Here is a 117,761-nt window from a genome sequence, read left to right as displayed (position 1 = left end):
AAATTACTGCAAGAACAAATGAAGGCCTTCTGTTCTCTTCTTTTCTTGCCTTCATCGTCACCGTTGGTGGAGAGAAACCGTAAGGATTTTCTGGGCCTGGAGAACGGGTTCAACCCAATGTAAAAATTGGGCTAGAATTTCTAAGCCCATTCAAAACTTAAGGAGTTCCCCACTTGTTTCGTCGACAAACATTCAAGATCAAAAGTGTTTCCCATGAGACAAAACTTATTAACCTTGAAATTTTATTCATAACAAAATGGATAATTCAAGACCATTCATTTTTAAGCCATTCTTGTAAATCACCCATTGGCTTATGGGGTTGTGGCCCATGAGGCCGAGTGCTTAAATACTTATTGGAAAAATTAATTAATCAAAAATAAATGCTTACTTAATCCAGAGTTTAAAGACTAAACTCTCATTTGGTCATAGATTTTCAGAAAAAGAATTAAAACATTGTTGTTCGTGAAGTTTGCAAATTTTCAGAAAAAGAATTAAAACACTGTTGTTCATGAAGTTTCCAGGTTTCAAAAATTGGTTCAAATCATCTTTTGGGTTTTTGGGTGAAAGTTCACTTTCTGACAAAACTTCAATAAAAATTTAAGTAATTAAAATGCATATCCACAGATAATTTCAAATTCCAAAACCTATTTTACAACAAACTTGAAGAAAATAATATTCAAGTTTCAATTAAATGTATATTCAAACGCTAGCTTTAAAATGATGACATTTTGAGTTTTGAAGTAAAGCAAAGAAGCTGGAAAATATAAGTGTGCTACACATATATATAGTGTGTGGAGGGGAAAACTTGAATGGACCATATGATACTTTTGTAGTTTGTTTGGTCTTTTGGTTTGAGTATATCTTTCATGACTCAGTGTCCTACACTGCACTAATTCAGACAAGTGGCCAAAAGTTGGTGCTATGACTTATGGTTACTAATTGATTCATGGGCCATTTATTAAGTGTGTTTGTGACAAATGGTGGCTGGCACATCAAATACATACTCAAAGTCAAAACAACACACCAAAGCAAATGCAAGCTTCAAAACCAAGGTTTATAATTGGTGGTATTTATCAGAGAAGATTTCAGAAATCACTTTAGTTTTAATATTTTATCACTCATAGCAAATCTGCTATTATGAGGTAACTTATTTAACACTGGACTGTGTGAGTTCCATTTTTCCTTTCCCCCATGTAAGACAATAATTTTATTTTATTAAAACGAAAAGTGGATGATGGAGCAGAAATAGAAAATACTCCCTCCATCCCATTTTATTTGACACTTTTCAGATTTTGAAATTTAAATAAATCTATTTTTTATCGTAAATTTTTTATAGATCTTTTAAACATTTTCAATTATCAATTATTGTGACTTATAATACTTTTTACATAGTTTACAAATATATAATTTCATTTCAAAAAAATTGAAGATTTCATGCGCAAATTCTCGGTCAAACTTAAACTGTTTGACTCTCAAAAAACGAAAAATGGCACATAAATTGGGACAGAGGGAGTAATTATTTACGAGAAAATAGCCAAAAGCCCCCCTAATCTATTACCCAATTCTCAACTACACACTTATACTTTACGAGGATCTTATTACCCCCTGAACATTTTAAAAGTATGATATATACCCCCTTAAAAACTCACGCCCAGATTTGTATAAAAAATTAAGTGGCACACGCTTGCCACATAATTTACCTTTTAAAAAATTTAAAAAAAATTATTTTTCCTTCATTTTACTTTTTCTTTTATATTACCCTTCTTCTCTTTCCTTTCTTGCTCTTTTTTTCTTTACTTTGATGAAATTATTTTTCAAACTAGCAAAGCAAGCTCAAATTTAGAAATCCTTGAGTGAACTTTTCTTCATAAACCTTCTATACATCAATTGAAAATTCATCATGATTTTTGTTCAATAAAACAAAAGAATTTAAAAAGATTGATTGATGGTAAAAAGTTTTATCATTTGATGTTGTTTGGTAGGATATGCAATGAATGGGGTGCATTGAAGCTTAGTGATGAACACAAAAGAGTGATAGTTTTCAATAGTTGGAGACTTTAGATTTGATTTTTCAAAGTGGGTTTTGGATTTTGGTTGAAATTATTGAGAGCTTAGCAACTTTAAAGATGAACACGGTGGTTGAGTCAGGATAACATAACTAAGGAAACTTATAAATTTCACTCAAGGGTTCCTAAATGGATCCATTAATGACACTAAAATTTGATCCTCTTGACTTTTGATTTTAATTTTAATTTTAAGCTATTGTCAAACTTTCAAATGGATCTACCGTGAAAAAATTGTGATTTGAGGATGAAAATCCGCTTAATGGTTGGAGGTTGACGAAGGACTTGGTGGTGGAGTTGAATTTCTGTCGATGCTGCTATGGTGAAGAGAAAAAAAAGGCAAAAAGAAAAATAAACTGAAACTGAAAGGAAACTTTTTTTAAAAAAAAAAAAAAAAAAACAGAAAACCAATATAAACTAAAAAATAATCTAAAAATTGAAGTTTTAATTATTATTTTTACTTCTCACTCTCTCAAAGAGAGTGAACTACATTTTCTTTGCCACCTCAGCATTCAAGGAGCAAATAATTCCACTTTAAAATAGTTTAAGGGGGTAGTAGGACTCCTGTAAAGTATAAGTGTGTAGTTGAGAATTAGGTAATAGATAAGGGGGTCTTTTGGCCATTTTCTCAATTATTTACACTTGATATTTATATCCGATTAATGATAAATATTATAGTACTAAATATTTTTTACATGCACTTCTATTATATAAAATAACTACAATTAATTAATGTGTATTTTATCTTGATTTATTATTTAATCATGATAATGTAATTTGATTTGATGTCAATATATAGCAAGGATGTGTGTTTTGAATTTAATTGGTCAAAATATTTTTTTTAAATTAGGTTATTTTTTGAAGATAACTAGAACAAGTTTTATAAATGATATTTCACGATGGTTGTCTAGACCCCTTCACCCCACCCCATTCCCTACTCCCATTGTTAGCACCGGTAGCACTCTCGACCCCTCTCCCATTCTCAAGCGTTTAACTAAATTATATATAAATATTTGTAAAATAATTTCATTTATTTATTTACTTACTAAACATAAAAAAAAAAAATAGATGATAAGTCTATCACTTAATTTTTGAAAAACATTTTCTAGTCAACAATATTTTCTTCGTACTAAACACCCCATGAATGTGAATAAACCTTCCTCAGATGATGCCCCCACCAAGAGACAGCCATCCATAAATATTATATTGCATTAAAATATCATTCCATATATATTCATGTATTATGTAGAGAATGAAAGGGACATTTGAAATTAGGTTGAGACATTAATAGAACATATATGTAGATAAATGTGCACATAGATTAGGAACATGATTATACAGGGACCTAATAACCTTACATTTGAGTATGGAGGATAGCCATTATTATTCGTTTGTGTGATATAAAGTTGTTCTAGAAAAGCATGGGCCTCAGCATTCCCTAGCCCCAACTATAGATGCGTGGGTCATAGTATAGTTTCTAGGCATAGCTTCTATATGTTATCCTTGTTTTTTTAGATTTACATGAATTTGATGTTTAATCTCCTTATATATATTGGACGAGAATAATAAAATCCTCACACAAGGTACGTTGAATCATCTAAGCTTTAGCTACAATCTATTCTTTTTAAAACTTATATAACTTGTGAATTACATTGGATATGTTACTGAATATTGATCATCAATATTCTAATATAGTGAAGGTTGTTGGGTTTTAAAAGGTGTGAATGGAAAATGAAAAGTTGCGACTTTTATGAAGAGTTGTGACTTTGATGAAAAGTTGCGACTTTTATGAAGAGTTGTGACTTTTATGAAAAGTTGCGACTTTTATGAAAAGTTGTGACTTTTATGAAAGGTGATGACCTTTCCAAAAGATTGTGACTTTTCCAAAGGTTTGTGACCTTTCCGGTAAGGCACAATAAGAACCTTTTTACACTACCCTTTGTTTTCTATAAATTGAGGGATTTCTTCTCATTTTTTTAATAGAATTTCTGAACTTCTTCTTCTACTACTAAATCTAGTATTCTAAGTGTACTTTACTGCCGTTGAGTGGCTCGCTGACACCAGCGTTTTGGGTATCAATACACTGGTGATTGAGATCATTCTATCCTGGGAGGACATATTCCAAATCAAACCTCGGATACTAGAGGGGAATAATTTCCTTAAGGGGACACTGTGCATTCAGTGGGCTTGATCTTCTTTCTGTTTTTCCAGATTCTGGTATGTGTTACAGATTTTAGATTTGTGAATTAATTTATGTTCTTCTGTTCTTCACTGGTTCATTAAACTTTGGCAACTTCGTGTTTCTGCAAAGTTTGTTGGAATCAGTAAGATTCTTTAAACACAGATTGACAACAATTCTTCTTTAAGAAAAAATATTTCGTATATTTTTCCTAATTTGTTTTTTATTCTAGTTTCTCTACTAGTTTTAATTTTCTAGTTGCGAAAATGCTCTTAGACTTTATTGTGTCTTACTAAGTTCTTCATAGTTTTGTTCTAAGTATCTTAGGAATACAAGACGAACAACAATCTTAAGGAAATTATTATACTGTTGGTATTTCTTGTATTCTACTGATTGAGAGAAATAGATCATGGAAGTAGAAGTTTAAGGCATTACTTCTCCATAATTTGGTTCTTTGTTTAGCAAGGTCGAAGTGAGAATGTACAGGAAAAATTGGTGCTATTTCGGTTAAAGATTACACCAGGTAATCTTCTTATTATTTATCTAAGGAGGAAAATAGTTTCTAAGAGTTAACAATTTTGATTTTTTATCATGTGTATCTTTGGAAAAAGATCTGCAAACCATTTGTTGTGGAATGAATTTTTCTTGGCAAATAGTATTGCCTTTAAAATTCTTTAGTTTGCAAAATGAGAGATGCACATTTTTGTTTGATAAATAGTATGTCAAAATGTTATAGTTGGAAAACTATTTGAAAAGAAAAACATTTCTATGTGATAAAGAATATGTTTAATTCTGTTTGGAGACAAAAGAAAAAAAAAAAAAAACTTTGGTAGTTTTGTACTTCATGTGAAATTTGATTGTGTCTGATTTTTGTAGGCTAAAAACTTTTGTAGTTTATTACTCTGGATAAATCAGACTATGCAATTGGTTTGAAAAATTATGAAAACTTCACATAATAAGTCAATGTTGTACTTTGACTTTCTATAAACTCACTATTATATAGAAACAAATTGTACAATTTTTTTTTTGTCTTTATTGTTAGTATTCTAAATACTAAGTGGTATATCTATTTGTGATAGATTGAAAAATACCAGTGACTTAGAGTTTGTGATTTTGTGCCTCTATGAATGAACTTTGACACTATGTAAATATTGTCAAAGAGAATTGAAGCAATATAATTCTTTTGTAGAATAATATTTCCAAAAGAGGTTTCATAGTGCCAATGACATTTTGATAGTCTGGGAAAATATGTGAAAAAACTATTTTCAAATACTTGAAAAATATTTTTGAGATCACATTTAAAATGTGGGGGTTCTTTGCTTATGATAAAGATAAAATTAGATTTGGTGTCTAATTTAATTTTGGAGCAAAAGATATGAAATTCAATGATACTTTTGTATTGTGTTAGACCCACAAAATTCTTGGAGTATATTTGGTATTGTGGTTGTTGAGTTTCTCTATTCCTAGTATATGATGTGACTAGTATGAAACTACCAAATTCTATATATACTTGTTCAAAATAATTGTGTTCTTTTATGAAAAAGTGTCACTTAAAATATTGTGATTTTTCATGAAAAGATATGTCAATTATAATAAAAGTATTTGCATAGACATGAATATTGGTGAATAGTCATTTGTTATGTTCTGTAAAAGAAACATTTGGACTATATTGCCTTTATTGGACCCGAAGAAACTTTGTTCATGGGTAGTTCTATAACAATCAAATTGAAAGTTATGGAAAGTTTCTTCTGAAAAGGACATTTGACAAGGTGATAACTCTGAACGATGTTTGTATCACACAAAATTGTAAGAAATAGGAACAAAATATTAGTGAGAAAAAAGCTACCTCGCGAAGAGCTTTTCAAACTCAATATTTTTATTTGTTCTTACTTGCTTGAGTCAACCTGTTTGTGACATGAACACTTGGGACATGTCAATTACAAAACCTTGTAAAGAAAACTGATCAACTTAGAAGTTTTGTCTAACTTGAGTGCAATAAATAAAAAATGTCAAGTTTGTGTGAAATCTAAGTATGCTGAGCATTCTTATAAATCTGTTGAAAAGAATTCTAATCCCTTAGAATTGATTTACACTGACATTTGTGATATGAAAGTCAACACCATCTCGTGGTGGAAAAAAAATATTTCATAACTTTCAATGACAATTGCATTAGAAACGACTATGTCTATTTGCTGAATGGTAAGGATGAAACAATAGAAATGTCTAGACAATATAATATTGAAGTTGAAAATCAGTTGAGAAAAAGATAAAAAGTGATAGGGATGGAGAGTATAAATCTCATTTTGTAGAAATATGTTTGAAAAGTGGAATTATCCATCAAACTGCTGCCCTATTCACCTCAATCTAATGAAAAAAAAAAAAACTGAACTTTGAAGGAAATGATCAATGCATTACTTATAAGTTCTGGTTTACCACAAAACTTGTGTGGAGGAACTATCCTTACTGCAAAAGGGAACGACAAAAAGTTTTGTCTTTTCAGAAAGAAAGCAATTTTGTTTGTTTAGGACACAATCTATTCCATATGAGAAATGGAAAGGAAGGAAATCCAACTTGAAATATTTCAAAGTGTGGGGGTGTCTAGCCAAAGTCCAAGTTCCTATTCCTAAAAGGGTTAAAATAAGACCTATGATTGTGGACTGTAAAATTAGACTTGAGTAGTCTAGTAAAGGGTCTAAAAGACCTTGGAAAGGAAAAAGGAGAATGTACTTAATAAAGAGATTCAGAGGCGTAGTAAATGTCTTCTGTATATGAATATGATTTTGTAACATTTCTTGTGTCTTCTGTAGACTCATCCTTTTGGAAAGATTGTGTCAATAGTGAGGTTGATGAAATCTTGAGCAACCATATTGGAAGTTAATTGAAATCTTCAGAAGGAAAATGAAAGTCGATGGAACTATTGACAAATAAAAAGCAAGACTTTGTGTCAAAGGCTTTAGACAAAAACAAGGTCTTGAGCTTGTCGATATATACTCGTCAGTAACAAGAATTACATCCATTCGGATGCTAATATTATTAGTTGTGGTATATGACATCCAAATTCATCAAATGAATGTGAAAACAACTTTCTTAAATGGAGAATTGGAGGAAGAAATTTACATGGAACAGCCCGAGGGGTTTTGTGGTTCTTGGTAAAGAAAAGAAAGTGTGCGAACTTGTTAAGTCACTTTATGGACTAAAACAAATAGACAAACAATGACATAAGAAATTTGACCAAACTATGTTGGTAAATGGATTTAAGAATGATGAAGGTGATAAATGTGTTTACATTAAAATCACAAGGTCATTGTTTGTTTGTATATTAGTGATATGTTGATCATCAATATAGACACTAATGACATAAATGCTACTAAACATATTCTAGAAAGCAACTTTGATATGAAAGATCATGGAGTTGCTGATGTGATCTTAGGTATAAGAATCCTTAGAACTCCAAGATGTTTAGCATTGTCACGGTCTCATTACATTGAAAAAGTACTTGACTAGTTCAAATATTTGGATTTTAATATTGTCAAGTCTCCAATAAATGAGAGTTTTGCATTTCAAAAGAGTGAAGGCAAAAGTGACTCACAATTGGATTGTGCTAAAGTATTGAGAAGTATGATGTATATCACGAAGTATGCACGATCAGATATAGCATTTGCTATTAATAAACTGAGTCGGTTCACGAGTGATCCCAATCGAACTCATTATATGACAATGAAAAGAGTTTTGGAGTATTTAAGAAATACTTAAAACTATGTCTTGCATTATGACAATATCCAACAGTATTGAAAGGATATAGTAATGTGAATTGGATCACCAGATAAATGAAGTGAAATCCACGAGTGGATATGTATTTACTCTTGGTAGAGGAGCAGTCTCTTGGAAATATTTTTTTTTTATAAAAAAAGAGACATGTATCGCTAGCTCTACAATGATCTCTGAGCTAGGTGCTCTTGATAAGGTCGGTGAATAAGTTGAAAGACTCCAAAATTTCTTGATAGATATTTTTTTTGGCCCAAACATTTGGCATCAGTATGCATACACTTTGATAGTCAAGATGTAATAGGTAGGGCATGAAGAATGATGTATAACAGAAAGTCTAGTCATATAGGACATAGACAAGATACCGTTAGAAAACTACTCTCTAGTGGAATTATCATAATTGACTATGTAAAGTCAAAGGATAATGTGTCGGATCCACTTACTAAAAGGCCTAACTAGAGAGAAAGTTTAAAGATCATCTAAGGGAATGGGTTTACGGCTTAGGACAAGTCATCATGGCGGTAACTCTATCTAGCAGACTGGAGATCCCAAGAGCTAGATTCAAGGAGAAAAACAAAGTTGTGATTGACGGTTCGGCATTGTCAACAAACTCAATCCATTCTCATGATGAAGACAATGCTCAGGAATAAGGATACAATATTTAGGCTTGTTAATGAGTTACTAAAGCTTAATGTTTTTAATGATTTGCTAAGTTTGGCAGATTTGACCAAATAGTGTATCTACGCGATAACACGGTTAGAAATCACCTATGTGGGTGTGAAGTGTAAGCCGCTTCAAAGAGAATTATTGTCAAAAGCCTATTCTCTATACACTCATGAAACCAGGAGGTGTTCATGGCTGAAACGAACACAACCGTAAGAACCATAAACGGTAAAGGGTTAATTGTGTGACATATGGTTGTCTAGGTATACACCAAAGCTTGACGGTTCAAAGATATCGCATCTACCGATTGACCGAGTATATCCGACATATGTTCACTACGGAAAGTCCAAGGGGAAACCTACTTATCCAGATGCAATTAATTCTTGCTTGTAAAGTACACATACTTGTCCGTTTCTTTGTCTTGGAGTCATTCCCCATTCATGCGGGGGATTGTTGGGTTTTAAAAGGTGTGAATGGAAAATGAAAAGTTGCGACTTTTATGAAGAGTTGTGACTTTGATGAAAAGTTGCGACTTTTATGAAGAGTTGTGACTTTTATGAAAAGTTGCGACTTTTATGAAAAGTTGTGACTTTTATGAAAGGTGATGACCTTTCCAAAAGATTGTGACTTTTCCAAAGGTTTGTGACCTTTCCGGTAAGGCACAATAAGAACTTTTTTACACTACCCTTTGTTTTCTATAAATTGAGGGATTTCTTCTCATTTTTTTAATAGAATTTCTGAACTTCTTCTTCTACTACTAAATCTAGTATTCTAAGTGTACTTTACTGCCGTTGAGTGGCTCGCTGACACCAGCGTTTTGGGTATCAATACACTGGTGATTGAGATCATTCTATCCTGGGAGGACATATTCCAAATCAAACCTCGGATACTAGAGGGGAATAATTTCCTTAAGGGGACACTGTGCATTCAGTGGGCTTGATCTTCTTTCTGTTTTTCCAGATTCTGGTATGTGTTACAGATTTTAGATTTGTGAATTAATTTATGTTCTTCTGTTCTTCACTGGTTCATTAAACTTTGGCAACTTCGTGTTTCTGCAAAGTTTGTTGGAATCAGTAAGATTCTTTAAACACAGATTGACAACAATTCTTCTTTAAGAAAAAATATTTCGTATATTTTTCCTAATTTGTTTTTTATTCTAGTTTCTCTACTAGTTTTAATTTTCTAGTTGCGAAAATGCTCTTAGACTTTATTGTGTCTTACTAAGTTCTTCATAGTTTTGTTCTAAGTATCTTAGGAATACAAGACGAACAACAAAGGTTGTGTTACAAATGGTGTGACACCATGTGGTAATTTCACCAACGTTAATGTGGCTGTATAACAAAGCATCTACTCGTCAATTCATCAAAAGTATATGATGTACATTTCGTTTCATGAGTGGTAAAAAATAAATTAACGTTTTATGGACGCTTGACGATACTCTATGACATTATTATTTAATTTGGACCCCCAAAGTTACATCACTGTCACTAAGCTGGGGCTTAACTCATCCTGGTTCGTCGAAAAAAAAAGCAAGCAAACAAACCTGTTTATGATGCCATCTGGATTCAGACATTTGGTGTTTGTCAATTTCTATTCCCTATATTTCATATAATTAACTGAATTTTTAAAGCGTTTTTCATTGTTCAAAGTTCAAGATGGATGTTTGAAATAAATTTCATATTTTACCCTTTCATTTAATAATGTTTTATATTTTCCTGGAGATAAATTGAACTACTTACAAAGATATTTATGATTTCACAAAGGGTAATAGTGAAAAATGTGATTTAAATTATGTCCTTAAATATTTTTCTTAATAGGTGTACATTATCTCATAAATTCACTTAATATTGAATAAAGGGAGAGTAATATATAGTAATAAGGAAATATAAGGTTGCAGAAAATAGTTCTAGAAAAGAGATAATGTGTTATTTTTTTCTGTATATATAGTTTGTTAACATTTTATTTTAGATAGATATAAACCAAAAATTGCTAAGTAGTATTACAAAACAGATAATTATTGGTTTTTCAACAGGAGCATTTTTAACAAATAAACTAGAATGGTGTTAATATCCTGTGCTATTTCATGAAGCGTATTTATTTAAACTACAATGGACGTGCAGGGGTCAAGCTATTTTTGTTCAAGAGGGTCCATTAGTATTCCTTCGACGAATAATTATACTGTATAATTGTTGGGTTAAGTTAAATTTTTTTAATTGTATACTCCTTCTGTTTCAGTTTATATAACTCATTTTTCTTTTTAGTAGTTTAAAAAAGAATGACTCGTTTCTATAATAACAATTTAACATTAAAATATTCATTTTACCCAAATAATTTATAGTCACAAACATCAATCCCTTGTTTTAGACCTCAAGTTTCAAAAGTTTTTCTTTCTTTTTTAAATCACGTGTCAAGTCAAACTAATTTATTTAAAATAAAATAGAGGGAGTATTTTATAAGTATTATGTTTGAAGGGAAGGTAAGTACTTTTTATCCTTGCCTATGCCAAAGAACTAGAACAAAATTAACTACTCTAGATCTTTTCTTGGTTCAGGAATTAGATTAACACTTGATAAGATCTATTTTTAGTAATTTGACAGTTGTTAGACACTAACAAAAAATTTAAAAAGGAAAAGGGGTGTGGTTGATGACCAGGGGTTGTGGGGGAGGGGGGAGTGATGTGACTTGTGAGTTTTTTTTTTACCTTTTTTCTATATAAGGGCAAATGTGGATTGTAGGCATTTACTATATTTCTTGTAACATCATAATCTCCAAAGACCTAAAGCTTGACCCAAATTCGAGATAGAAAAATTATAAAAATCTTTTTTTTTTAGTGAATCTATATGTGTGATAATAGCAATGAAGAAATGTGAGTTGTGCAGTTCAATAGCAAGAGTTTATTGTGAATCAGATCAAGCCAGTCTTTGTTGGGATTGTGATGCCAGAGTCCACACAGCCAATTTCCTTGTGGCTAAGCATTCAAGAATTCTTCTCTGTAATTCTTGTCAATCAATTACCCCATGGAGTGGGTCTGGCTCTAAGCTTGGTCCCACTGTTTCTGTTTGCCAGAAATGTTTTCATAGAAATAATAATGATGGCGAAGATCAAGATCTTAATGATCATAATAATGATGATACAGAAGAAGAAGATGATGATGACGACGACGACGACGAAGACGAAAACGAAGACGATGGAAGCAGTGATGGTGATAATCAAGTTGTTCCTTTGTCTTCTTCAACTACAGATCAACCTAATCCTCCCTCTTTGACTTCAAGCTCTTCAAGTAGTGAAGATTCCACTAGCAGATTTCACAGAAGAAGTGTAATTGGATTTTCACCTAACAGAACAGAGGAAACTATTCAATCCCATTATTGTGTAAGTCTTTAATTCCTCTCTGTTATTAGTTACTCCCTCCGTTTCAATACTTGACATTATGTTCTAAAATTAAAGTTGAAAAGTGAAGAATTACAGTATTTTTAAGCAGGAGAGAGTAACGCATGATTCCAATATTGTTTTCTAAAACTGAATGTGTGTTCTGTTTTCTTTTTGTATTTTCAGGGCATTACAAGACCTGAAGAGAAGGTAGAAAGGAGGAGTTCATGGAGATGGAGATAATTATTAAAGATCAAAAGCTAATTCTGTTATCTCATCAATGTATGAATAAATCTTCTTGTAAATGACATGTGAGTTAGCTAGTCTTTCTTGTTCCCATTTGCTCTTACTTGAAATCTGTATAATGATTTTACTGCATACACTAATTTTTTAATATATATTTTTCCTAATTTTCTAGATGACAATCCTTTTATTTTTTCCATGTGAGAGTCTTTTTTATTTTATTTTTGTCTACTTGAAAATATAAAAACCAGATGCAGCAAATCAAGATGAGGGAAAAATATGATTAGGACAACACAGCTCTCAATTATAGTTGATAATGATTGATAACTCATGGTTTTACTCATGGCAAGCAAGACTGATATTTTGCACCAAATACAATAAAGAATGCCTCATTGTTAAAGACCAACGACAGATAAGATTGAATCAAGTTTAGCGTAATTTAACATATTATAAAAAATTAGCGTCTAACCAAACAATACTATTATTTTGAAACGGACGTTTATTTTTGTTTTTCTTCAAGAAAAGCATAACTCTTTATTCTAGTGGTCCATGACTATATGAAGATACTTATTTTTTACCTAGTTATCCATGGCCACGAAAACAAGCTATTACCAATTAAAGTAAGTTTTTGACAAGTGGTGTTTTTAGTGGCAGGACGTTAAGTACCCTTTGTTCTTAATTACTTGTCCACTTTTAAATTGACGCATCTATTAAAAAATCAATTAATGACATAGTGAGTTTATCATTTTACCCCTATTAATTGTGAAGTGGATGAAAAGTTATGCATTTTTGAAAGTAATTAGTCATTTAATTGAGGATATAATAGGTAAAAAAAATTGTCCTTTTTTTATTTGTCAAAATGAACAAGTAATTAGGACAATTATAAATGGAAAAGTGGACAAGTAGCTAGGGTGTGAGGGAGTATTTCCTAATCCTCGTCTGTTCATTTTCTTTCCTTTTTGATCTTTTTTCTTTTGCTTTTTTTGTTGTTTCCTTTTGCATCTTTTCATTTTTGTTTGGACCGGATTTACTTTTTGGTTTCTTATTTGTCAATAAATGGGCCTTTGTGCCCTCATTTAATTTTATTTTTTTAAAAAAAGGAGATAAAAAGTCTATTCTCTAATAAGTACTATAGTTGCTTAGACTTTTTATAGCTAACTAAATAACGTCAAAATGGACCTAAATTTAATGACCAATACTAACTACCAGCAAGCACTACCAACTTTATTTTGAATTATTGTATGATATGATCTTATTACCTTACTTTGTGATTCACAATTCCTTTGTCACTATTTCTATCTTGACAATTAATATGGTCCAATTTCAAACCAGCCGGTCCACATATTGACTCAATTAGACGCATTGAATTGGACAAAAAAAGTATATATTAACAACCTCTCCCCCCTAACCCCAAAGTCCCCTACTCGAGCCGGAGCCAGGATTTGGAATTTGGGGTTGTTGATATTTGGGTTCAACCACAACTTTAGCATTTTCATGGCCCCTTCTTTACTATTGAGCCGTGAGTCAATTTTATTAGGGAGATCACAAGTTAATATATATATTTATTTATTTATTTAATTTTTTAATTATACAAATACAAGATCTATATAAAAAGCATTGAGTTCATCTGAACCGTGGAACCCCACGCTCCATCCCGCGTACCCCACCCGCCACCAACAACGTGTGCAGGGTCCTAAAATTCCAAAAATATACTACTCCTACCTAGTTTTTGCTGTAGTAGAAGTGGGACCATAATAGATAAAATTGTGGATGCCACTGGAATTTGGCCTCTTCTACTTTTGATTGCTTCCATGGTCATTAATTGACCTTTTGGTACTCAAAAGTCAGAACTCACAACTTGAGTAGAATTGTGCATGAACCTGAGACACTTGTCCTTATCCTTGATAGCATTGTTCTTTAAAGTGATGCTTTGCATACTCCACAAGTTTTCTACATGAAAACCCTTTAAAGAGGAATAATATAGAAATGGATTATTAATTATTCACTAATTGCTCCAACTATTAATTAATTTTGTTGAAGTGCATATATATTAATCTCTTCTAAAAATTAAGCTATTAAAGAAAAGACGTGACTTTATTTAGTTAACTATAGGTTAACGTGTTCAACCAAGTACATATAGAGATATTTTTGTTAGTGAAAGTGGTTGGATCACTAGGGCCAAGATCTCATCTTAAAGTAAAAGATTTTCTTTTCACATGCTTGTTATAAAATTAATTAGTGTTGGATCAACTTGCATTGATCTTTATTATAGCCAGTGTAAAGGGTTGCTCGAACGGTAAGGACCCTCCTTCTCCAACTTTAAAGTTATAGGTTTGAATCACCCAGAAAGAAAAAAAGGTGAAAACTCCTAATAAATAGAAAGAAAAAAAAAATCTTAATTTGCTTGAACTTGAAATTTAATCTGACTTCGTTTCTGCTTGGTTAACTATTAGGTCAAATCTTGAGTACGGATGCAAATTAAGGAGAGACTTCTATTAAGGTTAAAGGGGTACAACTAAAGTTAAGCCGGATTAAATAAAAGTGACATTACATGTAATGATTATTAAGGTTTAATTTGATTAAATTATGTTAGGGTGGAAGATTTAGTGACAAGCTGACAGCTAACTATATTTTGTTAAGATTAAGCATATAATCAAGGATCATGGGATTGTAATCTTTTAATTAGCATGCGAGACCTTAATCATGACGCTTTTTATTAATCTATAATCTATAGTTCTATACCATTAAAAATAACGTGAGCAGTTAAAGCATAGTATAATAATGAGATTAATTAACAGACTCAGGCCAATTAGAAGCAAAGTTTTCGACATGGCCACGTGCATAACAGTAACACAAACCCTATTAACAAAATTAATTGCAATTTGCAATCAAATACACAACGACATCGCTACAAGCCCTGTAAATAATAGTAGTAATTTAATTGCAATTTGTCAAATTGTCTAATGTTTATATAAATATAATATTTAGGTTTCACACGCGTACTTATCGTACAAAGATTTTCATGATACAGGCATGTTAAACGATGCATAACTTATCCTATTTTTTAAATAGTTAATTCACACATATCATCAATTGTACAGAACGAAATCACTTGTAATAGCAAGAATTCAATAATGCTTATGTAATGTACTTGGGAAGTTGTTAACGTTCAAGATAATTAAGGAATCTAGTCTAGAAATAAAGAAAGAGACTTTAATTTGTGTGGGGGTAACACATTGCGTGAACATGAAAACTGCAGTACTATTTTTTGAGATATGTGTGGATATGGTGTCATTATTTTCAAAATGGTATCCACCATAACCTTGTGATAAAATGATACTCCCTCCGTCTCATTTTATATGACACTTTTCGGATTTCGATATTCAAATAGTTTATCTTTGACCATAAGTTTTTCATAAATCTTTTAAACATTTTGAATTATTAATTATTGTGACTTATAGTACTTTTTACGTAGTTTACAAATATATAAATTTCATTTCAAAAAAATTAAAGATTCCATACGTAAATTATCGATCAAATTAAACTTAAACTGTTTGACTTTTGAAAAATTAAAAATGACACATAAATTGGGACACAAGGAAGTATTTTATTTTTGTCCTTCATCTATAGCTTTTGGTAGGTCCTTTAGATTGAAAATATCTTTGGATTCTGCTTCACCTGAAAGATCTGATTTGTGTGTTTCACAACCATAAAGCCAATGATTCCTCTTTTTTTTTTTGCTTTCGTTCCTTGAATCATAGCCACGCAATTAAGCCTTCTGATTTTATTTTTCTTTGCTTTTTATTAACATGAATAGATCAAAGAATAGTATAAAATCATATAAGACAATAAATATTTATGAATAATATAGTTGTCGCTTATTAACATGAGAAAATCAAAGAATATGAATAAGTTTGACGATAGACCTTTGAATGTAACTTTGTCACACATGAAACATTAACCTATTTATATATATATATATATATATATATATATTCTTCTTCCTGTATACGTTCATAATGGTATGTTTATAGGCAAATAGCTACGCCGGGTTTAAAGGGAGATTAAGTGATTAACCGAATAGTATTTTCCCACATTAAGTAATAAAGAAGGCAGATTATTCTTGTTCAAGTATGCCTAAACCAAAGTATGCTTTAGTCAAAATTATGTCAATTTATCCACAGTTATTAGATTCTTGATATAAAATTATCAGTATTTCTTTTGTTCAAACTAAAGAAAAACCTAGTTTTATACACACTTAACTCTAATTTAGTAGATCTTATTTTTAAAATAAACTTGATTAAGATCTTATACACCCTAAACTTTCAAGTAAAATCATATATAAAATCAAAACCAAATCACTTCTAAGATATTCATCATATTAATTTTAAGGAACTCAGCTTTAATTTTGGCACCAATTATGAGTCATTGATTAGTACACTATCGTCATGTTTTGCGGTTTGATTTTTGCCTATTTAATTCTAAGGTGGACTACAAGTTTCATTAAAAACAAGAAAAAATGAAAAGCAAAATAGAAAAATATTTCCTTATGGAAAACACAATCCTTAAAAATGACTCGTGTGATACCAAACACACTCATATATATAGGGTTTAAACCAAAATTATTATAACCTGATCAAATATAAAGGGTGTTTTCAACAATTTGAGCGTAGTTATCTTTATGCATATGAAATCTCTCTTTATGTGTTGAGCGTAAAATATCTTGCTAGTCAATTTTTTCCTAATGAAGTATTAAAAAAAGTTGGCAACTTTTCTTCTCTGTGGCCACCAGAAATGCATAGAGAAGATGCTTTTGATTCACTCAGAATTTTTGAGCTGTAATGTGATGTATTGATACTTCTGGAACATATACAGTACCCAAATTGATATTTTTTGCTTTGTTCATCTTGTTTTTAATCACGATGAGAAAGTCACAACAACTCACAAAATATTCTGACAAATTTCGAGTACATGCATTTGAGGTCGGCCCCATCACTTCTTTCTTCCTTTCAAAATGACACTTTGCAAAGCATTACCACTTAGCAATATTCTAGTCTAAAACAACGTGGATTAAGGCGAGTCCGTAAGTTCAACTTTGAATCTATTATTTTAGTTAAAATTGTATATATACATAAGTGAAAAATAACAAAGTGCATATATGCAACTTATCGGTGATGTTGGACCACAAAATTCTCCATTCTGCACCAAATTAAAGATGCACTTAGCTTTTTTATACACTTCGCAAAATGCAACTAAAAATTTCTTGATATAAATCAAAGTGAATATCTTAAAAGGTCCTTCAACATAGTAAATTTTCGACATTCACACATATATATCTCTCGTCTATAAAAAATCACTGATTTAATATCAATAAAGTTACTCAAAAAAATATTAAGAAAATTAAGCAAAGTGACCATTCAGTCATCTTACAAAGTCATTTTAGCCCAATTATTGTTTTATTATTAGATACAATACAAGGCATATTCATTAGTTATAGACTTATAAGGATGTATATGTAAAATAGAGAAGTGTAAATACATCATGTTATATAAATTTAAAATATGAAAGAGAGAAAAATGAAGAGGATTCTATGATAACTCGAGAAATATGGTAACAAATAATATTAGAATCGATTTGACTTAAGCGTATGTTGCCTAATCCAAAAAAATTCAATTTCAGAAGGTCAATTAAATGGCGGCCCAAAAACGGAAGCCCACATTCTTTTTTAACTGGGCCGAAAGAAGAACAGCAATATTAGACCAAACCCAAATTTGCACCCAATCCAAAATTCCAGTTGAGCCCTCGCTAATTAATTTTCCCACAGTCAGCCGCTATCTTCATCTTCCTCTCTGCATGCCTCTGTAGTTTTTTTTTTTAAAAAAACTAATTTTATTGGCTTGAATGGCTCACTGCAACTAACGTATTGTTATATTGGAAAAAAAAAATTAGGGTTTTGTTGATTTTCCGTTCAGGTTTTGGAAGTGAATTAGGGTTTTATTTGTGAAAACTTTTTGTTGCATTGTAGCTTAAATGGCTGGTCCCAAGCTCGGTAAGAAATCAGGTTCTAAATTAGGGAAACTCCCTGCCAAGAAGAAGCAAAAGAAGGAACCTTTGCCAGCTAAGCCACTGGAAAAGGAGGAACTTTTTAGTGATAGTGAAGGAACGGATGGGGATTTTCAAGAAGATGATGAACAGGAAATTAATTCAGATTCTGAGATGTCTTCTGACATCGATGACCCCTTTGCTGCTGATATATTAGGAAGTGGTGATGCTGGTACTGTTTTAACTTAGTGCATTGCGTTTGTGTTCTAATTTTAGCCATCATTTATGACTCACTGGCTATTCTTCTTTGTTTTGTCATATGTTTGCAGATGATGGTTCAGATGTTAATTCGGAATCAAATGCAGATTCTGACTCTGATGCAGATGATAATGATCTTGTAAGGAAGTCTAAAGCTATTGATGATGAAAGGAAAAGAGAAGAAGAGGACAATGATTTAGAACTGCAGCTCAATATTAAAGAAGAAGCTGATGATTTCAGACTGCCGACAACTGAGGTTTGCTTTAAAGTTCAAGTTCTTGATTAGTGGTTTGATTTGTCATACACTCATTCAGGGGGGAAAATAATCATGAATGCCTAATTTGTCTTTGTGTTTTTAGGAGCTTGAAGAAGAAACACAGAGACCCCCGGATCTCTCTAACCTCCAAAGGAGGATAAAAGAGAGTGAGTTTCTTCTCCTTCATTGAATTATATATATTTTTTCCGAGAAGTAAGTGTATCATTCAAATATAATAAAATAAATGCAGTTGTTAGAGTGCTTTCAAATTTGAAGTCATTGAGGCAAGAAGGTGTGACACGTAAGGATTACGTTGATCAACTTAAAAGCGACTTGGGTTCATATTATGGATACAATGATTTTCTGATTGAGTCATTGGTGGAGGTAATTTCCATCTCAAAATAGTGTAGACTGAACCTTTTTCCCTTCTCAAAAGTTGCATTTTTCATTTCAATGTGGATGATGTGTGACCTTACTGCAGTTGTTTCCCCCTGTTGAGCTGATTGAACTTATTGAAGCATTTGAAAAACCTAGACCAATTTCTCTACGGACAAACACTTTGAAGGTCATTTTTTTTTCTGTCTCTTTTCTATCCTTCCGATTTTTCGCTCTGATGGTCGACTCATATTGTATTGCTTGGACAATATTTCAGTCTCGCAGACGGGATTTAGCTGGCGTTCTTCTTAACAGAGGTGTCAATTTGGACCCATTAAGCAAATGGTCAAAGGTACAATTACAAAGATTAACTGTGATTCTGTGTGTTTTCTTTGGATTAACCCATTATTTAGGTAACAATTTAAATTTGTTATTTCTTAGTTTCATATGCATCCTTACTTATTTCAGCATATGCATTTATGACTTTGTAGGTTGGACTAGTTGTATATGATTCTCAAGTTCCAGTTGGTGCCACTCCTGAGTATATGGCTGGTCATTACATGGTAACCTGACTTGCTTACAGTTTCTTATAACTAACTTGTTTACAAGACATATTTGCTCTAAATATGCAACTGTGATACTTATTTCTAATAATAACTTGCTTACAGCTCCAAAGTGCAAGCTCTTTTCTGCCTGTAATGGCCCTTGCCCCCCAGGAGAATGAACGTGTCGTTGATATGGCGTAAGTAAATAACTTATTTTCTAAATAATGTTAGCTTCAATTGTCGATCATTGAATTTCCACCTATTCAGTTCTTTATCAATATTGTTTTCAGATTTATTATCATTTCATTTTCTTATATGTATTAGTAAGAATTAACAAGTTTGATTGCTGAAAGAGTTGTCTAGTCCATACTTGGATAGTCTAGGATAAAGCTAATAGAAAAAAACAAAGCATCTGCTTTTCCTCTTTCTCTTTTAATTTCTTTTCTCTTTCTATAAATCAGCAGCTTTGTCGTAAATGTAACTTTGTCTGTCGTAGGTTCAAGTTATGCACCTAATATCTTTTCTTTTGGGAGGAAAGCTAAAGCAATTTCTGCCATCTTCTTACTAGTTAGTTCAGTTAGCAGAAAAGTGAAATTTTTGTTAGCTTTTGTTCTCCTAAAGTGGGTAATTTTTTCATGGTGTAGTGCTGCTCCTGGAGGCAAAACAACTTATGTTGCTGCACTGATGAAAAATAGTGGTATGTATTCATTGTGCAGTTAATCATGTTGTATATTTTTCTTGTGAAGGAGTCCATTTTATCCACAATGCATCCATACTTTCTGGATACAGATAGGAGAATGAATTTGAATACATCTGGCTGCCCTGGTGTCAGTATTGATTATCTCCATTTCCTTGTAAAATAATTCATTGCTTTCCATTTCTTGTCCTGCTAATTTCTAATGCAGTTTACCAAAATATACTGGATGTTTTCATTCTATTTTACTCTTTGCTCATGTACATCATTCTTGGTAAAAAAACAGTACTTGGTAAATAATAACCTGCATTATCAATTTGTTTGCTTCCTCCAGTTGTCACTCCTGATTGTCTGTCTTATATACTTACTGTTGCTTGTCCTAAGATTTTGTGACATATTAATGTTTGCCATGGTATTTTTCTAACTTCTCTCTGGTTCTGCTTTTGAAGTTACTGTAAATAATGCTATCTTCCAGATTAGTGCTTAATAGCATTTGCCATTTCAATCATTGTCTGAATGACACCGACATATTTTACCTTGAAAAACTAGGTATTATTTATGCAAATGAGATGAAGGAGTCAAGACTTAAATCTCTCACTGCCAATTTACATCGCATGGGGGTAACAAACACCATTGTCTGCAACTACGATGGAAGAGAGGTTTGAATTGGACTATTTTGCAATCTTCCCTTTAGAACTAGCACATTTTTATTTTTTCTGTATTTCATATGGGAACAATGTCCTATTTTATCCTCCATTATGAGCACTCATGCTTATTGACTGAAGTAGGTCTTTACTAATTTCATCGAGCTACAGGCATTGATCTGACAAGATTTTGTTCTTGTGTTTCTGTTTCCTGGTTTACATTCTTAATGATGATATGGACGAAGTCCTCTGATCTAATACCTTGTTTGGGGGATCATTTCAGTTGCCTAAAGTTTTAGGTCAGAACACTGCTGATAGGATTTTGCTGGATGCTCCCTGCAGTGGCACTGGGGTATGTGGTAATCTTTTATATATATGCTTGGCTTAGATCAAGTTTAAACCATGAATGTTGTTCTTTCTGCAGGTAATCTCCAAGGATGAGTCTGTTAAAACTTCCAAAACTGCACCTGATATACAAAATTGCTCACAACTGCAGAAGGTATGAGTTAGATGTGTAAATTTGGTGATTTTGTGTCATCCATATTTATACACTTGCAACGATTTGCGCTGTGGGAGGATATCATGAAAATTTCCATGAATTAGTTGGGTGCTTCAGAGCTTGTCATGATTCATAACAGAACACCACAAAGTATATTGCAAGCATCTAACTTCTCAGGCTGTTTGAAAATACTGGTTTCTGAAAGTCTGCATTCTGGGAGAGATTAAGCTGCATAAAGAATTGGTCTTTATCTTATTTGTTTCTAATGATTGATTCCGTTGATATTAATTGTTGTATAGGAGGACACATTTTGCATTTCTAGTTGTCTTATCGCCTTTCTTTTTTTAATGTGTTGTTATATGTGTCCTCCCAAAGCAGGAAGGTGTTGGTGATGGTATTGGAAGCAGTGTCAATTTTGCTCCATGATGAATCTTTTCGTCACATATTCCCCTATTCACATATTGTTGTGGCCTTTGAGAAACGTGTTTTATCGTCAATTTTCATTTGCAGGAACTAATACTTGCAGCAATTGACATGGTTGATGCCAACTCAAAATCAGGTGGATACATTGTGTATTCGACCTGCTCCATTATGGTTGAAGAGGTATCTTTCTTTACATATATTTCCAAATGAATTCTCAAAAAAGCTGGTGCTTTGCAAAGTATTCAACTCATTTGTCTAACTTGGAACTGCAGAATGAAGCAGTTATAGATTATGCACTCAAGAAGAGAGATGTTAAGCTTGTGCCATGTGGACTTGATTTTGGGAGGCCTGGGTATAACTTTTATAGTGTATGTGCATTTACTTGAAAGGCTGTCTAATTCTACAACTAATTAAAGCTGTCTCTCCCAGATTTATTCGGTTTAGGCAGCACCGTTTCCACACATCTTTGGACAAGACAAGGCGATTCTATCCTCATGTGCACAACATGGATGGATTCTTTGTAGCCAAGGTATGCCTTATTATTTATAGCTGCGAAGCAATTGCTTTATTTAAGAACTTATGTTTATTGAACTAGAGATGACTATAGAAAACAAGGATGTGAAGTATCAAGTTGAGAGAGTTCGAATGGAGGCTTCAGAGTCCTACTTATGATGGTCATTATTCTTAAAATTGATTACAGTAAAGTGCTAAGTGAAGTACAAAATGATTTATTTCTGTTCTTTTATTCCATTGGAAAAAAATGCAGGAGAACAAGTCGCATTAGTTATTCTGACTTAGCATATCATTGAATTGTCCTCTGAAAGTCATCTTTCTTTTTTCTCGAAATGATTTTTCCCTTTTGTCCTGCTTGGTTTACATTGTGTTGGCCATACACAATAAATATCATTCAACCCTATACACATGAGGTTTTGTGTGCTTCTCTTCAGTTCTCATGCTTCTGTACTCGTATAAAAATCTAACTTCCTCATGTCAAACAAACATTTCATCTTTTCATTAAGCTTGTGGAACTTGAAATGATTAATGATTTTCTTACTTGTAAGATATATAGAAGAATCCAAACCCCACTCAAGTGAAGACTACACTGGGTAATAGAAGAAATTATTATGGTTTCTGGGACTAAAAAATGAATTGGGACTGGCACATGTGGTTGTAAAAACAAATGAAAGATTATAAACATATTTCTTCTTTGGAGTTGCTGCAAGTTTGTTTCAGTAAAAACATTTTGCCTCATATGTCTTGTTTCTTTTTCAGTTGAAAAAGATGAGCAATTCTAAGTCTGCTGCTAAATCGTCGGTTCAGTCTGAAGAAGTAGAAGGTGCTGAAAGCATTGAGAACAGTGACCAGCAGGATTCTGAAGAAGATGATGACAAGCATTCAGATAAAAAAGGCATTGCAAATGAGAATAGGAAATTGAAAGAGGAATTAGCAGGTGATAAAAAGAGGAAGAGGGATGTCCAAACACATTCAGTTAAGAAAGGTGCTGGACAAAACAGCGGTGCAACTAAAAATGGAAAAGCAGAAAACCAAGTGGTGGCAACAAAAAAGAGGGAAAAGAAGAAACCCCTTCCTAGAGAGGAAATTGCAAAAGCTAGGTACTATTTGTAGTTTCACTATCACGAGTTGTTAAACACTCTGACGTGCTAATGGAACAGAGTTAATTTCAGATCATATAACCTATTATTATCTTCAACATTTTTACAGGGAAGAGAAGAGGAAAGCCCTTAGGGAAGCTACACGAAAAGCCACGATGAAGAACAAATGAGGTCTGGTGATACGCCAGAGGATATTTTACCAGAGGCGACATGAGCAAACATAAAACAAGAGATTCTCTGGTGATTTTGTCAAGCTCACCTCGCATATAATTAGCAGCTGCCAGCTAGTTGCAATATTTTTGTTATTGGTTGATGGATGACTTTGAGTTGAAGAGGGCTGGAGGTCGTGTATGATTTGCTTTAGAAAACAACTTAGGATTCATGTTTTGCATGCATCCAAAAATTTTGTATTATACTTTTAATTTACTTGGGAGTGAGCAATGAAAATTATGAAGGGAAAAGGTAGTTTGTATTCCATCATCTATTTCAATCCTCTTCTATCATATCTTAAGCCAATGAAAATTATTAAGGTAAAAGGTAGTTTGGAGTAAGCTTATGTTATGATTTCCCCAAGTATCTCTAGTTTACATCTTATGAGGTTTTGCAAGTATTGATCAACGAGGTATCTACTCAATCATCACATCCAATTTTAAGTATGCTATAGGTCTCAATAAAATAAAACACGCATATTTGGTTCAAGATAAAATAAAGGTACAATGGAAATGACATGTCTAAACAAAATTTCAACTTCAAATCAATCTAATTTTGAAGTCCAAACACCGCGTAAGATAAAATAGAAGGGACCAGGTCAGCTATCAACTGACTGAAGGCTCAATTTGTAACACATGGACACTATTCCTTCGAAGCCTATTGTAAGTTATCTGACATATTTAAGATTGTGAAGAAACTCTCCAGAATAATAACAGAAAAAGTTCAAGCATAGTCGTAAAGCATTCAACAGAGAAGTTGAACTTGCAAAGCAGCTTCAAAAGATAGTTATTCCACATGAAAAAACAGACAGCCTATTTTAAAACCTAAAACAAAGAAAAGAAGATCATGAACAATTACAACCATTCCAAACTTCATAAACTCGACACACAGCAGACGACCATAAGCAGAAAAAGAAAGCACTGAAAACCACCAAATTCATGTTCCAAATGGCGCACGCCTACACCAAAATCAAGTCCGCCTCACCCGTACTCAAACATCTCTTCACCTTCAACTTATTCAAGAAGCCTTCTCCGAATCTGCATAATGAGGACAGCTTAGGAATCAACAATGTCATCAATAAGAGTGAGTGAAAACATGATTGATGCTAATTTAATGGAAGGAAAGGGCATTGTTTATATCTTTCACAGTTGCCTCCTTTGAGGCATCATGTTCCTCTAAGGAAAAACTTGTGTCCAACAAAGATCAGACATTTCCCAAACTCTGGAGTTGTTTAGTATTTTCATCTTTACAGTAAATCATTTACCTCACTATTTAAATATTAATACTACATAATATTTGTTCCATCTTTATCTAAAGAAAAAGAAAACGACAATAAGAACTTTATCTGCATGGTGACCTTGCAGAACACTTGGTGGTGCGCTAAAAAACCATATAGAGCATCAGCTACAAATCTTTTATTACAGAAATAGGAATGAGTGTCAAACCCACTACACCTCTCACTTGTCAGAAAAATGAACCATGCAAGAAGTAACAAATTCAGGAGCTGGAAATTAACGCAATTCATGGAGATCACATGATGTCAAGGTTCATACCAGAAAGGGGTCAAAAGCCTGGTTTTCAGCTAGAGTACATCCAAAGCCTATGCTAGATTGTCAGTGCTGAAGAAGCATTGTTTTCAAGTTGAATGGTGGAATCAAAGTCACCTTACTGCAGTTATTTACATCAAGTTATCTTCTCACAGATTTAGCATATCAGGACTGATTTTTCAACAGTGTACACATACAGAAGATGCCAAGGTAAGTCTATCCCTAAGATGCTAAAACTTGAGTACTTCCACAAGAACCTCAAAGCAAAGAATATATTTCATTGAAATGGCCATGGTTTATAAGCTATTCCTGAATCCTGACATAAGCAAAAGAACAAATAGAATCTAGTTTCTAGGTTTTCATATATCTACCAGAAAAGAAAAAAATCAAAATACAATTGTTAAACCTTCTTTTGGAGCTCATATCAAATCCTTCTAGCCAGTTCTAATTTTTTTTTTGAAATTACTCTAGCCAGTTCTAATTTTCCGCAAAGAAATGGTTCAAAAGTCGAGATTTCACAAGGACAAAGTAGAAAAACCAACAAAGAGAACTCAACTTCTTTATAACCGAGAAATCTTAAGAGGATCAGCAGCGTACAGTTCGAAATTCGTTGGATAATGGACTTACCCATCTACCCTTCACTTAAGTACCAGGCTTTTGTCTGTAGTAGGGTTCAAACCCATAATGTGAGCCTAATCCATACAACATGAGCTGCGCTCTTACACTAGATCAACGCCCTGGGGCCAAGAGATTTCAACTTACTTACTTCACGAGGTTCACCCTGCTCTACCAAGTACCATTCCCTAAATTTTAGGGCCAGCATTTTCTCTTTCCACCTGTATCAATCGCCACCCACTAAACCTCATCCCTTCGCTCTACTTGTTGACACTATTTCCACCAGAAACCGTGCACTTGTTTACCTTTCTTCCTCTCTCTCATCTACAAGTAATTGGACCCTAGGTGAAAAAGCTTCTTTCGCTAGGTAACCTAGGGGAACAAGTTACCCAATAGCAGCACATGCAGGAATAATGGTATTTGAGGATAGTAAAAAGCCCCACTAAAGCATATCTAGAAATGAAGCTGACTTTCAAAGAGTACTACTATCATTAACCAGAACAAGACTGTTGTATTTTCCAAAAGAACTAACTAGGACGATTATTCATATGAATTTTGTCACAAACAAGTGAAACAACTCATATGTTACAGATGTATACCACAAAATGCTTCACAACTGATAAGTTACTTACAACTAACATCTATCAACTATGCCAAAAGCCAAACAACTGATTCCATAGGCCAAAAAGGGAGAAATACCCAAACCCTGCTCAATGGCTACAACTACACAAAATTCACCTAACATAAATACATTACTCATCTAATCAACAATCATCCTATGATAACGAAACAGAAATAATATTTGACATGGCATTACTTACGACTAACTAAGCTGATTGAAACATCAAACTAGAGTCAACTCACTTCCTAGCTGATAATCAAACATCTCGACCGAGTAATTACAACAGACCACTTTCACATATCTAAAAGCACACAATAAAAATCAAAGATAAATGTCTAAAAGCATAAACCCTTAAATAAAGTCACAACCTTTGAGGCAGTACTAATCATCCAATCATTTAAACTAATCATCCTGGTATTCCTTTGATCAAACAAAGACCACACATAATCAATGTCTACTTGCAAAGAAATAGAAATTGTGATCTGAAGATATATATACCTGCAGTTTTATCGGAGGCATCATGGTATATAGGCTCCTCCTCAGGCACAGGGTGAAGCACATCTGTGACCAAGTCATTGCCACTAGTAGCATCTTTATCATCAGGATATCTAACAACAACAACAGGGCAAACACAATGATGCACACAGTAATCACTCACACTACCAAGCATCCCTCCTTTAGGGCTACGCCTTGATGCACCAAACCCTCTACTCCCCATTATAACAGCACTCAAACCCAACCTCTCAACTTCCAAACACAACCTTTCCTTCATATCATGATCCTTCACAATATGAATCTTGAATGGAATATTAGCCTCCACAAGTGGCTGTGCTAAATCATTAGATTTCGTAGTTGTGAAGTTATCAAAATCATCTTCCAGTTTCCGCTGTGATTCTTCATTTTCAGTGTCAACAGAAACATCAATAGCACCCCAATCAGCTCCATAAAGTACCGAAGTTGGACGGACGTGAAGGAGTATAACGGCGTCACCTGGTCGGAGGTAATTTTGCACAGCCCATTTGACGGCATAAGCACTTTCATCGCTAAGATCGACGGCGATAGCGACCTTCCGGTTAGCTCCGGAAGTGGGAGTTCCTAAATGGAAACGAGGAGATGCCGGTTGGTGCATGATCGCCGTGAGTGTACGGTCGGATTCTGGTGGTGGCTTTTTGGGTGATGTCATCATGGTGTAAAGAGATAAATACAAAATGGGTATTGAAGAATTCAGAGAGTTATTGTGTATTTTGTGATGTTCGAATCCGATTCCACAGTGTGTATCGTTGAGTTCTTCGGACCTTTGGGAAGAAGAAAGGTTACAGGAATTAGCTGGAATTGAGTGTACTGGAGGTTTTTTTATTTTTTTTTTATTTGAGAAATGGTCAATAATATATTGACTTTTTTTTTTTGGGCTAATCTTATCCAATACAATAATACACTTGAATAGTACTGTATTTAATTATTTTCCTTAATTGGTGTCCAATATTTTGTCCTTATCCCATCTCTTTGTTAATAATATCCAAAAAAAGAAGAAAAAAAACAAATGATGACCAACTAGAAAAGACTCAAAAGAGGTAATAGAAAGAAAGAAATTTGAAAATGAATTGTTTCATTGTATGGGATACGTTTAATTGGTGAACTAGGATATAGAACTAAAGAAACTTTGTTGAGCTTTATGACATTTTGGACAACGTTGACTAACGAGTTGTTGCTTTGAGTTCGGGGATTAGAAATTGATCTAATTTTTTTTAATTATATTTAAGATTTCAATTATAACCATCGAACTCATCATTTTGGTTGAGTTATCAGTTAATAGCTCAATTATTTAGTAATTTTATTGAATTTTATACTGAAAATTCAAAATTAAGATAAAAGTTATGAATTCAATTGAACCTCAAACGGCTAAATTCGCTCTTGAGCAACACTACCATTGATGAATGATAGCTTTCAAGTGTACATTTTGATTTTAGCTATGAAGATGATATATCATTATTTTATATTTCGTGGATTTGTTATACTAATCAAGCAAGTGAGGAATATGCGGAAGGAAAAACATGTTTAAAGATATGAAGTTATAGATGAAATCAAAATCTTAAAATGAGGAGTATTAAAGATAGTGTAGCTTATATAGGTTATTACGTTTATGCAATGAAACTTTAACGCGCGTTGAATCAATGTACCAAATCTACTATTTTTTAAGGTACCTAACAAAATATTTGATTATTATTATATATATATATATGATCAAAGTTAACAAATGCATATTTTTTTAAAAAAATGCAAAGGTACATATACGCGTGTAATTCCACCCTCCTATCTATGTGATGTTAGAGGGCATGTGTTTACAAATTAATGCAAATAAGTGTGTCAACTTATTTATTAATCCTAAAGTAAATTATGGGATTCAAAAAAATAAATATACATGGATCTAATTATGTTTATGATTTAATCACTTGTTCGTTAATAATCTTCAAAATAATAGAGTATATATCATGATTTTTGTTAAAATTAATTTGAGCAAGTTTTTTTCTTGAAATAGAAAAGAAATACTCCTAGGAAAAGAAAAACAAAAGTAAATCATAAATGAATTAGGAAATGGATTATCGAAAACAAGGAAAAAAGAGCAAGCTACGTGTACAAATATTTTGTCACCGCCAAGTGACGCTATAAATCCCTTAGGAAACCCGACGACAGCTACTAACCCGATTGGATAATCCACTTCATAGGGTTTTTCTTTTTCGTTTTCTCCCCCAAATTCACAAAAATCGTCTTCAAAATTCAGGTGAATTATAATTAGGGTTTTGAAAGATGCCGCAGAGACACTCGAAGAACAACAACGATCTCGCCTTCTTTACCTACGATGAGAAGCGAAAGTTAGGGTACGGAACACAAAAGGAGAGGCTGGGCAAAGATTCAATTAAGCCGTTCGATGCTTGTTCCCTTTGCTTAAAACCCTTCATCGATCCGTTGTGTTGCCAGAAAGGGCATGTCTTTTGCAAAGAATGCATTCTAGAATGCCTTTTGTCCCAGAAAAAGGATATCCAAAGGTGCCTATTTTCTGTCCTTTGCAAACTTTCTCTCAATTGATCTTTTTGTGGTTTTGAAAGGAAATGATATTATATATGAATTGCCGATTTTTTTTATGCTTAAGGTGCGTTTTGTATGAAATTATATGTCTTGGTGCTGAGATCATGTGGTTTGCTTGATTTACTTTGTTGTGTGCCCAGGTTTGTAAGATTGTGCTTGTGAATTCTATTTCAGCTGTGAAATAGTAATAATAATAAAAAAAAAAAATACTATTTCAGCTAAGAGAAACTGACGATATCTGTGGTTCTTAATGGGGGAGTAATATGTGGAGGTTGGGTGTAAGTTAAATTTTCTGTGTAGATTGGTAAGAGGAACTCCGGAGATGTCTTTCTAATGTAGTGAGACTCGAAGTTTGGAAGGATACTGCAGCAAGTTTTGAAATTTTGCAACTACGAGAGTACGATGGCCATAGCTAGTGCTTTCATCTGTTCGACACCAAAACAGAGAATATCTCAGTGATTAAGAGACTCCTAATTTATGTCCTTAATATAGGTCTAGTTGGATTAGATTGAGTTGTATGATGTCTGCAGTTGTAGGCTAGTCTTATGATTCAGTGCATCTTGAAGAGAACCTATTGGATATATTTTAGTCTTTGTTGTGGTTGTGAATTGACCTCCGAACACACCATATAATCTAATGGATTTTGGTCTAGAGGCAAATATATCCCAGAACTTATGGATAGGATACTTGACTTGCAAACTGTACTTGTAGGCTGTAGCCCCAAGGTTAACATAAAAACTATTTGTGTTCGATTCCTCTTATGAGGCCAGAGTCTCCTGCACTTTCTAACGGCAATAATTTGGTGGCGTGGTTAGTTTTAAGAAGGGTACTGTCATTTTTCAGCTTCTTCTTTAATGCTATTCTTTACTATTACCAAAATACAAATATGCAAGTACCACAACTATGACTGAATCCCAAGCAGGGGAGTAAGCTATATGAATCCTCAGGGTCCATGTTACCTTCCTAAGTTCATCTCAGTCCAATACTAATAAGCAAGTCAAAAAAGAAAAAGAAAGAGGGTACTACTGAATTTTCATGAGCCACTTTAATGTTTGCCTTCTATTATTATAATGATACTAATACACAAGCCAAAATTAATTCCAATCTCCAAGTCCAGTTATTGTGTCCATAAAGTAGTGGATGAAAAGAGTGTTAATTATAGACTAGCCAATAAAGAGGTCTTCGTACTGACTTGTGGAATACTTGTTTGGAATCCCTTTCAAGTGAAAACTGCAGCCTTTCTGAGTAAATAGTTACTTATTCTTAAGTTGCAATGCTTGTTGTTAGTTACTTCTATTAACAAAACAGTTGCCCGTCTTCCACCTGGAAGGAATAACACTGACTAATATATCTTCCAATCTTGCTTCATGCCTGCATTTCTCTGGAAAAGGAGAAAAGGGCAGTGTGGAGTGGAAGAAAGGGGTGGGGATTTGGTAAACATTCTTGTTTGTAATCTTAGAATCATCCTTTGTGAAGTTTTATTTGACAAGCTGTTACTTTGTGTTGCAGAAAGTTAGCTGCTCATACTGGTCAGCAGAAGCAAGAAAAAGAAGAGGAAGAGGAGAGGTTGATGCTGCAGAAAGCCAGGGAGCTTGATGCATTTGATCAACAAAATCATGGTCCAGTTCCGCAGTACAATGATAAGAACTACAACAGAGACAAGAATGGATTCCATGGGGCCAACAGCGTGAAGGCCACTTCTTATGAGGAAGAAGCACTTAGAACCATGAAAGCATTTTGGCTGCCCTCTGCAACACCAGATGCACCTGCTAAGGTGGAAGCCCCATCCACAAGCACAACTTGTCCTGAAGGGAGGGAAAAAATTAAGATGAAAAACCTTTTCCCTATACACTTTACTGAAGATACAAGTGCACAGAAGAAACACAAGTCTCTTGACAAGAGTTTCATATGCCCCAGTTGCAAGGTCACACTGACCAATACATTGTCACTTGTGGCACTTAATACTTGTGGACATGTCTTCTGCAAGAAATGTGCAGAGAAATTTGTGGCTGTTGACAAGGTTTGCGTGGTCTGTGACAAACCATGTAAAGATAGAAATCTGGTGAATGTGAAAAAGGGAGGAACAGGATTTGCTGCCCATGGAGATAATCTTGAAGCAAAAGACTTCAAACACTTGGGGAGTGGAAGTGGTTTGGGCCTGGTGAGGCCTGCCATGAAGACGTAACTTGCTGTATACGAGTTTGCTCATTAAAATAGTGGGGCTTTGTTACGGTGTATTGTAATATGGTATATCATCTTCTACCCTGAAAACTGAGTGTTTTCTTACATCGTCTTTATTCAACTACAGCTCTGCGAAAGCAACTTCTGCAACTTTTATCCTTTCCAATTCACAAGTGTTATTTCATTAGATAATTGTTTGAAACTTGTTCCTCAAGTGGTTGCTGCTGCTGCTGCTATCGATAGTTTTGCTACTTCTTTTTTGGGTGCAATACCCCCATTCAACCTCGGAACTAGATGGAACTTATTCAAATAAACTCTGTAAGTTATGGGGTTGATGAGTGGTGCGGGGTGGGAATTTGACTTGTTCTGTGATAGACTGTTGTCAGCTCAAATTTAAACCATTTTTTTGTTTTTAACAGTAACTCGTCTCCAAGGGGTTTTGGGCAAGGGAGGGAGGGATTTGAGGGTCTAGCTTTTTGTTGCCTTTATATATACCGAGTAAGATATTGTTTTCACGAGGACTATTAATTAACTACAAACCTAACGATAAAACTATATGCTAAGTACTTATTTTAGTGATTAGCTTAGGTTTTTTTCTTTTGCTGAGAGTCCTTTTACTTCTTGTTACACCATCTCCAACCCACCTCTATTTTGCTCTCCATTCTCTATATTTGGAGAGTAAAATAGAGAATGGGCACTCCAACCCACCTCCAAATCACCCTCTATTTTTCAAATTTAGAGAGGTGAATGTATTAACACTCTCTATTTCACTTTTTCATTATTTTATTATTATTTCTATTTACTTTCTAATTAACACATTATTTTACATATAATTCCATTAATTAAATATCTAATATTCATAATTCTTTTTTAAATGTAATATAATATTTTTAAAAATATTATTTAATATATACTATTTTAATTTCAAATTAATAATTTTTTTTTTCTAATTTTCGTGAATAATAAAATTTTATTTTATTATTAATTTTAATTATAAAGAATACGCAAAATTAAAATGGCAGGATGAAAAAAATTAATTTAAAAATACAATACATGATATGATAATTTAAATACAAGATAACAATACAATACATAACATAATAATTTAAATACAAGATAACAATACAATATAATACATAACATAATAATTTAAATACAAGATAAAATACAATACATAATTGATCACAACAATAATTTAAAAATGTAATCTTCATATTCACCATTAGATGGATTTCATCTTATTATAAATGGTTGGATGAGATTCTCATCAGTACATTTAATATTTTTTAGATAAAACATTACTTATTATATAATGAACACCATTTACCACTTGAAGTCTGCACATTCATTTCATTTCAAAACATATTCAAGTAATTTGGTTTGTCCTTTGAAAATGAATTTCAATCTTGGAGATTGTTCTAATAATAATGATGAAGATTTTTCTTCTTCCTCATCATCTTCGTTAGATTTGAAATTTTTTCCTAGTACAGAACTTCATGATAATTTAATAAATCAGCTACGTATGAACAACTACATGTTCCAACAAGTTCTACAAAATCATACTAATGAAGTTTTCATAGGTGGCTCCATTCCAGGTCATGTGGTAATCAATCGTGATCGTGAGACGGCTGATGATAATTTATTTCATGATTAGTTTTCAGCCACATCACACTTTAATGATGCAATATTTCGCCGTCGTTATCGAATGTCCCGCAATTTGTTTCTTCGTATCGTTGATGCAATTAAAAATCACGACACGTACTTCGAACAACGCATTGATGCGCTGGGTAGATTTGGATTATCTACTTTGCAAAAAATTACCGTTGTGTTTAGAATGTTGGCATTAAAGATCACGACATGTACTACATGATATAATGACTACATGTATTATATTGTACAACATGATAATTGAGGATGAACGTGATCTCAATGCACCAATTCAAGATGCCGTAGAGGCTCCAACTTCAACTATAGAAATGGTAGTAGATGAAAATCTCTGGTTTGAACAATTTTTAGCTAGACATAAAAAAATTAAGGACAAAAAATGCTCATTTTGAACTCCGTAATGCATTAATAGAGTATTTATGGGAGCAATGTAATAATTTTGAAAATTGAGTGTTTATGTAATTGTATGTCACTTTTATTTGAATTTGTCCCCTAATTTTATGTATTATATTATATTTTCTTGCAATTTATGTTATTTAAAAAATTAGAATAAAATATAATTTCATATCACATTAAAAATTATATAAAGTAATTATTTGGGAAAAAAGAAATAAAGGATTTATATTATGAAATAAGAAAATAAGAATGAAATAGAAATAATACTATAATATTGAGGAGAGAGAAAAAGATTCTTTTTTAGATAGTAAAACAGAAAATTGGGTTGGAGTTGGTTATCTGAAAAAATAGAGAACTCTATATTTGGAGAGTAAAAGAGAGGATTGGATTGGAGATGTCTTAGAGATTTGTATGTAGATAAAAATTCGTAATGGGAGAACTTTTAGTTATCTCTATACATATTAGAGGGTCATATAATTAAAGCTATTATGTTCCAGAGTTTTGTATAATTGATTGATTGATGGAATGCCTTGGTTCACTCTTGTTAGTTGCGCCTCTTTGGACCTTTAATTGATTGCAATTTTTTTTTTGTTGAAATTAATTTTCACACTTAAGTCGATCAAATTTTGTCTACAACATTTAATACGATAAATGTAACTACTTAAAAGCAAAGAAAAATGGAATCTGACCAACCAAAATACTAAAAAAAAACAAAAACAAAACAGAAATTTTCGATTCGATGGATATCAACGATCATCTTTATTTATTAAAAAATTACACAGCACTTCCATGAGCTATTTAATCAAGTGAAAGAAAGTATGTTGAGTGTCAAATGTGAGCCGCTCAAAAAATCTTATAAGATATAAAAATGACATTATAAAAAAAATCAGAAAGCAAAAGATTGAGGAAAAACACATTCTCCTAGTCGGCCACAACTAAATACTAAATAGAATAGTGCGGTCAATTTGGTTCATATATAGGCCAACATTTAAGCACTGTAGGGGAATAATGTTGCAACTTTATTATAAAAAAAAGGATTACAATTTCATGTGCAATAGTTAAAGGGTAGTTCATCTGAATCTTATCCAAAAGACAACTCTTTAGTCATTGTCCACTAGGCCACTTTGGTTCCTACCACTACCGCTACTTTCGCTTTTGTTTTTGTTTTTGTTTTATAAAAATAAAAAAATGATAGACGTAAATCAACTTGGACTTGATCAAGAATCATTTCCAATCTTTGAAAGGTTAAAAGGCACTTATATTACATTTCTATTTCTAAAAGTTGTTTTTGGTTACCTACTTTATGATATTGTAAATGAACCATCTTCACAACTTGAATTAGAATCGGCTTCTTTAAATATTTAAATTGTTCCTATCTACCTCTTAAGGGTGGGGTTGGGGGTTTATGACCAAGAAATAAATATATTTTTGTTATATGCTTTATATCTGTCCAATTTCTTTGTATTGTTATTATTATTATTATTATCAAGTTGTATTATCAGTACTCAGTAGTAATAAATTGATAATAAAATATAGTACTCCACTCATAATGGTTAATGAATTGAATCAACTAAGACCTTTTTAATGAATATAATTAAACTCTTGAACTTTCTTTTTAACCATTAAATTTGTTCCCGAAAAACTCTTAGCAATTTGTGTACTAATTACTTTCTCCGTCTTCTATCTGTCTCAAAATAAGTGTCACCTTATCAAAACAAAAATTACTATTCCTATGTTTTTATAACTATACCTTTATACTCCATCTTCTTAGTAGTGTTCAATTTTCAGGAGCCGTCTATCAATTAAAGATAGTTTCATAAATTATGCATTATATTTAATGATTTTTTAAGAAAACATATTTTTTGTTAAGATGAGTACTTATGCTATATTCTATTGTTGAAAAAGTGAAAATTCATCAAACAAGAATCTAACGTTGAGACGAAATTTAATTTGTATCATAACTGAAAATAGAAAAATAGACGTTTTCTTTTGTGAACAAAAATCTACAAAATAGGGTTTGGCAAGTTAGTTGTGTTACGTGAAAGGATCATTTACTTATCAAAACGTTTTCTTTGCTTTCGGGTTTGTTTCTTTGTTCATTTCCCTCTTGTTGGGTTCATCCTGTTTCTTGGTTGAAATAAAACCCGACTAATTTAAGATTTAAAATTAATGTGTTCTTTTTATCAAATATAATAATATACAAATATACTTGAAAATTGAATCATGTGTGATGAACTCGATTGAATTTATTGCTTCTAACTTTCCTTAGAGGCTAGAGTTGCAACTTATTTGGTATTGAATTAGCTCGATGGGTCACTCAGGAATCTTTTATGAAATATTTTAATTAGTCTTATAGAATTCATATTAACTATTTTCTCAATTAGACTAATGAACAGTAAAACTTATCAACTAACATTTTCTTAATTAGAATGTGTTTCCATGAGTAAAATCATGAAGTTTCATATTATCTTCCCATCCTCGTCGAAACAAATCAAATATACAAAATAAGAATTATATCATTATCTACAACTAATACAATTATTTGAATACTACAAGTTACTTAATTAATTCATTATCCATAATATTCCTGATCCCACTTTCATGTATAGACAAAATTATAATCTAAACTTTATCTCAAAAAGGATCCAGTAATAAATTATTGGTCTTACAAATTAATAATTTATAATCAAGGAAATCAAAGACCATTTAGTTGATGAGAAATAATGATTGAGACCTCAATAGTAATCTTATTAATTAGCACAACGCCCACCAAGCATATATAATAATTAAAAAAATACAGCTAAAAGTAGGTGCAACGTAGGCTGGCTCACAATTCACACTTAAGTCAACCCCTTTCAACTTATAATTAACCTATTTATTCAGTTGTCCGAATAATTATTAATATCATTTGAAATGGTCCAGGACTTTAAAAGTTCACTGCAATTTTTATTAAATTTTACATTAAATAATAAAGTTCATAAGAAAATAGTACAACCAAACGTAATAAAATATCGTATTAGAATTATACTAGCAACAAGTTCGTTCTCAGTCATTTCCTAATTAAGTTCACTTATTATATATAGTTGACTTTTTTTTTTTTGAATAAACAAAAAAAAAACTCATGATTATAAGACTAAATTAATACTCTTGTTAATACAACAATTCACATGATGCATTAATATCTTTTTGGCTCAAATACATAGACAAACATTCAAATTATGATATGTTTCAAATGAGCTGGAAAAAAAACAATCCAATGTATTAAACTTTCGCTATGTGTGGGATCTAAAAAAAGTCATAACACAATGGTCTATTGTAAAAAGTTATTTCCACAACTCGAACTTAGACATATGATAAAATATTTCTATTAGGCACTTTCCTCGCGAATTATGGAGATTGCTATTGTGCGTTCTTTTGATTACTTCTTAATTACTTCTGATCAATTCCAATGTTCTCCTTTTTTTTGGATCATTTTCACCTTATTTAATTCTACTAAACAATTGCTAGAATGGAAAATGATTTTTTTTGTCTATTGCTACAGTACGTTTTAAAAAAAAATATATATATATAATTAAATAACTGGAGTGGATTAGTAAGATAAACAAAATAGATATCTTCTTATTTCTTATAATAAAAATAGTTTAAAATAAAATTAGATTTCAACAAAAAAAATATTTAAATTGATTGGGTGACTTTTTAAGTGAAATATCAATAGTTGATTGACTTTTGAGTTATAATTATTGATTTCATATTATATTTTTGTATTTAAATGTTAAATTGTAAATTAAAAATATAAGATGAAGTTAAAGATATTAATAAATATCAAGTTTTGTATGGAATATATTGTAATTCTTACCAAATTTGGAGAGTAGTTTTCTAAAATTAGTTGACTTAACTATGGTTATGATATTTATTCATATGATATAATATTGACTTTTAAACTTTAAATATGACACATATTTCTAATCTAGACGTGCACTTGACGAAATGAAGGAAAAGGGTAATGGAGAGGGGAGCCGGATCCATTATAAATGGTAAACTTATTTACTCACACATAAACTTTTTTGAATTTTTAGTTTGAAATGTTTATAAAAATATTTATCATGTGTTAAAAGATATTTAATTGAAACATGTTATAGTTTGGGCGAATAAATGAAATATATATGTATTATACCTTTTGTTTTTTCTCCTAATGACGCGTTAATAAATAATGTTAGTAGTACAATAATTTTGACCGTTAACTTGGCAAGTAAAAATCCCTCAAAAGCTATATCCACGTGTGTACGTGTCACCAGCTGTACCGTCGGGCCCACCATCATTATTTCTCGCGCCAACCAAAATACCTTTTTTATTGGCAATAATAAAATCGCCACCAATTATCGAGCCACCATATCCTCCTCTAAAAATAAAATAAAATACACTATAATTATGTTCCACAATGTCCCTTATTACTCTTTATATATAAAAAAAACTGTGTCTCGATCTCAACTATTTTAATCATTTATATATATCTCTTCCGTTCTACTCTGCCCAAATATTTCGCCTTAATCCACAATTATTCTCTGTTCGTTATATAAACTTTTTATAGGAAGGAGCAATTTTTCGGAAGAGAGCACCCAGATAATGGATGTGTTTGAAAAGAGAGAAATGGCGGCGGAGAAAGCAAGAGGAGGGGAGGAGGAGGAAGAGGGAGAGGGGCAGAGGTTGTTGTCGGAAGGGGTGACGGTGGTGGATTTTGATTTGTTGTGTTCCACGGTGGCGATGCAAGCACAAAAGGGGCAGTGGGTGAAGTTGAATTTGAATGGGGATGAAGAAAATGCTATGGGTTATGATTATGGTGGAGGGGTTTTGAGGATGTGGGAAGGAGAGCTTTTTTGTGATTGTCTTGACGACCGTCGAATTGCTTTTCAGTCTGTTTGGTAAAGTTTTTTCCTCTTTTTTTTTTTTTTTTCTAGCTTTTCTGTTATTTGTTTTCCCATCATTTTATTATGTGGGTTTTGGATTTTGGTTAAAATTTTCTTACTTTTATTGTGTGTTTGTTTTCTGGTCCTCCATTTGTACTTTTTTTCGTTTATTTGGTTTTGTTAATGAAACTTCAAAAACTGATTTGTTTCTCTCTCCCCGCCGGCCGGTGGAAAACTGGGGATGATCTCCCTTCCACCGCCGGCCGGTGAAAAAGGCGCTGTAGCTTTTTAGTTTCAAGTTAAGTTGCGTGCACTCTTCACTTTTGATGCCCAAGTACTTTTGAAGAATCCGACATGCACCGGTTAGAGATAGAGGGTGGTTGATTGATTGATTTTTTAATTCTTAGTTTCTAATTTTGGTTTCGCGTTTGAAAATCCAGGATTGGCTTTTTCTTGTCATTTCCTTTTGTGAAATTGCTAGATTCAAAATTGTAAGGCAAACCTTTTTGAGAATGTGCAATTGATTTCAGCTGATAGGGAACCATTACTTATTATCCTCTATTATTAAATGAGGAAAATTAATAGTCAGCCAAATTTGACTTATTGTTGAACAATTCCTTTCCTACTTGAAAGTTGAATGCTTTACTTGCAAATGAACATTTGCTCTTGTTCTCAATTCATCATCAAATTAAGTGGTTGGGATTATGGTGCTGATTTTAATTTTTCTTCATGTATTGCAGCTGCCCCTGGTACAGATTTGGAAAGAATATGAAACGTGCTGGTTTCGGTTCCTGCTTTCTTCAGGTCAATATTTTTCACATTTAAATCCATACTAGTTGTTGACCTACCCACCCCCTCGAGTTCTTGGCGATCCCTCGTGGTCAAAGTCATCTTTAAATTTGTTTCTGTTATAGTGATTTGCTATCTCCTCTTTAAATTATGTTTTACTAGTTCGCAGCAATCTATCTTATATTGTTAATTTACTTGGTCAACATAGATTGGTTAGGACTAGAAGGGTCTTAATGATTGTTCATTATATACATATTAATGTGGAAAGAAATATATTGCACTCTTAGTTCATTACACAATGTCTGGTATAAATGTTTAATGTTACCTGTTTTCAAAATGTTGGCGAGATTTGATTGGAACTGAAGAAAATTTTACTGCTTCGTACTTTAACATTGATTTGTCAGCTTTCCATAAAATACTCGTGTACTGAAACAGATTTATACTGGTCTGCAGGGCTCTATTTATTTGATTCTCACTCTTGTTGCTCTCCTAAGCATTCTGGCGTTCATTGTCACAAAGAAGCACTGCTTTTTATATGTTGGTGGTGCTTTTATAATCTTTGTTGGAGTATATATGGGTTATCACCGCACAAAAATGAGAAACAAGTTCAATATCAGAGTGAGTACTTTAATCCCTATTTTCGCTTTTACTGCTACTTTTCAGTTCTTCCTGTTTGATCATATTCCTAGAGTTGCACAAACTATTTGTGGGAATTGGTTGTATAGCTTGTTATTCTCTAGTTTTAGTAATGGTTTCTCTGCAGTCCAGTTTTTATAAATAATAATCTATCTTCGGTTTTTTCTTCTTAACCTACCCTCTTTATTGGTTTTTACATCTTCTCTTGTATTTTGAGCTACTGAAATGCTGATGAGTGGTAACATTTTTGGAAGGACAACAGTATTTTACTTGCATCTATTATTGTTTTTCTTTAACTGTTGTGATAACTCTTGCTCTTTTAATACTTCTTCAGGGTGATAGTTCTTTGGATGATTGCATCTTCCATTTAACCTGTCCATGCTGCACCTTATCTCAGGTTCGTTCTATTATTCAACCTGCATTAAATAACAACAAAGTAGAGTTTCTTTGCCTGGTCGGGTGAAGTTGCTTGTTGCTTTTTCTCACCCCTCGGTCCCAAGAGAAGCTGAATAAGTAGATTGACTCAGAAAAACACAATCTAAGTCAATCGGGATCTGTAGTTTGTGAAGTTTGATGGCATATTTTGCTTTGTTAATCGATTTTGAATTCTTGTTGTTTTATTGAACAGGAAGCTAGAACATTAGAGATGAACAATGTCCAAGATGGCATATGGCATGGTAGAGGTGATACCATATGCGTAGGAAGTTATTCTGAACTTGGCAAGACTCCATTTGAACTAAGTCCGCCTGCTATTGTGTCAACAAAGTCCTGAACCATACGTATGCAGAGGGATTAGGACACCAAAAAGAAGGACAATACGGGTAGCAGTTAATTCTAGAGTAGAGCATCCTTCACATTGTTCTCACCCTTGAAAAGCCAAGCCTACAAGCGCGGTCCAGAATTAGCAACATTCTTTTTCCAGAATGGAAGAATTTCATTAAACTTGCCCATACATACAAGGGTAGAATCTCGTATAGGTTATGGCATGCTAGCTAAGGCACAGAATGCCGGCTGTTTTTTTGGAAGCAAGGCATTTTCCAGCGTCAAAGTGGCAAAATGCTTCAGAAAGATGTGCTTCCAATTTTAAAAATGTATTTCAAATAGGAAACTTGCAAGCAATGTTGTATATATATATATATTATATATATGTAATAATAAGCAAATGCTTCCAAAAAGAAATGAGGGAGGCAGTTGCGTATTAATAACATAGTTGAAGTTCGTTTTTTTTTTTTTTTAGGAAGAGCACAAGCTTTCGTATGTAAATATTCAATTGAGTCAAAGAATGAAGAGATTCTACTTGTCTCGTGAACTAAATTAATGGAGAGAAGAATTCTCTTCTTGATCCTACTTACTAGATTTCTCATTTGTTAATGTTGTGGTTCAATTTACATTGTATAATATACTCCTTTTAGTCTTGGTTTTCTTTACCTTTCTCTAATCATTTCTAATGTACCTGATGAATTTTATGTTAAAAGGTGGAATCATGGACAACCCCTTAAAGTAATTAACGTAGGGCTTTGTTAGTATCATTTTGACAGACATTGGTGGAGTAAATAAACTATATATAGATTTTTTTTGGGATTTTTATTTGGTTTTCGATATTCACATTGAAGCTTGATGAATTTGGATTCACACCACGCACGATCCAATTACCAAGGAACAACCTCATTCACTAGTGATTGAGGATAAACTATTTATAGAGTTAACTGGTTGATCGAACCAAAAAAAAAATCAGGTCTTTCAAGTGATTGCATTGCTAGAAATAAAAGCTAGAAAAAGATAATGAATATTAATGGAGATAACAGTTCGATTGTAAACTGCGCTTTGGAAGTGGTACTTTACTCTATCAGTAGATTTCAGTGAAGAATCAGTAAGCTTCATGAGTTTCCCGCTGTTGGCACGCTCCATCACTCCAGCACCACCGCCACCGGCGGCGATTCCACAGCCGCCGTTTCTATCTCAAAGGGTCCACATCCCATCACATATATACAAACACCCAACAGCAATCCTCCTGGAACTCTGCAATTCCATGAAAGAGCTTCACCAAATTCTCCCTCACATTATCAAAAACGGTCTCTATAAAGAACACCTTTTTGAAACAAAATTAGTTAGCTTATTCACCAAATATGGTAGCCTTAATGATGCCACCAAAGTCTTTGAATTTGCTAAACTCAAAGTTGACCCCATGTATCATACGATGCTAAAAGGCCATACCCATCACTCTAATTTGTATTCTTCTTTGGCTTTTTACTCTCGTTTGAGATATGATGATGTAACTCCGGTAATATATAATTTTAGCTATTTGTTAAAAGCTTGTGCAGATAATTCTGATGTTGTGAAGGGTAAACAGGTACATGCGCAGTTGATTCTTCATGGGTTTTCAGATAGTTTGTTTGCGATGACTAGTGTTGTGAATCTTTATGCTAAATGTGGGATGGTTGGTGATGCATATAAGATGTTTGATAGAATGCCTGAGAGGGATTTGGTTTGTTGGAATACGGTTATTTCAGGATATGCACAAAATGGGATGTCAAAGAGAGCGTTGGAGTTGGTTCTAAGGATGCAAGAGGAAGGGTGTAATAGGCCGGATTCGGTTACGATTGTGTCCATTTTGCCTGCTTGTGGTGCAATTGGGTCCTTTAAAATGGGGAAGTTGATTCATGGATATGTTTTTAGAAATGGTTTTGAGTCGCTTGTGAATGTCTCGACTGCTTTGGTCGATATGTATGCTAAATGTGGGTCAGTGGGTACTGCTAGGTTGGTTTTTGATAAGATGGATTCTAAGACGGTTGTATCGTTGAATGCTATGATAGATGGATATGCACGGAATGGATATTACGATGAAGCTCTTATCATCTTTCAGAAAATGTTGGATGAAGGATTCAAACCGACGAATGTGACTATTATGAGCACTTTACATGCGTGTGCTGAAACAAGGAATATTGAGCTTGGACAATATGTACACAAACTAGTCAACCAACTAGGTCTTGGTTCTAATGTTGCAGTTGTTAACTCGTTGATTTCAATGTATTGCAAGTGCCAAAGAGTGGATATTGCAGCTGAATTGTTTGAAAACTTGGGAGGAAAAACACTTGTTTCATGGAATGCTATGATATTGGGCTATGCACAAAATGGATGCGTAATGGATGCATTAACTCACTTTTGTAAAATGCATCTGATGAACATCAAACCTGATTCATTTACAATGGTAAGTGTTGTTACTGCTCTTGCTGAGTTATCAGTATTGCGCCAAGCTAAGTGGATACATGGATTTGCTGTAAGAACTTGTTTGAACAGGAATGTTTTTGTAGCCACTGCACTTGTTGACATGTATGCAAAATGTGGAGCAGTTCACACAGCAAGAAAGCTATTTGACATGATGGATGATAGGCATGTTACAACATGGAATGCCATGATAGATGGATATGGCACACATGGCTTTGGAAAGGAAGCTGTTGAATTATTTGAGGAAATGCGAAAGGGGCATGTAGAGCCTAACGACATAACATTTCTCTGTGCCATCTCAGCTTGCAGCCACTCTGGCTTTGTAGAGAAGGGGCACAACTATTTCACGATCATGAGGGAAGAATACAACTTGGAGCCTTCAATGGACCATTATGGGGCAATGGTAGACCTAATTGGTCGAGCTGGTCGGTTGAGTGAGGCTTGGAACTTCATTGATAATATGCCTATCAGACCAGGACTCAATGTCTATGGTGCAATGTTGGGAGCTTGCAAGATTCACAAAAATGTAGATTTGGGGGAGAAGGCAGCAGACAAGCTATTTGAGCTAGATCCCGATGATGGTGGATATCATGTGCTTCTTGCTAATATGTACGCCACGGCTTCAATATGGCATAAAGTTGCTAACGTCAGAACTATGATGGAGAGAAAAGGTATTCAAAAGACACCTGGATGGAGTCTAGTTGATTTAAGAAACGAGGTCCACACATTCTACTCAGGAAGCACTAGCCATCCTCAGTCAGAGAAGATCTATGCTTACCTTGAGAAACTGTTTGATAGGATTAAAGCTGCTGGATATATACCTGATACTGATTCAATTCACGATGTGGAAGATGTTGTTCAGGAGCAATTGCTAAAGAGCCACAGTGAGAAGCTTGCTATTGCATTTGGGCTTTTAAATACAAGTGCTGGTACAACTATTCACATCAGGAAAAATCTCCGGGTTTGTGGTGACTGCCATACTGCAACAAAGTACATCTCGCTTGTCATGAAACGAGAAATTATTGTACGTGATATGCACCGTTTCCACCATTTTAAGGATGGAGTCTGTTCATGTGGAGATTACTGGTGATCTGAATGATTGATGACTCTACCAAGTTGTTACCTCATGTTAATTATGTAAAACATTTTATTATTCTGATATAGAATAACCACACCACATGGATGCACCATATCTGGAGCAAAGGTGGAAAGTCACGACTGAGGTGGAACTGATTTCTCTAACTGGTTAAAATCTAGATAGGCACCTTCTGAAGTACTGAATTGAGGAATCATCATCATATTCAACAACAATTTGTTCAGGTATTGTCTACTTACCCACAGAAATTTGCAGATACTTCAATTTTGTTCTGCTGAATTTTTTATGTTCCCCCGCTGTTATTTGGATGTTAATCAAGAATTTGGATTCAAATGTTATTAACTGAAGGAAGAAGAAAGGAGTTTTATATCGATCCGTAAAAACCTCCTCTTCTTGAAAAATGAGCATTCTATGTAGAGTGCAATGATTTGTAAAATCAATAGATGTTTCTGTAATAAAGACATGCATTGATATTTTCTGCTTTAAATTTCTAGGATTTCCAGGTGTAGGAAATAGGTGTGCTTTGTTCTTCACTCATTGAAAACCAATATTAAGCAGAGTAGGTTAACTAAGCAATAAGGAGCAGATATTTAATATGAAAACCTGTGGAGCTCATTATGTATGGTGGTTTTAGGTCTTATAATTGTATTCTTATTTGTATGGTTGTCATCCGGCAGATTACGAAATTCAAATATCTGGCTATGTCGGTATCTCATAATATTCAAGCTAAGATTTTTAAAGGGCCTTTACAACCTGTAAATATTTGATGAGTAAATGTACATGTTAGATGCATATCGTTTCTCTTTGCCTATTGTATCACAGAATGCATAATGTCTTTATAGTACTTAACCTTCTAATCCCCTTAAAAAGAATCTATGGTTACATGATATTACACTTGTACATTAACATGAGAAAGCTTCAAAGTTATATGTTTTTTTCTCCTAGGCATGGTTATCTGCAAGTAAATTAAGTGTCAGTTTGACAACATTTGCGGCCTACCTGGAAGAACTGACAACGAAAAGTAGTATACTTGGTTCAAGAAACACACAATGATACTATTGCACACTTGGCAACAAGTGGAATATCACTTTTGAACGCCATCTCACTTTCCAATATTTGGAAGTTTAAAGACTAAAGATTCCAGTAAACTTCAAGTAGAATCTCTTGGTTCTGCTGGATGTCCTGAAGAATTCAACTGACATCTCCTATCTGTGGTAGTGCTGCTTTTCAATCTAGAATTTCCCAAATCAGTGTTGGTTCGAGGCATAGCCCTTATCACAAGAAAGGTTCAATGTGGAAGACTGGCAAATCCAAGTAATATTTAGCACTATGTCATATGAAGATCCCTTAATTGCACTTATCATATAGTGACTTATTTCAGATATCCGAGTGGTGCAAAATAACGGGTAGGGAAAGAGCCCCAAGTACCTACAATCCTGTAAGCTTTTACCAGTGCCTGGTAGCTGACGGTGTCATCTTTTGTATTAGTCTTGTTGTAAGTCATATGTAACAGAGGGACAGCAAAGCTGAAAGAGTAGCTATATGCAGAATTACAGACAGGTTTAGAAATGGCTGATTATGAATTTCAGAAAATAAGATGCCCTGGGACCTCTTTAAGTGTAGATAATGATTTTTTAACCTCTGTAAAGGCAACGTTATGTTACTGTGGATGTGAATCATTTGGGTTGACCCATAGGCATGCATAATTTTGTGACTTCACAACTTTTACTGTATCTAAACAGTGATTGCAAATTACAGCGATTAAGAAACAAAAACTGCTGGAACAGTTTTAAACAAAGACCGACATTTCTACTGAATTCCGTTAGTAAATAACGAATGTACTTCAAGATTGGAATAGAGAAAGTGGTTGTTGCATGACATCTGCGCCTCTAGGAGGGAGAAGAAAAGGAATTATGCTATAGAACACCAAAATTTACTCCATCCTCTGTAGGAAAGAAAAAAAAGAATAATCTCGTAGTGTGGCTTTCAAAGAAGTTAATGACAACATGTCTTTTGTCCAAAATTCAAACACCTAGCTGAAATCTGCATAATAACAACGTTTCCTCTCTCCAAGCCCCACTCGAACCATATTATTCATCACTCTTAGCCCCACTGGAAAGTGGCAAAGCGAAATACAGTAAGCTTCTCTTTTTCCATTTTTTCTTCTACTGGCACTGACTGCACATAAAACTACAAACTAATGTAAATATTCAGCTTCACAGTACCTCCCTTATCTTTGTTCGGTTCCAAAGAACAAAGATTCTTTTGAATAGTCTATAACATAAAAGTACAATGAGCGATTTTTCTCTACACAATTATGCGAATAGTGGAACCTATAGAGATTGTGCATCTAATTCGTTGCAATTCTACACTGCTCTGATTTAGTTTTAGAGTTCAATTCATTCAAAGGTCCTCCTCGACGAATCTGTTCCCACTCAAACAAAATTGCTATGCACGAGGCAACAAAATCAATGAAAACAAAATAGGGACGCTGGTATACTGTCTTACTATCTTAGCACCATTGAGCCTGAGAAATCTGGAACGTTTGATCATCCCTTAAATCGCTCAATCTCTTCTTTTTGATGGTGTCCCTATCCTGATTTGTTTGAGTCTCGCATTGAGAGCTTGTATGTTCACACTCCAGAACACTTTTTGGCGTCAACATACTACAATAGTCCCTCCCTTCTATCAGCATTTCCCGCATTACAGCCAAAGCATTCATAAGTTCCTCCTAACATTGAGTATAATTCCGCAGTTAGAATTGCAAATAAAAGAAGAAAGTACTACTAACAAAAATGACAAATGGAGAAAAAAACTGTACTTAAAATATAAGAAAAATAATGGTAGTAGTAGTTTTTGGTCTTAATTGTTTAGAATAACGATTAAGTTCTTATTTATATTATCATTTAGAAAGTATTTGGAATATTAGGGAAAGTCGGTCAAAAAATCCAATAATAGTAAATGTATCTTATAAAACAGAGCAAGGAAGAAGGAAGCACATTTTTTTTATTTAAAGAAGACTTACTTTATTTGAGTATTGGATTTCTGAAATTGCAGCTAAGCAAGAAGAAAATTGCAAGGGAATCAACTCCTCAGCTGCACACAGAAGCGCCGATGCTGCTATTATTGACGGTTTGTACTCAAAAAGCTTAATTTCTGCAGTAAATTGTACACATGCCGGGCATTAATCAATGGTTAAGACAGCATTTATTACCTAACTAATAACATAATTTTGAAATTAGTAGAGAATTAACAATACCGTATTGAGTACTGAAGATGATATCTGAAGCTCGTTGTTTAAGAGACTGAGTCAGACACGGGTCGCCGAGTTTAAAAAACGAATTGAAGAAATGCAGAAACGAGAAAGGCGTGATGGATCTTAGTCTCCACTTGAGAGTATCGAGAATCAGCGATTCCATGCGTTGAATCGATTGAGCGTCAAAATTTAAACCTACATCTCTCTGTTGCAGTTTTCAAACTAAGTCGTATTGCATCGAAATTTTAGCAATGATGAGAAGTCGAGATGAAATTATACTGTACAATATTGACTCACAGTTTACCTGAATATCGGACAGTGATAAATCGACGTTCCTCATTTTTGCGGCAAGAGAAAGGCTAACAATGACGAGAATCCGTACAATCCATGGCTTATTCTCCTGAAGTAAGTTTCATACAATTCTCAGCAGATTTTCAACAATTTCATTACACTTCTATGAGAATGAAATGAAATCCGTTTACCAGAACTGCTTGTTTGGAGAGAAAACGATCAATGTAATTGACGGCGAGGTAGGCAATATAGCCATCAAATTTGTAAGAACTTTGTACCTGCAAAAATCACAACCACTGAGACGTACAATTAACTACAAATTACTATACTATTGATATAATTTTCATTTGTAGAAAAGTTAACATAGTTCAATTAAACTCTGAAAATGCAGAACTGAGTAGGACGAAAGCAGTACAAAATTATGAAGAGTGTTTACTTGAGAAATAAGGAAAACAGAATGGCGGCGAAGGGAAAAGCGAACATCGGTAGATTTGAAGTCGAGAAACGACGGCATGTGATCGGACTCGTTGGCAAAGAGAGCTGAAACGGAGTCGAAATGGTATTCTTCGAAGCCCGTTAATGGATTCTGTAGATCGTATTCCATTTAATCTTTTGTTAATCAGTTGAAGTATAGTACTGCTGGTATGAATTAAGCGGCAATAAAGTGAAAGGCGAAAGTGAGAGCGACTGGACTTGTTTAATTTTGTTCAGTCAGAATGTATGAAAACAGAGCACTTTGCTTTCTGAGCTGCAACAGAGAGAAGAAAAAAATAAAAGAAGAAAAATGATAGTAATAGCACATTCCCAATCTTCATATATATAGGCTCCTACAAAGCTGTAAGGTACCCATTTTACAAAAAAGTTAGGTACAACTGTTGCTGCACATAGTACACAGTCTACATAGAAGTTGGGTGAAAATTGAACATTACTAATTGTTAGCTCCTGAATTTAGATAATCGAGTTCATAAATTATTTATATATATTAAGTAATTCTTTTATGGAATTTATTTTGCTTATTTAGAGGACTTAGATTGAAATAATGATGCTATTAATAAATTGTAGCATGTTATATGGAGAACGTCATAATCTTTTTGGCATATGATAGGAGAATAACTTCTAATTGAAACTTTTGTAGGAGAAAAAGGATAAATATAGAATATCTAGTTGGGTCGTATTTAGATCGAAACAACAAATTAAATTGAAGAATTTACTGCCCATTATAGAGGAAGTTATTGTTTAAATCTTTATTTAAAACTCATTTTATGATGAAGTTGGTGCCTTGGTTGTTAGAGGAATTAAGATCTACTTTTGTCTAAAGAGCTGTAATCCTTTATATCTTTTAAAGATGTCGGTAATTTCCTAAGTATACACATTGTTGGCACGATATTAATTTAAGCTAGGCACGTAAAATCATTTTAAAGTTTCATCTTGAAGAATCCACCGTTGTTATATGGTCATATTTCTAAACACATTATCACGTGATCAGATTTGTTAAAATTATTACTGTCCATTAGACCTTTGGTACTTCTTTTTTAATCGCCATAGTTTTCAATACATAACTTTGCCATAAATTGACTTATGCGACAACTTATTTTCAACATTGAGTTGTGCACATCAACAAACCTTATATGGGAATCTATTACTCTCCCTTCATTTCAATTCATTTGGTTTCGACTTTACATGGAACTTAAAAATTAAAATCTTGTAATCTTAAATAAAGATATGTAAAATTTATCATAAATTTGTGATAGAATTATTTTATGAGAGTCAAAAAGAAAGTATAATAATATTTGGAAATGACTATATGAAGGCAAATCCATTCAAGTAGAAGTATATTGGACTTGAGTCTAACTCAAACTTAAACTGTAAATTTACATTGTGACGATATATATCTGAAAAATGTGAAAGAAAAACAAGTGAATGAAAGGTGTGGTCCTAGGTAGAAAAATAATTTTGTAAAGATTAATAAGGATATGAAGTATGAAGAAAGAAAAGAAGCAGAGTCTCACATTTTGAATGCATCTTATCTCTGAAATTTAGAATTCAGGTAAGTGCATTACAGAAGAGAAATTAAAGTAGTGGTAATAGGAGTAATGGAGTACAGTATGTGTGCAGTGTACGTACTTGTCGTTGCCTCCCTATTTCTTTCAGTCTTTAAGAGCAACGACACCAGCCTTCACCATCTTCCTTTTACTTTAACATAAAAATACATACTAATGTTTTCATATTTGGACTCAATCAATTTAATGCTCTGTGCCTCTGTTCCCTCCTCACCCTTTCTGCAATAAGCCTCCTCGATCTCTTTTTCCAGAGCTTTCAGATTTTATTTTATTTTTTATTATGGAGTTTGAACCCACAACACTAACGTGAAAATATTTTCATCGCCCTTTGAGCTATCAATCAACTTCATATGTATCTACTAAATTTTCGAATATAAATACAGGATCTACGGAAAAGCTAGTGGTTGTCCAAACCCACAAACCCCCACCTTGCTCCTCCTCTGGAGGTAAATGAGGAACTTCTTTCTATTTTAATTTTATATCTGGGCAAGTCGTTATAGGTGACCAACAAGAATTGTGGTGTAGTGTTAACTACTCATTCATCCTTAATCAAAGGTCTTAGGTTCGAATCCCTCTAGGTACAGTATTATCTTTGTTAGGAAACATTGTTGCGGAAGCCGAATATATAGAGTGTGATGAAATCACAACTGCTATATCTAAAGGTAGTTAATAAATAGTAAATGAGACAACAATAAAAGGAACACCAGAAATTAACGAGGTTCGGCAAAATTTTATTTTCCTTTGCCTACTCCTTGGACATAACCAACCAATATTTATTTCACTCCAAAAGAGTACAAGTGAAATACTACAAGAGAGAAAGAAGGTCAAATGCCTTTGAGATGAGAACACAAGTGAGAGGTGTACGTTTTACAAATGAATTAAGAGCTATCTATTTATAGGAATGAATACTTTCTATTGATGTCATCCATGATATCACAATGTGTCAAAATGTCAAGGTTTAACTTGTGAAACCATTTTATGATTTACCTAAATTTCACCTACAAAGCTACTATCTTGACTTTTGTACCAATGAAGAATTATCTTCCTAGCTACCAAATTTTCACATTAATTCATCTTTGAATCTTGTCAAATTTAACAAACATTTTATCCGTCAATGTGAAACATCTCGATACGAATCTGGATTTAGTCCGTACACCAAATGAACCATAACTAGTAATTAAGTGGAGAAGGGTGAAAGGGCGTAGTCATTATCCCTGAGATTCTAAGGTTGCAACTGATCCAAAGGGTTGGCTCGAGGTGAATTTCTCGATCATCAAAATAAACTTCATTGAACGATGCGAAGACATAGGATAATTGTTTTACCAGATGGGCTGATTCAAGCTAGCTAGGTATTGATTGTCATGGCCCATGACATAACTATATTTGATGTATGTTTTCCAGACGTTGCAGAAGAAACAATAAGGACATTCACATGATTCTTGGATGGAGTACAGGCCCCATTTTCTTGGAACATCTATACCAGATTGAACAACCGTAACCAAACATATGATATAACAACAGAAACAATTTTACTCCTATTTGAGAGTATATTTATATATGTATCAGTGTGACACATGTGAATACAATTAATATGCTTGTACTCATTTCAATCTTCAGAACAGTTAATCATAAACTTGGAAAACATATTCAGAGAAGGCAGCATTGGCAAATTTATTCAGAGAGGGCAGACAGGTTGATCCCACCACCTTTTTATAAGTATCAAAAAGCTATTTGTATGGACTAGAATTTTCAATATTATATATATGCAAAATTAATGTAGATAGTTCATAATATTTGGTAAGATTTTTATAAAATTCAGTACAGCAAAATTCTTGAATCTGTTACTAATTTGTTTGAATACACAACAAACCAAGCAGGGCCAGCTGTTAACTTCGAAGTAAATGTCGGCTTCTTGAGTGTGTAATTGGAGGAGTAATATAATCCAAAGAAAATGGTTGCTCTTTCTTTGTCATGACAGGGTGAAACCTTTGTTTATGTTCAGTTAATCTATTTTATTCTAATTCGATCTAAGACAATAAAAATCACATTTCGTAGAATTTGAACTTGGTGCCCTTTATTGTTTGATACTGGTTATTTGAAATCAAGTTGCATAAGATAGTTAGAATTTGATTAATTCAAATTTATGTTGTGTAAGGTTTTATTAAAGAGAGAAGTTTTTCTTGCCCAAAAAAAAAAATCTCATGTGGAGGACTCGAAAGCAAAACTTTTCTAATTAAGAAATCTTATTCATTCTATCACAACTCTGGATGATAACGTTCTTAAATTCGCTTTGCTTTTAACTCCAAAACCATTGAGGAAACACTCTTAGGCATAAGTAACCATGCTTATTAGGGTAAGATTCTCAATTTTACTAATTAGAGTAATATACAGGCATCAATATTAGTTATTGATAAAATTGATGCATGACTAATTACTGAAACAAATTTCATTACTACGTAATCATCACATAATTATAGTTTTAAATTATTATAAAGAAGTTTCATAAAGATGATTTGATATCACATATTCAAACACTAATTTAAAATTATGATATCATATCGCGTATCCAAACGCGTATCTTTGTTGCTATGGTTATCATGTCTTCTTCCGAATATGATTCCCTCCTTTTCTTTTGTTGATTGACGAGAAAGCATAAAGTCCCTCTTATATTCCCATTTTTTTCTGCCAATACAACTTTTGCTTTTCTCCTTTATTATTTTTATATATTTTTGGCTGACCTTAATGTCTAGCTCTCAATTTGTTTTCAGAATTATATTGATTATATACTGATTCAACCATCTATTTCTGATAGTGATGTGATTAAAAATATTAATGATAGACATAATAAATAAGATTAGATCAGATAAAACTAAATAATTTGCAAGTAAATAATTTTAAAAAAAATATTTCCTCTTTGAATTATTAATTGAAGACATATATATAATAAGATAAGAATAATAAATAATGAGAAAACTGGAAAATAAAGAATCAGTAAATTAAGCAGCAATTTGAGCTACTGGGCCGAAGGCATGACTCCAAAACCAACAAGCAGTCGAGCACTTCAGCAAGCAACAACTATGAATAAATTGTGTAGCATATCTAATTCGTTTGACATATGTTTAATTATTATTTTTGTCTTATCCAGCATAAGTTCAGATTATTTTTATTCCATCTTGTTTGGCATAAATTCTGTAGAAATCTGTTAAGACATAATTTTATGGGTTTTAAAACTAAACATATGTCTATATCAACATAAGTTTTGTAGGAATAACTTGTTGGTTCTAAACTAAACTTATACCTCTAACGACAGTACTTAAGAGACATAACTTGAGTTATATTATAATACAAGAAAATAAACTTATGCAATTTTTGTCACACCCCTATTTTTCCCCAAACGAAGTGTTTGAAAAATAGAGTTTCTCCAATTAAAGTGACATTTTGAAAAGGGATTATTTTTATTTCAGAGTCGCCACTTGGAATCGAGTTTTGGTGTTCCAAGTCACCTAATTTTTACCCCTAATCAAAAAGAAGTTGACTCTAATTTTTAATGGTCTGCGAACTAGAAATATGGATAAGAAATTCTATTGACCAAGGGGAAGGTGTAAGGCACCCCTCGAGTCCCGTGTTTCTAGCACAGTTGCTTCATTGACTTATATCTTGTCTTGACTTAGTTTTTGGATATAGTATACTTATCAGCTATACATTTACTTATGTCCCACCTTCTTTGATTTATTGTAACTATCTTGTTTAGATTTTTTAGAGTCCGGAGAATTTTAGTATTGTCGTTTTAGTGGGAGTCGATATTTGAATTATAATAGAAGGTAAACTTCTACGGGATTTAGGATTAATTTTAGAAAAAGAAAATGTTAAAGAGGTTGAAACCAATTTCTTGAAATTTTTCTTTTTCTTATTTTTCTTCTATTTTTTTTGCACGTTACTTTTTGTAGTTTTTACTTTCATTCATTTTAATTTTTTTTAACATTCTGTTTCTTCTTACTTTTATTTTATTTTTATTTGATTTTTGTCTAACAAAATATTTCTTTTTCTAATTTTCTTCTATTTATTTTTTGCACGTTATTATTTTTTTTGTAGTTTTTACTTTTTTTTTTCTTTACATTCTTCTTCTTCTTACTTTTATTTTTATTTGTTGTTTTTATCTAACAAAAATGTTTTTCTTCTTTTTTATTTAAATAATTTTTTGGCTAAGTTTTGTTTTCCCCTTTTTTATTTTTTACCTTTTCTTTATTTTTTGCTCTTTATAACTTTTCATCTTTTGTTTCTTCTGTTTTTGTTTTAAATGTTTATTTATTTTATTCTTACTTTCTTTTTAATGATCTATTCCTCTTCTTTTTTTTATTATCTTCATCTTTCCATTCTGCACTATTTTGTTTTATTATTATACTTTTCTCTGCTCACGTTTTCTTTTTTTTTATTTTTTGTATATTATTTTTTAATTAATTTTTTCCTTTAAACTAATTGAGAGAAAAATAATACACGCAGTGATATAATAATTTTTCTTCACCAAATGATGATAGTGTGAAATTACTAATAAAAGAACTATCTCACGTTGATGAATTAATGACTCACTTAAATGAACTAATGTTCATCTCCTCCATTTTTAATATTTCGGATACGATAAAAATTATTCTAATAATTAATTGTCTCCATAAGTATGGCAATATTATTTATTTATTAAACTCCAGAAACTCTAAATGATAACTAATACAGAATCTCTAACCAATTTACACGTAATTAAATTAAAGTCATAAACGAAGTTGTCAATTTGTACCATCAAATAAATGTACATAAACATGTTGAAATAAAACTAGGAGTAAACAACAACCATCTTTGGATCAAATTAGTTGATTAAATTAACGTCAGGTGTAAAAATAATTCGATGAGCAAATTTAAACAGTAACAATTCATGCAATCAACAATATGATATGCGTCATAAAATAGTGGCATATAACAATACATGTAATTTTAAGGACTTCATAACATCATAATCGAATTCAGAACAATTATTTCATTGAACTATATAAGGGATTAGAATTACCTTTTCGTAAAACTTAATTCCAACAAAAGAAACCGCTACAATCTACTGATTTCCAAAGTTAATTATAATTAACTTTAAGGAGCCACGAACTTGAATCCACGAACAAAAATCTATCTGACTTAAAGTGTATATGCTTTTTTTTTTTTTTGTGCACTCTATTCCATATAACTGATGATGGTGATCTCTATCTCCCCCTTTTGTACGTTTGTGTTCTTATATATATAGGATAGGTTTTTTGCTTTTTTGCCAATTTTCTTGGTACGTGTGTGTGTGGGTCTCCTTTTGTTATTGACTTTTTCTTCCTTTAGTCATGTGAAGTGGGAGTGTAGAGAATTGTGGGAAAGTGGGAGTGTGGGGGTGTATGGTATTGTTGTTGTTTATTTATTTATTTATTTTAAAAAGCAGCAAACTGTTTTTGCTCTTCTTTTCCTTACGTGTAGTATGTTTTTGGGTAGGTATAGGAGTGGGGTAGGTTTGTTAGATTAATTAGGTTATTTTTTATTTACTTTTTAGTTTTAGTTTTATTTTAATCTTAAAAGAATAGCATATCAACTAATTATTTAAAATTAATAAAAATCTAAGAAAAAGTCAACTAGCTATAAGATAAGATCAATTAAATAATACTAGCTTATTTATAAAAACTTAATTTCAAATATAGTTTTTTTTTGTAATCTTTCATTTCTTTTTAAACAATTGACAATAAAACTTATCTTAAAAAGTGATTCTATTTTGTTGTTTGCAAATCTTTTAAAAATAAGCTTAATAAAATAAGATAACAGTCAAAATATTTAATTTATATTTATAAAAATATTTTAGCTCTAAAAATGGTATAAAATTTTAAGCTCGGTCAAAAATACGTGTCTACAATTTAATTTTTAATTTTTTTGTTTTTCCATTGTCATGAATATTTTCAATCATTATTTTGTTATTTAAAATGTTAAAAGAGCAAAGATTTAAGACCATCTTAATAATAATCCATGGTCTACCAACTACGTTTGGGCTATTCTTATGGGCTTTCAGTACTGGATGGGGAATCCCCATAGCTGAATAATGTTGGGCCGTGATATGACTATGGGTATCAGAATTACAAAACATAATGCTGTCTGCTTGCATGCTTCTATGGCACTTATTGGTGGCACACAATTTACTCAATCTATTCAGGTTAGTGGTTATATGTGAAAAAATATGTCCAATGATGACCCTTACAAGCTTTATACTTTGAATTCCAACTTCTTTTACTTACAAGTCTTTGATGCCTTGCTCAAAATGCAGAAATTGCACTGGTGCTAATAAATTTCAACTCTACTGTAAGCTTATTGTTATCAACAAAACATGAGTATTATTTTCTACTCTTTCACCATAAAGTTGCTCGGCTCCGCTAAAAGGTATAAATGATTTCTCTCGACAAGTATTCTTTTTCTCCACCCATCATAACCTAACTAGCTTTACGTCTATTCTAATCTCAAAAGATCATTGTAAATGACTAGCATTTAAAGAAATCACTTCACAAAAATCATACTAAAAACCTTGTAAACATTGACAAGCTACTTTGCTTAAATGCTTTTACAACTTGGTTTTTTACTAATAAAATACTCACATATTAAAATTGGAGGATAGATTATCAATTACTACAACTTATTTACCATTCACAAAATTTTGCTTCAAATTAAACAAAATGCTTAACACAAAAAGTAGCACACCAAATATACTTCTCAATCAAACCTTCAATTATTGGGAGACCCGACCCGATTTTCCATCACCTCCGGGTCCCTGCATTTCTTCACTAACTGGACCTCCATAACCCGGAACAACTCCTGAATTCCTAACTGCATAGTAATTCATTCCTTCGGTAACAACCCTTGCAGTAGCAGAAAATTCATTCGGGTCAACACTCATTACCGGCCTCAATCCACTGTATACTTGGCCCATACTTGAAACGGGTGGATACCCGACGGGTAATTGATTCGGAGGAACTGGAAAAGGATGAATATATGGAGCCCGTAATTGAACCGGGATATTTCCGGGCTGAACCGGACCCGGGACATAGTAAACGGGTATGGTTTGCACCGGTGGTGCTGGGTAATGCCATAGTGGACTACTTGGATAACTCGGTTGTTGCTGTTGAACCGCCTTTTCGCCGGTCTCAATCGCACTCGCAACCGGCGTTTCTCTGGATTCAGTTGTCATGTTTGGCTTATCGAGCTTTGTTTTAACAGGTGGAAGATCCGGCATCACTGTCATAGCTGCTGTAGGTGTCATTGATGATGACGAAATTGAGCAATAAGGAGAAGAAACAATGGGTGGAGCGGGTGAGCCCGGCTCCGAAAGGATCTTGTTCTTCACGAATTTTGATTCGCGGGGCGGATCATCGGAATTGTCCAGCCCGAACAAGTAATCCGGAACTTCAGAAACAATAGACGATACTTCGGATCGCCCACGCTCCAGACCCGGACCGGCGCCACCATTGAGAGCGTCAACAAACCATTGCTCTCGCTTAGATGAGCCGTCGAGGATGGAGCTGATAGTGCTGGCTCTGGAACCAGAATCGTTAGGGAAAAGGAAGAGCCGAAGCCGAGCTGATTTCTGATTCTGCGTGAGCCGATCGTACTCTTCCATCATATTCTCCAAATCTTCATCGGTTGTGACGGTTATCAAAGCGTCCAGTTCCTCGTTAGGGAGCTGGTACTTGATGTTAATGTTTGGATATCCGACGAGTTTGGAGAGTTTCCCGAGGAGAGCTGCGAAGGTAGTGTGGCGGTTCACCGCAACAATTCGAGTATCGCCGCCGACGTAACGGAGTTGATTGTCGTGTGGCCTGAGCATAATTTTGCCACCGAAGCTGCACATGAAACGGGCACGTGGCTGTGTAGCGGTGGTGTCATCATACATGTGGTGGTGGTGCTCCGAGCGAGGCGTGGAGGCTACTGAATCGCCGTTGCCGGAGTCGAACTCTGGCGGCGCGTGAATAGACCCACTCATCGCTCTGCAAGTGAAAATGAAAGAGACTGTTAGTCTGTTAAGTAGTGTTACTGGTCCCTGTTACATTGAAGATGTATTTGGAGTGTTAACAGAAATTGTGATGAAATAAAAACACCAAATTGTGAAGAATTTGTGCTGAACTTTATCATAATAAAAAATCATGACTTAACAAAAATAATCTCATCTTCTATAAGTAATGTTAATACAATTTTATGGTATCTATTGTTTTTATTATATACTACCTTCAAGATAAGAATTAGGTCTTAGTACACTCTAAATTTTTTTCCAAATTGCACCTCATAAAATTACATTAATATGCTGCTGTTGTTATTATTATATGTCAATTTAAAATGATAATGTGAAAAGTCTATGCATTATAATAAGAGTAAAATTAAATTAAACTATTTTTCATAAAGTTGAATAATGAGTCACCGTCCTCAACAATGTCCTAATAGATTTAGACTTTTTAAAAAGGGGGAAGAAGACCAATCTCATTAGAGTAATTTTAGTAGAAGCTATTTTAATAAGCCATTATGAAAATCAAAATTAGGTGTTAGCTGAAAGCTTCGTAATGATGATATCAGCCGTTGTCAACTTGCCATAATTAAACATGGCTAATAAACTATGCTTAATTCCTTGTTTAAATAATTAAGAGCAGACAAAATTAGAAATATGCCTATTAAACCCAGCACGTCATCGGATTAGATTAGGCCATTTAACACGAGGATAGGCTAATTAATCCCCTAATAAAATTATCAGTAAAAGACAATCATATGATTAAACTGGGAGCATATATTCCTGTTTATTACTCCTTTAGCCAACAATACTTGATTACTATGGACTTTGCACACTTTTTAATAGATTATAAATAAATTAGTAATTTTACTATATCACCTTTTGAATATAATAAATACAATGTCTTGAAAGATATAATAGAGAAATGACTATACTTAATGATAAGAGTAAATTATGAACTAAGTGTAAAAATTATCCATTAATTTCATAAAGTGAATAATATTATTAGACATCCCAAAATAGTATAGCAGACACTATGGTTGAACGGAGGGATACTTGGCTCAAGTCAACAGATTCCCCCCTATCCCTTTTATCTCATTAATTTTACATAATTTCATAGTTAGTACATACATAAACTAGTTTTTCTACTATAGTTTAGGAATATGCTGATAACAAATGACCTCATTTAGGATCATTGATAATGTAAAATTTTATTTACATCGAAAGTATAACTTAAATTCCTTTTTTTCCCCTTTCAACAGTAGCATATATTCTCGTGTGGTAAATCCTTTAAAACTATTCTATCAAAAAGTTTTTCATTCTCGAGACTTAAAACTTCTGATTAAGAAGTGATTTAGTAGAATAATTATAACCTAACAAATGTAGTGATTTACATTACAATCTGTGAAATAGATAAGATTTAAAGGAAGGAGAATCGATGGATGGAACTAGAAGAAAAAATGAGGTGGTCATCGATCAATGATCATGTCTTGTAGCTGCCAGGTTTCCAGGGCCACGTTTGACGTTACGAATAATGTTATGTTCTGTTGCCAAAGGTAGGCAAACATTTGGAATATATTTTTTATATATAAACAAGTTTTATGTACCCTATTTTAATTTATTTCTTTCTCTCTACGACAAAAACAAGAATTCATTTGTGATATTACCTTAATTATTTTTTCTTGACTTCCAATTCAATCTCAAAAATGAATGAGGACTATAATCAATGAGTTTAATTTAATTCACAAGCATATTCAATCAGAACTCGAATAAAGTAGAAGGGTTGCGATAGATGAACGTTTACTAAAAAGTCATATAACCAACTTCAATTGGCTTTATTGAATCGAAAGAACTAGTTATCTCATCAAATATAGAAGATCAATCAAGAGGAAATTAAGTGAAAGCATATTAATCAAATAGAAGTTTTTTTTTAATAACTTACATGATGGAGACTTGTAACTCTTTGATGTCTCAAGACTAGAAGACAATTAATTGTGCTGAAATTTTGGCCTGCAAAAGAAGAGAGTGATGAAATGTTTGTTTGTTTGGAAAGAAAGAAAGAAATATAATGGTGGAGTTAGAGATCTAAGTTATAGAGGAGCTAATAAAAAGGAAGAATTGAGACCTTTAGGGGGGGTGGGGTCATTTATTCATGTCTTTAGTGTAGCTCTTTCTTTCAAAGACGTGGCTTCCATATATCTTTTTTTCTTCTTTTGGTGGGGATCAATGGAGATTATATTCTCAAATTATAAATAGGAAAATGATTTATGTCCACTTGTTTTTGCTAACTCATGCAAACCAATCCACTTTTATGTCTACCTAACACCATGTCATCATCTCATATTTGTTTCGCCTAAAATTTATTGATCTCCTTCTTTGAAAAATTTATTTACTAAATAAATTTGAAAAATAGGTTTTAAAGGTATACTCTAATTAATTTTCAAGTTCTAACTTGATATTTTTTTAAAATAAATTTTAAAGTTTTAAAAAATAAATTGCAATCACAAATGAAATATGAAAAAATATGAATAATTTTTATTGAAAAGATAATGTGAGTACAATTTTGTTCTCTATACTTCGAGTTTTATTAGTAGCGTATTTTTCGAATTAGGATGATAGAGACTTCCTTGAGATTCATTTGATCCTATGTAAATAGAATTTTGTGGATCTTCTTGAAGTATTTGATTGTCAAAAGAGTGTGGTCATATTTTGATCTTTTTATGAATATCCCACGAGTTTATGGGATATTCGAGATGCCTATTAATATATATATATATATATTACCTTTAACAAGGGCATGAACTAAAATTTAGGGTGGAGTAGCCTTTAAGAACTCTAACTGATATTCAACATGTTTTTATAAAGTCCCAATTGAAACTGAGTAGAGTTTCAATTGAAATTAAACATATCTTGTAGAGTCTCATAAAATTTCGATGCTACTGCATAATTTTCATATCCATAAGAGATTTTCTTAATAAAAAAATGGATTTCTCATTTTGCTGCTCGTTCATAAAATTTTACAAAATAAAACACTAATAAGTAAACACTTTATTATAAGGTCAATACTAACTCTCCAAGGATAATTTTCAACGAATTCTTTTATTATGCTACAAAGAGTTTATGGACATGGTCTATTTGGCGGTTTTAGTCGGTGCAAATAGTCTAGTTTCTCATTTCTAAAATAAAAATCTCAAGTCTAAGACAACAATTAGATAAATATATGAATTATTTCATTAAGTTGCATCACTTATTAGCTCCTTTAAATAATGATTTGTGCAATATTTTTGGTTGGCATTGAAAATTTGTGGGACTTTTATTAGAGGTGTTCAATTTTAATTAGATTTTACAAGACGTATTCGATTCTTCTTAGGATTTTTGAAGGTAATCAATCCTAAATCCTAGTTCATGTCTTGAAAAGAAATCTCGAATATTCCATAAATTTATGAAATATTCATAAAAAGATCCAATCCTAATCATCCTAATTCGAGAAATACACCTTAATTAGATTTTACAAGACGTATTCGATTCTTCTTAGGATTTTTGAAGGGTAATCAATCCTAAATCCTAGTTCATATCTTGAAAAGAAATCTCGAATATTCCATAAATTTATGAAATATTCATAAAAAGATCCAATCCTAATCATCCTAATTCGAGAAATACACCACTAACGTTCCTTGAATCATGGATAAATTTTACGAGAAAAAAATCAAAGGGAGAAACAGATTTGTGTCCATGTTGATTTATCAATAAATTATTTTTTTTCTTTTTTTATTACAATTTATTTTTCGTCACTTTAAAATTCGTGGCAAGCACCTCCAATTGAGTGTAATTCCTTGCCATTGAGATGTTAACTAATAACTTGTAAATAAACCAATAACTAACATATTTCAAACTTATTTAAATACTTGATATAAAAAAAATATTACCAACTAAATGGAAGGCCTGTTAATTGATAAAAAGAAATGTCAAGAGTCAAGACCCAAAGCAAGTTAGATAGAAAATATTATATGCTGAAATTCAAAACTTCGAATTTCTTAAAGAGGAAAAGAAAGTCTTAATTTGAATGTGATGTGAAATTCATAATTGAATTTATATTCTTTGAAGCAAGTTGGTAACAGCAATTATGTAATCCTTCACTTTCAGTGTGTGATGGTCGGTCAGTAAAACCTTTTTAAGATAAAGACATTTATACATTAATATATCATGTCTTATTTCTATAGTATAAAAGTGGATGATGAAGAGCATCTCTTTTCAAAAGCAACCCAATCCCACTTGCTTTTTTCATATTAGAAGTGGACAAATCTATTATTTCATTTCCTAAATTTAGAAAATAAAATGAGATATAGATTTGGGTTGGGGGTTGGTGGGTGGGGGCAGGGGCAGGGGCGGAGCCAATCTATGATCAAGGGGTTTATTCAAATTTCCTTTGTCAAAAAATTATACTTACATGGTTAAAATTACTTTTTATGTATATATAGTAGATGTTGAACCTCCTTCGACTAATTCATGTGTTTACTTCATCAGATTTTGAACTTCCTTAATGAAAATCCTGATTCTGCCTCTCGATAGGATGGGGGTAATAGTGGGAGGTGGCTGACCAAGGGAATATGAAGAAAAAGAAGTCATTCATTTTGATTGTTTTCAAGTAATTAATATCATATATGTTTCAAAAGATTTAATTTCTCTCAAGATGGATGGCCAACATATTCCTAATTAAGGGGTGATGTCAAAATAATTTAGCACCATTTGGTTAACTTTTTCCAGAAATAGAATATTATAGTAATATGTTCTTTAGGGCCGGCCGGCAAAATGGTTTTAAAAAACAAACACTACCATTCAATCTGATGCATTAAATATGATAATTTCTCTTATTTACCAAACATAATAAATATATTGCATTTTATATCAGATTTAAAATTATCTACTGCTCAAAGATTTTACTATATCGTTTTAGAAACTTGATTTTTTTTTTCTCTCCATCAGTAAGCCACACGACTTACAAAGGGAAACTTATCTTTAACGATGTTAACACCAAATTAAATTAATCTAAATTCTAAGAGAAGCTATAGTCGCAAATTAAGGTGAACCAAATGAATAAGTATCATTTTTATTATTTCTTGATTATTAACAAAGCAGAATTTTCACTTGTAGAATAGGAATATAAAGATGTATCTCTTGTTAGGTTAGTTTACTCATAAATAATTTTTTATTTGGAATAATAAGATGATATACATAAAAACATTTCCTAATATACCATCCTATGTGGATCAAGAAGGCTCATCTTCACCTAAAGTGGACTTCATGTTTGGGCCGAAGCTTCACGTTACCCCGAAATAAATTGTTGGGCTTCCTCATAAAACGTTGAAAAGGCCCATTTCTCAAGTGATTAGCAAATGGGCTCCCATATTAGATACTTGGGCCCCCAAGCTGGGCTGGTATAGGGTAGAGCCCACTTTATGTCATTAGTCTTCAAGTTTCATATTCTCCACGGGAAAATTAGCTAACTAGTCAAAATTTCTAACATAATTATTAAAAACATCTACACTTTAAAATAATTATTAAAAATGTCAATATGTCAATATTTTTTTTAAAATATAATGTATCCTAGTTTAGTTTCTAATTTATCTCACATTAATCGCAGGTTCTCTCTCATATATTGTTTTTATAGCAAATTATATATTTATAATTATCCTCCTAAAATACATCATATTTTCACTCCTCATCAACTCCACTTTCTCTCTCTATTCATTGTTTTTATTCCCCTTCTCTCTGCTTCCAGATTCTTTCTCTTTTTCTTTTTTTTTCAAAATGGAAAAAAATCAAACAAAATATTTGCATCATATTCTCATATAATCGGATAACTTCCTTTGGATTTGTATTTATTGGGTTAATATCATAATTTTTTAGTTTTGATTTGTATTTTTTTTTTGCCGTTTATGTATTTTTGTGTTCCAATTTATTCAACTTCAGAATCGTTTATTTAGTAAATTTTCTTTTGAGTCTGATTTTTAAAGTAAATCTCGTTACAATTTAGGGTAGGTTTAGTATTTTGGTGTTTATATTTCTCCAATTTCAGTTAATATTTAATTTATTTAATTTCATACTTAATTTGTGTTCATATTAGTATTGTCAGTTGCATTTTTCATATGTCAATTGTATTTTCAGAAATTGTATTTGTTTAAATGAAATTATAGACGACTAAAATGATATATATTCTTACTTAAATTGTATTCATATTAGTATATATGTTGTATTTTTTATATTTTAATTATATTTTTCAGCAATATTATATTTCTTTAAGCATATTGTATCCATGTGCATTCAAATCAATCATTTTGTATGATATGTTCAAATTCAGTTATCAACTATATTTGTATTCAAAATAAATGTATTTTGTATGTTGTATATCAATTATTTTATTTTTAGCTTTTGATTAAACAAAAAAAATGTATTCAAAACTGATTTTGTATTTTAAAAGTTGTATTTCAAAAATTGTATTCAAAAAGTTGTTTCCAAACTGTTGATCAAATTCATTATTCACTTTTGTTTGTAACTTTTGATTTAAGAAAAAGTTGTACTCTAACCTGATTTGTATTACAAAAGTTGTATTTCAAAAATTGTATTCTAAAAGTTGTTGTCTATAATTGTTGAACAAATTTGTATTCCAATCAAATTTATGCTCCAATCATTCAATATAGAATAGGGATCACATCATCAAAATTATACTCAAAATAAATTTGTATTCTAATAATCCAATACATAATATCATCAAATTTGTATCCAAACTAATTTGTATTTCGATTATTCAATATACAATATCACAACAATAAATTTGTATTTGAATAAAATTTCAAAAATCTACTCTCATACTGCATCACCACTAATTTTGATGAATTCTTTGAGATAATACCAGATCGATTATATCTTGAAGAACAAATATGATTTTTCGATTGTATATTTCAATTAGCTTCTTTGATCGATCCTCGATTTTGTGTTTCGTAGGAACATCGATGATGAATTGCTTCAATTTTGAAATCTTCCCAGATTTATCAACAATTTTGAATTTTCCAGGAAAAACGATGATGAACAGATGCAATTTTGAATCTTAACGATGATGCACATAATTTTGATCGTTATGCAATTTTGTATTTTTTAGGAAAGAAGAATGATGAACTTTTTTTTACAACAGATCCATGACTCTTGACAAATAAAAATAAAAATTCTTATAGGAGATTTGTCTATAGATGATGATCAATCGACTTGACTTCTACGAAGAATGAGGATTATCAATGGAGAATTGAAAATTGATAACGAAGTTTGAATTACAATCGATTAATTCAAAATTTTGTTATCCAACGAAAAGTGGGTCAAATCAACGAAAATATAAATTCAATTTCAATGGAGTTATTCGAAAATGGATATTGGAAATATGCAGAACAATGGTGAAAGGCATTTGAAAGAACAAGAGAGAGATAGCACTTCGTATTTTTTCAATTGTAATTGATTAGAGATTTAAGCGATTTTTACCTTTTTTGAAATAGTTTCTCTAATGATTTTCTCCATTCTGTTGTTAAAGATTTGTATTCTTTCAAATTAAATAAATACAAAAGTCAGTCTTACAGCAAATCAAAATATTGTCATTTTAAACAAATATTGAAAGTGTTGACAAGGGATCCTATTAAATGATAAATATTGTTGTTTTGAAAATTTTCCCCTCCACGGGAAAATTAGCTAACTAGTCAAAATTTCTAACATACATACACTTAATTGATACTTCCTCTATTTCATATTAACTTAATTTTTGGGGTTTTTTTCATTGTTTAAAATAAGTAATTGAATTTTTCAAAGTTTAAGATGGGTCTTTGGATTCTTTTTCATATTTTCCCTTTCCCTTAATAAAGTTTGAGATTTTTTAGGAGATAAATTACACTACTTGCAATGTTATATTTATGATTTCACAAAGAATATGTCTTGAATGATTTTATTAATAAATGTGTATTTCCTCACAAACTCAGTTAATGTGGAATAAAGGAAGTAATAAGTATCCTATTTTTATTTTTTGGTAAAAAAACGTTTTAAAAATATTTATATTGACATTGAATAGCCACGACAAAGAATATTTCTTGAAAAGTACATTTTTTTTCTTATTCATGTATTAGTAATCTCTGCATTATACATTTTTGTACCAAACGACCCCTCACAGAATTTTGAAGACCCACTATTTCTATGTTTGCTTCTATTATTTACATTTATTGAAAATGAGAATTTATTCTTTTTTTTCTTCTCTTCTTATTGTTTTCAACTGTACTAAGCTTAGTTTTATTTTTGTATTTTACATTCTCTTTATCTCCTAAATTTTTTCTTCCACTCCACACTTTTCTCTGTTTATACAAATTTAATATAATTGTACATTGTTCTTTCCTAAAAATATTTGTTTCATATATAATTTTATAGTGTTTTCTTGCCCAATTAATTATGAGATTTTATGATTTGTGAATTGAATTTTTTTCAGCCTTTTTTAGGTAAAATTTTGGGTTATCGTGTTTGAGATTTTTGTTTTGAAATCCATGAGTAAAAAAAATTCTCGTAAAAAATCGAGATGATGATTTTTGATGAATACAGACCAATGTATAACAATGAATATCAATCTCAATTTAAACAAATGTATACAAATTTGTTAGATAAATACAGATCACTGGATATAGAGATGAATATAGTGTATACCTATGTAAAATTAGAAAGTTACTAAATCAAATAAATGTATACCAATTTATTAATGAACACGGACGAATATATTAAGTGAATATGGATTGTGTTTCATACCATAACTTCTAGCAAACAATTGAGGAAAATAATTTATAGGTGGTAGACACAATAATATCTTTGAAAGAAGAAAAGTCATAATTATATATCGGGCCCTTATATATCTTTTGCTAATTTTAAGGGGGCATTTTGCCAGTTTTAAGAAAATATGATTGGAACTTAGAGAAATACCTACTAAATACGTATATCTTTTAGTACTATTTTACGAAAAAAAATTGAAGAGAGAGATGAGTGTGAATAGAAATTTTCTCCCCTATTTTTGGGCAGAATATAGTTTGCTAATTATTTATTTGACCAAAACATACCAACTCAATCTAAAAATTGTAGGTACATGTCAATTCTTTTTTTTTTTAAAAAAAAAAACTGATTTTGCTTTTGTACGTTTAGTGGATGTTTGGTTTATGTCCTAATTATGCATGCTGAATTATAATACATAATTATTTAATCCGTAAATAATAATAAGGGATTTTTTTTTTATATGTGATGAATAAAAGTTTATAGATCGTTGTTATAAAATTGTCCGATTATTTACATGAAGATCTGTTTTAGTTATACAAACGTCAAATGACAAAGTAGTATGATATTTCTAGTTCTTCATTATTTTCTTGATAGAATCTTTGGCTCTATCACTGTCCTTTAGATTACGACTTACAACAGTGTAAACACTAACTTAGGAAGCAAAGACAAGAGAAGAAGTAATTGCAAGATTTGACTTAGCATGATACAAGTTGTTTGATCATACGTACCTTTTGATACTTTGGACAACACCACATCGAAAACAAGTTTAGATGATTTATTAATTTCTCAAATATTTTATTTATATTAGAAAATTTATTAAACATGTGCGTTTATCAAATTTAGAATCTAAATATGAGCACTTCAAAATCGTCATTCTAAAATTCATAACTCATAAAAGTTAAATTAATTTATCACCACTTGAAAACAACATCATTGTAATAGTCGTTGTATTTGTGTGGACAAGTTGTTGGGTGTCCACACACCATCATTTATATAGCAGAAACTTCGCAGATTTGTGGGGACTTATTGTACTTATATACTTTTCTACAAGTTGATCGAATACTTTTTGCAAACCAAATATCATATGACGGTGTACTTAAATATATTTCTTGATTTAATTGGAGCCTGACTATTCCAGATTCACGTCATGTAGAGCCTCATTTGGGGGTAGAGTTCTTTATCAAGAATTTCCTCATATCCAAGACTCGAATGTGAACTCAAAATTCCTTATTAAGGGAGGAACTAACTCATCCACTGGACCACATCTATTATGGTACCAAAAGAGACTTGAATTGTAGTTGGGGATCATTTTCCTTTCCCTCACATACAATATTATTATATCAACAAATTATTATTTAGCCAATTAACACAAGCAATAGGGATTAGGGATCTAAGCTCATAATAATGTTTAAGCATCTTTGTTTTTAAAAATTAATTAATATATCAAACTCTTCAAAGAGACTCGCACCAAAGATATGGATTAGTTTGACAGCCAGCTAATTCCCCCAATTTCAATTTGGTGAAATTCTTGCGATATTTCATTTTTTCGCAGCAATACATTTTATTTTATTTTATTTTCCCAAACTATTGTAAACGTAGATATTTCATAATTGAGCTTGTGAAGAATTTCATTTTTTTCCTTAAATAAATATATTTTTAGGAAAAAATGGCCCCCAAAAAAGTTGAGCCACAAATCATTGTTAAGTTGTTTTAATACGATCTTGTATATGTCACTCGTATGATATGATATCCACTTGCTAATATCGCTCTGTTCATTTTTCTCTATGAGGGTTTTTCTGTTTCTTTTATTGCATCGAGACTATTAAAATATAAAACAAAACTAATATGAAAATACATGTGAAGCCATGTGCTAATTAATATCATAGTATATGAAAAACGTAAGACCATCACATGAAATTAATTGCCAAACATTGACAATAAGTAATCAATCCTTTTTAGATAAATATATTTTTCAGCATAACTTAGATCTACTCATGAATCCACCTAAATAAAGGAAAATTCTAGGGATAATACATATATTTGACCTAAAACTTGGCTTCAAATTTTAACTTTGACCTCCAACTTTCATAGTGCACAAACACGCACTTTAACTATCCAACCTTTTAATAAATAAACACGCGATTTTTGGAGCCAAGAGCGTGAAATGCAATCACTGCCACGTGTATTAGTGAGCCACTCAATGGCTGCCAACTAATTAAACACTTTACATGTCCATTTTAGAACTAAAAAAAAATAAAAATTAATTAAGGGTAGAGTTGTCATTTCAGCATTTTTTTCACTGTTGTGTGCCTAAAAATTACTTCTCACTCGCGCAAAATGCGTGCACGTTACGCGTTTTGCCAGGTAAGACACGCGTGTTTATTTATTAAAAGGTTGGATAGTTAAAGTGTCTTATTTGTGCACTTTGAAAGTTGGAGGTCAAAGTTAAAATTTGAAGCCAAGTTTAAGGTCCAATATATGTATTATGCCAAAATTCTATTAGGAGTATAGGTCCATGATATATAAAGGAATGAACAACTTTCACATATAACAAATATAAAAATTATATTTATATGTTATAGCTATAGTTTGTATAATTGCGCTCCATAACAAATTTGATGTTTGCTATAGAGCTTTTGATTTGCATAATTCGCGACAAACATCCAATTTTATACAAATTGTTCAGTTTTGTATAAATTTAGTTATACATGGTAATTTATATAATAAGATCTGTATTTGTATAATTATAAGTGTATAGGACGAAAATATATGTATTTGTATTTGTATATACATTTTTCTTTCGTTTTATACAAACACAAACACATTTTATACATTTATACCGAAATGTATAAATGGCTAATTGTATACCGAAAATGGCTAATTGTATACCGAATCATATGGCAAAAAAGGGGATGTGCTGCGAATTACAATTAAAATAAACTATGGCTATAACATTTAATTTGAATTAATAGTTTTTTATTTCATACAATTTTCCCTAAAGGAATTGAATATTGCTTGTTGGAGTTAATAAATTTGATGGTCACTCAACTATCAATTCTTTTCACAGAAAATCACTCAATTTTCATTTTTAACTCAAAACTCACTCAACTATGACTTCTTTGCACAGAAACAATTAAATAGGTTGAGTGACTTTCTGTGCAAAGAAGTCATAATTGGGTGACTTTTGAGTTGAAAATAAAAGTTAAGTGACTTTCTGTGAAAATAATTGATAGTTGACCATCAAAAGTTAGGGATAAGGGTCTGAAAAATATCTCAACTTTGATCGAATTTGTTGTTGCGATACTAAACTTTCACAAAATAGACCTAGATAGAAATGTAAAGAGTAAAGATAATAAATGGAGTACACTAGTTCTTCCTATTAAATTGTCGATGTTTTCGCAAGTTAAATAATTCCTTTGCGTGTATAACTCTTTAAAATGTGGTGCCAAATTGAAAGAAGAAGCATATTCTAAGTAAGACAATGTGAATGAGAAAAATTAGTACCCAAAGCACATCATCACTTCAAGTGAAGATTCTAGTAGTATTTAACAATGATTAATTAATATGCATTATTGTCTTATTGAATTATTATAAATTTATATAATTTGATGTATCGAGGATAGTACCATATTTAATCTTTTTAATAAGAGTAAATTAAACGAGGAACCAATTGGAGGGAAAACAATTGATTCCCAACTCTTCCATAAACGCAATAAAATAAGCCAAGATGATTACAAAATTGACAATTCATCATGGATGGAGCCAATCAAGTCAAAAGTAGGTGTTCCATAGCCCATTCTTCTATTGGGTAATAATAATAATAATGGCATTTAAAATATTATATACAAACATCCAATAAAATCAGGCATACAAAACCTTTAAGGATGATTAATTTAATTGAACAAGTGATCTCACGAATGAAAGATTCTAGGTTTGAGAACACCCGTATATTTTTTTTTATAAGTAAAACTTATCATATGGAATTACCTAATATGATTTATATTTCTGGTGTAATTATGAATTATTACTTTAGAAATGACATTTATCTTATGTAGACCTAAAAGGTAATAATATAAAAATAAATGGACCGTCATTTTCTCGCTGGTATCTTCTGCTTGGATTCTCTTTCCAATGCACATTTTATTACTATATTTTATTTATATTAGTATATATATATAGTATAATAAAACCAGAAATATATGGAAGACTGACACACTAATTCGACTTTTTTGTCCTTTCTTTGAAAAATAACGTCACCGCTCTTTCGCTTTAAATATAATCATTTGTCATTTATATAGAGCATTTATACAACTTATAAAAATTTAATAACTAATTAATATATAAGGTAAAAATATATATTTCTTAATTATGATTCAATGCTAAAAATCTGAAATTAAATGCATAAATTATTATTTTCATCGATCCATTTTACACAATAAAAAAGATTCTTGACTTATATTAGAGCTCTATTCCTTTTAAAAGTCTACTATAATAGTGTGTTATATTCAGACTACGTATCTTCATTTATTCATTTTATTATCAAAGTTCATAGTCTAGTGAATTATATTCCCACTTTGCCTTTTCCTTTTCCTTATCCCCAAACAATTTTTTTTTTCTTTCTTTTTCTTTTAGTAACCCCTTCAATATTTTTCTAGTTAAGACCCCCTAAACAAATCCCCACTGAATTATTACATATTGACTTAGTAGTACGCAACCTCTTCCTTATCTTTAAACATAATTAATTGGTTTTCCATAAGTGGAGGGTTAATTATAACTAACATTTATTAGTTTACTTTTTTTTATCAGTAACGTGAGTAGACAAAGTTTTATTCATTATTCCTACTATTATTCCTTTAAATATGTTTAATTCTATAATTTTACTAATATCAATACCAATCAAACTCCTCAACCAACAAGCCACTTTATAAGGTTCCTAACATACCAGTGCTATTTATCGGTTAATTGACTACTGAACTTTCATCTTATTGATAAGGTATTTATTTCATCACCTTATAATTTCATCCATGTTCACACTTTGACCTGTAGAGATTCCAATAAGTTCATGTATATAAAGAATCCTAAATAGGCTGTGAGAGAATCTTCTATTCACATCTTTTTACACTTTTGCGGTCAATAGAGACTCCATACATACCTTCATTTGTCATTTGATAAGGTCAGGCCTCTTTAATTGATTTATTATTTCAATGTATGTAATGTTCATCTCTATAAGATCCTCTTTTATTTGAGCCAATTGAATTGCTATAAGGTTTTATTATAGTACCTCTGTTATTGGCTCTTTATAAATTTCAATTCTGTTTTATAATTTGTTCTTTATTTAAAGAGGCAAATATATGATACTGTAGTGCAGTTACTAAGAAGCAGCCATGACTAATGCTATTTCAAGTAGAAGTCCAAGTCCTACAAGGCTTGAGGTTTGTTTCAAATTTTGTTAGTTTGTTCACAAATTGAAGGAGTTATTGAAAATTTGTTGTGGCTGAAATTATGATGTATGGTGAAATTTTCAGGGGAAATTTATGGGTATTTTTGTTTGTTGGATTTTGGGACTTGGGTCACTTGTTTCTTGGAACAGTTTACTCAGCATAGGAGATTACTACTATGCATTGTTTCCAGTAAGTTTTCCTTGACAACTTCTAATGTATTTTTTGTTTCAATTTTATTACTGTGTTTGGGATGGAGACGTAGTTGTGTGCTGACTTGTTTAATTTGGTATGTAAATTGAAGGATTATCATCCTTCAAGGGTACTCACACTAGTGTATCAGCCATTTGCACTTGGAACAATGGCAATTCTTGCGTATAATGAGGCAAAAGTTGATACAAGAAAGCGTAACTTAGCTGGATATATTCTTTTTACCTTAAGTACAGTCGCACTTATAGTGGTATGTTATGCTTTAGTTAATTTCTTGGTGTTTTTATGTTGTCATTTTTTGGTCATTGTTTTTTAAAATCTGTTGTTGTTTTTACTTCTTTCCAGTTGGATTTGGCAACGTCCGGTACGGGTGGAATAGGAAATTACATTGGTATATGTTTCATAGTAGGATGTTTTGGAGTTGCAGATGCTCATGTTCAAGGTGGAATGGTTGGAGATTTAGCTTTCATGTGCCCTGAGTTTATGCAAGTGCGTCGCAGTAACATTTTTAATTTTTGCTTTGCTTCAATTGCTATATCAAACTTGAATTATGTTTGTATACTGACTCATGAATTATGCAGTCGTTTTTTGGTGGTCTTGCTGCATCTGGTGCACTTACCTCTGGCTTAAGGCTAATAACCAAGGCAGCTTTTGAAAACAGTAATAATGGCTTCCGCAAAGGAGTTAGTAAGTAATTAAGATCTCATTATTGAAAGTTAAATAAAAAACAGTCTGATGTACTTCCATTTTGATGCAATTTTAACTTTAATCAGAAACTTATAATTGTTGATTTTACAGTGTTGTTCCTTGCCATCTCCGCTTTCTTTGAATTCCTATGCATCCTTCTATATGCATTCATATTCCCTAAGCTACCAATTGTGAAGCACTACCGTTCAAAGGCAGCTGCAGAAGGATCAACAACTGTTGCAGCTGACTTAGCTGCTGCAGGCATTGGAATTCAACCGATGGAAAAAGTAGGCAATTTTTTCTCCTCAACTAACAACTGTTATAAGTCATATTCATGATCCATAAATTTGATATGTTTCTGTTTACTGAACAGGCTAATAACGATGCTAAGCAATCAGAACGTCTGACCACCAAACAATTGCTTCTCAAGAACATTGATTACGAATTGAACTTGTACTTGATTTATGTCCTCACTTTATCAATTTTCCCCGGATTCTTGTATGAAAACACTGGTACCCACCAACTGGGATCATGGTAAGTGTGCATAGCCAGCTTGATTTCATGGAGTTCCTAACCAATGTAAATAAGACCTGCTAGTTGAATTACTGATAATATCTTCTTCTTTTTTTAATTTCAGGTATCCTCTAGTTCTGATAGCAATGTACAATGTTTGGGATCTGATAGGAAGATACGTTCCACTGATCAAGAAAATCGAGCTTAAATCACGAAAGGGCCTCATGATCGCAACCCTTTCTCGTTTCTTGTTGATTCCTTGCTTCTATTTCACTGCAAAATATGGTGATCAAGGCTGGATGATATTTCTCGTATCCTTCTTGGGACTCACAAATGGTTACCTCACTGTTTGTGTCATGACAGCTGCACCTAAAGGATACAAGGTTTGTGAAATTTTAATTTCAGAATCTATACAAATTGTCATTTTATAATCATATGAAGAGTAAGTATCACATCATATTTTAACACTTAACTTTGAATTTTGTAGGGTCCTGAGGCAAATGCATTGGGTAACTTGCTAGTGTTATTCTTACTAGCTGGAATATTTTCCGGTGTTGCTTTAGATTGGTTGTGGATTATTGGTAATGGAAAATTCTGAGGAGTACTCAAGATTGGTATGTGACAGAACACTAGATAACATGGCATTTTAGTTGGGGATGAACATATAGTTCTGGTTTCAAATATGCATTTTGTGTGAATGTTTTGCTTTTTTTCCTCAACTTTCAACTTCTAGGAAATTAGTGGAGTATAAAGAATGATGAAATCTACATATGTGATCATTAAACTTCTTTCTGGATTGCAAAGAATGATGCAAATTTGTAAAGTTCAATTCACACAGAGACACAAAAAAGGGTTATCTTGTTTTAAGTTCTGAATTCTGATGTACATTCTGGTTGTCAATCAGATAGTAGAGTTGTTCAAGTTTTGGTGTACTGATTTTGGGCAGTCATGTAATGACAAAATCACTTCCAAATTTTCCGCGGCAATGAAGTTATATAACTTAATCCAACTTTTTAGTCGAAAAAAAAACTTCTCAGTACCTAAAAGGATTTTGTGACATGTCACTTCGCGCACTAACTTTTGAATTTCTAAAAAGGCAGGCCAACCTACGAAATTTTGTGAAAAGAAAATATCAAAATTTGAGAAAATAATTGCATTAAGAGTATCAGAAATTACAAAAAGTGGACTTTTAAATGTGAGTTACGTTATTTTAAAAAAAAAAAACATAACTATGAGATTAAATATAACCCAAAAGTATAAAACCAAAAAGAAATTCTACTATAAATCAGGTAGTGAGGATGAAAAAAAGCATAAGCTACCTTGTTTGTGCTCCTGTCTTTTCCGCTGCCAAAATCGGTGAGCCAACCTTTTAAATATGAATAATTTTTCAAAAGGCGCAAATATGAACACCAAAAATGCTCGAGGGACTATATTAACTCTACCCCAAACATAAGGACCATTTTTACCATTTTCTCCAAAATTTAGTAACAAAAATAACTTGGCGCGCAGATTGCAAACCCTAGTCCGAGCTCGTCTCTCCCTTACCTCTGTGCTCGAGTTTCTCGCCGAGTTGGTACGTAATCACGCTCACTATTAGCTCTTTCAATAGCATAATGTTGCATATTACCAGTCACTCTGTTGTGTTGATAAATATATATATACATGTCTTTTTTTAGTAGTTCTATTTCTGTATGTTGAACCTTACATGAAAACTAAGGTTATTATCTGTAAGTTTGTTTTGTAACTTATAAGGCATTTTGTTGCAACTGACAGAAGGACCTCATGAAAAAATTGGAGGTAGTGCTGGTTTTCATACTCATATTTTGCTCCATTTTTGGCCGTAGATTTGAAGTTGAAACTTGAAAAATCGAGTTTCTAAAGAGTTTGGACAAGCATTTGGCACCTAAATTGAGGGCTTAAGTGTGCCTCAAGCGAGTCTTTTACAACACTTGTTGTATCCAGGGTTTTTTATTTGTGTTAAGTGTTGACACATTTCATGTGTTTGACTCTTATTTCTATTAGCTATGTGGTATCAGTCTTATGAGGACATGTCAAATTATATATTTTCTTTGCATTTCACATATGAAGTTCGACATGCTTTTCTTGTGTTCTCTTCCGTACACAAGTTCATCATGACAACTTTAGTGTTTAATGACATATGCTATCTGTTTATCCTCTGAAAATTTAGTCTCCAGGTTATAGGCAAAAGACTTGGCATATGAAGCTCAATAAGTCGATGAGGGTGTCTTCTTGATAATTCAGCAGATGTTGCTCATACGACCAATTCACCCAAGGCATTGCAGCTATTATTTGTTGCAAATATACAGTTATTTGGTAGCTAACGGTACTGACTTCTAAGGTTATAAATTAATATTTTAAGAAACTATTGATGTGTGCGAGTAAGATTCAAGATTCTTCCGTGTACTTTTTTTCCTTTAATTTAGTCCAAATGTCTTTCTAGGGATGGTTGAGAAAGATGAAAATATTACAGCTGGTAGGAAAATGTACTCTGGGTATTGTTTTAGAGAGCTGTGTTTATTGTGAGTTGCTTAGCACCAATGCAATGGGTACACATCAGACTTTGTAGACAACTTCATCTACTTAACTTCTGGAATGAATCCCTTACCCCAACTGCTTAAATGTTACTATACACTTTTATGTTAGATTCAAAAAGAGAATGAACATCATCTGTAAAGCTGGAAAAGTTAATAGAAACATACATTTCTTTCCTTACGGTGAAACTTTCTCTATTTGGCTTGTATAGTTTGCCTTGGGTTACTACTTGGGTTTGGGAAGTTGATTTTAGTGTTTGACTAACCAAATTTACATTTTTTCTTATCACTGGAATAGGACATAGAGAAATTGATGATATTAGAAGCCTTCAACATATTGGTTTCCTCATGGCTGAAACAGAATATATAACCATTGATTTTATTGAAGGTCAGCAACATATTAACTTAGACACATGCAAATAATAAATATTTCAGTTCTAGTCTACGATATACGAAATTTAGTTCCCTAAAGTTGCTTGCTTCTTTTGTTTGTTTTTTTCTCCTCTTTTTTTTTTTCTTTCATTTGATAGTCCCTTCATGCCCATTGCGTTCAAATGTTGTGAAGTTGTTAGAGGTGGAACAGAGAAGGAAAGCAATATATGAAAAGAAATGGGACTTGGAACTACAAGCACTCAAGGTTGTATCTAAACTAAAGCAGCATAGCCTCTTTCTTTTCGCATGGACAGGAGGAATTAGTATCTACTTAACCACCAAAATACCGTCTGCTGTGGCCTTTGCCATCTCTATTCTATTGATGTGTTTATTTTTGGCTGATTCGTTCATTCGCATCGGCATGAATCAAGAATTACAACAATGAATATGCTCATCATAAATTTGACGCAAAGATACAAAGATTTAAGAGAAGAAACAAGAAATCTAATGGAATTTGAACGAAGCAAGAAAGGAAGGCTAGCTAATGTTGTGGATAACAGTGAAGGTCCTGTCATGGACATGGACTCTTTTATTGCCAGAACTAAGACTATTTATGATGACGGCACAGATTTTTCTGACTTTGAGAAAGCTTACCATAAGATGATCTATGTGTCTTGGGGGATCGGAGGTATCTTCATTCCTGCTGTGCTGTTCATGTCATTTTGTAACTATTACTACGGTGAGTACTTTTCTTTGTTTTCTATGATTTATTTTTACCTAATGTACAGAAAAAGTACTTAATGAATTCAAAGTCTATTACGGGATTAAAAAAAAAGAAAGAATTTGTAGTCTATCTAGGTGCATGCTAAAGCATGAATGCATGATATAGGTCTTTTTATGCTATAACCATCTGTTGATTTATCAATTACAGGACAAGATTCTCCGTCTCCTGACAAGCTGTCTTTTCCTGTATGAGATGTTCAAGTTCTGCATCAGTTCTAGTCGTAGTGGCAGCAGATCAGCATTTTCAATAGACGAGAGATATAAATACTTTTGTGGTGGCAGTGATCTTTGATTTTGGCTGAAAAATGCAAAACATTATCATATCAATTGCTGTTGGATATTGGGGTTTAGGTGTTGGGATTGACTTATCAGCCTGATTCTCGACTGTAATTACTAATTGTTTATGCTTTTGCCTGCTGCTGTTGTAAATAAACGTCCCCAACTCCCGAAAACCATACACATTGAAATCACTAATTTGTTCACTGCTAATTTGCAATATCTTTCCTTGTTCATTTTCTTCAGTGTATGTTGTGTAGCTCGTTTGGTTAAAGTTTCAGTGACTAGTTTGATGGAACTCTTGTAGGTTCTACTGTACTTCCTCGTCTCAGGTCATTTATATGTACGAAATTTTATATTATATAGTAAACATGTGCTATATATATTTTACTATTCAGAGCTATATTTTTTTTAAATTACATTTTATAACTATATTTGATAACTTGATCCTCTCTAGCATCTCCCCGAATATGTTGATAACAAGTCTTACTATCGTTGTTTGATCTAGTGCCTAGAAATTGAGAGACTATGCTTCACAAATAGGACCATTTGATGCTCTGTTTAAGTTTTGTCCCAATCTAAGTAAGTTTTGAGGAAATAAATATGTGGCACTTTGGTATTCGTATTTTTTAGACAAAATGAATGACATATTTTATATCTTTCATAACTTTGACGCTAAAATTGAGGACGTCTAAACTTTTATTTTGGTGAAATAGTAAAGGATATTTCATCATTTTTTAAGATTTATGGTATATTTACCCAATTGTAAACTCGGGATTACCGAGTCGGGAGAATATTTTGCCAGTAGACCTAGGGATGATACGATATGATATATACCGAATTACTATATCATATTGAAATTTTTGAAATTGGGATTTTTGGTATTATGATATTTAGTATGATATATGGTATACATTTTAATTTTTTTTGGTATTGATATGGTATTTGATATTTAGAAACAACATATTGAAATATCGAAATATAAACTAAATGTTTAGAAGTTAAAACTTTGCCTACTCTATTTTTATTGAAATGTAAATTGATTGACAAAAGGAGTTGTTTGTACTTTCTTTTGAATATATATTTCTACATGTATAATGTGTTAGTAATTAGTATATATTGAGATCCTTTTCTGAATTTTCGAAGTCATAACACTCTATTATACGATATGAGTATATATTAGTCAAAGTTGAACAAACTATGGTTTATCGATTTACCATACCACAAAATACTGAAATCAAATTTCAAAATATCGAACAAAATTAAATTGATATGATGATATAATAGTTTTAAAAATCGAATACCAAAATTATGGTACCAAAATTTCAAATACAGTACCAAACTATACCATGCCCACCCCTAACTAGACCCATGTAACTATCTCCAAATTACAAATTTAGAGACGGTTTGATATTGCTGTTGGAAGACCAAAAATATTTATTTTGAAAAAATAAGGTGTTTGACAAATCAATAAAATTGCTTTTAAATAGAAGCATAAGCAGTTTTTCTGCTGTTGGGAAGAAGCTAAAAATTTCTGCTTCTTAAAAAGAGCAGAAGCAGAAGCAGAAAATTATTCTTTACGGAAAAAACTTACCCGCACCGGTGTTTACACCAAACTAATGCAATTTCCATTATTATGTGATTTCATGAAGTAAAACACATGTTAATTAATTAATGTTAAGTTAAATGAATAATAAATTTAAACACATGGCATGCATGTATTGGATTGGTAAAAGTTTTACCCTCTACAAGACCAAAAAATCCCTTCTATATTTACATATTTCCCCATATATATTTATTAATTAATTAACATATCTCATAATTTTGGTAAGAGATTCATTTATGAATTTTATTTTTATGTAATATTCCTTTTTATTATTTTACATTTATTATCATTACTTTATATTTGATATTTTTAATTATATTTAAATCATCATATCAATATTACATCAGTATTAAACTTTTTTTTTATATATGTATAATATTGATTGAAAAATTGAATATGTACATTTTAATTCAATAAAAATAAAAGTTTGATTAATTTTTTTATAATAGATATTTAAAATAATTTCTATATATAAAATAATCTTCATTTTAAAAGTACTTTGATGCTTGTCTTTTTTTTTTTTTGTAATTTGACACTTAAAATCACTTTTTTTAGCCAAACACAATTTGCTTATCAAAAACACTTTTCAAATGAATCAGCCAAAAACAAATTGAAAAAAATACTTTTCTGAAATGCTATTTTAAAAAAATGCTTTTAAAAATAAGTAGATTTTAGCAGCAATCCCAAATAGGCTCTAAGTTTAGACTAACTTGAGGAAAACTTAAATTTGGCCAGGTAACTAAATTTGTTTAATCATGTAATTAATACTTATTAGTGGTACTTATTTTTTTACCATGTAATTAGTTAAGGGGAAATAATACGAAAACAAAAGAAGAGTCAAATGGTTCATAGAACCGTTACATACGTTTAATTGTGTTTCCAATGTGTTATCCACAGTAAAATCATATTTACAAAGAGTCCAAGAAAAAAAGTTAAGAGGATCTGATTGCTTCTTTTTAAAATAAATTTCACTTTCTATTTTCAAAAGAGGCAAATTAAAATTAATATATGATGGCTTGTGCAGTTTTTTGTGTTTGCATTTATTCTACTAAGAAGCAACCATGGATATTCCAAGTCCTACCAAGCTTAAGGTTAGTTTCATACTTTGTTACTTTAATTTTATTCTGTTATGGCAAATTGAAGGAGTCATTTGTTGTGGCAGAAATTATAATGTATATGAAATTTTTCAGGGGAAATTTGTAGGTATTCTTGTTTGTTGGATTCTTGGATTTGGATCACTCATTGCTTGGAATAGTTTAATGAGCATAGGAGATTACTACTATGCACTGTTTCCAGTAAGTCTCCATTTGCAATAGAAAATATTCACAACTTCTAAAGTTTTTGTTTTCTCATTTTATTCGGTTATGTTTGGGATTGAGGCGTAGTTGTGCATGAATTATATATCTGACTGATTTGTTTTGGTATGAAAATTGAAGAATTATCATCCTTCAAGGGTACTCACCTTAGTGTATCAGCCATTTGCACTTGGAACAATAGTAATTCTTGCATGTAATGAGGCAAAAGTTGATACAAGAAAGCGCATCTTAGCAGGATATACCCTGTATACCTTAAGCACACTCACGCTCATACTGGTATGTTCTGATTTTTTCATTTTCTGATCAATATTTTGTTCGCCTTTTCAGAATCTGTTTTTTTTTTTCCAGTTGGATTTGGCAACTTCTGGTAGGGGTGGAATAGGAAATTACATTGGTGTATGTGCCATAGTAGGTTGTTTTGGAATTGGGGATGCTATTGTTCAAGGTGGAATGACTGGAGATTTATCATTCATGTGCCCGGAGTTCATTCAAGTGAGTGGCGGTAACACGAGTAACTTTGTTCTGCCTCAATTGCTACATGAAATCCTAAATTATGTGTGTATACTGATTCATGAATTATGCAGTCGTTTTTCGCTGGTCTTGCTGCATCTGGTGCAGTTACGTCTGGTTTAAGGCTAATGGCCAAGGCAGCTTTTGAAAACAGTAACAACGGTTTACGCAAAGGAGTTAGTACGTAATTTTGATCTCATTGTGAAAACAGTATGCTTGATGTACTCCTAGTTTGATGTGTCTTTTATATATTATGTTGAGAGAAACTTATAGAGTTATTGATTTTGCAGTGTTGTTCCTTGCCATCTCCGTATTCTTTGAATTCCTATGCATCCTTCTATATGCATTCATATTCCCTAAGCTACCAATTGTGAAGCACTACCGCACAAAGGCAGCTCTAGAAGGATCAACAACTGTTGCAGCAGACTTAGCTGCTGCAGGCATCGAAACTCAATCAATCGAAAAAGTAGGCTACTGAACTGTTATAAGTGATTTTCATAATCATAAACTTGATATGTTTCTGTTTACTGAACAGGCTAATAATGATGCTAAACAATCGGAACGTCTTAGCACCAAACAACTATTTTTCCAGAATATTGACTATGAGTTGGACCTGTACTTGATTTATGTCGCCACGTTATCAATTTTCCCCGGGTTCTTGTATGAAAACACTGGTACCCACACATTGGGGTCATGGTAAGTGTGCATACCTTTTCTCTGAATAAATAGTTATTGCTATAACTTTATTTGCAGTACCTCTTGAATTTCTTTTTCAAACTGTCAGGTATGGTCTAGTTCTGATAGCAATGTACAATGTTTGGGATCTGATAGGAAGATATGTTCCACTGATTGATAAAATCAAGTTGAAATCACGAAAGGGCCTCATGATCGCGACCCTCTCTCGTTTCTTACTGGTCCCTTGCTTCTACTTCACTGCAAAATATGGTGATCAAGGTTGGATGATATTTCTCGTATCCTTCTTGGGACTCACAAATGGTCATCTCACTGTTTGTGTCATGACAGCTGCACCTAAAGGATACAAGGTTGGTAAAATTTTAATTTTAGAATCCATACAAATTATCATCATTTTATAATATCACATCATATTATAACTGTTTGTTGAAATTTGAATTTTGTAGGGGCCTGAGCAAAATGCATTGGGTAATTTGCTAGTATTATTCATATTATGTGGAATATGTTCTGGTGTTGCTTTAGATTGGTTGTGGATTATTGGTAATGGAAAATTCTGAGATGTTATGTGACAGGACAATAACTAACATCACATTTAAACATATGTAATTCTGGCTTTAGAAGTTGTAATCAGAAAATTGTGAAGTTAAATTCATTCAGAAGAGAAAAAAAGAAAGGATTGTCTTGTTCATGTTCTGATGTACATTTAGTCTTTCCTTTGCCTTTTTTTGGTTCATCAAATATGTGAATATGATCAAAGTTGTCATTCAAATTGTAGACTCTGGCATTGCCAAATAAGTAAAAGTTTTAGACCTCACTCTTATGAGACATTTGGGCTTGTTGTTTCTTCTTGAAAGGGTTGTCATATTTGGGGCCAAAATTGGGCTTACAACCAAAGTAATGTTCATTTTCAAGTAGGTAACTACATGGAGTAGCAAGGCCCTATACATAATATATAGCAACAGTTCGTAGTTTTATAGGAGATACACGCATGTAGATATAATTAGACAGATATTGTACACAAGCGATTACACTTATTAAGTGTGTAGATACAATGTCTTTTGGTTACATATGTGAATACAATGTATTCCCACTACTTAGATATGGTATACGCACAAATACACTTGTTATGCGCAAGAATGCAATGTATTTCACATTATGCGTGCAGGTATAATGCATTTCACTATTATTATACACACAGTTATAATAAATTCCACCACATCATAAAACCAAAATACTATTAGTATTTACGTCAATTAAGGAAAAGCTCGCTATTTTTTTCTTTAAATCTAGGAACTAATAGAGTTATTTACTGAATTTCTCTAATTTGTTTTTAAGTAACTGTACAATGAAATTGAGGATGTGTTTGTTGGTCAAAATTTTTGGATTTTTTTTTTAGGAAAATAAGTTTCTTAAAAAATGAGGACAATAGTTTTCTTAGTGGAAGTAGGGAAAGCAAGTTTCACAAGTGACATTCTACATTAATTATATGTTCTCCCCACCCATTTTTAGGCTACAAATTCTTATTATTCAGGTGTTTGAATTTTTGACAGAAATAACCCATCATGTCAAACATTTTACCAAATTAGTACATTTTTTTGAAATTTTACCAAAATAGATTAAACGTATTTATCAGTAACATTTTATAAATTATTATATTAAAAAATTTCAACGAACAAAACTAACGGCAGACAAATTTAACGGAAGTATAAAACGTTACCCATGATAACGATTTAATCTTAAAACGTTACCATGAGTAACGATTTTCTGGTACAACCATGAGTTTAATCAATCTCTCGCGTAAACGGTAAATCTTCATTCATTTCCTCTTTCCTTCATCCTAATTCTAAAACACCGAATCTTTTCAGTTTTACCAAAAAAGTTAAAAAAATCATTTTTCATAATATCAAAATAATATTTGAATCTCATGTTTTCAAATTCAATACCTATTTACAGAAAAACACATTTTCAAAATGTTAACACAATCTCAAATTTCAACAACATTCAACTAAAAATATAATACCAACATTAAAAATGAAAACAAAAAAATAAATCGTATTACACAGTAAATCAAAATTGCAAATCACAAAATTTTGATGATATGTTCACAATCAACAATTGCAAAAAATTTAAAATAGAATTGAATAGAAGAAAAAAGAATTTAAATCACAAAACTTCAATAGGAGTTGGGCATTTTCGAAAAGTTCCAACATCAATTTGATTATATAAAAAAAGAAAGAAAGAAAGAATAGATTTAAACCTTGCACTAATAAACTAATAACTCATGAGAAAGGGGATCACTCTTTAAGGAAATTCTTAAATTGCATCAATTTTTTCAGTTGTTTCATGGATTCGTTGCCAATATGTAACTTGCAACTGAAATTTGAGAAATTGAAATATATCAGTTTTTAAACAATAAGATCTCACTCAAATTATGATTTTTGATGTACCGATGGTGAAATTGGAAATGAAGGATTGCTGGAATGACATTTTTCCTGTCTCAGAGACCTAAAACTTATTCCCCTGTTGCCCCCCAAAGATTGAAAGGACACTTGTCTATTTGTCGTTAATTAAAACGTTACTCCGAAATACGTATTATCTGTATGTCGTATACTGTTGATCACATAATACTTCTTTTAACGCCGTTTATAGTTAAATATTGTTTGCTGATTCTTTAAAATAATTTTTTTATAAAACATTACTCAGAAGTACGTTTATTCTATTTTGGTAAAATTTCAAAAAATTATACTACTTTTGTTAAATACTTTAAATAATGGATTAGTTAGGTCAAAACTTCCGGGAGTTCATGTGACCCATTTTTAGGTTACAAATTCGTCTTTGCTTACAAGTTTAGGTTTAAATGATAAAATATACAAAGGTTACTTCTTCTCTAGTTGTAATTTTTTCTGGTTCAAAGTAGTAATTTATTTTATATAATAATTGTTGCAGTTCCATTATTACAACTATTTCCCCAGGTGTGGTGGTGTTAAATTGAGGATTAAAAACATAAGAATTATAATAGTGACAGTAACAACATGACCCACAAGACAACAATATATAGAATAATATATAAACATTAATACTAGTAGTATTAATTTACTAAGAAATTTTCTATTACGTATATATCTTACCCAAACTTCGAGTAAGTTGTATAAATGTTGAATTGGCAAAATAGGATGGAGTAAATTTTTTAAAACAAATATATGGATCTGCCCCTCTATCCTTCTCCGCTTAAATATCAGACTTTTGTCTTGAGTAGGGTTCAAACTCGTGACATGTACCTAACCCACACATCATGCATTGCACTCTTACCACTGAATAAAAGTCGGGGGATGGTGGAGTAAGTTAAACTTTAATTTGATGGATATGTAATACTAGAGTATAAGGCAAATGCAAAATAGGAAGAGCTCTAGTACTACTGAAGGGGTTTTCAACAACTATATATGAGGCCAAATTCTCCTAATCTTTGTTAGCTGATTTTATTGGTAATGAAAGGTTTTTAAAAATCGTAAAATTAAAAATATTTTGTTTTTCATTTTAGATATGCTGGATCATGAATTATCAAAACTGCAACCTATTATATGGTACTGCTGATTTGTTGGTATCTCCACAAATAGGCCTCAACTTAACTTAATTAGTGCTGATAAATTAAACTGGTTTGTTTTAAAAGATAAAGTCTAACTTGATATAGCATACCAAAAAAAAGTCTCCTCCTCATTAGCATTTTTGGTTCCAACTTGTCGAAAAATAACTGAAATGAAAAACTTTATTTTTTTCCTCTAAAATGAAATTTTCTTTTCTTTATTTAACAGATACAGTTTTTATTGAGTTTTATCAATCAAATCAGTAAATAAATAAATAGTGACAATAATTTGTAGGTGATATATAAATACACTTAGTTTCATAAGAATACTCCAAGTCCGTTAGCTATATTATCTCGCAAAAAAAACTTTAAAGATGTTACAGCTGGCGTATACGTATGCATCTTTGTCATATGATATGCTTTTAAATTTTTGAACGCAAGAGTTGCATGGTAACACATATTCTTACATAAAAGCAATTTCTGGTATAGATATTGATATTTGTCCGACTTTTATGGCAAGAGAAGTAAAGTTGGACACATTATATATATATATATATATATATATATACAGTGGCGGATCCAGGATTTAGATTCCGTGGGTGCCAAATAGACTTATCGATTAAATTAATTTTATATTTGATTAAATTATTCGTCTTTTCGATATAAATTAATTTTAGTTCTCTAATTTTTCTTAAAAGAACGTGTGCAACAATTTCCTTTTACTTAAAAAAACGTCTTTCTCAAAAAAATAGGTACAAATGGGATTCAAACCCGCAACATCAGCCTTCTAAAGTTGCCCTCCTACCGTGGCACCACAAGCCAATTTTGTTCTGTGGGTGGCACGCTTTATATAAATATAAATATTATATATATACACTTATGTATATATAGAGTTTCCGTCGAAGTTCGGGGGTGGCGTGGCACCCCCAAACCCCTTAATAGATCCGCCTCTGTTAATATATATATATATATATATATATATATATAAATTTTACTTTTTTACGGAGGGTATCATGTCAATTTCCATAGTTAATTTCTTGTATACAACAGTTAAAATCTATATTACTCTTTCTAATTTTATGTAACGAAAACCAGCAATTAAAGAAAAATTACAAAGAAAGTGATTAATATTTTGAGAAGTTTCAAACAGATATTATTCTGAACCTATAACTTCAGTACTACAATGAATTTAGTACTGTTGATGATTTTGAAGTTCGAATTCATCAAATTTAAATTATGAATACGCCTCGGGAATAAACTCGAGTGCAGGCTGATGAAGTCTCATGAGGTTGATTTTCTGTTTTTGGATTTGTGAAAGGTTTCACAGAGTTCTTAAAAATGAGAAAAATGACTTCATTAATCAAAGTTGGAAAAACAAGCTCCACAAGTACTAGTTACGATCCAAGTTTATTGTCTCTTCCCTACTCACCCAACAACTCCAACTCCCATCCCCGCCACCCTCGAACCCCACCCTCTCATCTCACCTCCACAATGTTTTGCTAGATCACATATAAATATTTTTTACTTACTTACCAAACACTTAAAAATAAGTAAGAAATCCACTTGTTTTTCGAGAAAAATATTTTCCTTCCTACCAAACACACCCTTCTTGTATCAAAATTCTTATTTTATACATTTTGATTAGTATGAAAATGTATCTTTCATGAGAATGCAAATTTTTAGGTAGCTACCGCTTCCAAACATGGACGGAGTGCGGACATAGGCTTTAAGATAGTTTTGATAGAACTTATTACTCCGTAAATTTGACATAAACACTGTATATATGTATGTTAGGAAATTCACTAAATATGTACACAAATTAAATTTAAGACTCAGTATTAACATTTTTTTCTTTCGTAGTGCCACGCAATCAGGGGCGGAGCCAGCCTTCTATTAGGGGGTTCATCTGAACCCTCTTCGATGGAAAATATTACTATTTATACACGGTTAAAATTATTTTTTTATGTATATATAATAAATGTCAAACCCCTTTCGATTAGTTCGTGTTTAGATTTTCAGATATTGAACCCTTATTAAAATTCCTAACTCCGCTACTGCACACAATGAACATAGTAGTGCGACACGAGATTACTAACGGACAGTCGAAAAATGATACGACTCAAGACCGAGCTCTATTTGGTTGAGATTCACCTTAGAACTCAAGCAACCAGGAGCTATATGCATATGCTATTTGAGTCGATTATGCTGTTTGGTTGTCAGGCTAGTGACTGTTGAATGTAAGGGGAGGGCACAAAATAATTAAAGTACAATTATCATTTATTGTCTAAATAAATCCACTATAGAAAGAAACTGTTACTTGTTTCCATGAAATTTCATAGATATATGTCATCAATAGTGCAACCAATTTTGAATATGTTTTTCATTCATCATCTCAACCTCCATGTAAGATTTCAATTTTGGAAATAACAAGCTAGAGCTTTTTCTAAAAGAAAATTGATCGATACTCATTTGACAAATATACAACTAGCACTAGTTGGTTGATGTCTCTGTCTAAATGAGTAATTATTTTTATTTTTTTGAAAAAAAGATAAGGTTAGCTATCTTCTGATATTCCTGAATTGACCAACAGAAAAAACTCACTCTCTTTTTAATAAATTAATTTACTTTCTGTTAAATGCTGGTAATTTCTGCTAACAAATTTAAATAGTTACTGCTACAAACTTAACTACAGAGAAATAACAGATTCAGAAACTTTGGGGGGTCAATAAATGTAAACATGAATAGAAAAAAAGTAAAGAATACAAAAGAATTCATAAGAAAACTCACACTTGATGCCAAAACTTTTTTGTTGCTGACGAGAACACTGTCTATTGTGTAAACGCACTGAAAATGCACGAAATCACCTCCAAATTCATTGTTTCCTGGTCTACCATTACTATATACACACAAAATCTTGATTTTAGTGCAATTACATTAAAACAGGTTGGTCATACAAAAATATCCAACCCATAATCAAATATACATTATGCATTGCCATTATTTGATAAAAAATCGTTCTTTGAACATACCAACTGTTATCTGATATCCAAATGTATCTAACTGTTTATTAAAAACTTTCCAAAGTTCCCAACCAATTCTATTAATAATGTAACCTCTGCCAAAACAGAAAAAGAGAAAATCACTTAGAGAACAATCTGATCTATGCAGCAACATAAAGTGCAGCTCGTCAGAACCACAACTACGCCTCAATCTCAAACAATTTGAAAATGCAACCGAATACATTATCTCATTCACCAATAAAAACAAAAAAATCATTCACAGACAAACAGAGTGTTCTAAATTTTGTCTTCTCTCATCAAACTTCTATTACTCAAATTTTCATTTTTTCTGAATCATACATTGTTAAGCTATATAGTCTGAATTTAGGAGTTCCTGATTGTGTGGGACTCTCATCAGATGCACACATCTATCTGTCTATCTATACAGTATAAAAACTACAGAAACTGAGGGGTCATAATTGGTTGCAGTGTCAAATAGCCTCCACTTGTGATTCAATCGAAGCATCCAAGACGATTTAGGACTCTATTTCATTGCATCACAACACACACAAACTACATTTATCTATCAATTTCTCATTACACACACACTAAAAAGTAGAAAGTCACGCACTAAACCCTAGTCACAGAAAGTCCCTCAACACCCACAGAATTTTCTTTACTCTGTACTTCCAAGATTCGATTTTTCCGAGAAAGTTTTGATTTTCTTGGAAAATTAAGACACCCAATGGAGGAAAACGAAGCTCTGCCGGACGATCTCCGGTGTAACAGAACTGACGGTCGACAATGGCGGTGCAAGCGGCGGGTAGAGGAAGGGAAAAAGCTTTGTGAAATTCATTATGTTCAAGGTCGTCACAGGCAGATGAAGCAGAAGGTACCTGAATCACTGAAAATCGTGAGAAATACGAAAAACAAGAATCAATCCAAGATTAAGAATCCAAAAGGGTCTCTTGAAATTGGGTTTTCAAAGAGTGAAAGGGCGTTGAGAATTTTGAAGAAAAGGAAGCCCCTCAAGCATAAACCCTGTGTTTCAGAGGCGTTAGATGAAGCTTTGAGGAGAATGGAGTTGAAAAGAGGCGATTTGCCGTTAGAATTGATTCGTGTTTTCTTGAAACGGCAATTAGAGAAGAAAAATGAGAAGGAATCGAAGAATGCTAGTGCTGAGGTGATGAGAGAATTCCCTAATGCTTTAATGGCTATTCCTAATATACCTGCAAAGAATTTTAACAATGCAGGTTCTGTTTTAGACGTAAAATTAGGCCTGGATTCCAGCTCTAACCCCTTTACGTTAAGGCGTTTCAGATCAAAAAATATTGAACCCCTTCCAATTAGTACAATGCAGGTTATTTCTTTTTCGTGTGAGCTTTTGTTTTAGTTCAAAACTGATGTCTTTCAAATTGTTATGGTGGTGTTTACATGATAACTGTTGTAATGATTATGGATGCCTTTTTGGTGATTAGGCCTTGCCATTTGCTAGGAATGTGAAGAATTTAAGTAAAGTAAAGAGAAGAAGGTTGTGTCATTGGTGTAGGAGAAGTAGCTACCGGGTCCTGATCAAGTGTTCGAGTTGTAAAAAACAGTACTTCTGTCTGGATTGTATTAAAGAAAGGTTTGGTTTGCTTTCTTTAGCTTTTGACAAATGTACTTGATTTAGGTATGTTTACCTGTTTTATCACAACTCTCCTGTATGCAAAAGCATTTATAATGAAACCATTTTTGAATGTTAAATACATATTGGACAATCTTCAGCTGGATTATCCGATGACTTTATACTTTTGTCAGGGACGTATAACTACTTGAAGTGGGTAATATAATTGCACTTGTCTGTCTCTGATTCTGGTACTTCCAAATTAGGGATGACATTCAGTTCGGATGTTAATGACTTTAACCTGTTGGCATGGATCTTAGAACTATGAGTACATATCGGATAATCTTCAGCTGGATTATCCGATGACTTTATACTTTTGTCGGAGAGTGTATAACTACTTTAAGTGGGTAATATAATTGCACTTGTCTGTCTCTGATTCTGGTACTTCCAAATTAGGGATGACATTCAGTTCGGATGTTAATGACTTTAACCTGTTGGCATGGATCTTAGAACTATGAGTACATATCGGATAATCTTCAGCTGGATTATCCGATGACTTTATACTTTTGTCGGAGAGTGTATAACTACTTTAAGTGGGTAATATAATTGCACTTGTCTGTCTCTGATTCTGGTACTTCCAAATTAGGGATGACATTCAGTTCTGATGTTAATGACTTTAACCTGTTGGCATGGATCTTTGAACTATGAGTACATATCGGACAATCTTCAGCTGGATTATCCGATGACTTTATACTTTTGTCGGAGAGCGTATAACTACTTTAAGTGGGTAATATAATTGCACTTGTCTGTCTCTGATTCTGGTACTTCCAAATCAGGCACGACATCCAGTTCGGATGTTAATGACTTTAACCTGTTGGCATGGATCTTAGAACTATGAGTACATATCGGATAATCTTCAGCTGGATTATCCGATGACTTTATACTTTTGTCGGAGAGCGTATAACTACTTTAAGTGGGTAATATAATTGCACTTGTCTGTCTCTGATTCTGGTACTTCCAAATTAGGGATGACATTCAGTTCTGATGTTAATGACTTTAACCTGTTGGCATGGATCTTTGAACTATGAGTACATATCGGACAATCTTCAGCTGGATTATCCGATGACTTTATACTTTTGTCGGGGAGCGTATAACTACTTTAAGTGGGTAATATAATTGCACTTGTCTGTCTCTGATTCTGGTACTTCCAAATTAGGGACGACATTCAGTTCGGATGTTAATGACTTTAACCTGTTGGCATGGATCTTAGAACTATGAATACATATCAGACAATCTTCAGCTGGACTATCCGATGACTTTATACTTTTTGTCAGGGAGCGTATAACTACTTTAAGTGGGTAATATAATTGCACTTGTCTGTCTCTGATTCTGGTACTTCCAAATTAGGGACGACATTCAGTTCGGATGTTAATGACTTTAACCTGTTGTCATGGATCTTAGAACTATGAGTTGGTCAAGAAATGCAATGGACTATTAAGGTTATCCTTGAGAAAGTTAGGAAAAGGTGAACTTTATAAAGTGAGGGGGAGGGGGATGTACATTTTGCTGATGATTCTCTCCTTATAACCAAATGGGAGTTGGTAAAAGATAGTATTTGACTGGGGGGTTGTGCAGAAGGGTGGAAATGTTAGAATAAGTTAACAGTCACCTATTATTTTTCAAGTATTGGATAGTTGAGTCATGAGTGTTGTGGTTTCATGAAGATGTTCTTTTGCAGAGAGAAAATATAGTATGATCTAATGTTACATGAAGTCTATGGATATAAAGGGAATCCTCGGACGTCATTAGTCTAATCAATCCTAGCATACCATATCTTTATGAAAGTAAATCACAGTAGAGCTATTTCTTGTGAATTGCAATGTAATATGTCAGGCATTTTTAATAAGCACAAAGTTTTATGCGTTCGTGCTCTACATCCTTGAAACACTTCACTCTTTCAAGAAGATACATGAAATTATTAGCTTTTTGGTGTGGAAGGAAAGAGGCTGAGGTGTATTCCCCAAGTGACTCCTCACCGTGAGTTGGCACATGGAATCCATTTGATCAAGACGGGGAAACAATAAAATCCCCCTGATTCAGTAGTACGCATAGCAGGCAGCTAAGTCCTACAGAAGACGCCTCTTGTTTATATGTGAAATACAAATACAATCTTTATGTGTAGAAATATGCTTGGGTAACCCACTTGCATGCATTATCTTGGTTTCTGCAATAGACTTTTGTTGACTGGTCTAAATATGATCAAAACAAATAAAGTTTTCTTTGTGCTGAAGTTGCTTCTTTTGAAACTCGAACAACTGGTTTAGTGAAATTTCTGATGTTTGATCTGTTTTAGGAATTTGGAACAGCAAGAAATTAGGGTGAAATGTCCCATTTGCCGTAGAGATTGTAGCTGTAGGATCTGCAAAAGGAGTGAATTGAAGCCCAACAGTCATAAGGTATGACAATATTGAAACTGCATTTGAGCGATCATGTGTACTTAATACTTATCCAATTCTGATTTGTTTGTTTACGAACAACATTGTACCAGGAATCCTCAAGGCATAAAAGGAAGGTTCCAAAAGTCCAACTACTTTATTATCTGGTCCACCTGCTTCTACCGATACTGGAAAAAATAAATGAAGAGCAGAGAATTGAAGTAGAGATAGAAGCAAATATATCAGGTACTATTATTGACTCAACACTCTGGACTTTGGTCGATTTTGAGCATCTACTCACTTTTTACATATTATAGGAAAGGGGGAATCTGACATTCAGATTCAGCAGGCTTCAGCAGGAGATGGAAAATTATATCACTGGTAAGTTGACTGATCCTGAGTCCTGAAAAGTTTGGTTGGTAAGGATGTTAGACCTGCTGCCTGTCTTATACATGATATTTTAATTCTGAGCAGTAGTAACTGCAACACCTCCATCCTGGATTACCACAGAATCTGCTCTAAATGTTCATATAGCCTTTGCTTATATTGCTGTCGGGATTCCCGTCATGGAAGCTTAACTGAAGATTGTAAGTCCGAAGGTTCCAATGAAGAACAAGCTTGTTCTTCTAACTTTGAGCAACAATCAAGGATGAATTATACTAGCACCTCAAGGCAAAGTTTCTCGGGGATACATTACCCATCTTCCAGGTCATGCTCCAACTATCAAGCTTGTGCTGATGGCAGCATATCTTGCCCCCCTGCAGAATATGGCGGTTGTAGTGATAGCCTCCTGGATTTAAGATGTGTATTTCCCTACCCTTGGATCAAGGAGCTGGAAATCAGCGCTGAAGCAATATTATGCAGTTACAACATTCAGGACACAGAACACGATTTTTCATCATGCTCACTATGCAGGGGAAGCGATCATAAAGATGCTGTTGCTAATTCATTCATCAAAGTAGCCGAGAGACAAAATTCGAGGGATAAGTTTCTGTATTGTCCATCTATAAAGAATCTCCGTGAGGAAAACCTTGAACACTTTCAGAAACACTGGGGTGAAGGTCATCCTATTATAGTACGGAATGTGCTTCGGAATTCTTCTGATTTGTCTTGGGATCCGGTTGTTATGTTCAGCACTTACCTTGAGAAAAGGTCAAAATGTTCCTCGGATAAAGAAACAGCCAAGGCACAAAATCACTCGGACTGGTGTGAGGTAATTATTTTGATGCTCTCTTCATTAGTTCTCCTCTGGGCCCTTGACAAGAAGTTTCTTCTATCATCACCCTTGACAAGAATTTAACCTCTAATTACAAAAGGATGCAATCGAAAATGTATGTTGGTTCAAACTTGAAATAAGTTAGATAGAAAGGCAATTCTCTACCTTATACAAAAATTTGCGCTTTATCCACAATGGGAAGAACTTTAGGGATAGGCTAAATTCATCCAACCTTTTTTTTATTCAAAATAATGGATGTGTCTGAGATACCTTGTGTGCACCTTTACTGTTCCACAGATTACCTGATATCTCCGGCCAGTATTGGTACTGGGTAACTCTGCCCTCCGAGGCTTTGGCAGATGGGAAGAAATCAACTATTGTTGATTGCAACCCCTAGTCTCGATATTTTCACCCACTTTTTACCTCTTGGTTACAAAATCAGAAGGATGCATGGACTAAGTTCATGTAAAGGAAAACTGCACTTTTCCTGTTAATATTGTGATTATGAAAGAGCTGGAGACTTAAGCGGAAGCTGCACCATTTTATTTGTTGTCATATCCTAGATATTCTTATATCTTGCATGTTTTTCTTGGTTTATAGAACAAAGGTAGATGTCTATGGGCTGCTCTTTTTGGTTTAGGACAGTAAGAACTACTCTGTTTTATTTTATATGGTAGTCTTTGACAGGACATGAATTTAGATAAAGAAACCAAGAAGGCTCTGACACATAAGGTAAATATATGTAACACACAAAAAGTACCCAAAGAAGTTTATAGTGTTCAGCATATCATGCCAATTCCTCTAAGAGCGTATCATTGAAGGCAAACGGGCGTGTCAAGGTTAAAGAGTTTCCAAAGATAAAAGGTGTCGATCTTTTCGAAATGGACCAAAAAGGAAATAGTGTCATGTTAAATGTAGGGGGCGGGGTAGGATGGGGTAAATTAGTATAGAAAAGGAAGAGAAAATTAATATGATGGATCTATCATCTATATATCTTAGTTGTATTTGCCTTGCACCCTGCATTCCAAAGGAAGAGAAAATTAATATGATGGATCTACCATCTATATTTCTTATTTGTATCGCCTTGCACCCTACATTTTCACGACCTGTAGAAATAGAGAAGGAAGAGAAAATTAATATGATGGATCTATCATCTATATATTTTATTTGTATTCGCCTTGCACCCTGCATTCTCACCACCTGTAGAAATAGAAAAGGAAGAGAACTAATACTCCCTCACTTGGCATGGAGTTTAAAATAGTAAAGACGACTTTTGAATCTTGTGATCTTAGCTAAGATATGTAGAAGGTACCAAGACGCCCTTTAATCATGTGGTCTTAAACATGTCATGTGGAAAGTTACAATTAAAGAGTTGCCAAAAAAGGAAAGAGACATCCTTTTTTAAATGGACTAAAAAGGAAAGTAAGACAAACAAATTGAAACGGAGGGAGTACTTAATAATTAAAACTTTCGAAAGAGGACGAACAAATGTTCTCGGATATTAATCTTAATTCTCACGCTATGTAATTAACAAATGAGAAAAAAAGAAAAATGTATAGTTGCAATTATGCTACAGCATCCTTTTCATCATCTGCTTAATCAGAATTGTTTTCCATTCTACTAGTGCTTTGTAAGGAATTATTTTAACTGATGTTGATTTTCTACATTTTCTTTTGTATATGAGGTTGCCTCTGACAGTGTACATGTTTATGTAAAAACAAATATCATGGCCTGATTACCTGCACTTTGTAGGTTGAAATAGCTAGAAAACAGATATTTATGGGGTCACTTGAATGGCAAACACATGCAACAATGCAGCGTGAAATAGTAAAATTCAGAGCATGGCTTTCTTCCCATTTATTCCAAGAGCAGTTTCCTGCTCACCATGCTGAGATCTTGCGGGCTTTACCACTTCAAGAGTATATGAATCCAAAATCTGGTCTTCTAAATCTAGCAGTTAAATTGCCACCGGAAATGCCACAAACTGATTTAGGACCTTCAATCTATATTTCCTATGGTGGGCCTGAAGAACTATTGCAAGCAGAATTTATCACTAACCTATGTTGTGAATCATATGATATGGTAGGCCTAATTTTCTGCTCATATCTCTATTTTTGTTTCATTTTCTTATCTTGACTGCAACCTACTGAACATTGAGACCATCCTCTGTTGTATATTTTCTCTGTGACTGCTTATTCAGAAGAAGAAACACATCTCTGCTTCTGTGAAAGTAATCCTACAAGATTCAGTAATATAGCATGACAAGTTCATAAAAAACATTTAGTGATCCAATCATCCTGCACCTCTTCATACATGCAGCATGGAAGGGAAATTTAAGTAGACTGAAACTATCCATGTATTATGGCTACCCATAGGGTTCTAAATATGATTTTCTCTTACAGTCTAAAGTAAAGAGTGATCTAGCATGTGAGAAGACGATTTAAATTTTGATTCATATTATTTGGATTTTGCTCAGGTTAATATTCTTGCAAGTGCTACTGATGTTCTTGCTTCCAAGGAACAAGTAAGAAAAATAAAATGTTTAATGAAAAATAAGAAGCCTCAAGATCACAAGGAAATTACCAGCCATTTCAGTGATCAGAAAGGAAAATCATCTCTGCATAGTGGAGACACAGAAGAATCCGATCTGCAGGATGCAACTGGAGAGCAGTTGCCTGATGGTATTGCTGAAGTACCTTTCTACTCTAGTGACTCACAAAAAGGTCAAAAGTATGAAGACCGAGATAGCAATATCTCCAGTGACAATGAAAATGACTCTGAATCTGAGTCCGATGTCTCACTGTTCTGCTCTGGATCTGTTGAAAGGTCTGAAGATTCAGACAGTGATTATATTTTTGAAGATGTTGATGGTGCCAAGAAAGAAGCAAAACCCTCAGGTGCTCAATGGGACGTTTTCAGCAGACAAGATGTCCCAAAGCTTCTAGAGTACCTCAAAAGGCATTCTAGCGAGTTCACCTCCATGCGTGGTTATTCCAAACAAGTACAGCTCTTTGTACCAAGAGTTTTGTGGTAAAAGGTAGAGTATGGCAATAGAAATTAACATAATCTCCATCTTTTGGCACGTGCAGGTTGTTCACCCAATTCTTGATCAAAGCTTCTTCTTTGATGCATTCCACAAATTGAGGCTTAAAGAGGAATTCGGTATATTTGCTTTGTCTTCTTTTATCTTTATCATTTGGATTAAATTAGTTCCAAGTCTTAATGTTATTACTTTTTAGATGTTCAACCTTGGACTTTTGAACAACATCTTGGAGAAGCTATTATCATCCCCGCTGGATGTCCATATCAAGTCAAACAACTTAAGGTATCCTTTATAATGATGACATTCATACTTCTTCACACAATTTGATGAGAAAACCTGCATATCTCCATCTTTCTCCTGTTCTTGTAGTAACCAAGTTTGAAAGAATAAGTAATTTCACCTGTGTAATGAGACAACCAAGAATTGTAGCCTGATTTCCTCACTGCTCATGTAGATGTTTACTATATTGGATATTTTGAACAAAGAATGAAGAACTGTTTTTCTGGTCATTCATGGATTTATTCATAGTAAATGTGAGATTTGGAGATAATATTAGCAAAGAATATCCAGATCAATTGAATAGTTCCCACCATATTCAAATGCTGGTTTGTTTAAGGTGACAGATATCTTCTGCGCTGTAACTTCTTCAAAGAAAGTAGTTTCCGTTTCATTAATTTGCAGTATTATTAACTGAAGCTTATTGATGGCAGTGTTGTTAAAGGTTCAGATGAGAACGCTTATGCCCCTGAAACTAGGTGCAAAGCGGCTGGCGCTTCGCGTTGCTTAGGTGGCACTTCAGTGCAGACACCAAGGCAATACGGTGTGCGCCTCTTCACCCACGAGCTCCTTCTTGAATAAGACAACACTAAACACTAAACATAGTTGACTAATTGATATATTAAATATATTAGCTAAGCTCTGTGAATGATTTGTCATGATTAGGAATAAGAATTTCTTTATAGGGTGAATTAGGAATAGGAAACTAGAAATCCAGTATAAGAAAATAAGTCAGCATACCTGAATTTTAATAAATAAAATTGCAACTTTGCATCTGAATCATAAAATTATGGCTTTGCACTTGATTTTACAATATATTTACTATTATATCTTTTTTTTTTACCCCTCCCTAGTTGCTCCCTTCCTTTTTTTCTTCCTTGGTAAATCGAACTCACAACTTTCAAGTTGGAAGTGAGAGATGCTTACCATCCGAGCAACTCCCTCCCGTTATATATTACTATATCTATTTTACTTTATCATAATTTTCAGTTCTGTTATCCATATTTTTTTGTTCTGATTTGACATGCTGTGAACTGTTCCATAGTTTCATTAGCTCTTCTATGTCTTAAGAAGCCTTAAACCAGCCTAACATTGTTTTCTTTTGTTCATATTATATACTGACGCGATTCTAGTCTCAGATATAACAGTATGGGACTTTATTTCTTTTAGTGCATAATAACTAACAAAAGACTCTATTCACTGACCGCAGTCATGCATCAACGTTGTTCTGCACTTCATCTCGCCTGAAAATGTTGCTGAATGTATCAACGTAACTGATGAAATTCGTCTACTTCCTGAGCACCACAAAGCCAGGGGAAAAATGCTGGAGGCAAGTTTCACAACGCTCCTTCTTTTAGTTGCTAGAATTAGGTTCACACTGCTATAATATAGAAATCTAAGCATGTCATCGTTTGATGAATTTACAAAAAACTTAATGCTGGGAGTAGGTATTATGCTTGTCTAGACTTCTGTTATCATTCATATTTGGTAGCGGAAAAGCATGTCTATTAGTCCTTCTCAAAAGAAAATACTCCTTCATCAAGTTCTTTAATTTATGACAATGTCTATTTGTCCAAAATAGATGTCTTGTTCATTTTCGTTTATGCTATCTAACTGTTATAATTTGACCAGCAGGTGAAGAAAATGGTTATTTGTGGGATGAAGAATGCAATTGCAGAAATTCACGACCTCACGCGTACCAAACAGTCCTCTTGAAAGATGCATCTTTGTCAAAACTGATTTGATGCAGACTTTGCAGGTTCGTGCTTACATACTACTAGGGAGTAGGATCTACTTCTTTTTTTCGACAAAAGGAGGGATGACTGGATACTGATTGCTTAAGATCTTTGTCACTCGGCAAAGATTTACTTATGTATATATATATATATATATATATATTAGAATCATTAAGGTGCAACTCATAGATCTACCCAGTGACAGATTTAACTCATAAAAAGGCAATGTAAACATATAGTACTATTTAATATTGCATTGTACATGCTTTGATTGGCAAGGCAAACTAAATCCGAATTCGGGCTAGAAAGTCTCACATTACGCTCTCTAACAAAGGAGCCCTTGGGTACCCAAGGGGACTCGAATTCGAGATGGCTGGTTAAGAATGAAGGAGTACTTCATTCCACCACAACATTAAGGCAACTCTGGATATAACCAGGTTGTTTTTTCCCTCCGGAGAACTTTAGGAGACAAAATTGGAAAAAAAGTTCAAATATGCCATTGAATTTTAAGAAAAAACTTGTTTATTTCATTCGTTAAAAAATTGATCCATTTTTGTTTGAGAAGAACTCATCCATACCATTATCCATTAATAAATAATGGCATGGATGAACTATTCTCAAACAATAATGACATAGATAAACCAAACTTTTAACAAGATAGATATAAATAGCCCTTTTCTCGAAGTTCGATACATATGTTAGCTTATTTCTACATCCTCTACATTGTTGCCTCCCATGTGAAGCTCTGCACGTCAATATTCTTTAACACAAGAAATTATGTCAACTCAGAAACAAGTCATTAGATCAAACAGTACATGTATGTATTCTTATATATATAATGCACCTTACATAAACACAACTATGCTTAGATACTGATATATGCAAATTAAAGTATCAGTACAATACTAACTAACAAGCATAAGCTAGTAATTACGTACATTGCTATGTATAGACTGATTTATGGTTGATACACCTATATGTAGCAACATGATAAATACACATTGTAAAGTGCTAGTGATGTTCCTTGTGTGAATTAAAGTAGAGAGCACCCATAGGAAGACCAAGTCCATTGTCACTTGCAAACTGGCGAGTCCTTGTGGTGGTTTATGGGCTCTGCCTAAACAGAGTGAACACGTATCGATGTATCCCTGCTGGTGGCTGCGGTCCCATATATTCCCTCCCTGCACCAAGTGAACAATTAACGCGTAACAGTTTAAATTATATGCATCGACAGACAAACAGAAGACTATAGAAATATTTAGATTAAGACAATGATAGTAATATGCATTAATATAACAACTTGGTAGCTACCCTGCAACTAGAAACTACAAAATGTTGTAATTAATGCTAATAATAATCTCAATTAATGTACCAATGAAGCCATTCTCTAAAAGTCGGTTCACTTGGGCTAGGAGCATCTGGATCAGCCATTACCTGTGAAACACAGCGGACCAAATAATAAGATCTTCTTGAAAAAGACACTCAATAGCATATTTATTTATTTATATCTAAAATAAAATACTCTAATTTTATGATCTCTCTTAAATGACTTAAGTAATTGAAATAGTAAATAATTAATCTTACAAGGGTGTAAAGATTATTAGAATTAGTAAATAATTAAAGTGGGCAAATCACAGCAATAACATACTTTTAAGGCAAAATTACAATCTATTCCTTAAAAGTTTATAATTACAAAAATCCCTCAAACGGATACAATAATATAAGCGTTGATACATTAATCTGATGCGCGAGATACATTAATCGTTAAGTAAGATACATTATATTTTATACATGATACACTAATCTGATGCGTGATATACACTAATCTGATGAGCGAGATACACTAATTTGATGCGCGAAAATGAGGGATTTTGGAGATTTATAAAACTTATAGGGGATAATGGTAATAAGTAAACTAAAAGGTGGGATTTCTGTAATTTTTCCAATAATTAATCTTCTGCCGGTTTAATTTCAACTCCATTATTCCATATTGGGTGCTTTATGAAATGTACCCAAAAGATAATAAAGTGGGCTCAACCCAATACTAGGAAAAACATTAGGTACTCGTACTTTTTGTTGGGCCTAAAGTAGAAATCATCTTTTCTTAATATTGTCATCTAACACTTTAACTGATCATGCTTTTTATTTAAAAAAAAATTATTACATTAGAGGTAGAGGTAGGGGAAAATGGGAGACAAGGATTCGAACTTTCTCCAACATAGTGAAAGTTCAGATAGTTAATCAACTAACCTACTAAGGTTTTTCCTTTAACAGATCATGCTACTTCGTAAACAATGGGAGATTTGGTTTTATAGCATTTACAAACTAGGTTTAATTCTTTTGTCTTTTTTTACAATGGATCTTCATTTGTACATATTTGAGATCTGAAAATGTCTTTCATTTTCTTTTATTTAATTTGTAACTTGGTCATAAAAAATTATTATAGTTCAACATTCACCAATAATACATTAATGATAATTAGATTAAAAGAGTTATAACAAAGAAAATCAAAGTGAAATCTTTGCAAGGACGTTCTAAATTAATCCCAAAATAAAAATCAAGAAACATTTTGTGAAAAAGTTTTGTCTTGATTCTCTCCTGTTTCACGTTTTGTCTTTGAATAGATCTATCAAGCTAGCTAGTCTGACTAAAGTTCCACTAATTAATAGATATATGTCATTTTCTAAATAACAACGTTACATTTTTGGTTATATACACTGAACCTAAAATGTTTTTCAACCAAGTGAAGATTTTGGTGATGGATGATATATGGCCGATTGATAGCTATGTATGGATTAATATAACTTTCATTACATGTAAAAAACTAATAATTTTTACTGTCATGTTTATCTTAATCTATATGTCTTAGTCATAGAGTCAATTGTTGTGTTTAGGTCATGACATAAACAAAATCAAAGTGCATCCACAAAATCAAGTACATATATAGATTATCTATTTTATTTGTTTTAAATAATATATCTTGTTAGCCTCCCCAATCTGTTCTTCTTTAGGAGACCACAGAGGATAAATGTTTAAAATATTAAATTTAGTCATTTTGAATTTATATATTGTCGTCTGATTTTAAGTACACTGAGTCTGAGCATGATTTATAGATGATAATGATTAAAATGTTCAAGTTGTGGTTGATGAGCAAAATGTTTTTTTTTTTGGTAATTATTTTTTTATCAGTAGGAAAGTGTTGTCATTATACTTTTTAATACTAGCAAAAAAAGTCGATAACTTAACATTTCACATTGATTGTGTCATTTCCATCCTTTAAGACACCTCCTCTATATCCCCCTACGTAATTATGCCCCCTATACCTTTTATTTTCACCTCCTATACTATTATTTCAGACCTTATATAAATATTTTTAGAATAATAATTTTTATTTATATACCAAACATAAAATTAAAACTATTTTACTAGAAAGTGTTTTCAAACCGCATCATACCGAACACACCTTTTGTCTTTTCTTTTGAATTTGTATTGCATGCACTATCGAAAAGTTGATCCGTATTTTCCATATAAAGGCAATGACTAAATGCCAGTAATAGCTAGGCATACTTGTTGCTATCATGCCTAGATGTTTTCTTCGATTTGATTTTTGTATTATTCGCTGTTGTTATTGTTATTTTTATTTTTTTCATAGCTTCTTCATTACTATATTTTTCTTTTTTATTAATTTTGATATGTTTTATTTGAATCGAAAGCCTATCCAAAATAGTTTATCTATCTTCATATATAAGATAGAGATAAAATTACATAGGCTATGTTACTATAATTGTTGTATTTTTATTCATTCGAATTCACAATCTTATGTAATTATCTATAGATAAACTTGGTAGGCCAATTTAAAAAACAAAACAAAAAATATCTTTATGAATATGTTAGTGTGAAATGAAAAGAGAAGTGAGAAATGTAATCAAGTTATCTTGGTTTTAATCAAACTTGAAATGATCCACAAAAGTTTTTGCTCTTCATCTTTGACTAGAACTGAGAAATATTCTTTTAAAAATGTTTTGTCTATGTGCGGCAAAAAAGGTGAGTAAAAAAATGCCAATCATTTTCATGATTTTATCTCCTAGTTGGAAACATTGAATAGGTGTCATGTTCTTTTTCTTTTAGGCCGCAATTTCACTTTGCTTTAAACGTGACTTTCATCAAGTGAACAAATCAAAAACCACGTATAATAAGAATTAATCAGCGGTATGTACAAATCTTAAAAACTTAATAGCGGATTAAAAGATACGTTATTTATATATAAAATTAGTACATAAGCAAAATGATATATCATAATATATAAATGTGATATGATAATATTTGTTTTAATATTAATTAAAATACTTAGGAGAAGAAATTTTAACTGCGTATTTCAATTTAAACAGAAAAAAGGTTTTTTTTTTTAATTTCTATGGACGGCCGATCGAGAGAAATAAAAGTATAAGAATATGACTCTTTTGTATGGTCGGTTTATCCCGTTTACTCCTACAATAATCAACATTTTGACACGTTTACTCTTTGATTATTAGTCTTATAAATCATTGCTATCATAAAGTTTTAAAAATGTTTATATTAGTAAACATTTTGACACGTTTACACTTTGTAAGAACTACGTACGCTAGAGGGTCAATACACATCTTCTTTACGTAATGACTTATATATTGCGTTTTCGACTCATTTTGACATTAGCATTTTTTAATTCATGTGTTTAGAGACTCCATATATAACGACTAAAAATAAAAGAGATGGTATAGTGGTGATATTTTCTTTGTTTATCATAAATATTTATGTGGTTAAAACAATTATTTGCTTAATCCTAACTCGATCGAGAGATATACATGTTAAGATGATATGAAATACTCCCTCTTTAAGTTTTTATAACATTTAAAAAAATACTTAGTAACTTTTTAATCTTAATATCCCGCATTGCATATTTAAAATCATAATATTCAATGATATTTTAATATATTATACATATCTTTAGTTTAAAAGTAAATTTTTATTATTATTATCTTTCCGTGTGTAAAAAGAAAAAGACACATAAAAATGTTTTATCAAATCAAGGATTTTTTTTTTCTCATACTACCCTTAATATTAAATAACTGCATAAAGAAATATTTGTCAAATTTAGAGCTTCAAAGCATCATTATTTTAGTATAATACACTTTTCTTAAGGGTGCATCTGGTCAACATGAGTCAAGTACTACAATACCAAGGGAGTAATATTTGGCTTACGTTTGGTTTACGTAGGGCTTACACGGCAAAAATGGTGGGGTCTTATCTTGTAATTAATAATTAAGGGATGAAGATGACCTAAGAAAATACTAATATATCTTCGGATCGTACGATCAGTAGAAGGAAAATTGAGACACTTATAATTAATTCATGTGATGATTCATTGTTGTATTTATATGGTTTGTAGATGCTCTTCCTTTTTTTTAGTTCTTACTATACAATATGTAGTTGACTATGTACAGTGTGTTTCACTCATGAATTTGGGGTCATACTTTGATAGCTTATTGCCTTTTCTTGTATAAGATCTCTCTCTTTTCTAATTTTCTTGCTATTGTATGTGTCATAGTTTGATCAAGTATAGAATTTAAAAAAAAATAGAAAAAATTAAACTTTTATGGTCTTGAATTTTATGATTTGAACCAAATATATTTTTGAATTTGTGATCTTAACTACCATGTTATTTAATATGTTGAAATTAATTGAGAAATTACTAATCATAGAAAGTGATATATTCTATTTAAAATAAAAACTTGGTGGTAGGTTTTGTCGGAAAAAGAATGTTTTTCAGCGGGAGTCTCATCTGGGTGGCTGGTTCAGTCGTTTTCGAGAGGGGTTTCCATTGGCTTGCATTGATTTGAAACTGCTACTATACTAAACTGGCTGAAAGAGCGTAGGTTTGACCTAAATTCCTTACATGACAGGCTCCTCTCAATAAGACACATATATTAAAACGAAGTAATTAAGTACAATTTTTAGTGAACACATGACCTTGAATAAGAATAATAATAGGGGAAATGGAAAATGCATAAGTATCCCCAGCCTATGCCCAAAATCCCTGAGACACACCTAATCTTTACTAAGGTCCTATTACTCCCCTGAACTTATTTTTTAATTAATTTTTTACCACTTTTCGACCTACTTGGTGCTAATTAAAAAGATTTACATCACATAATTGAGTGGTGCTAATTAAAAAGTTTACGACAAGAAATTGTTGGGATTACATATATAAGGGGGGGGGGGGGGGGGGATTTTTGAGATAGTAGCATTGAATTTATTACTAATAATATAGAGAGTTTTTTGTTTGGTTAGAAAGCGTTTTAGGCAAAGTTTTTCGACACATATCTAAATTTAATCAGATTCTAAGTGGGGATCTCCTCTAATTACAAATATCAGACGCAAAACCCCAAAAAATAAAATACCGATAATATAGGGATCAAGCTAGCGACATGTATCTCGCTTAAACCATGTAATTGTTTGGAACAATGTGTTGTCGGCTTCTAAATAATTGTGTTGTCAATATAAAAATGTGGTAAAATATTTGATAACTTTTCACCAGAAGCAGAAGACTCGATTTCAAACTCAATAAATGGAAAATTTCTTATGTTTTATTTATGGAAAATCCATTAACCTCCAGACATTTCCTCCTCTTGTACTCACAAACAATCAAGAAAACGCTTTTTCCTATGGCATGTGAGCAAGACCTAGTTATGATGAACAATGAATGAGAGGGGAAAACTAGTGAAACAAAACATCCTTTCTAAAGTAAAGCTTGATTTACCCATAAGTGACAAAAAAAATGTTTTGTGAGAGACGTGTGGGACACAAAATTATTACCAAATTGAAACTTGTGGACCTGATCATATATGTCACGGTCAGACATGTTTATGGTTTGTCATAAAGACAATGTGTGCTTTCGATATACCACATCTCATCAATGATTTTCAAAATAAGGATATGTTTGATACGAACAAAATATTTTTCACTAAATATATTTTTTAGATGGACTTGTTACACCTAAATGGTTCAGCGTCCCGGGTCTATATGGTAAAGGGTGGGTGTCTGGGTCTAATTTTGGGGTCATAATATATATGTATAGATTGTACCTAAATGTTGTTTAGACAATATGTTCTCCTTATTCATCAAATAATCGAAAATAAGTAAGAATGTCTTTGAAAATATTTTCTAATTTTTTCATAATTAATTAGTCAAATTGTTTTATAAGGATACCTTGCTAGTAAAAAAATAAGTTTCTCAAGAGATAATTAGAACACTATTTATAAGTGACTTTCTACATTGATTATCTCCCTCGCTCCAATTCCGGTACTCATCCCCACCTCCTGCCCCCTACCCACCCACCACCCCGAACACAATTTCCATGGATTCCCTCATTTGGTAAAGGAATTCTATTCTCTTTAATTTTGAAGAAGAATCTAAATTTAATTATGATTTTTTGAATCTAAATAAAGTGCAGTAATTAAGAAATTTCAGTTGTGCTAAAATATAATAATTTACCTGTTGCTTACTTGAAGTGTGTCATGGTCAAACCAGTCAAATCTTATTCAAAAATGCTAAATATTTCACAAGACTTTAGAAGTCTGCCAACTAATTAATTAAAAAGGGAAAGGAAGAACATAAGTCTATATGATAAAGTCCTTTATATTTTTGAAAATGACACAAAAAATTAAATTTAATAACATATAACCAGAATAATGGTCCACAATATTGATTTGGTAGAAAACAGGAAAATTGGGGTGTCTTTCAAACGAAAGGATAAAGTGGTTTTATTATATTGCAATTAAACATATATATTTTCACAATTATATAGGACTATTTTTCATGAGCAATGTCTTTTCATTTGATCTTTGTTGTGTACTGAGAAAAATATTCATATATTTTATAGAAAGTCATTGACTAAAAGCTCAAGGAAGTGGAATTACATTCTTCCAAATTCAACATTTTTTTTGTGCCAATATGTCAAATTAAAGAATAAATAAGAATAATTTAATCAAATTACCTATTTAGCTAATGTAACCTAAAGAGACACGTTAAAAAAATATGACAAATAAATAGGCCGATGAAAATAGTTCAATAGTCAAAAACTGACACTTGGAACAACGATATATGCTTATAGTAAGGAGGAGTGTGGTGAATAAAAGACTTTTGAGTAATTAAGTCTGCTAGTTAAAGTTTTGTCAACTCTATAATGAAATGAATTAATATGTCCTTACTCCTTACGTACAAGTGCTAAATTGTCAAGCACACAATAGTACAAGGACAAATAAAATTCAGAAAAAAACACTACAGCATTTTCTTCGAAAATATACCTCTTTATTTGAAAAATAAATAAAATAGATCTAAGACTTTCACCCCGTACGATTATTATTGGAGAATATTTAATTATTGCACTACTTTTGGTATTTGACTTTTGTGAATGTAAAAGTTTTTTGTTTTTTTTTAATATTTAATATTTTATGAGTGTTAAGTTTTTTTATTTTATTTTTTATTTTATTATTATTATTATTATTATTATTGTGTTTGGTAATGTTAAATACAGTAATGTTTTGGGTGAATTGAAGTGTATTGAAATTTGAAAGTAGCTACTATTTTTGTTAAATTACTAATTAATCCCTTTCAAGAAATTTACATGTAATGACTAAATAAATCACCTTGTTTTGTTTGTAAACATATCTTACCCCATTTTTATAGTTATTAGTATTAGAGATAAAAATGAATCAATAAAAGAAATAATAAATGAACATAATTATGCAAATGTGAAAAGGGAATTATGAGATGTAATATAAGCTAGTCTTTAATTATTACTCCTAGCTAGTGTAGCTATTTGAATTTGAGGTTGACCTCGAAGGGTTTTTCCTTTTGAGTTTTGTCTAACTTCATCCCATGCCGCGTATAAAATTGATAAGAAATAAATTATACTCTCTTCGTTTCAAAATAAATAAGATACATAAAAAATTAACTTAAAAGATAATTGACAAATGTATAATATGTAGATACTTGTATATAATCGATGTATACTGGTTAAAAAAAATAAACAATATATACATCCGACTATTTATGTAAGGTCCCTTAAGACAAAAAACAAATACTAGGTATAATTTACTATTTTACCCCTATTAGTTTAGATATTTCATAAGAATTGAGCGTTATAATTAAGAAGAAATAAGTCTTTAGTATAAAATAGTTAAAAATAATTATTCGCTATGTTCCAATTTATGTAACACTTTATTAAACTTTGAGAATCAGCCAAATTTTTCTTTCATCGAAATTTCATCATATAACTATTTTTAGTTGGAAAAGAACGGATTTGGTTCCCCTCCATTACCCCTTCCCTCCATTTCGTCAAGTGCACATCTAGATGAGAGACATGTGTCTTATTTAAATTTTTAAGGTCAAGATTATACTACATTAACAAATATTATAACCATAGTTAAGTCAATCAATTTTGGAAAACTACCCCCTAAATGTGGTAAGAACAAGATATTTTCTATAAATTTTGATATTGATTGATTTCATTTTATATTTTCTACTTAAACATTAAATTGCACGATATTTAAAGTGAAAATCAATTAAATAATTTTTTGTGATAATAAACTATGTTCTTGAAATATTTTTTATATTAGAAAAACGAAATAAAAGATATGATGTGAATAATTATCAATGTAGACAAAAACCTTAAAAAAAAAGGGGAAATAAAAAATAAAAAAAGACGAGAAATTATTAGAACTACAAATGTGAAATATCAAAATTACCATACTTTAGTAAGAGGAGAAAGTGTGGCTACGTACTGTGTTTGAAGGGGAAAAAAAGAAGTATGTTTTAAAATTTGTTTGTTGGGAATAAAAGAAAATTCTAATATTTTAAATAAAAAATATAAAATGAAATGAATGAATATCAAATTTATAGAAAATATCTCGTTCTTATCAATTTAGGAAGTAGTTTTCTAAAATTGGTTGACTTAACTATGGTTATAATATTTGTTAATGTAGTATAATTTTGACCTTAAAAATTTAAATAAGACACATATCTCTCAACTAGATGTGCACTTGACGAAATGGAGGGAAGGGGTAATGAAGGGGAGCCAAATCCGAAAAGAATCAGGTTTCTAAATCTCCCACCCACCCCACCAAAAAAAGAAAAAAAACTAGAAGTAGAAGAAAAATAACAGTTGAAGATCTCATATTGCAAAAAATGCGAGTGAAGATAGGTAATCATCCAAACAATTTACCAAAAAAAGAAAAAAGAATTTCCACTAAAAGATACCATATATAGTCAATGTTTGTTCCTTTTGGATACGAATATATGCTTACTTCAAGTATGTGTTTTATTTAATTATTTTCTTTAGTGGTGAGCTGTCATCTAAAAGTTAGGCATGAAGAAAAAGAATATAAGAAACCAAAAAGGGAAAAGAATAGTGAAAAATACATAGGTATTGGGAAGAAAAAGAAGAGGTAAATGGAAACGTAAATACAAATTAAAACAGAAATGCACGTTTTATTCTTCTAAAAATTCAAAATACAAATTAGTGTTTTTTTCTTTGGACGGTCGACTTTTGATATAGTCATTGGTCGGTACGTAGTAAAAAGACTGGCTATCGTATCCTTTATCCTTTCTACTAATTACAATTGCACGTTGACACCTATCTCACGGTTAATCGTTCAGGAATGAAGCACATCGAGATTGAGATATTTTTAATACTTCTCTTTTTTAATATTTGTACTAAGTGTTCCTTCATTTTAATTTCATTATTTGATGCAGTGTCTTAAAAGAAAAGGATGTTTTATTTAATATGGATCGAGTAAGCTTTGAAATACGAGGGCATAAGTTTTATGAAACTTTAAATTTTTAATTCTAATATAGTAAAATAATATAACAATACAAAATTATAAAAATACACTAATAGTATAAAACTATTAAAAAAATGATTAAAATTCATAGAAAATAAGACTTTTAATATGATTTTACAAGTATAAATAATGTAATGTTATAAAATTTATTATGAGATACAAATCAATTCTAACATCTTAGCTTTCGAATAATAAAAATCAAAATTTCTTAAAAATAAACTACTATCATACTATGTAATTTACCTCCCTAAAAAAAAAATTAGTAAACTTTATTAGTATTATAATATAACACTACTCCATCATAAATAAAAATAAAATTACTTTCAAACCGTTAAACAATAAAATACATGACAAAAATATGATGGATGCACAGGACGATGATTATTGAAGATATAAAATTTTACTATATATGTATTGTGTGCGTAATTTTTATCTAGATGTCTACTAGATAGCTAGAAAATTTGTGTATATTTAACTAATGTAACATTTTATCATAAAGTTAAGGTGTTCAACTAGAACATAACATAATTTGAATTTTTAAGGAGTTGATTATGTATTAAACCTTTCGAGAACACAATTGTTTACATACGTATGTTTGACGTAGGGCTTACATGCATGGAGAAAAACTTTGTTTGGCCTAAGATAGCGACGTATAAATATTCGGATCGTACGAGTAGAAGGTAAATATAGAAAACTTATGTGGCGAATGGACATTAATTGTCGTGTAAGATTTATAGAGGCTCAATTAATTCTTTCACCTATATGTACATAGTTGACTATATTTGAGGTATATATAGTGTGTGTACACATTCCAATTGATAGGTTATATAGACTTTGCTACAAGTTTAATTTCTTTGACCTTTAATTTAAACTTTACTAGTCAGCTACAAAAAGAAATTAAACCCCACATCTTTAAATACTCCTTTTGTTTCTATTTATTTATTAAATTTTGACTAGACACATTTATTAAAAAAATAATTATCGATATAATTAATGAGTTTACCATTTTATCTCTATTAATTGATAAGATTTCGAACATGTTTACTCACTATATTTTTCAAAAATATTAACTCAATACTAATAAATGGAGGGTATAATAGGAAAAAAATGTCATTTTTTAATCTGTCAAAAATTTCAAATAAAAAGAAAAATTAAATTAGAAAATATTTGACCAGTAAATAGGGACAGAGGGAGAGAGTACTTTTGTAATAATTATTGGATTGATGAGGATGGGTGAATAGCTAGTCAAATAAGAGATGGCATATGAATTTGCTTCTTTTAATTATATATTTTTATGGTATGGTTTATTTGTTATTAGTTGCATATATTTCTAACAAAAATAAATAATTGAGAGGTGTTACAAGAAAAAAAAAATAGAACTAAAATGTTTGATTAGGTAAGTAAGAAAAATGGTGCACTTTAATTTTAAAAAAATAGAAGTTTAAATAAGTGGCATTGTTGAATATAATATGTTAAGACAGTCTATGTCGACTTAAATCAATAATTGATTGGAGTCCAATAATGAGTTAAATAGGCATCATTGTTTTAATTTTGTCGACTTGTGAATTGTTATGTTGTCTGAAGTGACTTTTCGTCTATGCAACAGAAGCCAACATGGTTTGTTCCTCTTTTAATCTACTAACTATGAGTTGGTAATGCCATTTTTTCCCCAAATTAAAGTAATGTATATATCGATCATATATTCAAAAATTTCTTATGAGAAATGACAGCATATTTATTGTATATGAACAGTACTTCCCTTTTATTTCTTCATAGATGAATAATCCATCCAAGTCAAACAAGATACATAATTATACCATAGGACTAAAAGGTGAAGTTTTGTGCGTACACAAAATATTTTGTATTCACATAGAATCACATTTAAGGAATTCGAGATATATAATATTTACCGTTTATTCTAATATAAATATCAGTTGAATAATTCTACATTAGATTTTTATTTATAATACATGTTATTCAAATAGAGATAACTTTATCCTTGATCAATGCTCACACAAAATTATGACTATTAATCAAATAATGGAAAAACAAAATCATGTCCACATTATATACAACCAAGGAAAACCTTTATTATTCTGTAGATAGATTCTCAAAAACATTAAGGGACAAAGCCAGCCTTTTATGTGCAATGATGAATGGAAGAGAACATCTTGTGAACTTCCTTTCCAAAAGTGAAGGATTTCACATAGTTTTGGCATCACAAAAAAAAAGTCGTACGTGACAAAAAATTATTGTCAAAGACGTACAAGATAAAAACAACTACTACTATATTATATATCTTAATTAAGCAGCTAGCTGTCCATCTTCTGGTAAAGAAAATCACAAAATATAGTTAAAAAATATAAATAAAGGTTTTTTTTTTATAATCTATATATTTGCTAGAAAATACATTTTGCCTCTCCTTGTTTATATATCAATTCCAAAGGAGTTAATAATATCAAAAATCAGTTCATCCCTTATTTTAAGGTTTTGCATTACCTGCTAAAATTATTTAACGGTCATATATTATAGTACTATCATTAATCAATGCCTTTGAATCTGCGATTGAAATCTTGACTTCTAACTTTAACGAAATTGGCAATTATACATGGACTAATTGATAAAAAAAAAAAACTCGATTTTTAGCATAATGATTGACATAATAGCTCACAAAACAGACTTTTAAGTTATTATAGTGATAATTACTGTACCAAAGGACAATTATTAAATTTTAAAGATATATAGGAGAGAGTCCATTTCTAATACCGAGTCAACCAGTGACCCACGCAAACTTCTCACGGGCCCCATTTCGATCATTGAGTCCACGTGTACTTGCGCTGACGTGCCCCACAGTCTCATTAATGAAAAAGACAAAAAATAAAATAGCACAAGAGCCATGCCGATATTTTCAATAAAGTTTGTAATTATTTGAAGCTTTCTTTTTCCATAATTTTTTTTTCCTTTTCCTTTTCTGTGGGGAAAAAAGTGGTCCCACGTAATGTAAACATTGCCACGTACAACTCTAAATGGTCAAAGCTTCAATTTAAGCTGCCACTTTTTAATATCCCACAATCCATGCAATTATAGATTACTTTAATTTTACGTGAAATGACAACTAGCAAAGGACACGTGTCCCCTTTTTTTAAATCTCCGGCCACCATAGTCGGCGGCGTTGTCGCCGGTGTGTTGACTGTTGGGATCTATGAAACCATATTGGCGTACGTCTAATTAATTAGATTTAAAAAGATTAATTAGATTTTGTATTTCCATTATCAGAAAATTCTATTAATAAAGTCACTTTTCCCACTGAGATGACATAATTTATTTGAAAATTGGAGTATTAAAGAAAGGCTATTAATTTATTAAAAATTATTAAAGAGTAAATAAGGAAAGTCTTTGCTATGATTGTGACTTTGGTTATGAGCTGTCTATCCATGCCAATTATTAAACTATTTCTCTAATATTTTTTAGAGGACTCATGTCTCATGACACTCACGTATGTAGTGTATAAGATAATATAATCTTTATTTTATATATAATATGTTGAAAATGATATATTAATTGACGGATGAACTGATGGTTATGGAAAGTATTAATTTGATACACGATAATATATATCGCCCTATGTTTAATTGTTTATATATCAATCCAAATATATTAGTTATGTTGTTTCAATTAAAATAAAATTCATATGGTAAGTGAACAAAAAAATAAAGATAATGTAATCAACATTATTGTATACGGAACTTCTAATCTAGAGAAGAAAACAAAGAATGATTGTTACTCGTGATAAAAATAAGGTCAACAAAATAGAAATTAAGCACTAAACTAAAAGAGGTAACTTTTTTTTTTCAGGAAATAACAACATGTCCAAAAGCTCAGAGGTAAATTAAAAAAAAAAAAAAACACCTCTTCCGAACTGTTTGTCTGTTCCTTTTTTACAAAAAAAGAGTAAAAATTACATAAATTCATTAGTAGAATCCCAAATATTTGGAATATTATCAAAGTTCAACATGTTGCTGCAGTAGGTATCTCTTTCATCTTCAGTAGTTGTGCTGCTGCTATTGTTGAAGTAAGTTGAGTTTGAATTCAATGGCGTAGGACTTGATGAAGGTGTCGATAAATTCGACAAAACAACTGATTGGAAGTTAAAATTGTTGTTGTTGTTTTCGTTGGATTGAAATGTTGAACCATCGGATGTTAGAGGATCATAGTACCCATAATTTTGTAAAGGAAAATAATCATCCGTTACCCCATTGCTTAATTGCCACTCATCATTAATAACTTGGCAATCATTTTGTGAGTTACTAAAGTTTTCAAGATTTGATGAGAAATCCTCCATTTTTGTTGTTGGGGGCTGCATGAGTTGAGCTTCATGACTAGAAAATGGAACACATGGGGTTGTACTTATAGTTGTGCAAATTGGAAAATCTTGAATAGGGGCTTGAATTTGGTTACTTTGGACCATTTGTGGCAATTGGTTTTGGCAAATTTGATTATTTGGGATCAAGAAGTTGTTTGAGTTTTGGCGTTGGGATGATAAAAGAGAAGTAGCTAATCTCAAGACTTCAGGATTAACCAAAGGTTGCACATGGCCTAACAATCTTGAAAGATTCATTTGATGATGAGATGAATTATTGTAAATTGAATGGTTTAAAATGGAAGAAAGATCAAGAAGATCAAGGCGTGGACTGTGTGTCACTGGATCAATCCCCATTCTCAAAAGCCTTTTCCTGATGTGTGTATTCCAATAGTTCTTGATTTCGTTGTCAGTTCTACCAGGTAAACGTGCAGCAATAGCAGACCACCTAAATTGAAAAAACAAAAAACACACATGACAAATTAGAATCAATCTCTAGAAACAAGACAAAATACTTAGATAAAAAGTCCAAACCTATAGAGAAAATGAGTAGTACTATATTATGACCCCAATAAAAAGTACTACTTGATTAATTAAATAAAATAAAAACTTACTTGTTGCCTAAAATACTGTGGAGTTGAATGATAGTCTCTTCTTCTTCAAAAGAAAACCTTCCTCTTTTAATATCTGGCCTTAGATAATTAGTCCAACGAAGCCTACAACTCTTTCCACATCTTTGAAGCCCTACAGTACACACATTAAAGCAAAAGAATTATTAATACAACTTTAAAAAAGTAGTATATTATAAGAAAATATTATAGTATTGATCAGTAGTAAGAAGAAAAATAAATACCAGCATTCTTTGGAAGAGTCCTCCAATTACCATACCCATGTTTTTGAATGTAATCAATGAGCTTTTGATCTTCTTCAGGTGTCCATGGACCTTTTTTAAGTCCATTTTTGTCACAACAAGGAGCTCTGCCCATATTGATGATGAGTAGTAGTAGTAGTTTATTTCACTTGTTTCTTTTGTTGTTGTTGTGTGTGTAAAAGATTCCAAGGAGAGTAATTTATAAGTCTTATATTTTTGTTGAGAAGAAAGAAATGAAGGTGCAAGTCCGTATTGATGAAAATATTAATGAGAGGGGTTATATATAATATAGAATTACAAAGGAAGAAGAAAATAAAATAAATAGAGAAGAAGTCAAAGGGATTCGGTGGCCGTCCTCTGTTTATAAGTTTAGCAACGTGTCCCTTTTCTTTTCAGCAAAAAGTGTGAATTCAACCATCTCTATATATCCAGCCCCCAAACAAACGCACAAAATAGTAGAGGGTGCAGTATAATAAAGTAAATTACATTTCTACCCTTAATAATTTTTTATTTGTATTCAAACTTCTTATATAATATAATATAATAAAAAATAATGTATACAATCCTGTGATCTCAATTATCACATTCTTTTTATTTGTATTCAAACTTCTTATATAATATAATATAATAAAAAATAATGCATACAATCCTGGTGATCTCAATTATCACATTCTAATAATAATCCTTTTGTCTCAATTTATGCGACACACTTCTTTTTTAGTTCGTTTAAAAAAGAAAATTATATTTCTATAATTGAAAAAAATTAATTTTATATTTTTATTTTTGATAAAATGATTTATAGTCACACTAATAATCCACGAGTGTTTTAGATTATAAATTTCAAAAATCTTTCTTTTAAAAAAAATTACTTTGTCAAATCAAACTATATATATAAATGAAGAAACTTAGTTGGTTGACTATCTGAACTCTCATCTTATTAGTGAGGGTTCAATTTCCAACATTATAATCCTCTCCCCTACCCCCATTTTTTTTCTTAAATAACAGATAAATTAAAACAAGGGAATATACTTTTTTTAAATTCCCTTATATAAACTTTTGGTTTCGCTGCAAGTACATGTTTTAGTTGTACTTAGTAGAGTGTATATATATATAGTTACCGTTAATTCACATTCTTGCATGGCTTCATTTCAAAGCCGGCTCATGTTTGTGCTCCATTTGTTCGTTGGCTTCAGTCTAATAATAACCGTCGACATAATTCTAATTTCTACGGGATTTCTTTGTCCATGAAGATCAGAACAGAGAAAATATTATCTAATATTTTGTAAACGTTTGAAATTTAAACTTGAAATTTCATAATTTAATTTCAATCAACTTTATTAATCATTAGTCCATACTTAGGTCATTGATCTCTTCTCACTTTAGTTCACATTTTACAGTATTACCACTTTTATATGGGCAGTTTGGAGGTAAAAAAAAGGGGATTGAAGATTGCCCAAATATGATTTATTTTATATGGCGTAGTTTGTCTAATCATGAACAAGGAATTTAAAATTAAAAGAATTATTATTATTTTAAATATATCATAGTATTTATATGTAAATTATAATAACATTTTTAAAATTTATGATCTTAATTTTGAAAATATATTGTATCATTTGTATCGTTATAAAAACTTTATCACCACCGTTGGGAATATTGGATTTTTAATGAATAAAATAGGGAGGGCTTATCTAATTAAGTTGAATTTTAAGTTAACACTATAAAATGTGTATAGAAAAGAAGTTCAAAGTAACATACTCGTTTTTTCTTTTTCTTTTTTCAAAAGCCATCACCAATAGGTTGTGAGCCTAGGGTGTGGGAGGGTTTGGCTGGAAAATAAACCTACTCTATTACTAGTAGGTCGTGGGGGTGGGGTTGGCTAGAAAAATAACTTACTCTATTACTAGTTTGTCCCAAAAAATTTTAAAAATATTTTTTCAGAATTCTCATTTTATCATTAAAGATATAATTCATAGCTACATATATCTATGATTTATTTTACAACACAATTTTTAAATTCTTTCTTTTTATGGATCAATTAAAACAGGGAACATTTAACTTTATGTTAATTTCATTGAAATAATGGGCTGATTAGTAAGAAGTGAATCAATCAATAGAGTTTTCAAAACTTAGCATCATAAGAAATGTAACTGAACTAGCATTGAAGAGAAGACAATGTAATACTTATTATAGTCAAACATGGAAACAAAGTACAGAAAATGACTTGCACTGTGGTATAAAATATAAATGGTGTGCAGCAAGAACATGTTACCAAGCCCTTACCAATTAGTCTTTAATTGGAACCTTACTTTATGTCATTTATATAGCTGTCCACACCTCTAAATGTAAAATTTCTTCCATTAAGTGCCTATTTTTCAACACAAAAAATTAGACTAAGAACTTGTTTTGTCGTCGTGTCTCATCATAAATTCGATAAGATGGATAACTTATTCATAGTTTTCTTCGACAATAACATATCTAGTGAAATTTCACAAGTGCAATTTGAGGAAATTAAAATAGAATATACGCAGATCTTACATTTTCTTTTGTAGGATAGATAGGTCATTTCCTATAGGTCCCTGACGTAAAAAAAGTGTACTCAAAGCCCAATAACCACAACAAAAAACAAGATAAACAAAGCAAATACTGCAACATGTGATAGTAAAAAAGAAAAATAAAATACTACATGAATACTAAATAAAAT

The 117,761-nt window shown here is 32.0% G+C and overlaps 12 protein-coding genes and 1 pseudogene across 13 annotated transcripts; 9 read left to right on the top strand and 4 right to left on the bottom strand.

Moving 5' to 3' along the window:
- Nucleotides 1–11,401: 11,401 nt before the first annotated feature.
- On the top strand, nt 11,402–12,456 carry LOC125822429 (zinc finger protein CONSTANS-LIKE 2-like). The gene is made up of 2 exons (XM_049501824.1): nt 11,402–12,042; nt 12,226–12,456. Exons 1-2 carry the CDS (start codon nt 11,527–11,529, stop codon nt 12,280–12,282), a joined length of 573 nt encoding a protein of 190 aa, XP_049357781.1. The 5' UTR covers nt 11,402–11,526; the 3' UTR covers nt 12,283–12,456.
- A 5,770-nt stretch (nt 12,457–18,226) lies between these two features.
- On the top strand, nt 18,227–24,108 carry LOC125822415 (26S rRNA (cytosine-C(5))-methyltransferase NOP2B-like). The gene is made up of 17 exons (XM_049501809.1): nt 18,227–18,556; nt 18,654–18,838; nt 18,942–19,005; nt 19,089–19,222; nt 19,320–19,403; nt 19,491–19,565; nt 19,705–19,776; nt 19,882–19,955; nt 20,403–20,455; nt 21,002–21,111; nt 21,380–21,448; nt 21,521–21,595; nt 22,106–22,198; nt 22,291–22,370; nt 22,448–22,547; nt 23,291–23,631; nt 23,741–24,108. The coding sequence occupies exons 1-17, from the start codon at nt 18,313–18,315 to the stop codon at nt 23,799–23,801; spliced, it is 1,914 nt and encodes a 637-aa protein (XP_049357766.1). The 5' UTR covers nt 18,227–18,312; the 3' UTR covers nt 23,802–24,108.
- Nucleotides 24,109–24,577: 469 nt separating this feature from the next.
- Nucleotides 24,578–27,936, bottom strand: LOC125822428 (universal stress protein PHOS32). 2 transcript variants are annotated; one of them, XM_049501822.1, is made up of 2 exons: nt 27,124–27,936; nt 24,578–24,878 (listed from the first exon to the last, which is right to left on the bottom strand). In XM_049501822.1, the coding sequence occupies exons 1-2, from the start codon at nt 27,809–27,811 to the stop codon at nt 24,859–24,861; spliced, it is 708 nt and encodes a 235-aa protein (XP_049357779.1). In that variant the 5' UTR covers nt 27,812–27,936; the 3' UTR covers nt 24,578–24,858. The 2 variants fall into 2 exon arrangements, with proteins under 2 accessions (XP_049357779.1, XP_049357780.1); XM_049501823.1 differs by lacking the exon at nt 24,578–24,878 and adding an exon at nt 25,386–25,509 and having other exon boundaries at nt 27,124–27,880.
- Nucleotides 27,937–29,258: 1,322 nt separating this feature from the next.
- LOC125822425 (E3 ubiquitin-protein ligase CSU1) lies at nt 29,259–32,404 on the top strand. Its single transcript, XM_049501819.1, has 2 exons — nt 29,259–29,669; nt 31,219–32,404. The coding sequence occupies exons 1-2, from the start codon at nt 29,431–29,433 to the stop codon at nt 31,892–31,894; spliced, it is 915 nt and encodes a 304-aa protein (XP_049357776.1). The 5' UTR covers nt 29,259–29,430; the 3' UTR covers nt 31,895–32,404.
- Nucleotides 32,405–38,430: 6,026 nt separating this feature from the next.
- On the top strand, nt 38,431–41,707 carry LOC125822427 (uncharacterized). The gene is made up of 5 exons (XM_049501821.1): nt 38,431–38,870; nt 39,596–39,659; nt 40,098–40,262; nt 40,615–40,677; nt 40,909–41,707. Exons 1-5 carry the CDS (start codon nt 38,575–38,577, stop codon nt 41,050–41,052), a joined length of 732 nt encoding a protein of 243 aa, XP_049357778.1. The 5' UTR covers nt 38,431–38,574; the 3' UTR covers nt 41,053–41,707.
- Nucleotides 41,708–42,042: 335 nt separating this feature from the next.
- LOC125822414 (pentatricopeptide repeat-containing protein At1g11290, chloroplastic) lies at nt 42,043–44,819 on the top strand. Its single transcript, XM_049501808.1, has one exon. It carries the CDS (start codon nt 42,160–42,162, stop codon nt 44,593–44,595), a length of 2,436 nt encoding a protein of 811 aa, XP_049357765.1. The 5' UTR covers nt 42,043–42,159; the 3' UTR covers nt 44,596–44,819.
- Nucleotides 44,820–47,053: 2,234 nt separating this feature from the next.
- LOC125822426 (putative cyclin-D6-1) lies at nt 47,054–48,902 on the bottom strand. Its single transcript, XM_049501820.1, has 6 exons — nt 48,585–48,902; nt 48,340–48,426; nt 48,162–48,257; nt 47,861–48,062; nt 47,627–47,757; nt 47,054–47,332 (listed from the first exon to the last, which is right to left on the bottom strand). Exons 1-6 carry the CDS (start codon nt 48,750–48,752, stop codon nt 47,114–47,116), a joined length of 903 nt encoding a protein of 300 aa, XP_049357777.1. The 5' UTR covers nt 48,753–48,902; the 3' UTR covers nt 47,054–47,113.
- Nucleotides 48,903–56,860: 7,958 nt separating this feature from the next.
- On the bottom strand, nt 56,861–60,343 carry LOC125822421 (uncharacterized). Its single transcript, XM_049501815.1, has 2 exons — nt 60,201–60,343; nt 56,861–58,247 (listed from the first exon to the last, which is right to left on the bottom strand). The coding sequence occupies exon 2, from the start codon at nt 58,241–58,243 to the stop codon at nt 56,993–56,995; it is 1,251 nt and encodes a 416-aa protein (XP_049357772.1). The 5' UTR covers nt 58,244–58,247; nt 60,201–60,343; the 3' UTR covers nt 56,861–56,992.
- Nucleotides 60,344–72,181: 11,838 nt separating this feature from the next.
- On the top strand, nt 72,182–74,822 carry LOC125822420 (equilibrative nucleotide transporter 3-like). The gene is made up of 10 exons (XM_049501814.1): nt 72,182–72,272; nt 72,463–72,531; nt 72,625–72,729; nt 72,842–72,997; nt 73,093–73,236; nt 73,329–73,434; nt 73,546–73,721; nt 73,808–73,968; nt 74,072–74,330; nt 74,435–74,822. The coding sequence occupies exons 2-10, from the start codon at nt 72,484–72,486 to the stop codon at nt 74,543–74,545; spliced, it is 1,266 nt and encodes a 421-aa protein (XP_049357771.1). The 5' UTR covers nt 72,182–72,272; nt 72,463–72,483; the 3' UTR covers nt 74,546–74,822.
- A 2,215-nt stretch (nt 74,823–77,037) lies between these two features.
- LOC125822983 (uncharacterized) lies at nt 77,038–77,856 on the top strand (annotated as a pseudogene).
- Nucleotides 77,857–80,555: 2,699 nt separating this feature from the next.
- On the top strand, nt 80,556–82,688 carry LOC125822422 (equilibrative nucleotide transporter 3-like). Its single transcript, XM_049501816.1, has 9 exons — nt 80,556–80,627; nt 80,727–80,831; nt 80,973–81,128; nt 81,201–81,344; nt 81,437–81,542; nt 81,653–81,828; nt 81,898–82,058; nt 82,147–82,405; nt 82,502–82,688. Exons 1-9 carry the CDS (start codon nt 80,598–80,600, stop codon nt 82,610–82,612), a joined length of 1,248 nt encoding a protein of 415 aa, XP_049357773.1. The 5' UTR covers nt 80,556–80,597; the 3' UTR covers nt 82,613–82,688.
- A 6,491-nt stretch (nt 82,689–89,179) lies between these two features.
- On the top strand, nt 89,180–98,926 carry LOC125822431 (lysine-specific demethylase JMJ25). The gene is made up of 12 exons (XM_049501826.1): nt 89,180–89,994; nt 90,113–90,261; nt 92,594–92,696; nt 92,789–92,921; nt 92,993–93,056; nt 93,150–93,888; nt 95,644–95,973; nt 96,368–96,892; nt 96,981–97,053; nt 97,131–97,216; nt 98,421–98,540; nt 98,846–98,926. The coding sequence occupies exons 1-12, from the start codon at nt 89,380–89,382 to the stop codon at nt 98,924–98,926; spliced, it is 3,018 nt and encodes a 1,005-aa protein (XP_049357783.1). The 5' UTR covers nt 89,180–89,379.
- Nucleotides 98,927–113,738: 14,812 nt separating this feature from the next.
- LOC125822206 (transcription factor MYB74) lies at nt 113,739–115,183 on the bottom strand. The gene is made up of 3 exons (XM_049501588.1): nt 115,040–115,183; nt 114,801–114,930; nt 113,739–114,634 (listed from the first exon to the last, which is right to left on the bottom strand). Exons 1-3 carry the CDS (start codon nt 115,170–115,172, stop codon nt 113,785–113,787), a joined length of 1,113 nt encoding a protein of 370 aa, XP_049357545.1. The 5' UTR covers nt 115,173–115,183; the 3' UTR covers nt 113,739–113,784.
- Nucleotides 115,184–117,761: the final 2,578 nt, after the last annotated feature.

This window comes from Solanum verrucosum, unplaced genomic scaffold (genome assembly GCF_900185275.1).
Source record: "Solanum verrucosum unplaced genomic scaffold, falcon-dt-bn FXZP01000103.1, whole genome shotgun sequence".
NCBI lineage: Eukaryota > Viridiplantae > Streptophyta > Magnoliopsida > Solanales > Solanaceae > Solanum > Solanum verrucosum.
The sequence above is the reverse complement of the archived record's forward strand: the minus strand, read 5'-3'. Positions and strand labels throughout refer to the sequence as shown.

Excerpts from the sequence above, each read along its gene's own strand:
- LOC125822414 (XM_049501808.1), top strand. The coding sequence starts at position 42,160 with ATGAGTTTCCCGCTGTTGGCACGCTCCATCACTCCAGCACCACCGCCA.
- LOC125822415 (XM_049501809.1), top strand. The coding sequence starts at position 18,313 with ATGGCTGGTCCCAAGCTCGGTAAGAAATCAGGTTCTAAATTAGGGAAA. Across the intron at positions 19,223-19,319 it reads TGATTGAGTCATTGGTGGAG|TTGTTTCCCCCTGTTGAGCT; the intron begins GTAATTTCCATC and ends ACCTTACTGCAG. Across the intron at positions 22,548-23,290 it reads ATGGATTCTTTGTAGCCAAG|TTGAAAAAGATGAGCAATTC; the intron begins GTATGCCTTATT and ends TTTCTTTTTCAG.
- LOC125822420 (XM_049501814.1), top strand. The coding sequence starts at position 72,484 with ATGACTAATGCTATTTCAAGTAGAAGTCCAAGTCCTACAAGGCTTGAG. Across the intron at positions 73,435-73,545 it reads TGGCTTCCGCAAAGGAGTTA|TGTTGTTCCTTGCCATCTCC; the intron begins GTAAGTAATTAA and ends TTGATTTTACAG. Across the intron at positions 73,722-73,807 it reads GAATTCAACCGATGGAAAAA|GCTAATAACGATGCTAAGCA; the intron begins GTAGGCAATTTT and ends TTTACTGAACAG.
- LOC125822426 (XM_049501820.1), bottom strand. The coding sequence starts at position 48,752 with ATGGAATACGATCTACAGAATCCATTAACGGGCTTCGAAGAATACCAT. Across the intron at positions 48,427-48,584 it reads CTGTTTTCCTTATTTCTCAA|GTACAAAGTTCTTACAAATT; the intron begins GTAAACACTCTT and ends TGATTTTTGCAG. Across the intron at positions 48,258-48,339 it reads TCTCCAAACAAGCAGTTCTG|GAGAATAAGCCATGGATTGT; the intron begins GTAAACGGATTT and ends AACTTACTTCAG.
- LOC125822431 (XM_049501826.1), top strand. The coding sequence starts at position 89,380 with ATGGAGGAAAACGAAGCTCTGCCGGACGATCTCCGGTGTAACAGAACT. Across the intron at positions 92,697-92,788 it reads TGAAGCCCAACAGTCATAAG|GAATCCTCAAGGCATAAAAG; the intron begins GTATGACAATAT and ends ACATTGTACCAG. Across the intron at positions 96,893-96,980 it reads TGCGTGGTTATTCCAAACAA|GTTGTTCACCCAATTCTTGA; the intron begins GTACAGCTCTTT and ends TGGCACGTGCAG.
- LOC125822206 (XM_049501588.1), bottom strand. The coding sequence starts at position 115,172 with ATGGGCAGAGCTCCTTGTTGTGACAAAAATGGACTTAAAAAAGGTCCA. Across the intron at positions 114,931-115,039 it reads GACTCTTCCAAAGAATGCTG|GGCTTCAAAGATGTGGAAAG; the intron begins GTATTTATTTTT and ends TGTGTACTGTAG. Across the intron at positions 114,635-114,800 it reads CACAGTATTTTAGGCAACAA|GTGGTCTGCTATTGCTGCAC; the intron begins GTAAGTTTTTAT and ends TTTTCAATTTAG.
- LOC125822428 (XM_049501822.1), bottom strand. The coding sequence starts at position 27,811 with ATGATGACATCACCCAAAAAGCCACCACCAGAATCCGACCGTACACTC. Across the intron at positions 24,879-27,123 it reads TGCCTCCGATAAAACTGCAG|ATTCGGAGAAGGCTTCTTGA; the intron begins GTATATATATCT and ends CTCATTATGCAG.
- LOC125822425 (XM_049501819.1), top strand. The coding sequence starts at position 29,431 with ATGCCGCAGAGACACTCGAAGAACAACAACGATCTCGCCTTCTTTACC. Across the intron at positions 29,670-31,218 it reads CAGAAAAAGGATATCCAAAG|AAAGTTAGCTGCTCATACTG; the intron begins GTGCCTATTTTC and ends TTTGTGTTGCAG.
- LOC125822427 (XM_049501821.1), top strand. The coding sequence starts at position 38,575 with ATGGATGTGTTTGAAAAGAGAGAAATGGCGGCGGAGAAAGCAAGAGGA. Across the intron at positions 38,871-39,595 it reads ATTGCTTTTCAGTCTGTTTG|CTGCCCCTGGTACAGATTTG; the intron begins GTAAAGTTTTTT and ends CATGTATTGCAG. Across the intron at positions 40,678-40,908 it reads CATGCTGCACCTTATCTCAG|GAAGCTAGAACATTAGAGAT; the intron begins GTTCGTTCTATT and ends TTTATTGAACAG.
- LOC125822422 (XM_049501816.1), top strand. The coding sequence starts at position 80,598 with ATGGATATTCCAAGTCCTACCAAGCTTAAG. Across the intron at positions 80,628-80,726 it reads CAAGTCCTACCAAGCTTAAG|GGGAAATTTGTAGGTATTCT; the intron begins GTTAGTTTCATA and ends GAAATTTTTCAG. Across the intron at positions 82,406-82,501 it reads CTGCACCTAAAGGATACAAG|GGGCCTGAGCAAAATGCATT; the intron begins GTTGGTAAAATT and ends TGAATTTTGTAG.
- LOC125822429 (XM_049501824.1), top strand. The coding sequence starts at position 11,527 with ATGAAGAAATGTGAGTTGTGCAGTTCAATAGCAAGAGTTTATTGTGAA. Across the intron at positions 12,043-12,225 it reads CTATTCAATCCCATTATTGT|GGCATTACAAGACCTGAAGA; the intron begins GTAAGTCTTTAA and ends TTGTATTTTCAG.
- LOC125822421 (XM_049501815.1), bottom strand. The coding sequence starts at position 58,243 with ATGAGTGGGTCTATTCACGCGCCGCCAGAGTTCGACTCCGGCAACGGC.